The sequence below is a fragment of the Balaenoptera acutorostrata genome, chromosome 11, assembly GCF_949987535.1.
Source record: "Balaenoptera acutorostrata chromosome 11, mBalAcu1.1, whole genome shotgun sequence".
NCBI classification, from domain to species: domain Eukaryota; kingdom Metazoa; phylum Chordata; class Mammalia; order Artiodactyla; family Balaenopteridae; genus Balaenoptera; species Balaenoptera acutorostrata.
Window position 1 is genome coordinate 80912771 of NC_080074.1, and position 144179 is coordinate 81056949.

Genomic DNA, 144179 nt, shown 5'->3' on the forward strand with positions numbered 1-144179 from the left:
TCAGAAACCCTCAGGAATAGAGTTAGTTGCTCTGATCTGGAACAGTTACTTTCTAAGTATATTTTTTCTGTTTACATTTGTCTCTTCTATCACACTGTAAGTTCCTTCATAGTAACCTGCATTGAATTCATTTTGTTATAATGTGGTGCCTAAGTATCGTAGTACTCTGGCCCAAAAATACGTGTTTAAAAAACGTTCAGTGAGGGACTTCCCTGGCGGTGCAGTGGTTAAGAATCCGCCTGCCAATGCAGGGGACACAGGTTCGAGCCCTGGTCCGGGAGGATCCCAAACGCCGCGGAGCAACTAAGCCCCCAACGCCACAACTAATGAGCCTGAGCTCTAGAGCCCACGTGCCTAGAGCCCTCGCAGCCAAAAATAAATAAATAAATAAATAAGAAAAAACAACAACAAAAAACCGTTCAGTGAATGAGTGAGTGAATGAATGAATGATGGCTCCCACAGACTGAAGAAGACTTGTTCTCCTTTGGGCTAGATGATCTCAAGGTCCCAACAAGTCTGCCCTGGAACAGGCTCAGTTGTAATGCCCAAAGAGTGCTCAGACTAACAAAAAGTGCCACGCCATCCATATATGCTTAATTTGGATGTAGCTGTAAAGAGACCTAGCTAGCTCGTTTCCGGATCTGCGAAGAGGCGGGAGGCTCTTTTCCGTATGGCAGCAAGACTGCCGCCTGCCGGAGCTAGTGAAACCGGTTTCCCTCCGGGAAAGAAGCCGAGACTACTTTCCGTACAGTAGCATGGTGGCCGCCAGCGGGGGCGGCCATAGCATCACGCCCTGGGGGAAGAGGCCGCCGTAAAGGAGGCCCCGCTTCCTCTTCTTACTTCTCCCGCCTCCCACCGGCTGTCGTAAAAGGGTGAATGGAGAGCGAGTTGTTGGGGGTAGAAAGGGAGGACAGGGGGCGCGGAGTCAGAGTGGCGCAGCAAGTGGCTGCAGGTGGCGACGGTGGCGGGGGGTGGGGAGTGAGGTAGTGCAAGGGTCACGGAGGAGGCGGCTGAGAGGGTCAAAAGAAAAACTAAAGCTGCAGTCTGGCCTACTGGTCCGGGGGCTGCGGAGCCCCCGCCCGGGGAGATGGACCTCAACCGGATCATCCAGGCGCTGAAGGGCACCATCGACCCGAAGCTGCGGATTGCAGCTGAGAATGAACTCAACCAGGTAAGGAGCAGGCCTGCGGCGCCCCCCGCCGGCTCGCCGGGCTCTCCCTCCTCGGCGCCCCTGATCTCCACCCCCACCCGGGCCCCGGGCCCCGAGCCCCGGGCCCCAGACCCCGACGCGTCTCTCGGCCGGTTCCACCCTCGCCCCAGCCCCCGCCCCGGGGTCCAGTGGCGCCGCACTCCCCGGATCTTTTCTCAACGGCTCACGCACCTGTTGGCCACCTTTGCATCTCTTTATGTCGTTTTCCTTCCCCAGTGCAGTTTGTTCAGCCTGCTTGGTCCGCAAAAAGAAGCTTTAGCAAGCTTTGCTAGTGTTTTCGGGATGTGATTTCTTTTCCTTAAGTACGCTGACTTGGTGGGAAAATTCACTTAAAATTCAAATCTGAGTTCAGCTTTTCTGCAGACCCAGCCCTTTTTAGGTGTTGCTGTGGGAAACCCTGCCCATCGCCTGCTTCTGTGGGGTTGGCAGCACCGTTTAGACACTGATTGGCAGAGTTTTGTTGGAGCGTTGGAGAAATGCTGTCGGGAGAGTGCTCTGGGAAGAACAGGCAATTTTTATGGTGGTAGTGCTTTGCGAAAGACACGCCGAGTAGTGTTTGTAGGGATTTCTTATAAACGGTAAAATGTGTGAGACTTTCTTTCATCCCCCATCCTCTATTCTTACTAACTAGCCTTGACCATGTTCCAGCGATACTACCGACATTTCCAAATTTAATGATCCCAAACCCTAGCTTGTATTTTACTCCTCACCTGTAAGAATGAATCAGAGACCTCTCACTGAAAAGTACGAATTAAGGTCCACCCCCAGGATAGAGTGACAGCCGTTTGAGGTTGCAGTAATCCTTAAAATGTAAAGGAATATACCTAAATTAGTGGTTCTCAAAGTGTTGCCCAGGATGAGCACCATCATTGTTTGGGAACTTGTTGGAAATGCAAATTATGGGGCTTCACTCTAGACTTAAAGAATTAGAAACTCTGGGGATGGGGCCCAGTTATGTTTTAATTAGCTAGCTAGGTGATTCTGTGCTTCCTAAAGTGTGAGAACGACCGTCCTAAGTAAATGTTTCTGTAGGAGTTCACTTAGGTTTTCCTTGGTTGGAGTTGACTTTAAAGTGCAGATATCCATTGTAAATCTCTGAAACGGATTATTTTAATGGGAAATCTGGGTGGAGTAAGTGTGAATCCAGGATTTCCAAGAGATAAAAGGGAGAGTGAAAACACTGACTCTGGAGGGAAGGTTGAGTTGAACTGAAGCCCAAAGGGAATGCATTGGTGCTTCAAAGAGAAAAGGATTCTCACTCAGAATAGGGGAAAGTTAAAGTCAGTACCTGTCCCAGGCTTTGCAGAGTAAAAGTACAATATGTTGCTTGGCTAGAAGAATAGTAATCCAGGCATTGGTTAGGAGGAACAAAGCAAGAGCTGAACTTGCAATCTACCAGTATGAACAGGGGAGTTGGCCTGTTTCTCTTCACAATGAGGCCAGATGTTATACTGATAGTGTTGACAGGGATCGTGTCTTTCCTATCATGTTGTACTACCCTGCCTCTGTTAGCCCACCCTTGCTTTGTTTCTGAGTCATCAGTATATAAGTGCAGTTGAATTTATAGAAGTGGAAAAGGTAGGGAGGAAAGCCTACAGAACTGCAAGAGACATTTAGGATCCAATTCTACCCTTTTCTTCGTGATATTTCAATCCAAATCCATTCCAACCTCACTCTGCCCTGCCCCGCCCCATATCCACCCAACTCATCACAGAACCACAATTTCCTCTGCAACTTCTAAAAGTAGCTTATTGCTATGTCACTCATTTAGCATTTATATTTAGTATAATGCTTTGGATTGTAATATGCTCTAAGTATTTTTTTGAATTGTAAGTAGAAGACCAAAGTATAATGTCACATAACCTTTTAATAAAACATGGTTTTAATGTCGGATTTTGTATGCTTTATCCTTTACCACCACTGGAACCTCCTTTTTTGTTGAATAAACAGGCGGGTAATCTACCATAAATGATTAGGGTCCAGCTCATTTAATATTTTAGTCTAGGTCCCCCCACGATAAATATTCTCTGCATAGGAAATAGGGGCAGTTTCTACAGTGTACTGATTGATTTGTCAGTTGCCATTTAGAAGAGTAGGCAGTTTCAAAACATAACGGCCTGTGTTCCAAAGGACTGGCTCCTTGACTGCTATATCTGATATTGTTTCTCTGGAAAAAATGTGTTTTCAGTTTTATTGGAGGATATTAAGAATGGATCCTGTACACATTCATCATTGTCTTTAAACCCAGCAGTCCCTTTAGCAGCAGCATAGGGAAGTAGGAATGGGTGGATATCTTTTTCCAGTAACTCATCCAGAAAGGTGTCTTCTTTTAATAAATCATGGCCTCGAAAGGGAAGATATTGGGCTTCCCTGGTGGCGCAGTGGTTGAGAATCTGCCTGCTAATGCAGGGGACACGGGTTCGCGCCCTGGTCTGGGAAGATCCCACATGCCGCGGAGCAACTAGGCCCGTGAGCCACAACTACTGAGCCTGCGTGTCTGGAGCCTGTGCTCCGCAACAAGAGAGGCCACGATAGTGAGAGGCCCGCGCACCGCGATGAAGAGTGTCCCCCGCTTGCCGCAACTGGAGAAAGCCCTAGCACAGAAACGAAGACCCAACATAGCAATCAATCAATCAATCAATAAATCTTTAAAAAAAAAAAAAAAGAAAGGGAAGATATTTACTTTCATTGCCACTCTTTGGAATCTCTCCTTTTCCATGCATCTGTATGTATCATTTTTATTGCCCTTTAAGAGTTTGCTTCTATGAATAACATATTTATCGGGTTATTTGCAGGCACTACTACAAGACTCTGCTCTCATGGACCTTACATTCTAGTGGGGGATACAGAAAAGTAAATAATACAATTTTAGGTTATAAGTGCCGTAGAGAGTAAAGCCCTAGAGAGAGTGTTGGAATGTATAAGTAGGGTGATCAGTCTCTGAAGAATGGCATTGAGCAGAGACCTAGATATTGTGAAGAAGTGAACCAGATGAAGAACTGGGAGAGGAAGAAAGGGAAGAGCAAGTTCAGTAAAGGCCTTCAACTTGGTGTGTTGGAGGACTGGAAAAGTTAATGCTGAGGGAGCAATGAGGCAGAGTGGGAAAACATCAGGTTTTTTTGCTTTAAATGAATTCTCATAAAATGCAGAATTTAGCTAAGCAAGGAAAGTTTATTTTCAGAAAACTTCACAGGTATGAACCAAATATCCTCAAGAAATCATTGAGAGATAGTATTATTATTATTTTTTAGAAACTTGAAGCCCAGGGTAGAAAAGGAAATTGGATAAATATTTGTAAGGAAAGTAGTATGAGAATATATCTGAATTTACCACTGAATGTTTTAGCTGATCAAATTAATGTTGATTGAATCAAGGCTGAAAGAAGACAAAAAGTTGCAGAAGTTCTGTGAAATGTCAAACAGTTGTAAGAAGAGGAGTTCCAAAATGTGTACAATGACAACAGTGTTCAAATAAAGTCTCCACTGTAACTACTTCCAAATAAGTAGTATTAATCTAAGTGTAAAGGTTATTTTGTACTTATGTATAATAAGTAAACTATGTAGATTAGAACTAAACAATATATATGTTTCAATCATTGATTCACTACAGGATCTTACAGTATCTCAAAAGTTGTAAACGTGAGTTATTTTACAAGAATGTAAATGTAGAAGGTGAGACTGAGCTAAATCTGTTTTAATTTTGACTCCTGTAAACTGCTATTAAAAGAAATCTGTTTTCTTAAAAACTACTTTAAATTTCTGGTGGTTTCAATTTACTTTATACACAACAGATTTAAGATTTTGAGGTTTATACAGGATGAAAGGAAGAGCAATTATAAGATAATTTATAATTTTATTGAAGGATATGGAAAGACTTGGAAAGCATAATGTTCCTGGATGGAAAGAAGCGATATTTTAAAGATGCCAGTTTTCTCCAAATTTTTGGTCAAACATTTATTTATTTATTTTTAATATGTATTTATTTGGTTGCACCAGGTCTTAGTTGTGGTAGGCGGGCTCCTTAGTTGCGGCACACAGGCTCCTTAGTTGTGGCATGTGAACTCTTAGTTGTGGCATGCATGTGGGATCTAATTCTCTGACCAGAGATCGAACCCCGGCCCCCTGCATTGGGAGCATGGAGTCTTAACCACTGCGCCACCAGGGAAGTCCCTGAACATTTATCTTAATAAATGCTATTATAAATAATAGGAAAGGTGATAAATTTAAAAAATGGAGTGGTATGCATAAACCTAGTGGTGTACTGAAAGGGATGCACCATAGATCCAGGCTCCTGGGAGGAGGTAAGCAGAAAAGACTCTCTGCATCATGGTCTGGCTTTACCCTCACTGAGTATGAGTCTTTTCTGGGAATGTCAGCGGGCAAGGCCAAGTGTGAGCTCTGGGAATGTGGCAGACCTGTACTAGACAGGTACTAGGTCCAGGTACTAGACATCTGGAGGGTATATGATCAGAAGGAATAGGTTGCTCTCTATTTTTTTTTTTTTTTGCTTCTAAAGTTACCATGGCCAAACTCAGGAATAGGTCAAAGTAGAACATGTCTATGGGGAGAAATGGCCCAGGCAGCAGGCAGTTCATCAGCACAGGCTCACTTGGGCATTGTTAAGTTTAAAAGATGCTCTGGCAACAGAGAGCAGCTGGTGACGACAGCTCTCAGCACTGTCTTGTGAAGCACACTGTTCCAGTCTGGACTGGTTCCTCTCTATAGCTCATGCACAGCCATTGTCCATATTCTGTGTTGGATCTCTTGTTTTCTGTAGCCCATGTTTTCCTGTTTGTCAAAAATACCATAAACAAAATTGAAGCACAAATAAGCTGGAAACAAACACTTGCAATGTATAAGTCAAATAAAAATTTGAGATTAAATTCATAAAATAGCTCCTAGAATTTATTAAGAATAAAACAAATATTCCACTTACAAAAGGGTGAGGGGAAAAAGGAATTTGTAGAAGAAAACAAATAGCCAACAAACAGGAAAAAAATTCAAGCTAGAATAAATGTAATTTAAAATATGAATAAGGTTTAAAAGTTTTGAAGGAATGATAATGCTAATCCCTATATTAGATAGATGAACACACACATATTCTACTCTTGGGAGTGTAAATTGCTACACCCTTTCCGGAGAGCATTTTGACAATATATGTCCAAAAAACATGAAAGTGTTCTTACTCATTTATTCATCAATTTATTCTAAGTAAATTTTTCTGACTTGGAGTATTTTAGTAATCTTCATTTGGCTTTGGAGAGTTTCTCTCACTTTAAAAGTGTTTCTTTTGGGCTTCCCTGGTGGCGCAGTGGTTGAGAATCTGCCTGCCAATGCAGGGGACACGGGTTCGAGCCCTGGTCTGGGAAGATCCCACATGCCGCGGAGCAACTAGGCCCGTGAGCTGCAACTACTGAGCCTGTGCGTCTGGAGCCTGTGCTCCGCAACAAGAGAGGCCGCGATAGTGAGAGGCCTGCGCACCGCGATGAAGAGCGGCCCCCGCTTGCCGCAACTAGAGAGAGCCCTCGCACAGAAACGAAGACCCATCACAGCCAAAAATAAATAAATAATTAAAAAAAAAAAAAGTGTTTCTTTTATTTGGACAGTAATGCATTCAGGAACAGGTGCTAACAGTTATTCATTTATATTGCCCTATTTTTTTATAAAATATTTCTTTGTAATTTCAGTCTTACAAGATTATCAATTTTGCCCCCAGTTTACTTCGGATTATAGTCTCTGACCATGTGGAATTCCCAGTACGCCAGGCAGGTGAGTTGGTTTTTTTATCCTTTATAAGTTTATTTATGGGTAAAAGTAGGACTAGCGTTTTATTTCATTTCTAAATATCTGCTTTCTTTGAAAACATAGGAAACACACATGAAGTATTTCTAATGGCTTAAAAACTCACTCTCTTTTTCCCTGGAAATTTAGAGGTCCATACTGAGCTCTTAAATCTCCCATAGCTTTTTCTTTCCTCTTCTCCCTTCTAGCTTCTAGCTACAGTTTCTTTTCTCTATAACCTTGTCATTTTTCCCTCTTAGCTTTCCCAGTTTTAATAGCTTTATCTCCCTAATTTTTAATGCTTCCTGGTGGCCTTGCCTTTGGGCCCATAGATTAAGGCCATGAATTTATATATATTAATTTGGTTCCATTCATGCGTCAGATCATGGAGATAAGGTTTGCACAGGTGTTCTTAACCACATGATTGGGGAGCAGGACTTTTGTTATAAACATGAAACTTACTTTTGAGTCTGTGGGATCTTAGGGTAGTTCCCTGATGTTGTGTATTATTCTTCTTTTCGCTTTTTTAATGAACTGGTAATTAGAACCCAGAAGGTTAAAAAATGGGGAAAGTCTTGGAGTGTAATGAGTCCTGGAAAGAGAATAATTTCATGATAAAAGGGGTAAAATGATAATAGCTAATTAAAAAATATGTAATTGAAGAGACTTAAAGAATTATGTAGGTGATATGTACTAATAAATAATTTGGGCAATATAGAAAAATAGAAACAAAAAAGTAGAAAAAAATTACCTGACGTTCATCACTCAGAAATGACCATCATTAACATTGGGTGAACATTAGTCTTTGCATGTGTTCAGGAAGAAGGATAGATGAACAATATAGAAATGGGATTATACTATACATGCTGATAAAAGTATTTAGTTTTACTTGAACATAACAGAATAAAAAAGTAGGGAACCATTAAGTTTTGGAAAAATATGTATGATTTTCTAAACGATCCATTTGTGGTTAAGAAAAACCTATGGAAAAACATTCACGGTGGAATTATTTTTTTACTTTAATAAGGTTTATAAGACTTCTATGTAAGTTTTTTGAAACCACAATTCTCAATTTAATCTTTGTTTTATAAAATAGGGCTGTTTTGAAACCACATTTTGCTAAGTGGAACCTATTTTAATAACCTAAGTGTTTATAGCACCATTATGAATTTCCCATAAAGCTTTGTAGAAACAGTATTTTTAAATATCTTAAAGCAATTTATTAAATTAATATGTCTTCTTTATGTGACATATAAACATTACAAAAATACAGTTTATATTATTAGATTGCTCTTAATCCCACCCCCAAAGATACCTACCATCAACTTTGGTGCATGGTTCTCTAATTCTTTTTTTTTCTGTAGATAAGCTGGTTTTAAAAAGTAACAAAAATCTGTTTGTATTACACATGCTATTTTATAATTTCCTTTTTTTTCATTTAACCTTATACCCTTGGGGGATCATTCCATGTCAGTGCATGTACATATACTTAATTCTTTGTAAAAATCATTCAATATTTCTTTGAATTAGAACGGCCATAGTTTATTTAAGCAATCTGATATTAGTGGACATTTCCTTTATTGTCCCTTTTTGTTGTTTTTGATAGAGGTAATGCTGAAATGAACATCCTTGGACACATATCTCTGGATGCTCGTGCGGATAGTTTCACAGAATAAATTTTAACAAATGGAAGTGCTAGGTCAATGTTACTAACAATATTAACATTTAGAATTTTGAATCTTATCACCAAGTTGCATTTACTTGCTTTTTCTATCAACAGTGCATTAGAATGCTGGGTTCCCCATGTCCTCACCAACTGTATACAACTTTAAATCTTAATAACTTAGGTAATTAAGTTTTGATATAAAATGTAAATAGCATTTAAAGGCAATTTTTTCTTCACAGTTTATGTAGATTTCAAATCTGTCAGCCACATGACAGGGTTTGTCTTGGTGGTTGATCATGTCCTAATTTATTAGGACAACTTTCTACTTTAGAGCATCCCTTTTGTTATACAGTCTGAAATATACTGTGTAGACTTCTACATTATCACCTAAACTTAAGTGCCATTTATAAATTTTCTGTTCTATTTAATCTATTATTAAAATACAAATGCTCCAAGAATCTGATGGTGACACCCAGACAGATAATTTATCATTTTAGCATGACATTTTAAGAAGAATGATATGATCTTTGATTAAAAAATATCAGCCTGTATAAAGCTGTAAAAAATTATGCTAATATTAAGTGGAAATACTTAGTTCTGCAAAATATTCAGTTCTTGATTATTTTGTTTGTGGGCAATTCTAAAATATTCTTGCTATTATCAAGCAAGCTCATTAGTGAATGTCCTTTATTACCTTACTGTGAAGAAATAGGAAATAAATGTAATATTTTGATATTGGCAAGCCAAACAAAATAAATTTGGATGTTTGCTTCACTGTTTTCCTTTTGATTGTTAAGCTTAATAGCATTATTAAGGTTAACCTCAGTGTTCCAGAATACAAAACCTAGAAATAAACAGAAAGTTGCCTCTGATCAGTCCAGAAGCACTTCAAGAAGCTCTTTTGTTAAAACGAATGTGTCTTATTTGTAGGATACTCAGAATCTATTTAATCTTGTTTTGGATATAATATATACACTTTGTTACCTTATTTCCTAGCCTTTAACAGATTAAAGTAATAACAAGGGAGAGGAGGAGAGAGGGGCTACCAAATTACTATGAAAAATGGAAAAGCTTAAAAACATCAACTCAAAAAGCACAGCATTCTGCTTCACAGAGTTTAATGGCATCCCTTCCCCTTTGAGGTTATGGAACCCAGTTGATCTGTGTAGTGGTGGCTCTGGGTCCAGAGGATAGAGCGTACGTGATGATTCATTGTGTTTGAGAAGGGGAGAAGCGTGTGTATGTTTTAAAACTAATTTCAAACTTAAGATGCTTGAAATTGTAAGTGGATTCTGCAGAAAAGCAAATTTTAATACTTAATTTCTTTATGAATGAATTAAGATATTTGTATTTTCTTAGCTCTGGCAAATGTTAGATACTTGAATTAAATGATTAAAGGGAGATTTTTAGATTATTGGTACAGTTTCAGTTATTTTTGGTATTTTTCCCTCATTATCTTTAGTAATCCATGATTATCCATGAGAGTAATTAATATTCTCTTTTCAAATTATTCATTAAGGTCAATTTTATTTTAACTAATTGCAGATTTATTCCAACATATACACATTTGTCAGTGTGCCTTTTATATAGGCCATCTCTTGTGGTGTCCCATAATAAAAATATTTTTAGTTATAAAATTAATAGCATTTAATGACTGAATTATGAGTAAGTCCATGATTTTACCATGTCTGTATCTTTGCTTCTGAAAGTTGTTTTTTATTTTCAAGACTAGTTCTGTAGGGATTAAAATGGTGTGTATAATATATTGATTTTTTGATTTTTCTTTTTGCAAAGATTAATCTCATGAAATCAGTCTGAACTGCTGACAGGTTGGACCATATTCTTAGATCATTTATTCATTTTTTTCAACAGTTTATGTATTTTTATTGCTGATGACTGTAATATTAAAAAATAAATATACTGGGACAAACGATGGTACTTAGTCCAGAGCCTGTGTGATCTGAATTAAAAAAAGACAAAAACCCAAACTATCTCACATATAGACACATTTTCTCCCTCTCTCTCCCTCCCTCCCTCCCTTTCACTCTCTCAAATAATTTTTGTTTTTATCCTAAAAAATGGAAATCCTAGGTGAAATTGTCTTTTTCAGACCTGTGTTGAATCAAAACTAATGAAAGAGGAGCTTGTAGGATGTCAGGTTTATAATTTCATTGGGTTTCTGTTGTATTATAGCCAATGTAGAACACGTTGGTTTATTCTATGTGGTATGATGCTTTTACGAGCCAATTTAGTTTATGTTAAAATTGAGATGAAGGGAGGATTGGGTTGGGGGGAGAAGGGAGAGGAGAAACTTAAGGGAAGAAAGTTATAATGCTTTGCAGATCACCTCTCTTTATTCATATATATTATATATATGTAACAATATGACACTATAAGTATTAATTTACATTCAGTGCTCAGCTGGGATGGTTAGAAAACTTCACATCCCCTATCAAAATTCTGTAGCAGTATGTTAGCTTCTTTCAGAAGTCTTTTGTTAAATGTTGATGATGATTAAAAAGAATAGGAACAGAATCATTGATTATGTATTTTGATAGAAATAAACAGGTAAGAAATTTCCTGAGATTTTCCAAAAATATTTGAAAGCTGATGTCCTTTTCTTTATTGTTATATTTACAAGTGGCAAATATTTCAAAAGGGTTAGATAAAAATTACCAATACTATAGGTATTTCAAAATGGTAGTGCAGGATAATAGCCAGTGAAAGAAAAACAAAAAAAGCAATCTACATGAAGGACTGTAGAATTTCATGTGTTGTCAGTTCAGTATTAGGCATTATGAACAGTATGACTCTTACGGTCTCAAAGTACATTTAGTAGAGTTTCATTTAGACCATCTTGTATTTAGTCTAAGGATGCATACTTGAGTCCCTGGATCATTTTTCTGTCATGTAAACTCTGGAAGCTTGATTTAATGAGATGTTTCCTGCTTAGACTTGCTTTACTAGCTAAAGAGAAACTTTAAATTCTTATCCATTTTCCCTTCCCCACTTGGCTATTTATAACTGTAAGATTTTCCATTTTTGCTGGGTATCATGTTTGGCGTTGAAGGGTTTAGCCTTTCATGCTCTGTAAAGCTGAATGAAAGCCATCTTTTTGATACTGCTACTTTAGCATTTTTTTTCTCTGACTTAGCTGCCATTTACTTGAAGAACATGGTGACCCAGTACTGGCCGGACCGAGAACCTCCACCAGGAGAAGCAATATTTCCATTTAACATTCATGAAAATGATCGCCAGCAAATACGTGATAATATTGTGGAAGGAATAATTCGGTCTCCAGATTTAGTGAGGTACATTATACTATTTCTATATGCTTAGTAGGAAGCCCGAAATATATGAATGGGGGAGGTTGGATTTAATCATCAGCCTCAAGTTTGTTTTTTAAAAGAGATAAAGTAATGAAGATGGGCACTCAAAGAGTACAGTTTTAGTTATTTGTTTTTGCATTTGTAATTCTTTGCCTCAAAATATTTTGGAAAAAAAATTTAGTTTCTATAAGTTGCCACCAAAAGAGTTGAGGCAAAAATCTAACTAAAATTGTTGTATAGATCCTTGCTATGTGAATAACCTGTGTTCTTAGTTATGAGCTCTTGACTTTTTACTATCTGCTTTTCTTTTCCCTGATACAGGGAAATTGACTTCTGGGGGTTTTAACCTACCAGTTTTTGTAACACTTTACGTATCTTTTTGTTCATTTTTATGAACTGAGCTTCTTTTCTTTTGAAGAAGACAGGATAGAGAAAATATAAACTAGAAGAATTGTCTCTAGTTTTTCAAATTTAGATTAGATGCTATAAAGCAGCACTGTCCAATAGAACTTTCTGCAGTGATGGAAATCTTTTATATCCACACTGTCTGATATTTAGCCATGTGGCGTAGAAGCCAACTGAGTACTTGAAATGTGGCTAGTGTAACTGAGGAACTGAATTTTTAATTTAATTTTGATTAAATTACAGTGCATGTAGCTGGTACCTGCCCTTAGTGGACAACAGAGGTGTAGGTCAAAAAAATAATGCAGTCTTAAAACAGGAGAAACAAATTCTTTTCACCATGAGCAAGTGATTAGGTTTCTTTTGAACATGTGGAAGGGAAATAGATGAAATTGAGGTAGGGGAATGAAATTATTTAACTTCAAGAGATTAGATGTAACCTTATCCCTGAGTGTATAATGTACATCGGCATAAGCAGAAGAAAGGGAAGAAGGTGTGAGGATAACAGTGAGGAAGGTGGACAAACATTGAACACCTCTTTGTGCAGTTGTTTGGGTAAGAGGAGAAAATAGGGGTATTGATGAAAGAAAATCATTATTCTCATTGGTTGCCCAAATGCCATCTGGTACTGGCTTCCCTGTGGTACCATCATGTGTCCACTTCTTGTCAAAATCTTTACATTTTCAAATCTCTCTGAATCTTGCAAGCAATGCTTCTACACATTAATATATGAAAGGATGGCTGTTCATAAACATCCTTTGCTTGGCTTGGAATTGAGAAAGGATTAAGAGGGTCAACCTGAAGATGAAATTTAAAAAATGAAAAGTTTCAGTTTTATTGAATACAAATATGACCTATTTGTTGTTTAGGAACAGCTGCTGGTGGCACAAGAGGTTATCTTTATTATGAGACAGTTCTTTGTGGCTTTGCATTTTTTATGTCCTGAAGGCTTAATTGTAACTACTCTTAAAGAAATATTCTCAAAGTTTATTTAAGAGTATTGCAAAGGATCTTTTGCAATTAGATTTGGAAAAGATCCTTTGCAAGGGAAAGGCATTATTTGTTTGTTTCATTTCAGTGAAATCAAGTTATTGGCTGTCTTGGCGCTGTGGAATCCTAATTTAGCTAGATTCACTCTCCAACCATTTGCAAGTGACCATGTAAGGACATACTAATAGTTGGTAGAAGAGAAATTTTTTCCCCTCACTTTCTTGTCAATCCCAATTACAGTTGGATCCAATTGAGGAAATGATTACAGACCTAAGTGTTATATGAGATCGCATCTTTCATAACTTCCCTTTGTGGTTTCATTAAAGAGATTTCTTCTTTTTTTTTTTTTTATGTCTTTCCTGTTGCTTTTTTCTTTATTTCTTTGGAAATAGCTCTTAGCACTCCTCTTCAGGAATTGCCAGCTAATGCTTGTTTCTTCATACAAAAATTAGGATCTCAGGAAGCAGTGATAGGTGCAAAATACTGTGTGACTTGGAACTGATGATGAATGGTTCCAGGTTTTGGCTCACAGAGATGTTTCCCACTGTTATGTAGGCCTCCATTTTACTTACTTTGACCATTTTTAGGCTAAGTTTGTCCAGTTGAAATGATAAAATACTTTTTTGGTTTGTTTCCCCCTTAGGATATGATAACCAAAATACAAAATATAACAAGCTGGGAAATTTTACAGAGCTGGGGTGGATTCATTGTCTTTTTTTTGGAAATTTTTTTATGAATTTATTTTAAGTTTTTTTTTTTTTTTTTGGTGTGGACCATTTTTAAAGTGTTTATTGAATTTGTTACAATATTGCCTCTGTTTTACGTTTTGGTTTTTTGGCCACAGGGCATGTGGGATCTTAGCTCCCCGACCAGGGATCAAACCCACACCCCCTGCATTGGAAGGCGAAGTCTTAACCACTGGACCACCAGGGAAGTCCCTGAATTTATTTTTAAATTCTTTATAGGACTTTATAGGTTTTTCTTTATAAGACTGCTCTTTTTCCCTCCACCCCAGATAAATATCTATATAATGTAGGTAAATAGAAATCAGAGTGTTTTTATGTACAATATTAGAGGTCTTTGAAGCCTGATATTTATAACTACTTAGATTTTGGATTTTTTTCCCCCACTTTATAGAGTCCAGTTAACAATGTGTCTCCGTGCCATCATTAAATACGATTTCCCTGGTCACTGGCCAGCGGTAGTCGACAAGATAGACTATTACTTGCAATCACAGAGCAGTGGAAGCTGGCTTGGCAGTTTATTATGTCTGTATCAACTGGTGAAGACATATGAGTAAGTTGATTTCTATTGGCTGAAGATACCAGCCTCCTGTTACTTAGAAAGAATTGCATTGCATAGAGGGGTCTGCTATGGGTGTTCTACAGAATCAGGTTAGTTTGGGAAATGTTGGATTAAACACAGTTAAACATGTTTATTTACTACAGTTTTTCAAAGAATCTTTAATCTGCTAATGTACTAATCTCTAAGTTAGTGCTTTTCAAACTTATTTGTTAGTTTCAGAGGACTGTTTATTAACAGCTTTCCTTGGAAATTTTGATGGAGAGAGGTACCTTAACATTTGTCTTTAAGTAAGCACATCATTAAGTAAACCAAACATTTACCTTTTTGGATGCAAGGTAGAAAATGTTCAAGTTTCTTTGCTAGTGACTTTCTTTTCTATAAAAGTTGCTTGGGAGGTGTGGGACTAGTGTCGCATTTAATAGCAGTGCTTTCTAGCTTCTAAGGGGATTGCTGCTCCTGCATGCAAAATCCTGTAGTCTTCCTTCTAAAATGATTTTTAGAGGATATTTTAGATTTATACGTGTTAAAGTGGTCTAAGGGCACCTAAATTTGTAAACTGTTTTAACTTCTCAAAGTAGGGTGGTAGACGGAGAAATGTTTTTTCCACCACATTATTTGTTATATGATAGGAATGTCTATTTGAACTGTTTATCAACTTGTATTTTATAGCAAGAATTGTGGTATGTGAAACTTAATTTAAGTACTAGAAAAATTCATGTAGGAAAGTTGCAAAACTATCTTGGATTTTTTTGAACTAGTCTCTTTCTAGAAAGATTTTAGGTATTCTGCCTAAAACAGGGATATGCTCTTTCAAAGTTCCTTTCAAGTTTATTCTAACAATCCAAACAGAAAATGTAAGCTAGTGTTTGGAATGTTATTATTTAGCTTTATATAGTTTAAAAATATTGTTTTTCATTCATTGTTTATAGCTCTTTTGTGGGGGAGAAATTATTGTTCTCTCTTTTTGTCTTTGCTTATGTAGATATAAGAAAGCAGAGGAAAGAGAACCTCTTATAGCAGCAATGCAAATATTTCTGCCTCGTATTCAGCAACAAATCATGCAGCTCCTTCCTGATTCCTCACATTATTCTGTATTAATACAGAAGCAGATCCTGAAAATCTTTTATGCACTTGTGCAGGTAAGTTTCTATAGCAGAAGACAAATACGGAGCCTTGTATTTCTGCCTGATACATAGAAAGTGCTCAGTAAGTGTCAGTTATTGTTAAAAATTACATATTGTATATTCTCACATGTATTTCCTTAAAAAAATCCTTATGAGCAAACAGACTTTGAGAGGTCAACTTAATTGTCCAAGGTTATCTGAGTGGCAGAGCTGAGATTCAGTGTCCATATGCCTTTCACCCGCAGTGTCTGAAGTCTGGGTATGGAAGAAACAAGGTAGTTAACTTTCCTGAAACCCGATAATTTGACTAATCTGTCCATAGCATTCTGCCTGTAGATTAGTTATGATTATAGGAGAAGAGGAAGGAAGAGAGCTGCTTTTTTTAATTGGGAAATCATATTGATGGTAGTTTCTTTGCATTTGACCCATTTAAAGCTAACAAACAAGATTGAGTGCCTCATTTACCTTCATTTAAAATACTTCCTTTTTCTTACCTGAAAGCTATAAAGAACATTAATATGGAATGTTTTAAATATAAAAATATTTAAAATTTAATCCTCAAAAGACTTGGGTAAGTTATTTCGATCTGGGTGGAGAAAGAATAATTGTTGTCAGTTTAAACTGTGTGATGATGAATGGATTAAGGCTTTATTTCATGCTTTCTAGTTAAATTAGTCACGGCAAGAGGGTAGTTTCATCAGGCTAGAGAGCCAAGATAGTTTGGTTTTGTTCTTGGCTTCTATCTGACATAAGTACTTTTGTACTGTTCTAGAATATTTCACTTGAATAAAGATTTATATTTTTAGCCTCATGTTTTAAACTTTTAATAGAGACAGTCCAAGGCAGATTTTCCTTTTTTTTCAGCTTAGCCTTTTTTGGGGAAGAGAGAAGGGGAAAGGAGGCACATCTGAGAAAAGAGAAGAAACTGGACTACTAGGAAAACATATTCCTTCACCCTCTATTTTGTTTTTTCTTTTTTTAAATGTAATAAGGTAGGAAGATGTACGGTGCTTTTGTTTTTGTTCTTCTGTTCAGAAATCTTTCTCAGGAGAATCACTTTGTGGCAAATATTTTTTATTCAGTGAGATGTTTTGCCGTTAGATATAGTAATATCCCATTTATTCTGAGCCAGACTTTCCTTTCCTATTGGGAGAAGCATAGCCAGGAATCAGTAAGTAAGACAGAGGCTGATGAAATAGTTTTCTTAAAGCCTCTACTTCTACTTGGTTTGCTAAGAGAACAAAAATCTAAATTTTTTTTCCTCAACATGTATGTGCTAAAAACCTAAAAAAAACAGAAAAAAACCCTCATCATTTGAAACCATTTTAGTAATCTATTATATGCTAATACAGTAATATTCTTTAGTGGGAAATCCTGGAAGCAAAAATTTAGAAGGCTTTAAGAGGCACAGTTACAGTGTTTATGTAAGTAAAAAGTGATTGACAATTTGGGAAGAGGCAGAAAAGTTTATGTTTTAAAAAGTATGATACAATGAAATTGATTTTGTCTAAGCATTTATTAAATATTGTGTACAGGGCTGTTGAATATTCCGTACATATTTCAGAACTCGTTTGTCCAGAAGTGAACTCATTGTTACTTTCCCCCAGCCCTTAGCCTGCTCCTCCTATGTTCCCCATCGTAAAGCCAACTGACTCCCCACTGCATTTAGAACAAAGTGTTAACTTTTTCCCATGGCCTATAAAACCCTTCATCTCTTGCCTCATCTTATACCATACTTAGCTTTAGCTTTGTTCTTTACACTCCAGCCATATGGAAATTCTTTCAGCTTCATGAGCAGATCATGTCCTCTGTCACTTCTGAGCCTTTAAGGCACTGTGTTTCTGCCTGGAGCATTCTCCTTCCCCTTTATGCCCTGGTCAATTTGTGCTCCTCCAGGTCTTGGCTTGCATATCACTTCTTCCAGGAAGTTGTCTCTGATAGTAGCAGGCTGCATTAGGTGGTTCTCATGGGTGCCCTTATCAACATTATACTGCTTTTATCTGTACTGTTTATCATACCATATTGTAATTCCTTGTTTAAATGTGTCCCCCCTCCGCCCCAACTAGACTGTGAGCTTTACTTAGCATTATGTCCTTAGTGTATAGTAGGTTTTGGAATGCATGGATGCAGAGGTGCTATGCCTCATCTCCTGTAGCTCAAGGTGTAGTAGGGGTGGGGTTGCACACTGTAATACAGTGGACTGTGATTTCATGCCACAGTGTAGAGGAAAGTAATTGAAAAAATGTTTCTTGAATGTTTCATGACATAAAGATTTTCATTAAAGTCATTAGAATGAGTTTCCACCACAAAAAAAGATAATTATGGGAGGAGAAATTAAGGAAACACCTCTATTTACAATTGCATCAAAAAGAGTAAAATACCTAGGGATAAACTTAACCAAGGAGGTAAAAAACCTATACTCTGAAAACTATAAAACATTGATGAAGGAATTTAAAAACAATACAAAGAAATGGAAAGATATTCTGTGTTCTTGGATTAGAATAATTAATATTGTAAAAATGTCCATACTACCTAAAGCAATCTATAGATTTAATGCAATCTCTATCAAAATACTGATGACATTTTTCATAGAACTAGAACAAATAATTTACAAAAGACCCTGATTTGCCAAAGCAATCTTGAGAAAAAAGAACAAACCTGGAGGTATCAGGCTCCCTGACTGCAGACTATACTACGGAGACACAGTAATCAAAACAGCATGGTACTGGCACAAAAACAAGCATATAGATCAATGGAACAGAACAGAGAGCTCAGAAATACACCCACGTACCTATGGTCGATTAATCCATGACAAAGGAGGCAAGAATATACAATGGAGAAAAGACAGTCTCTTCAGTAAGTGGTGCTGGGAAAACTGGACAGCTACATGCAAATGAACGAGATTAGAACATTTCCTCACACCATATACAAAAATAAACTCAAAGTGGATTAAGACTTGGAAACCATAAAACTCCTAGAAGAGAAAATAGGGAGAAAACTCTTTGACATAAATCATAGCAATTTTTTTTGATCTGTCTCCTAAGGCAAGGAAATAAAAGCAGAAATAAACAAGTGGGACCTAATTAAACTTAAAAGCTTTTGCACAGCAGAGGAAATCATTGACAAAACAAAAGACAACCTACTAAATGGGAGAAAATATTTGCAAAGGATATGACCAATAAGGGGTTAATATCCAAAATATATAAACAGCTCATACAACTCAATATCAAAAAAACAACCCAATTAAAAATGGGCAGGAGACCTGAATAGACATTTATCCAGAGAAGACATACAGGTGGCCAACAGGCACATGAAAAGATGCTGAACATCACTAATTATCAGAGAAATGCAAATCAAAACCACTAGATACCACCTCATACTGGTCAGAATAGCTATCATCAAAAAGTCTAGGGCTTCCCTGGTGGCGCAGTGGTTGAGAGTCTGCCTGCCAATGCAGGGGACATGGGTTCGAGCCCTGGTCTGGGAAGATCCCACATGCTGCGGAGCAACTGGGCCCGTGAGCCACAACTACTGAGCCTGCGCGTCTGGACCCTGTGCTCCACAACAAGAGAGGCCACGATAGTGAGAGGCCCGCGCACCGCAATGAAGAGTGGCCCCCGCTCGCCGCAACTAGAGAAAGCCCTCACGCAGAAACGAAGACCCAACACAGCTAAAAATAATGAATAAATAAATAAATTAAAAAAAAAAAAAGTCTACAAATAACAAATGTTGGCAAGGATGTGGAGAAAAGGGAATCCTCGTACATGTCGGTGGGAATGTAAATTGGTACAGCCATTATGGAAAGCAGTATGGAGGTTCCTGAAAAAACTAAAAACAGAACCACCACATGATCCAGCAATTCTACTGCTGGGTATATATCTGGAAAAAAATGAAAACACTAATTTGAAAAGATACATGCACCCCAATGTTCATAGCAGTATTATTTACAGTAGACAAAATATGGGAGCAACCTAAGTGTCCATCAATAGATGAATAGATAAAGAGGTGGTGTGTGTATCTACACACACACAATGGAATATTACTCTGCCATAAAAAAGAATGAAATTCTGCCATTTGCAACAATGTGGATGGACTTAGTGAAATAAGTCAGGCAAAGAAAGACAAATACTCTTATCACTTACATGTGCAATCTAAAAAAATAAAACAAACGAATGTATATAACAAAACAGAAACAGATTTACAGTTATAAAGAACAAACTAGTGGTTAACAGTGAGGAGAGGGAGGTGGGGAGGGTCGAGATAGGGGTATGGGATTAGGAGATACTAACTACTATGTCTAAAATAAATAAGTAACAAGGATGTATTGTACAGCACAGGGAAGTATAGTCATTATTTTGTAATAACTTTAAATGGAGTATAGTCTATAAAAATACTGAATCACTCATATACCTGAAACTAATACAATAATACAATATTTTAAATGAACTATACTTCAAAAATAAAAAGATAATTTTATGAGGTAATGGAGGTATTGACTAACATTATTGTGATAGTAATTTCATAATGTATATGTGTATCAAATCATCCTGTTGTATACCTTAAACATACATAGTATTATATATCAATTATATCTCAATAAAGCTGGAAAAATGAAAAGTTTGACACACAAAGGGGTAAATGGTAAAAAATCACTTATCTAGAATCTCATGTTGAACAAATGATGCCTTACTGCATTATTATTTATTTTTTACTTAAAAAAGTAGCTTTGGGACTTCCATGGTAGTCCAGTGGTTAAGACTCCGTGCTCTGAATGCAGGGGGCACAGGTTCGATCCCTGGTCAGGGAACTAAGACCCCTTGTGCCTCACAGTGCGGCCAAAAAAAAAAAAGCTTAGAGAAATAATTCATGGCATGTATATTTTCTAGATTTAAAAAATTTAATTTACATACATATGTTTATAGAGCTGTTTTAAGTTAAATTTTAGGTTGAACCATCTGAAATTACTAATTTCATGGTCAGGTGTTAACCGTTCCATATATTTCAACCTTTCAATATAGATAAATTGCTGATTTTTTAGAGGGGCGGAATTATTGTCTGACGTTGTTGTCCTTTGTTTTCAGTATGCATTGCCTCTTCAGCTGGTGAATAACCAAACCATGACGGCGTGGATGGAGATCTTCCGAACTATTATTGACAGGACTGTTCCACCTGTAAGAAAGGGCTTCTGTTCCTAAGAATAATGGGGAAAACTTGGATTTGGGTTATTTGTGGTAGATTGATTTATTATACCAGCCTGCTATTTAGAAAAAAAAAAATACTACTGTAATAAAAGTAATTAATGATACATACTCATTTTTAGAAAGTTCAGATAAACAGAATTAATAAAATAATAACTATTTAATCCTACTGAAAATGATAACCATTTTTAAAACTTGGTATTTATTCCTCTTGTCTTTTTTTCTCTGCATTTATATACAACCATATATTTTTTCTTTCTACAAAAAATATTACAGAATCTTTATAGGAAGAAGTGATTAAAAAGGGTATGCTGACAAAATCTTATTAAAAAGTAATTTAAAAGGGTATACAGAAAAAGGAGCATTAATGAAATTTGTCAGGAGGAGCAATCATATTTTATTTGTAAAAATGGTATAGATAGGTACTGTTTTGAAGTTCATTTTTCACTAAAAATCTATTGTAAATATTTTGTATGATTATGAATTTTTTTACATTGTGCCATTTTTGTTGAATGCTTCATTTGCTAGATATTTAGGTTGTTTTAGTTTTTTAGTGTTTTGACTATAAGGATGTAGTTAAATTTTTATGCACATACATGATTATTTTGTTTGGATAACCTCTTAGCAGTGTTTAAGGCTTTGACAGATCTTTAATTAATTAATTAGTTAATCAATTAATTGAAGTATAGTTGATATACAATATTATATTAGTTTCAGGTGTACAGCGTAGTAATTCAGTATTTTTATAGGTTATACTCCATTAAAAGTTATTAGAAGGTACTGGCTATAATTCCCTGTGCAAGACTTTGACAGATCTTGCAAACGGCTTTCCAGAAACAGTGCACTGGTTTATACTTTAATAAGCAGTGACTGAGAATGTCTGTTTTGTTAAATTCTAAGTTTGCCAGTTTGATAGGTGAAAGATGGTGTCTCATTTTTATCTGTAGTAACAGTGATACTATATTTCATCTATCAAATTAACTCAAATAATTAATCAAATTAACTAAATTAAAATATATCAAATATTTAAAATTTTGAGCTTGTCTCCAAATGTGCAGTATTCCTTCCTTTGTCCATATCTTGGGACAAATTATGTTGAGGTTTAGTTTATACACATAAATGCCAGAACTTAGTGAACAGTTCAGTGAATTCTGACAAACATACACTTGTGCTACCATCACCCAGATCAAGATATAGAACTTTTCTGGCATCTCAGAGAGTTTCCTTGAGGGATATGGTATTTTGTGTTTTGTTTTCTACTTATTTGGGCCTTTTAAAGATAGAAGATAAAACAACAGCACTGGTTGGTTGAAATTTGCTTTGCTTGTTTAATTCCTACCTAGCAATCTATAAAGTAAGAATTTGCATTTGTATGGCAGTCTGAATTCACATTTAATATTACTTAATTTGTATCAATATTTATTCTGCCTTTGTTAGTCACACAAACCTTTTCATTATGTGGGAATTTTATCTGGGTGTTTTTGTCCTCCTAGGAGACTCTGCAGATTGATGAGGATGATAGACCAGAATTAGTCTGGTGGAAGTGTAAGAAGTGGGCATTACACATTGTAGCTCGTCTCTTTGAACGGTAATTCTGGTTATTAGATTTACAATCTATGGTTAGTACCTCAATATTGGATATAATAAAATTGAATAGTCCCTTGATGCTCTACAGTATATGATTATTTTTCTTTAGAGCAGCAGAGGGCAAAAAGTCACCCTCTGCTTTGATTTAAAGCAGGCTTAACTGTGATCATTGGCTTTGAGATCATAGTGAGGTGAACAGTCTTCTCTGGATCTTTCTATTCTCTGTAAAAAGGATCAAGAAATGATATTTCTGCCTGAAATTTTAAGTATGGCCTGGAGTCTGAGTACAGCTTATCATAATTTCATTTTGGGGCTTGTGAAAAAAAGGTAAAATGTTAGTTTTCTGTCCCAATAGAATACATCTTTCAACAAGTATTTAAACTGGTGAGCATGCTTTGTTTCTAAAATTTGCAGTATTTAAACATTTTCTCTTTGTATTTTAAGATATGGAAGCCCAGGAAATGTCACAAAAGAATACTTTGAATTTTCTGAATTCTTTTTGAAAACTTATGCAGTGGGAATTCAGCAGGTAATAAACTTATATTTTTAAAATAGAAGGATGGTTACTGCTGAAAGTAGTTAAGTCACTTCTATCCATTTAAAAGTAGTTTACAAACATGTTAATTAATACATGTTTATAGGGGATGAAATGGCAGCTCTGGGAATCTAATGCAGTGCAGTCTGTTTTAGAACCAAATGTCCTAGGGTAGCTAATGCAAGAATTTCCCTTCTAGACTCCTAGATGCTGGACTGAAACCTTTCAAGTCTGTTGATTGATACTTGTGTAGCAGTCGCCAGTATTAGATCAGGTTCTTCAGTTAACTCCTGACCTCGCATGAGTTTCTTACCCTCTATTTCTTGGAGCCCCACCTCTTTGTTCTAAGCTTTTATGTCAGAAGATTTAGGTAATAGGAATTGATCTATTTCAAGAGGAGTTGAGCTCAGAAGTTAAGACTTTCAGCTGAGAACTTACACATTTTTGTGGAAGTTTGGAAACCATTCTGTACAGTGAAAATTAGGAGTTCTTGAGAAATAATCCAAGTTGATATTAATATTTACAAACTACAAAGGATAGATGGGCATGAAGACTATCTGTATGGCCATTTGAATCATAAAATTTTTGTTTCTATTTCAGCAAATGAAATTCAGTAATGATTGAGCATTGGCTGTGTCAGGGCTATATTAAGGAAGCAAAGATTAATCAGACACAGTAAAAGGCTTTCATGATGCAAAGGGTGTTTGTAGATTTTTATAAATCTATGCAGATTAGTCTTCTTTACTGTCAATGATAGAAAGTTCAAACCTGTCATCTTAGATGGAATACTTCCTTTTATGGATTATAATTTTGTCTAGTATCATTTTATGGATTATCATTTCTAAAAATTACCTTGCAACAATTCAGGAAAGCTATGGCTATAATTTTCTCACAGATTATTTTGTTGGCCCATGAGAAAGTCTGTAGGGAAAATTGGTGAGTGATGAATAAAATTATATATTCAGCCATTCATTTTAGATACTAGGATAATCAGGGAGCTGGTTAGCTCTGTCTTCTGCTCTTTCCACTGCTGTTAAACCCCAGTAAGCATCCTAAAGTTGATGCCCTCTTCTAGTGTGTTCAGTAGAGGTTTTCCAGTGTCACATAAACATGTATGTACACACACATTTAAATTTCATGCTGTTGCATAAACTGTTTGAACATTGGGTCATTTAAGGTATATATTCCTGATATTTTAAAAAGTTTTTTTTTTTTTAATCAAAAACTGTTCTTTACTATTGTGTCTCATCTGCGACCACCTCCACTTTGTGTGAACAGCAACTGTATTAGGAAGAACTGTGTTTAGTAGCATCCATTTTTAGCCTGCATTGCAGAAGGAGTTTCTAGGTGATAGTAGGACTTCTGACGAATTTTATAAACCTGAACTTTGTATAACTTGAACTGAATTCATGTTCTGAATTTATAAATTCTGTACATGTTTTAAAAGAACCCCTTTTATTTATTCAGCAGTTCAGTGATAAGCTTGCTGTAGTGAAGGGCTCTGGAGATCAGGAATTGGAAGACTTGGACCGTGTTGTAGTGCAGCCTCTGACTGCACGTCCTTGGGTCCTCACAGCTGCTTTGGGCATGGTTCTTTCCTTAGAAACAATCTTTTTTTTAAAATCAATATTTAAAAAAATAACTTCTCAGTTTTGTGGTATTTCTACAAAGACTTTCCAGGGTCTGAGATTATAAAATAAAATTTTTGCACACTCTTTTTTAGTTACTCTGTGGTGTCATTTTTTGTTGCTGTTGAAATATTTCCCTATCTGGAATTTATTTAGGTGTGAAGTTTAGTTAGGGAGCCACCTTAATTTTTTTCAGAGGGCTAGTCAGCTGTCCCAATACTGTTTTTTGGATAACTTACCATTTCTCTTCCAGTTGAAATGCACCTTTATCAAATATTAAAATATGTTTATGGCGTCTCTTGCTATATGGATGTTTTCAGTGTTCACTTAGTCAAGTCTGTTAATATTTGACAGGAGTCTTAATTTATTTGAAGAGCTAGTATGTGGAATAGTGTATAGACTTATTTTGAGTAGTTCCACAGGTTAGAAGTAGGATAAATGGCTGGAAATCACAGTGAGACACCCTTCAGTTCAATATCACAAAGACCTATCTAAGAATTAAAACAGCTCGTGTGCTTTCTCACAAAATATTTACTTCTCTAAAAATCTGTTAATTTTTATCTCTATGACTTCTGCGTTGGTTTTATGTCATGCCTAAAATGCCCATCCTGTTAACTTTAAAATTGTTTATGTTTTCCTATGTTTTCTCTTCCTATTTTCCTGTAGGTACTACTAAAAATTTTAGACCAATATAGGCAGAAAGAGTATGTAGCTCCCCGTGTTCTTCAGCAAGCATTCAACTATCTCAACCAAGGCGTTGTTCATTCTGTAACCTGGAAGCAGATGAAGCCGCACATACAGGTTAGTGTCGGGGAGCAGCTCTCGGAAATCATTCTCTGGTTAAATTTTCTGGACAGGGTAAGTGTTAACTAATCCCATATTTTATATTTAATATGTTTTTGTTTCCATTAATAATTTCAAATGAATGCAGTCTTATATCTGATATGAAGGGCTTGGAAATTTAGGTATTTGAGAAGAGTGAAGTTTTCAAGTTGTATGAGTTGGAAGGCTTGGATTTAGTTAATCTTGCTTGGAATCTCATTTAGCCTCTGTTTCTCCTCTGTTAGGTCAGATAATATTTTTCTACCCTTCTTACCTAAAGGTTGCTAGGATCAAATGAGGTATTTTGTATGATAGCATTTTGAAAACAGTCACCAGGGCTCTACTAAGGTAGTGTTATTTTGCAGGAAATGCAGCCTGATACATGACCATTTTCTTTTGTAGGTATGAGCAAACAAGGTTTTTATTTCTCTTTTTGGATTGTTAAAGTCTATAAAAGAAGTTGAAGTTTTCGGTTTTTATATCAATTGTGTACTTAAAGGTAGAATCAGCATTGTTATTAAAGAATAAATCAGAATGAAAAATTATGGACCATTAATAAATAAATTAATATTTACATACAGATAATTTTGGGTAATTCAAAGATGTTAGGAACGGAATTTTTTCCTCTCAAACTATGAATTCTTAAATTCTGTAATCTCTAAGTTGGTATCTAAAAAGTAAAGCAATTCTTTTACTTTGTCTTTGGTGTCTAGGATAGAATTTGTTTAGTGTTATCTTATTATAGGTCTTACAGATATTAGATCTTTTGCATTGTTTTCTGTGGACATTTTAATAATGTTTGCCTAATTCCCTTGATCAAATAGTGATTGGTTCTTTGCAATTAATAAAGATACAGATTTCATTTTATTTACTGTGTGCCTGTAAAGTAAGGGTGAACTGTGATAGCATTTTTTTCTACTTGATGCCTTTGGCCTTATTTTTTTTTTTTTTTTTTTAATATTTATTTATTTATTTATTTATGGCTGTGCTGGGTCTTCATTTCTGTGTGAGGGCTTTCCCCAGTTGCGGCGAGCGGGGGCCACTCTTCATCGCGGTGCGCGGGCCTCTCACTGTCGCGGAGCACAGGCTCCAGATGCGCAGGCTCAGTAATTGTGGCTCACGGGACTAGTTGCTCCGCGGCATGTGGGATCTTCCCAGACCAGGGCTCGAACCCGTGTCCCCTGCACTGGCAGGCAGATTCTCAACCACTGCGCCACCAGGGAAGCCCTGGCCTTATTTTTACATGGCTGTAATGTAGGAGTAAGAAAACTCTGATTATTAGGCTGAATTCTTTTCTCTTAGAATTACTTAATTTGGAAGCAGTGATAAGAGCTAATTTTGTTCTTACATATGTAATTGTTAGAGCACGGAAGGGCTTGGTAGAGCATTAGCGGTAGTGAACATAGAGGCTATTAGATGTGATTTTTTTTCCCCCCACTGAAGCCTGCATTTGTAGGGTAGGAAATTAAGTTGTTGAAAATGGAAAAAGAGAAGAAAATGTTAATGTTGTTGAAATATTGACATTTAGGATCAAAATGGAAATGTAAAAATGTTCACAATAAGTAATATAATAGTAAATATAACCTTGGTTTGATATTTATTTCTCTTCCTTAAAGAATCAAGGTATGTTTAGGTATGTTTAATATTGATAGTAAAACTTTATTATCCCCGCTCTTGCTTCAAAGAATAACATTCATCTCTTTCTCTGTACCTTTAATCAATTGTTGTTTAAAAACAATCTTATGTTTAACTTCTTCTGCCCCCCACCCCTTACCCCCAAGGCTTCTGCTTTCCTGCTTTCACCTTAGCCAGTGCAAGCTTAACAGAAAGATTAATATAACAGTTTGGAAAACTAACTTCATGAAGGCTTTCATTCTTGGTGTTCGCCAAATGTGAATAGTCTATACCCATGTGTTGTTTTGTTTTTTTCTCTTGTTAGAATATCTCTGAAGATGTGATTTTTTCTGTGATGTGTTATAAAGATGAAGATGAAGAGCTGTGGCAGGAAGATCCATATGAGTATATAAGGATGAAATTTGGTAATGGAGATGATTTTAGTCCTCATCAGTTCCTGGCTCTGTAAAGTAGTAGAACTAAATTTATACTTTTAAGCAGATTTTACTACTTTGTTAAATTCCCAGAGTTCTGCTTTGCACGATAAACTCTGAAACTCGTGAGAGTTTGATGTTCTGTTGACCCGACGGACTCGAGATGAAAAGCTGCGGTATTTGTCCATCCCTCTCGTGGGTGCTGAAGCAGTCCTGGAGCCATCTGTGTATAACTCTTTCTGTTGTGATGCTGATCTGCAGGGACCATTCCTTTCTGTGCCTTTTGGGATACCTGTTTGTAGATTGGGTTGTTCTCAGTCTGGGAGATCCTTTGCATTTCTGCATATTTTAGGAGCACCCAAATTTAGTTTGCATCCTTAACCTAGGGACTGAGTATTCCACAGGGGAATGAGATTACTTCTGATGACCCCACTGTGTGGCCCAGTTCTCTGTGGGTCCTTTTAGCCTTGGCTCTTCCAGGAAGCTGTTGAATTGTGTAGGTTGCCTAAGTTCATTCCCTTTTGTCACCAGTTTGAATTAAGCACTTCCTGGAGTACTCAGGCGCTTAGCATAGGAAGATGTTATTTGTGTACCTCTGTTCCTCCCACGGTGAAGAAGCTATCTGAGGGCAGGGACTTTATCTTACTTGCTTTAATTTGCATTCTCCATCCCTTCTACACCACTACATTCCTCTGCAAGTTCTTGGCCCTAGTCTGCCTTCAGTGAATGTTGAAACAAATAATTGATAAGACTAGCACTGACCAAGGCATGCTGAAGGTGCTGTGACCACAGTGCTTCCCCTTGTTGGGCCATATGTCTCTAGTTACTTGAGTTAAGCCTACTAGTGTAGATGCTAGATTATTGCGCTATGATGTTTTCACAGTGCTTTGTGTTTAGATTCTTTGATTCAGTAAGTGAGGAAGTGCCTCTTTCCTTTGGAGACAAAGTACAGGAAAAGCAAGTGAATGAGAAACAATATTTACCACTGCTTTATCCTTCCATTCTATCATATCTATTTGAAAATCATTGTACATGTGCATGATTTATTAATTCCCCTTCCTAATGCTTTTGTTTTCCTAGTTTGCTTTGACAGAGCAGAATGGTTAACTGGTCTTTCTTCTTTTTTAAGGCATTTTTTAGTGTCTAGCTTTTCTATGATACCTGTTTTTATAATGTGCAGTGTATTTGTTTAACTTTCAGAAGGCTACCATTATTTTATTTATTCTTCATATCAAATAAGAAAGTATCTCAGTTTTTAGAAAATATAATAATTAAGAGCTGTGTGTGCTGATTGATAGAATTTACATTTTATTGATTAAAAGAGAATATGGATAATTCAAGATTAGCTAAAGTGCCTTTTTTCCTTAATCATTTCCTTCTGTAGAATGCAGTGGGTATTACTTGATATGTGTATTTTACTTTTAGATAACCACTGGGGAGAACAATTACGTTATTAGTTTTCTTTTTATATTTTTGTCATGTGCAGTTATTTAATTAACAAAATACTCCTGTCTAAGTGTATTGACTGATATTAATAATGGTGTTTTTAGATTTGGTAAAAACTGAAGGAGCTCAGGCCTTCATGTTAAGACAGCCTGGATGTGAATGCTGGCCTGGTTGCTTACTCACTGTGTGACTGTGGGCAAATTACTTAACCTCTCTGAGATGGAGTGTCTTCAGCTATAATATCTTGTGTGTGTATGAGTGTCTATATGTGTATTATCAGTTTGTTCCTTTCTCTTACTACGTAAGCTCCATGAGAACCTTTTTTGTTTGATATTTGTATCCCCAGAGCCTAGAACAGTGCCTGGCACATAGTAAGCACTAAATAAATTTTTATTGTTTTTTGATAGAGGTAAAGCATTTTTCCTATCCTCAGTGAAACAGATATGCCTAATATGTATTGTTTGTTTTAATATGATTATTTAAAAGGTCAACCTTTTAAATAACTATTTAAATATTTTAATAAACATTTGATATTTATTAAAATAAACACATATTTAAATATGTGTTTATTTTGATAAATAACATTTAATTTAAATATTTAATAACTATTTAAAAAATTTTAAAAACATTTAAAATAAATATTTGATAAATATTGTTGTGCATGAGAGCAGTGATGATATATCTTTAGCTTTTTTATGCTGTAAACCAATGTTATATGTGGACTGTTTTATTTCTTGGTTTTGGAATAGTGGTCAATCAGGTTTAAAATCTATAATAAGTAGTTGTATTTTTGCTAACATGGTTTAAACTTTTAAAATCTTAGATATTTTCGAAGATTATGCTTCTCCCACCACAGCAGCCCAGACTCTCTTATATACTGCTGCAAAGAAAAGAAAAGAGGTATATAGTTATTCTTTTTAAATACAAAACTGAAAGGTGGCCTGTGTTGATTTGACACTCTAATGAATGCCCCTAGTATTTGAAAAATTATGTTAGTAGTTACAATCTGTTACTTTAAAAATATTTTTCTGTCCTTGTTAAGGGAAAAGGAATATTTTGGTTTCTTAATTATAATTGCTTGATAGAACACAATAAAATGGCTTTATTTTTGAAAATTTGTACATCATATTTAATACAATAGTAAGGCAGTAAAAGTTCATGTAGACTAAAATGGTTTCTTCTGTTTCTTTAGGTGTTGCCAAAAATGATGGCATTCTGTTATCAAATCCTAACAGACCCGAACTTTGACCCTAGGAAGAAAGATGGAGCCCTGCATGTGATCGGTTCCCTAGCTGATATTTTATTGAAGGTTACGCTACTCAAATTTAATTTACTTAATAACACTGTGTAGCACAGGCAAATGAGAGAATATGAAAGTTATGGATAATTTAAAACTGGTGACTTTCTGCATAATTGAATTGACTAAATATTTTTCTTTCCTTAATTAAAAAAATGACTTTTTTCGATAGTTCCATTTTTATTTATTTATTTTTTAACATCTTTATTGACGTATAATTGCTTCACAATGTTGTGTTAGTTTCTGCTGTATAACAAAGTGAATCAGCTATATGTATACATATATCCCCATATCCCCTCCCTCTTGCATCTCCCTCCCACCCTCCCTATCCCACCCCTCTAGGAGGTCACAGAGCACCGAGCTGATCTCCCTGTGCTATGCGGCTGCTTCCCACTAGCTATCTATTTTACATTTGGTAGTGTATATATGTCAGTGCTACTCTCTCACTTTTTCTCAGCTTACCCTTCCCCCTCCCTGTGTCCTCAAGTCCATTCTCTACATCTGCGTCTTTATTCCTGTCCTGGCCCTAGGTTCTTAAGAACCATTTTTTTGTTTTTAGAGTCCATATATATGTGTTAGCATGTGGTATTTGTTTTTCTCTTTCTGACTTACTTCACTCTGTATGACAGACTCTAGATCCATCCACCTCACTACAAATAACTCAATTTCATTTCTTTTTATGGCTGAGTAATATTCCATTGTATACATGTGCCACATCTTCTTTATCCATTCATCTGTCGATGGACACTTAGGTTGCTTCCATGTCCTGGGTATTGTAAATAGTGCTGCAGTGAACATTGTGGTACATGTTTCTTTTTGAATTATGGTTTTCTCAGGGTATATGCCCAGTAGTGGGATTGCTGTGTCATATGGTAGTTCGAAAAAAATGACTTTTTATTCATCACTTTTTCAGTATGAAAATGTTGCTGTATAAAAAAAATGATACAAAATGACTTTAGTGTTATTTATTTCTAGAAAGATCAATCAATATCAAATTATATCTAAAGTACTATTTCTGTCTTGCTTTAAAACATGCAATATGTAGGTAAAATAATTTTACAGAATTGTAAATAGAAGTATATTAAGTATAAGTCATAACAAATGTATTTTATTAGGAAGTGATTTTTACATATGAAAAAGACATTGGTAAGTTAAACTTAATTTCTGTCTCCTAACAGAAGAGTTTATTCAAGGACCAAATGGAATTATTGTTGCAGAATCACGTATTTCCATTATTATTGTCTAACCTGGGATACCTTCGAGCCAGAGTAAGTTTTCCATATTTCCATTATAGTATCTCGGAATCTTCATTTGTAAGTTAATTATTGAACTAAATATTTTTAGATAAGTTGACCTTTTACCACATATTGAGGCGAAATGAAGGCAATTAGAATATCTTTTATGGTCACATAAGCTGAATAAAGAGCAAACTGGTGAATAAAGGAATTTATAGATTTTAATTCCAGCTGTTTTTGCCCCTAGCCTCACTTGCTGCATACGCAAAACATTCAGTGAGAGGGATGATGTTACAGCAATGGTACAATGTAGATTCATAAGCTGATTAATTTTTAGTGTCCAAAACAGCATGGAAATTATATTTTGGCTAAAAACTTGATTATGATTTCTAGTATAATAGATATGCCTTAATAAAATAGAGAAAATAATAATCCATGTAAATTTATTTGTGTTCTAAGTGTATATTATTTATAGAAATAATATATTTTATGGAGAAATAAAAATAGAACTTTAATTTAAGAGCCTAGTACTTATTTTTATAACTGTATCAACCCAACAAAATGTCTTGCTAAAAACCAATATATGTTAAAATGCCTTGTACACTCTAAAGCATTTTATAAACAGAAGATAATAGTCACTAAGGAAATATTTGTGTGAATGTAGATTAGCGATGTGGAGGGCACACAAGTATTTTTATAAGTAGGCTGTTATTTCTGCAGACTCTGTGAATTGTATTTCTCTTGTTAAGTCTTTAGCCATTCAAATTAATTACTGTCAGTTGTGTTTTATGCACATAGAGAATTTTAAAAAATAATGTGATTCTGTGGTCTAATAGTTTAAACTTTGGTAATTTATGCAAAGTTAAATTTCTTCGTGTCTTGTGTGAGTGAAAAAATCAAGTTTGTTAAGCCAGTTAGTGTAAGGGAAAATAATATTTCATTCATTTGTTGTGAAGACCAGTAAATGAATATCAGCATTGTTTGGTTCATAGTGCTTTTGCATATAAATAATAAATAAGTTATGAATCATAATATTTATTAAAAGCATTGACAGGATTTCTTTTTTCAGAGACGCTTAAATTTGGCTCTGTTTTCTTTTTCCTGTGAATAATGATATTGCATAAAAGTAATTTAGAAGTAATAAAACTGCCTTTATTATAAGAAGTCTGGGAAATCCAGAAGTTAGCCACTAAGGCTAATATGCTTCTCTCCAAAAACAAATAAATAAACAAATAGCACTTGGTAGAATTAATGCTATTTTACTTAGTAAGAAGTTCTTATATGTGTGACATTATTACATAATGCCATAATCCTAATAGTTTCCTACTAACTTTTTTCTTATAACATAGTCCTGTTGGGTACTTCATGCATTCAGTTCTTTGAAATTTCATAATGAGCTCAACCTAAGAAATGCAGTTGATCTAGCAAAGAAGAGCCTGATTGAAGATAAGGAGATGCCTGTCAAGGTTGAAGCTGCCCTTGCTCTTCAGTCATTAATTTCTAACCAGACACAAGGTAAAGACAAAATTTTTAAATTTAAAAAATTTAAAATAAAAACACACCTTTTAGAGGATGTATTTAATTTATTTTTTTGACATGGTCTTCTCAAGGAGTTTTGTTCACTTCCTTCCCTAACAAAGATGAGTCCCTAAGTCTTAAGGTTCAGGGTTTGGATTTTTGAGCTTTTGCCCCCTCAGAATTTTATAGGAGTTTATTCTTGCCACTTTTAGGAGTGTCTATTGACTGTGGTTTCCAGAAAAATTTTAGATTAGAAAAGAAGTTGATGATTAGTAGATGGGGAATCAAGAGACCTGGGGGTCTAGTTTTGATTGTGCTACTACCTTGCCATGTAGACTTGGGCAAGGCACATGATCTGTCAAGACTTAGATGCCATATGTTTAAATTTAGCGGGATTGGACTAGATGGCTTTAAGATTCCTTTCAGCTCTAGGATTCTATGATTCTGCTAGTTCTGAAAGTAGCAAGTAGCGTTTCTAGTGAGTGATAACACATATCTCATTTGTTTGTTTAGAAGAATGTTCTGTTCAAAATTCAAATAAACCTTTGAAAGTAAATTGGGCTTTATGAAGAACGTGCACCTTTACCTCTATTCAACAATGTTCCAATGGAAGGACAGTATTACATAAGCACACGTGGGGAGAAGGGTGGTGAGAGATGGGATGGGGGAGGGAACAGGCACATCAGTGTTGGGCATAGTCTTTATGTACATGATTTTTTATACTTGTATCTTGATGGCATATTCATGTTTGGTAAGTCGTGCTGATGACAGAGCACGTGTGTAATTAGAATTTCTCAGTGGGTACTATTGGCATTTTGGGCAGGACAGTTCTTTACTGTGCTGAACTGATTATCCCTATGTTACTCATGGGAAAATTGATTCATTGGTGAACATTATTTTGGTACAGCTTTGTAACTTACTCACTGTGAAGCAAATATGTTATCTAGAACCTATTACCCTGTGTTATTTGCCTTGTGACCAAGTTACTTTCCTTCACCACTTGTCAATGGCTAATTTTTTTACCGAGTTTGTTTTTTATTGCATTAGCTAAGGAATATATGAAGCCACACGTGAGGCCTATTATGCAGGAGCTGTTGCACATTGTTAGAGAGACAGAAAATGATGATGTTACTAATGTTATCCAGAAGATGATATGTGAATACAGTCAAGAGGTAGCCTCAATTGCTGTTGATATGACTCAACACTTGGTAAGACTGGGCAAAGTTTTATGTTAGTTGGTATAAAGGCTTTGAATAATCTAAATCAATTAAACTCCAAAATCTGGAGTTGAGTTTACATGTAATTGAAATGCTAATATAAAAATATTTGCTCTAATAATTCTGACAGTTAATAATTTCTATATATACTTTTCAGTTTTCCTAGATTTTGGATTTATTTATTTAATGACAACCAGAAGTTAATTATTTGCTATCTGATTATAATAGCTAATATATATTCCACTTTAGTGACTAGATAAGGGAAAAATGGCTATGTTTAAAACATGACAGATTCTATCATTGATTCACTTGGCAAAATGCATATCTTAAAGTTTGAGCAATGCTGACATTTGGATGTGTGACACTGCCCTTTTTTTTTTTAAAGAATTTATGTATTTATTTATTTATTATTTATTTTTGGCTGTGTTGGGTCTTCATTGCTGCGCATGGGCTTTCTCTGGCTGTAGCGAGTGGGGTCTACTCTTCATTGCAGTGCACGGGCTTCTCATTGCAGTGGCTTCTCTTGTTGCGGAGCATGGGCTCTAGGTGCGCAGGCTTCAGTAGTTGTGGCACACGGGACTCAGTAGTTGTGGCTCGGGGGCTCTAGAGCTCAGGCTCAGTAGTTGTGGTGCACGGGCTTAGTTGCTTCACGGCAGGTGGGGTCTTCCTGGACCAGGGCTCGAACCTGTGTCCCCTGTATTGACAGGTGGATTCTTAACCACTACACCACCAGGGAAGCCCGACACTGCCCTTTTGCTAACTTATAGAGAAGGGCGGGTATAGCAGTACTAATTGTTGAATGTGTTTGCTATTTTCATAGGCTGAGATATTTGGCAAAGTTCTTCAAAGTGATGAATACGAAGAAGTTGAAGACAAAACCGTAATGGCTATGGGAATTTTACATACCATTGATACTATCTTGACAGTTGTAGAAGATCATAAAGAGGTAGGATTTCTTTGTGTTTTATTATGTCATTATAGTAACTGAAATTTATATGATCACTGGTGATGAATTTTAAAGTCTTAACCTTTAAATTGCTATTTATGTTGCTGGATTTTAAAAATTACCCTCAAATTTTAAAGAAAAGTGTTAAAATGATTGAAGGGAAATATTACATGTGGTTTTAAAGTATATAGTATATCTCTTTGTGCTAAGCTTAGTTCAGTTCATCACATCTGCTATGTGCCAGGCTAGGTTTAGGGGGATATCACATTGAATAAGACATGAGCCCTGCATTTTGGAATCCATAGTCTGGCCTTCTTGGCAGAGAGAGACTGCCATTCAATCACGGTGGCAAATTTTAAATAATGGAACAAAATGCTGATGTAACAAATGTCTGAGAATGGAAGGGAAGAAGAGCTTAAAACATCATCTTTCCTAAACTGAGTTCCAGAACAATATTGGGATAAGAATTTGTGCAAACATTTGTTAAGTGCTCTCATATCCGTTAGCTGACAGAATGTTACTATGCCACCCTGCCATAGAGCAGGTAATGGTAGTGTCCTTTTGCAGAAGTGGAAAACAAGGTTCAGGTAGTATCAAGAGTCTGAATCATGTTCACAGAGCTAGAAAGTTGTAGATTTGGGGTTGCAGTCAATTGATATATCCTGATAATATGTCAGTTAATCCCTACCTAAAACCTGCTGCTCTCTTCCCCAAGTATTATATATTATATAGCCTCTACTTAACTCGAATTAGATTTGTGTTCATTACTTCTGTGAGCACGGTTGACTTGTTTGGCAATGATGGCAGCTCTCATTTTGTACCGTGGGACTTAGGAAGCAGGTGCTGGTTCTTTAAATAGCATTGTTAAACCCTGTGGCTGTTGACTTATCCTGTGTTTATCACATACCAATGGACACTTACCAGGTTCTTAAAAATGGTTCAGTTTTCTTCTCCTGGGCAGGACTTCCTTTGCCTAAAAGGCTTAGTGTGAATTTTTATTTCCGTATTCATTATTGTATTGTTGTGTCCTTGTTGAAACAGTGTGGGCCTATCGGTAAAAGTGAGATTTCCAAGTTAAGTTACATGTCTACTTAAGGATTATTCTTTCACCTTATATGTAGAACTTATATTTTAAATTTGAAGAGAACTTAGACATCGCCTTGTCAAGTTTTCCCAAATGTGTGTGTATGGAGGATGGGCAGTAGTAGAATGAGCAGCGGGATTAGTTTGAAGACAAAACAGCATTTTATCTTTTTGTTTTAATTTTTAAATTCTTGATATTAACTTTATTTTGAATTTCAAGTAAAGTTAAAGGAGCATGTGACCTTATTGTGATTATCAAGGGAGGCATGGGTTAAAATTGAGATGCACTAATCAAATCCAGCTTCCTTAACCTACAGATGAAAAAAATTAAAGCCTTCAGCTAAATGGCTTTACCAAGGTCATAGGTAACTAGAGGCAAAACAAGGACTGGAATCTTGGTCTCCTGTCTACCAGTCTTATGATTTTGAACTTTGACTTACTAAAAGCAAACTTTGAAAACAAGATTTCCTTAATAGGAGTATTTACACGTGTACAAATACTTAATGTATGAAGAGCAGAATTAGAAATCTGGAACAGATGCTTAGTAATTTTATGGCTTAAGTCTTCACATTGAAATCCTAGATATATTAGGAATTAATTTTGGTATAAAATATGAGATAAGGAAGTAATTTAATTTGTAATTTTATTATGAATTTAACTGCCACTTCTATCATTAGTCTGCTTTTCAGAATTTCCTGGTTATTCTTGCATGTTTAATTTTTCACATGAAGTTTAGAATTCTCAATTTCTCTTCTCAGAAAAGTCCTGTTGGTATTTTTATTGAGATAATATTAAAGTTATAGATTAAATTAAGAGTTATGATGAATTTTAAACTAAATGTTTAAAATATGTCTTTAGGTTACTCAGCAGTTAGAGAATATCTGTCTACGGATCATTGATCTTGTTTTACAGAAACATGTAATTGGTAAGTTCAAAGGTAGAATAAAAAGGTAAATTGGGACTATTTTTAAATTTGATGAAAAATGCATTTTAGCCCTTCAGATTCAACAAGATGGACAGTTTTGAGAGAGAGAGGCTTGCATTCTGTTCAATTTTTAGATATACTTTCTGATAATAGGCATCCAGATTTTCATTTAGAGGTAAGCTTAACATATCCAGTTAAGAATTTTTGGTCTTGGAGTTTTCAAAGAACAGAGAATTTAAAGTTTTTTAGAAAGGAGGAACTGGGATGAGGTTCAGGTGAGGTTACTTTAATCTGGGATTGAAAAATGTGAAATGATAGACATATATCCTATCAGAAGTGTGCATTAATTGTTGTTCTGTTATCTGTTATGGTGCCTGACTGCTGAGTAGAATCAGTAGCTAATGCTGGATGTTATACACTGATTGGAATTTGTAGAGGAGGCAACTTTTTCATAGTATCCAAGCATTTTGAAGATGCCAGCCCCAAATCTTGTGGGCATGAGGGAAATGCAGCCTGTATAGTGTATAGATAGAAAGATGGAACAAAAGGATGTTACTGCCTAAGAGCAGTTGTCCCCAAACTTTTTATCATTCACACCATTAGTAAAAAATTGAGCATGTACTTCTAATATATGTGAATAATATTTGAATACCTATTTATAGGCAATATACATGTTACTATACTACATTTACATACATAAAAATAGAAATGTGAAAACATGAGATTAAATATAAATATATATGTATATATCCACTAAGTGTTCTAATAGCATTCTTGTCCCATCTCAGTGGATTATCCTGCACCCTGCCGAGGGTACTCCTTACTTTTGAAATAGTTGCTATAAAGCAGTAGTTCTAAGACTTCGGTGTGCATAAGAATCCCTGAGGATCTAGTTGAAATGAAGATTCCTGGACCATAATTCCAGAGATTCTGATACACTCAAAAAGAGTATATTCACTTATGTCCTTATTCATGGAAGAGATTGTAACTGAAAATTCTCCATTAAAAAAAATTTTTTTAAGGACTTCAAACGTGAATTTTTAAAATTGATTTACAATATTATATTAGTTTCAGGTTTACAATGTAGTAATTTGATATTTTTATAGAATATGCTACATACAGAGTTATAAAATATTGACTGTATTCCTTGTGCTGTGCATTACATGCTTGTAATTTATTTATTTCAGGTGAAGGGGATTAAGAGATACAGATTACTAGGTATAAAATAAATAAGTTACAAGGATGTAATCTCCATTTAAATTTAAAGTAAAGCAATCTTGAGGAAAAAACTGTAAAGTAAAGCAAAGTAGCTTATACCAACCTTCTGTGATCTGCCTACACCAAATATTTAATTTGAGCAATTACAACATCAGGATGTTAAAAAAAGGAAAGGGGCCTATTTCTAGGGTGCTGTGGGCAGAGGAGAAAGCCATGGTGTCAGCTGCCTGTCTCCTCTAATCTCATCCCTAGTCCCAGGGTGATAGCTGATCTCTCTTATGTTTTCAACTGTGATGCACATAATGTTAGTGGCCCTTTTTTGAACCAATACTTGGCTATGCAAGATCTCAGATTAAAAAAAAACAACAACCAAACTTGTTCTGGAAGATGTCATGGGCTGAATCTGTTAATCCAGGACCCCCGCCACAGCAGTCTGACCGTGTTATGTCCATGGTCCAGTCTCTTTCTATTGTCCCACTTCTCCCTCCCTCCTTTGCCTGTTTTCATTGCTAATTTACTCATGAAGTTGATTTATTATTAGAAGCCAGGCTTAGCTGTTACTGATTTAACTGTTCTATCTTATGCAGTAAGTCAAAGTTAGTAAAACCATCCTACCCTAATAGTCAGTCTTCTTGGTTGAGAATAAATGAAAAAACTTCTGGTCAATTTGAGCAGAAATGGAATTTAGTGGAAGGATAGTCATAGCACACCAAAGCAGTGGGAAGGCTGGAGTTGGCCAGAGCCAGCCAGGATTCTGCCATAAAAGTGGTCTGCTTAGAAGGCCAGTGCTGCCTTTGTCAACACTGGGTCCTAGGCTGCTACCATAGTCCAGACTCCAACACAGACCCTGTCCCCCCCCACCTGCTGCCCCCCAAAACTGGAACAGCTTTGTGCCTTCTAGTTTCTCCCTCAAGATTCAGAGTCCTGGTCTTGAGCATCTGAGTAGCCAGGTAATGCACACATGCCGTAGCTGTCACGAATGTGAAAGGAAATATTTCTATCTTTTAGGCTTCACTTTAGGAAGAGGCATTTGCTTTCCTGAACAGAACTCTCAGAAATTTTATATTCAGACAATTAGTTGTATTTCAAGTGATTGTCTTACATAACAAATTATTTCCCAGTATCTATGATTTCCGTCTTATTTTGCTTTTGGTAAGGCATATATCTGTATTACTAGCTTTTGAATATATTGTTTTAAATAATGTTACAGAAAAAAAATTTATTCAAACTTCCAGGGTGAATATTAGTTCCTTTTAATAAGAAGGGAAAAAAATAATAAACTTTGAAGTTAGACTTTTTTGTTCAGTGACATGGTAGGAGTTATTTGAAATTTTCATATTGAGGTTTGTGTTTTCTGATTGTATGTTTAGATATAATTTGCTTTTGAGTGAGGGTAATAATAATAAATATGTGTACAAATGCAAGAACATTCCCTTTGGACTCTTCTACTTTGAGTATAATTGTCTTGAGGTAAATTAAGAAATACTGTACAAATTTTACAAGCTTTGTAAATTGACGAAATACTGTCCAGTATATAGTTTGTAAAAATATGTGAGACAGACAGATATTTTCACCTAGATTAATTAAGCTCTCTGAAGAACATTAATTATTTGTAAATTTAAAATCCTGTGTAGGAGCCACATACAATAATCTGTTCCTTCTTGTATCCATTTCTAATATAGTTTTATACATATATATATAAACTATACTTTCTATATTACAAAATATAAAAAATATAATTTTTCAGTATTATAAGTAAGTTTAGTAAAAACAGATCTTTGGCTTGTCTTATTGAGTAGGGGGCAGATCTTGGTAAGAAACGGGAGGTGGCAAATAGATGTAGCTGAAGATGTGAATGCTGAGAAACAGATGCTCAAAAGTACGTTAGATATAAAACATGTGTGAGCGTATAGCCTAAATCCTCTTCTGAGTGGTCTTTGTGTTTAATTTTTGCTATTTCCTGGGATTCTAACTAGAGATTTTCTTCTTTTTAGAATTCTATGAAGAAATTCTTTCACTGGCATATAGTTTAACCTGCCATGGTATTTCTCCTCAAATGTGGCAACTTCTAGGTATATTATATGAGATTTTTCAGCAAGATTGTTTTGAATATTTTACAGGTATGACTTTGACCATGTAACATTTTTGCTTTTCTGTGTCTAAATAGATATTATTTTCGAGTAAAGGATGGTGCTATCATAGGAGTGTTTTTCAGCCCTAGGAATAGAGGTAGTAGGAGGGAGACCATATTGCCTACTGTATCTTGAATTACTTTGCAGTCAGAGTATATATCCATATATTTATTAATATTTTCTGAATATCGACTATATTCCAAGTATTGTTCTAAGCTCAGCAATACATCAGTGAACAAAATAGACAGCCCTTGCACTTCCATTCTAGTGGGGGGAGGGAGAGGGTAGGAAACACACAGCCAAGTAAGCAAATATACAGTATGTCAGATGGTGATGAGTGCTATGGAAAGAAAGAAGAAAATTAATAACAATCACTATAATAAATGATGAGCATTTTAGTCTTTCTGATCCACATTTTCCTCATTTATAAAAAAGGTGGATTTAACACTTTCATTTCTAGCATTTTGTGGTTGCAAGGGAAGATAGTAATGTGTGGGTGCTACAGAAATATGCTTTCAGTGGTAATAATTTATTTCTACTTCTCTTACTCAAGTCTCACTGGGATTTTGAATTTTTTTCCAGACATGATGCCTCTTCTGCATAATTATGTGACAATAGATACAAATACTTTACTATCAAATCCAAAGCATTTAGAAATACTTTTTACAATGTGTAGAAAGGTAAGCATGTCCTAATCATTTGTCATAGTGATTCTTACTAATGGTTTACTTACTAATGTTTACTTACTAATGTTGTATTTTACTTCAGGTACTCTCTCAATTTGTTTCTTATACATTTAGTTCTATATTGCTCTCATCAACATACATTTGTCATTTTGTATTTTCAAATGGAGTTTGGAATTATAATCTGAAAATTTCATATTGTGTGTTATACTTAAGAATGTTTGCTACTTTTATAGCTGTGTACTTTATAATGCTTAGGTAAATAATTTTCTTTGTGTTTTTTCTTTCAAAAATGCAGACTTGCTCCTTGATTAAAAAAGAGTGCTAGAAAAATACCACACAGCTTGTCAATTATTGATTTTTCTTTTAATTGAATGTATATATTAGAAGACACTAGATATAGGTAATTTGAACATAAATAACATAAGACAAAAAATTGGAATAGTTGGAAAAACAGCATCATTTAGCTCAATACAAGATAATTGGTAAGCCACATAATGGCTACTGTTGTATTTATGCACAAACATGATTGTCTACTATGTTCTCTTTGTCACAAGTTAGATTTGGCCCTCTTGGTTATATCTGGTAATCATTGATGAGTAATGCTTTCCTCCTCTTTTAGGTGAATATATGTATCAATATATACATAAATATAAAACTATATTGCATAGAGATGGCAGATTTTAGAAAGCTCAAATAGCCAGAAACCTAAGTTTGGCCTTGGAGTTGGGAGTAAGATAGCTAGTGTACAACCTGTTTTCCTCCCTAGAAGAGATGTGTACCAGACTCTGTTAAAAGCGCTGAACTGATAATCAGTTTATCTGATGGAGGTCTCAGTTCAGTTATAAAGAGCCTGAGAGATTTTGGGAAGTCACTAAGTTTCATCACATGTAAACAGCAGGAGTAGAATCACGATTTTTGAAGATTCATATAGCTCTGTAATAACCCAGCTTGTTAAGTCGTAATCACCTGGCTGTCTTCAGTTTTTTCCTAAGTTATAGAGACAGCTGCTAGTGAGGGAAAGGGGAAGAGAAAGCAAAGGTAGAAAACATAACAATCCTACATGGTCCTTTATAACTCACAGTTGCTCTGTATTATAGCAGATATAGTAAAAGTGACATTCACAGTGATGTCCTTCTACTTGTTGAGTAGTTAAATATATTTCGTATTTCTGGTCTTATTATTGAACTCTTAACTGTACACTGGTATTTCCTAAGCACTTTATACACATGAATTTATTTAATCTTTACAACATTATATCACCTTTTGTCAAAGAGGAGACAGGCATTTTGCATTGTGCCTGAGGTTTAGAAAACTGACCTAGTCACATAGCTGTTATGTGTTGGATCCGGATTTGAATCCTGGTAATCTGGCTCCAGAGCCCATTTTTTAAGCTACTGTACTATAATTTGTTTCTCTTCCTTTTGTCCTTTTGGGACAAAACCTCAAACCAACAAAACCAGCGAACAAAGAAACCAAGTAAATGCAATTTGGGGAAAAGGGGCTGATTTTTTTCTTTCTGTATCATATAATCCTATGACATAAGTATATTACTGTATTCCTTTTTACAGATGGGGACTAAGGTACAGCGGTTAAATATTGGGTGGGCCAAAAGGTGCGTTCGTTTTTTTCCGTAAGATGGCTCTAGTAGCATTTAGTTGTCTTTAACTTCATTTGAAACAATTTTGTTAAGATTGTATGTGACAGCTGTCATATCACCGTGAGTTTAAAAAAAGACATCAAAATTGGTGAATTTTTGTGTAGCCATTTTAATATTGAAGATGGAAGAAAAAAAGCAACATTTTTGGCATATTAAACTTTATTATTTCAAGAAAGGTAAAAACGCAACTGAAATGCACAAAAAGATTTGTGCAGTGTTTGGAGAAGGTGCTGTGACTGACCAAACGTGTCAAAAGTGGTTTGCGAAGTTCCGTGCAGGAGATTTCTTGCTGGCTGATGCACCACAGTCAGGTAGAGCAGTTGAAGTTGATAACGATCAAATCGAAACAATAATTGAGAACAATCAACATTATACCACGTGGGAAATAGCCGACATACTCAAAATATCCAAATCAAGCGTTGAAAATCATTTGCACTAGCTTGGTTATGTGAATTGCTTTGATGTTTGGGTTCCACGTAAGTTAAGTGAAAAAAACCTTCTTGACCATATTTCTGCATGCGATTCTCTACTGAAACGTAATGAAAACGTTCTGTTTTTAAAACAAATTGTGATGGGCAATGAAAAGTGCATACTGTACAACAATGTGGAACGGAAGAGATCGTGGGGCAAGCAAAATGAACCACCACCAACGGCACCAAAGGCTGGTCTTCATCCAAGGGAGGTGATGTTGTGTATATGGTGGGATTGGAAGGGAGTCCTCTATTACAGCTCTCCCCAACATTTTTGGCACCAGGGACCGGTTTCGTGGAAGACAGTTTTTCCACGGACCGGGGGCGGGGTGGGGGAATGGTTTTGGGATGATTCAAGCGCATTATATTATTGTGCACTTTATTTCTATTATTATTACATTGTAATTGATAATGAAATAATTATACAACTTACCATAATGCAGAATCAGTGGGAGCCCTGAGCTTGTTTTCACTTGCCACTCACGGATAGGGTTCTGATATGAGTCTGCAAGCAACTGATTTATTGTGGTCTCTGTGCAGTCAGACCTCTCTGCTAATGATAATCTGTATTTGCAGCCGCTCCCCAGCGCTAGCATCACCGCCTCAGCTCCACCTCAGAGCGTCAGGCATTAGATTCTCATAAGGAGCGTGCAACCTAGATCCCTCGCATGCGCAGTTCACAGTAGGGTTCACGCTCCTATGAGAATCTAATGCCACCGCTGATCTGACAGGAGGTGGAGTTCAGGCGGTAATGCGAGCGATGGGGAGCGATGGGACCAGTGGACCGCTACTGGTCCGTGGCCTGGGGTTTGGGGACCCCTGCTCTATTATGAGCTCCTTCCAGAAAACCAAACCATTAATTGCAACGAGTACTGCTCCCAGTTAGACCAACTGAAAGCAGCCCTCAATGAAAAGAGTCCAGAATTAGTCAACAGAAAACACATAATCTTCCATCAGGATAACGCAAGAGCACATGTTTCTTTGATGACCCGGCAAAAACTGTTACAGCTTGGCTGGGAAGTTCCAATTCATCTGCTGTATTCACCAGACTTTGCACCTTTGGATTTCCATTTATTTTGGTATTTACAAAATCTCTTAATGGAAAAAATTTCAATTCCCTGGAAAACTGTAAAAGGTACCTGGAATATTTCTTGGCTCAAAAAGATAAAAAGTTTTGGGAAGATGGAATTATGAGGTTGCCTGAAAAATGGCAGAAGGTAGTGGAACAAAAGGGTGAATACATTGTTCAGTAAAGTTCTTGGTGAAAATGAAAAATGTGTCTTTTATTTTTACTTAAAAAACTGAAGGCACTTTTTGGCCCACCCAGTAGCTTTTCTAAAAACACAGCTCATAAATGGTAGAGCTAGGATTTAGACCAAAGCATTCTGGTTCCAGAGCCCACATGTTTAGAATCTAGATCTAGAAACACTGCTCTAGGGGTAGAATTTTAAGTGTATGTAAATAGGGTTGGTTCTTGGTTTTGCTAGCTACCTGCTTATGTTTCAGCTCACTGATCCATCTGTTTTCCAGCTTCTACAATTTTATAGCTGTCTGTTTTTTCTTTTTCTCTGTCTTTGTGGATATATGCCTCTAAAATATCTTTACCTTTATTTTAATGGCCTTTGGGAAGGGATAAAATTGAATGGGGATGTTCAATCTGTCATCTTTATCTGGAATATCTTCTAAATTCAGTTTTCTTAAATTGTATTTATCTAGGAAATTATCCAGTTCATCTAAGTTTTCAAATATATAAGGAATATAATATTGTTCATAGTATTCTCATTTTTAATCTTTCCTTTATCTGTATTTATGTCTTTCATAATGTTTTAAAATTTTGCTTTCTTTGCTTTTTAAAAATAATTTTGGCAGAAGTCTACTTCATTAAGTCTTTTTTTTAATGAATCTATTTTTGATTTCTCTTTGTTTTACCTCTTTTTGTTTATATTCCTAATTTCTATCTTACTTTTATTCTCTGGGTTAAGTCTGTTCTTTTTCTTATGTCTTGTGTTTGAACCCTTATTAATTTTTCCGTATTTCTTTATTTCTAATATAAGCATGCCTCTACTCTATAAATCTCTCTTCTGGGAACCTTATTATAAGGCTGCTGTATTTGGTGTATGAACATGTGCACTGTATAATTGTTCATATCAGTGAAAATACAGAATTGACATTAGGGGAACAGGCTGGTAAGCTTTGTTATACTCATCTTCTGTAATACTGTATAGTCCTAAATGGTTATAATGTCTATGGAAAGTACTTCAAATTATGAAGTCCAAATGAGGAAATTAAAAGGTGTGTAATATTAAATTTATGGTTTCATTATGAAAAAATGGGTGCATATAGACAAGAATTCAAAAGGAACAGAAAAACACAGGGTTTATTTAATTGTTTAAGGAGAAGGTTATTTTGTTTTCTTTTGATTTCATTGTATTTTACTGTTTTGATGCATTCCCTAAAGGGAAGCTTCATTTGTCTAGACAGTTAACTCATATAGCCTATTTTATTAATCCAAAGTTAAATAAGTGAATTATTACACCTTATAAGGAATCAGAGTAGATAAAGTAGATAGGTGAACTTCATTTTGAACTTCCTTCTTTGGGTTGGCAAGGTAAACTTATGATGCAAGCAACGCTGATATTCTAGTGGCTGAATTTTTATGTGATATTTACTTCATGTAGACTTGATTAAATGTTTTGCAATTGCTGTTTACTGCTGAGTGAAATTTTAATTACTGCAGGTACTATGTGGAGATGCAGGAGAAGATGCAGAATGTCATGCAGCCAAACTTCTTGAAGTCATCATTCTTCAGTGCAAAGGAAGGGGAATTGATCAGGTAATATATGTATAGAAAACATCCTACTTGATGTTTACATTTAAAATGTGCATGTCTGATTGATGTTTTGTTTATATTGTGATGGAAAATTATAAAGATAGCCTATAGTTTGTGTTTACTGGTACAGATCCTATGACAAAAATACCCAATGCAATTTGGCATCATATTTAAGAAACCATTGCTAAATTCACGTTCACAAAGATTTTCCTCTGTTTTCGTCTAAGAGTTTTATGGTTTTAGCTCTAACATTTAGGCCTTTAATTCATTTTGAGTTAGTTTTTGAATATGGTTTGCGGAAGGGGTACAAATTCATTATTTTGCATGTGGATATCAAGTTGTCTCAGCACCATTTGTTGGAAAAAAACTATTCTTTCCCCATTGAATTATCTTGGCACACTTTGTGAAATCAATTGACTGTAAATGTGAGGATATATTTCTGGATTCTCATTCAGATTAAATGAATTTTTTTTTTGCTTAATCCAGGACTGCAGTATCTTTATTACTGTAGCTTTGTAGTAAGTTTTGAAATTAGGAAGTTTGTGTCCTCCAATTTTGTTCCTATGTAAGATTGTTTTGGCTATTCTGGTCCCTTGAATTTCCATATGGATTTTAGGATCAGCTTGTCAATTTGAGCAAAGAAGCCAACTGGGATTGTGATAGGCATTGTGCTAAATCTGTAGATCACTTTGGGAAGTATTGTCACTTTGGGAATATTTAGTCTTTCAATCCCTGAACATGAGATGTCTTTCCTTTTATTTAGGTCATCTTTAATTTTTTTAAAAAATGTTTTGTAGTTTTCAAGTACAAGTTTCTTTTGTTAAAATCTCACTAAAATATTTTAGCCTTTTTAATGCTGTTGTAAATGGTATTGTTTTCTTAATTTTATTTTCAAGTTTTTTATTGCCTGTGTTTAGAAATGCATTTTTTCTATATTTATCTTGTTTCTTGCAACCTTGCCAAATTTGTTTATTAGTTTTAATAGAGTTTCAGAGAATTTCTTAGGATTTTCTGTACACAAGGTCATCTCATCTGCAGATAGAGTTTTACCTTTCCAACTTGGGTGCTTTTTATTTTATTTTTCTTGCCTAATTGCCTTGGCTAGAACCTTCAGTACAATGTTGAATGGATGTGGCGAGAGGAGACATTTTGTCTTGTTCCTGATCTTAGGGGGGGAAGCATTCCTTTCACCATTAAGTCTGATGTTAGCTGTGGGTTTTTCATAGATGTCTTTTATCAGATTGAGTGTGTTCCTGTTTATTCGTGGTTTTTTGAATGTTTTGATCATGAAGGCGTGTTGAATTTTATCAAATGCTTTTTCTGCATCTATTGAGATGATCATGTGGGTTTTGTCCTTTATTCTGTTGATACGGCGTTTTGCATTAATTGATTTTCAGATGTTAAATCAACCTTGAATTCCTGGTGTAAATCCTTCTTGATCATGGAGTATGATCCTTTTTATATATTTCTAGATTCAGTTAGGTGGTATTTTTTTAAAACTATTTTTGTCCTTGTATTTATAAGAGATATTGATCTGTAATTTTTTTTTTTCTTGTGGTATCTTTGTCTGGCTTTGGAATCAGAGTTATGCTGGCCTCGTGGAATGAGTTGGGAAGTGCTCCCTCCTCTTCTATTTTTTGGAAGAGTTTCTGAAGGTTGGTGTTTTTTAAATGTTAGAATTTAGCAGTGAAGCCATCTTTGCCTGAGCTTTTTTTGTGGGTAGTTTTAAAATTACCAATTCAATCTCATTATTTGTTATAGGTCTACTTGTATTTCTATTTCTTTTTGAGTTAATGTAGGAGTTTGCATCTTTCTAGGAAGTTGTACATTTCATCTAAATTAACTAATTAGTTGGCATGCAGTTCATAATATTTCATTATATTTCTTTTTGTTTTTGTAGGTTGGTAATAATGACCCTGTTTTGTTCCTGATTTTAGTAATTATTATCTTCTCTTTCTCTCACTCTCTTTTTTCCCCCTTTTGTTAGTTGAGGTAGAGGTTTGTCAATTTTGTTCATCTTTTCAAGGAACCAATTTATGATTTTGTTGTCTGTTTTTTTTTGTTTGCTATTTCATTAGTTTTTGCTCTAATCCTCATAATTTATTCTCTTCTACTTGCTTTGAGTTTGGCTTGCTCTTTTTCCAGAGTCTTGAGGTGGAACTTTAGGTTATTAGATTGAGATATTTCTTCTTTTTTAATATAGAGATTGATAGCTATAAATTTCCCTCTAACCACTGCTTTAGCTACATTCATAAGTTTTGGCATGTGTTCATATTCATTCATCTCAAAATATGTCCTTATTTCCCTTGTGATTTATTCTGAACCCACTGGTTATTTAGGAGTGTGTTGTTTAATTTCCATGTGTTTGTGAATTTACCAGAATTCTTTCTGTTAATGATTTCTAATTTTACTCCATTGTAATTGGAGAACATACTTTGTGTGATTTCATTTCTTTTAAATTTATTGAGGCTTATTTTATGGCCCTGCATATAGTCTGTACTGGAGATTGTTCCATGTGCACTTGAGAATAATATGTACTTTGCTGTTATTGGGCTGAGTATTCTATAGGTGTTTGTTAGATCTAGTTGGTTTATAATGTTGATTAAGTCTTTTATTTTTTTGCTGATCTTCTACCTAATTGTTCTATTTGTTATCAAAAGTGAAGTATTAAATTCTCCAACTGTTGTTGAATTATCTAGTTCTCCCTTTGTTTCTGTTAGTTGTTGTTTCATGTATTTTGGGGGTCTGTTAGGTGTATGTATGTTTATAATGGTTTTATCTTCCTGATGAATTGACCCTTTTATCATTAAAATTGTCTCTCTTTATCTCAACACTTCTGTTTTGTTTTTTAAAAATTAATTAATTTATTTATTTTTGGCTGTGTTGGGTCTTCGTTTCTGTGCAAGGGCTTTCTCTAGTTGCGGCAAGTGGGGGCCACTCTTCATCGCGGTGCGTGGGCCACTCTTCATTGCGGTGCACGGGCCTCTGACTATCGCGGCCTCTCTTGTTGAGGAGCACAGGCTCCAGACACGCAGGCTCAGTAGTTGTGGCTCACGGGCCTAGTTGCTCCGTGGCATGTGGGATCTTCCCAAACCAGGGCTCAAACCTGTGTCCCCTGCATCGGCAGGCAGATTCTCAACCACTGCGCCACCAGGGAAGTCCCTTTTGGTTTGTTTTGATGTTGTTTTTGTCTAATATTAGTATATCCATTTCAGCTTTCTTATGGTTGCTGTTTGCATGATATATCTTTTTCCATTCTTTTACTTTCAACCTATTTGTATCTTTGAATTGACCCATTCACATTTACTGTTGTTACTGTTACATAGATTCAATCTGTCATTTTATTTTTTATTTATATGTCTCATGTTTTGTTGTTGTTGTTCCCCTATTCTTTCTTTACTGCTTTCTTTTGAATTAAGTACATATTTTCTAATGTCACATTTTAATTCCTTTAATTTTTTTTCCACTATTTTAAACATTTTTCTTAGTGGTTGCTCTAGGGCTTACCATATATCTTACCTTATCAGAATATACTTCAGATCGAGATTAACCTAATTTTTAGTGAGATATAGATGCATTACTCTTATATAGCTGTATTCCCTCTTCCCCCTTTTTGTACTGCTACTGTCATATATATTGCATCTATATATGTTATAAACCCAACAATACACTGTTTGTAATTATTTCTATTTGTAATTTTATTTCAAAGAAGCTAAGAGAAAAGGCAACCAAGTATATATCTACAGAGTTTGTTATATTAGCCTTCTTATTTACCATTTCTCAGTTCTCTTTATTTGTTTGCTGTGGGTTGAAGTTACCATCTGGTGTCATTTCCTTATTCCAGTAGAATCTTGCTTCTACATCCTTTGTATTGTTAATGTTGAATATATTACATTTTATAGTTTCAACAGTATAATTATAACATGTTATTTTATGTGATTGCTTTTTAAAACAGTTTAGAAAGTGAAAGAAATACTATTTTTACTATTTTTTATAATTACATAATTACCTTTACTGGAGTGTGTGTGTGTGTCTTTCTTTGTCTTTGAATTACCCTCTAGGTCACTTGCTTTCAGCCTGAAGAGCTTCCTTTAGTATTTCTTGTAGGATAGGTCTGCTAGCAATTAATTATGGTTTTTTTTTTTCTGAGAATGTCTTTATTTCATCTTCAGTGAGGTTGAGGTCTGAAGATATTAGTTCTGTTCTAAGCAAGTAGCATTGGGATTAGAAGATTAGAACAAGATTCATAGTGAGAGTCATTGCAGACATTGCATAGAAAACACCAGAAAAAACAAGACATAAGATGAGGAGGGCAGGGAGAAACCTGTGAGCACAGGTTTACCTTGGAAAATAGATGATCTTTTTCACAGAAACAGAAAGTGTAGATACCAGGAGATGGGAATAGAGTGATATTACTCAAATGGTGACCATCTAATGGTGTCAGTAGGTGTTCATAAAATGGTGTATTCAATGGTCTGGGAAAAACTGGATAAAACAAAATTCATTTCATTATTGCTTGAATTCTTAGTGCCTTTTTCTGGAAATGTGCCTAAGGGAGTGATTAGTATTCTGTATTTTCCAAATTAATTTAACAGTGGAATCTTTTTGTTTTCCAAACCCAAGGAACATCTATTAACTGTTGTGACAGTGCCGTTTAGATAATGCTGATATAGGATCTGTCTTGAGGTAGAAATAAGGGATGTGGAAGCTTAAGTCCAATGGCTTTATTTTCGCAGTTAAATAGGAAGAGTTGTAGAAAATGAAAAAAGTTGAAATTTCAGTTTGGAGGAGTCTAGTAAGTAGTAAAGAAGAGTTGAATAAAAGAATTGCTTTTAGCTGGATAGACTCATTTGAAGTTAGTAAATAAGAATTTCATATGTAATGTATGTACAGTGGGTTTCTACTCCTAAAACTGGATTTTTAGAGGGATTGGAAAGTTGGTACCCGAGCATTTCTATGTCAGAAAGTTAAGTGAGTTAACTCACTGTCTAATGTTAGTGAGGTTACCATTACTGTGCTGAAGGATTGTAATGCCTTAGAATTAAATTCCTCAATATTTCCTGTAAATTGGTAGTTAGATCTAGAGATTTGGTTGGATTCAGTTGTGACTTTTTGGCAAGAATACTTCATAGGTGGTGTTGTGTATTTCTACTAGGGACAGAATGGTTGTCTCTCGTCTTATGATCTTAGTGCTGTTGGTGATGATATTCTAATTCTGTCATTCCTTCTTCATTTATGAGTGGAAATACTTCTATGAAGAGAAATGTTTTCTCATCAATTATTAGATTACTCTGAGGAATAGATTGAGTATTTGCCTTTATTTGTCATGATTGAGACAGTAAGTTTGTTTCCTTATGCTCCATCTTTGGAGCACCCTCCAAAGATGACCAGTGAGGTGTTTTTTATGGTTTTTTTTTTGGCTTTTTAGTATTATTTGAACTTATAGATTCAAATTTATTTGATACACATCAAATATATTCAGTGTATTTCAGGTATACAAAGTTCTTTAAACTTAGGCCAGTGGGAGCCTCTTGAGTTTGCCATATGAGTGCTCTTGACCTGACTCTCATAGTGTTTGGAAGTTTTCTGCTATCTGGTGTGATTAGATGTTCCAGGTTCATCTTGTACATTTCCTGCCCTACCCTGGGAAATGGTATTCCAAGACTGCACAAGGGATATTCCTTGCTATTGAGTTGGTCTTTATTTCCACAAAAGAGAACCAGGAAATACATATTATATTATTTTAAGATTAATGCATCATTAGTAGACACAGATATTTCCAGTTCAAATTTAGGACTACATTATTTTTACTTAACCTAATTGATCCTAATCAGTATCTCCCACACCCAAAATCCTGGTTCTCATCATAATTACTCACTTACTTTACCCCACTAATACGTATATATTATCACCAACAAATGATTACTATTAACAGTTTAAGATTTTTTAGTAGCTCTTTCTATCTCAAGGGTATATTCATATGCTAGGGATATTTATAGCCAAACAAGTCAAATCATAAATTTTAAAGTAATTTAACATAATCCCTGTTTGTTTGATTATTTATTTCATTTCATTTTAACTTTTAGGGATTGCTTAAATTTTTTGTGAATAAATAAAACATATGCATAGTCTAAAGTCTAATTTACAAAACAAGGTATATTCAGGGAAATCTAGCTTCCATTCCTGTCCCCTCTACCATTACTTTCTTTCTCCATTTCTACCCTCCCCCCATCCCCCCAGTTTTTAGTTCATCCTTTCATTTTAAAAAATAAGCAAATAGTTACATCCGTTCTCTCCTCACTTTCTTAAACAGTAGCATACTAAACAAATATTTTTTCCATCTTGCCTTCTTCACTTAATAATATATCTTGCAGATCACTCCATAGTAGTATATGGAGGTATTCTGCATAATCAATCCCCATAATTGACTTTATTTTAATATAAACGGATCATTTTAGTTTTACTAATTTTGAAACCTCACAGTTTCTTTGCATTCTTTTTTTTTTAAAAATTAATTAATTAATTAATTTATTTTTGGCTGTGTTGGGTCTTCATTTCTGTGCGAGGGCTTTCTCTAGTTGCGGCAAGCGGGGGCCACCCCTCATCGCGGTGCGCGGGCCTCTCACTATCGCGGCCTCTCTTGTTGCGGAGCACAGGCTCCAGACGCGCAGGCTCAGTAGTTGTGGCCCACGGGCACAGTTGCTCCACGGCATGCAGGATCCTCCCAGACCAGGGCTCGAACCCGTGTCGCCTGCATTAGCAGGCAGACTCTCAACCACTGCGCCACCAGGGAAGCCCTCTTTAATGGCGTTGCATGTAATAGTAGATATTTGTTAAAATGAAGCTTTGTTATTAAAACATACCAAAAAGAGTTTTTCAAACTTAGTTTACATTATCTTTTGGCTTCATTGATTCACAATAATTATTTAACTGTAGTAATAATTTTTAATAGAGCCTATGTCCTATATATGCTCTATATCAGAATATGAGACAAAATCAATAGAGTTAATCAGACTAGTCATTTCTTTATAAAAATCTCAATCTTAAAAGTACCACGTGTAGTCATGTGTTTTGATATTATATATCATCCTAAACAAGTCTAGTATTCTTCTGATACTAATGTACTTACAGTTTGGCTTACTAAAGGAAACATATTGAATTTGTCTTAAATTTTTACATGAAACTCTGATTATTTTTTAATAGATTTTATTTTTCAGAGTAGTTATAGGCTCTCAGAGAAATTGAGCAGAAGATACAGAGATTTCTCCTGTACCCCTTACCCCACACATGCATAGCCTTCCCCATTATCAGCATCTCTGCCAGGGTGGTACATTGGTTATAACTGATGAACCTACTGACACATCATTATCACCCAGAGACCGCAGTTTACACTAGGGTGTACTCTTGGTGTGCGCACTTTATAGGTTTGGACAAATGTATAATGACATGTGTCTACCATTATAGTATCATGCAGACTAGTTTCACTACACTGCCCTAAAAACCCTCTGTATTCCACCTATTCATCCCATTCTCCCCTGAAACTTTGATTTTTTTAAAGTTTAATTTAAAAATGAACTTATATTAAGACCTCAGAATTTTATTTTACACAAATCATTTTAGCCCATCCCTTTCTAAAAATTGAACTGTAGTTGCTGTACAATATTGTATAAGTCACAGGTGTGCAATATAGCGATTCACAATTTTTAAAGGTTATACTCCATTTGTAGTTATTATAAAATATTGGTTATATTTCCCATGTTGTACAATATATCCTTGTAGCTTAGTTTATACCTAATAATTTGTACCTCCTACTCCTCTGCCCCTATATTGCACCTCCCCCTTCCCTCTCCCTGCTGGTAACCCCTAGTTTGTTCTCTATATCTGTGAGTCTACCTCTTTTTTGTTATATTCACTAGTTTGTTGTATTTTTTAGATTCCACATATAAGTGATATCATACAGTTTTTATCTTTCTCTGTCTGACTGATTTCACTTAGCATAATGCCCTCCAAGTCCATCCATGTTGCTGCAAATGGCAAAATTTCATTCTTTATTATGGCTGAGTAGTATTTCATTGTGTATATATACCACATCTTCTTTATCCATTCATCATGTTGATGGACACGTAGGTTGATTTCATATCTTGGCAATTGTAGATAATGCTGCTGTGAATATTGGGGTGCATGTATCTTTTGGAATTAGTGTTTTTGTTTTTGTTTTTTTGGATATATACCCAAGTGTGGAATTGCTGGGTCATATGGTAGTAGTATTTTTAGTTTTTTGAGAAATCTCCATCTGTTTTCCACAGTTAGCCCATCCCTTTTAATTGAAAGTAACTGTTAGGAAATATTTCTAATAAAATTAAACAATATTGCACTTTAGAATTGGAGTCATAGGATTTTAATGTATGAAATCCACCGTTTTTCTTAGTCTTTTACTTATATCAACAGGAATTTTCTTTTTCAAAAATTTTATTGAGATATATTTGACATATAAAATTATCTTAATTTCAGGTATACAACATGATTCAGTATTTGTATACACAGTGAAATGATCATGACAATAAGTCTAGTTAACATCCATCACCATACATAGTTAAAAAAATTTTTTTTCTTGTGATGAGAGCTTTTAATGTCTACTCTTTCTTAGTAACTTTCAAATGTTCAATACAGTATTCTTTTTTTTTTTAAATTAATTAATTAATTTATTTTTGGCTGTGTTGGGTCTTCGTTTCTGTGCGAGGGCTTTCTCTAGTTGCGGCAAGTGGGGTCACTCTTCATCGCGGTGCGCGGGCCTCTCACTGTCGCGGCCTCTCCCGTTGTGGAGCACAGGCTCCAGGCGCACAGGCTCAGTAATTGTGGCTCACGGGCTTAGTTGCTCCGCGGCATGTGGGATCTTCCCAGACCAGGGCTCGAACCCGTGTCCCCTGCATTGGCAGGCAGATTCTCAACCACTGCACCACCAGGGAAGCCCCAATACAGTATTCTTAAGTTTAGTCACCATGTCGTTCATTACATCCCTGTGACTTTTTTAGGAATTTTTTTTCTCAAGAGAAATTCTGATCACATCATGCTTATTTTTAGTCTCTTATTTTTTTTACACTTGACCCTTGAACAATGCAGGAGTTAGAGGCATTGACCCTCTGCACAATCAGAAATCCATGTATAACTTACAGTTGGCCCTGTGTATACACGTTTTCTCCCTATCCGCGGATTCAACCAACTGTGGATAGTGTAGTACTGTAGTATTCACTGTTGAAAAAAACCTGCATTTAAGTGGATCCATATAGTTCAAACCTGCGTTGTTCAAGGGTCAACTGTATTTCCAATTTGATTTATCAAAGAAAAATTCCACCCTAGTCATTTTAACTCAAACATGGAAGTGACTAAGTCTACATTTGGATTATTGCCATCATTTGAGTGTGGACTCTTGTAGAACAATCTTCAACTAAATGTAATCTTCGCGTAAAAGGGAAGGAGACGTTTTGGCACTACTGTAGGACCTCTTTTTGGCCATTTAAGCTCTCTGGGTTTAATAATTCTAAAAATGATTTAAACAAGCAAAAGTTTCACTGTCGTTAAGAGTATCTGATTTATTGATAACACTTTACCAACGTTCAGCTTTCTATAAAAGTTACTTGATTTCTCTTTTTCTTTTTTCCTCTAGTGCATTCCGCTCTTTGTTCAACTTGTTTTGGAGAGATTAACCCGAGGGGTCAAAACTAGTGAGCTTCGTACTATGTGTCTTCAGGTTGCAATTGCTGCCTTGTACTACAACCCTGATTTGCTGCTACATACTTTAGAACGAATTCAGTTGCCTCACAACCCTGGACCTGTAACTGTACAGTTTATAAATCAGTGGATGAATGATACAGATTGTTTTCTTGGGTACGTATGTGTCTTTTCGATTTTACACTGCATTTCTATTCTGGAAAGTTGACTTTTTAATATGTACATATAATAGCATATAAAGAGATAATTTTTATATCTTAAGAATTAGTATTCTTTTTTGTTTATTTTTGGCTGCTTCATTGCTGCATGCAAGCTTTCTCTAGTTGCGGCAAGTGGGGGCTACTCTTCGTGGCAGTACGCAGGCTTCTCGTTGCAGTGGCCTCTCTTGTTGCAGAGCACGGGCTCCAGGCTCGCGGGCCTCACCAGTCATGGCTCATGGGCTCCAGAGCACAGGCTCAGTAGTTGTGGCGCACGGGTCCAGCTGCTCTGCGGCACGTGGGATCCTCCTGGACCAGGGCTCGAACCTGCGTCCCCTGCACTGGCAGGCAGATTCCCAACCACTGGGCCACCAGGGAAGCCCTTTAAGAATTATTTTTAGTGTATTGTTAACATAATATTAAATTCTTAGAGAATTTAGAATGTGTTTCAGCAGTATAATCTAGTGGAAAGAACACAGGCTCTGAAAATTAGGTATAGCCATTCCCCGCTTGTTTTTGACTTATGTGTATTGTTATATCTCTAGGCAAAAAGAATTAAGTGTCCACTTGGGTTCCATGACTATTAAGTGTCTATGGGTAACAACATTCTAAGTAGAGTCGTGTTTCTAAGGAAACTACTGGTCTGGTAAATATATAAAGATTTCAAGGGAGCCCGTTTTCAAATGTGAGGTCAGAAGATTGTTAGTTGTATTCCAGGTCCTACCCTGGTAGGAGAGTTTCGCTTTGTGTGAAGCACTCTCCTAGCTTCCCAACATAGGAAAAGTGAGATCCTAAGTAGTAGTTATAGGCCCACCTCAAGTGACCCAACACATGTAAGTGACCCTGTTGTGCTAGAATTTGAGCTAAGTTGCTGATTAATTTGTTCAAAACATTAGAAATAACTAGTGTTCTTTTTAAGTTTTGTAAGATATCATTTAGAAAAATTTACTGAGGGGAAAATAATTTCAACAGGAGTAGTTAGGACATTGCCAAGTGGTGGGAAGATGATGGAGGGGCTTGAATTAGGATGGTAGAAAAGGAATGGGGGAGCATATTTATAAGTTGCTATGTGTTTTCTAATTGTTCTACTTGTAGGAGACTGGAATTTGTCCCTGATTTAGATTTCTTATTAAAGCTTTGAAAAGAAGAGCATACTTTAAAAAGAAATTGTGCTTAAAGTTATCTCTGACAAAGATTTAGAGAGTAGAGATTTAGTCATTCACAGTTATAGTTAGTAGCATCTGTAAGTAATTTTCCAAAAGTAGAAAATCCATCTCAGCTATTGTATAGATTGGGCATGCTTGGATTGTGCTCCCTTGGATTCTTCAGAGCCCCCCTCGATAATCATCTTTTGTACTATGATCCATTTGACACCTGGTGTACACTACTAGTTAGAGGCTACATGGATAAGAAAGTCATCAGGTCAAGCACAGTTCCTGTTACAGTATACTGTACTTTGGCATTAGTAACTTGAGTCAATCAAGCGATGGAAATAATGAAGAATAATAGAAGCTAGTAATATATTTGTCATTGGGTTTGTTGTATATTACTCTCATTTTGAATCACTGCCAGTGAATTTTTTGTTCATGCCTGTAATTTTAAGTGTTATACTAATATAGTAAATCTTTTAATTCTTAATATTTTTAGTTTTAAACAATTTAGAAGAAACATTCATACAAAAATGTGTGTAATGTATATTGGTCAAACATTTTTCCTTCAGAATTAAATTTTCCTTATCCTGTTTTATAGAACAGGACATTTAATAGATTTACTTATAGCTATTACATTCAGCTTATTAGATGCTGAGATTTTGGAGGTGCTTTTGGCACCTGGGGTTAGTGTACAGTGTATGTGCCAAGATACCTTGTAGACCAATCCAATGAAGACAAAGTCTAAGGGACTCCTCATTTTTTCCATTGGATAGGAATTTTATGCTGTCATATACAGGTATTCTTGTTTTAATAAAAGTTGTTATGCTAAGGCCCAGATACAGCATTTGTATTATCATAAATTGATATTACGCAAGACTCACCATATTAATTGCAGACTCCCATAGGTCTTTGATGATGATAATTGGTTTACAAAACTTGATTTACATAGGATTTCATATAGTACAAAATGGAGATACCTCTGTGTAACTCCAGTGAATGAACCTTAGAGTACACCTTGGACATTTCTTTTTGTAATTTCTTCAGAATTTGTTCTCATTTCTCATGTGCACATTTTTTTTCGCCTTTATAATTTGTAGGCATCATGACCGGAAGATGTGTATAATAGGACTGAGTATTCTTTTGGAATTGCAAAATCGACCTCCTGGAGTAGATGCTGTGGTGGGACAGATTGTGCCCTCAATTCTTTTCCTTTTCCTTGGCCTAAAGCAGGTCTGTGCTACCAAACAACTGGTAAACCGGGAAGATCGCTCAAAAGCAGAGAAAGCTGATATGGAAGAAAATGGTAAAGTGTTCTAATTGCAGTGAATGCTAGAATTGATTGTGATTTGAGTATGTGTTTTTCTTTGAGTTTTAGTCTATTTGGAAACATTAAACAGGTGTACATTTCTTGGCCTGTTACACGTTTAACAAATATTTTGGGTTTGGTTGACTTAATTATAGTAGTCCCTTCTTACCACAATTTTGGTTTCATGCTTTCAGTTGTCTAAAAATATTAAATGGAAAATTCTAGGAATAAACAATTCATAACTTTATTTATCTATTTATTATTGAAGTATAGTTGATTTGCAATATTATATTAGTTTCAGGTGTACAACATACATAGTGATTCACTGTTTTTATAGATTATACTGTGTTTAAAGTTACTATAAAATGTTGGCTGTATTCTGTGTGCTGTACAATATATCCTTGTGCTTATTTATTTTATACTTAGGAGTTTGTACCTCTTAATATTCTACTCTATTTTGCCCATCCCCACTTACCTCTCCCCAGTGGTAACTACTAGTTTTTTCTCTGTATCTGTGAGTCTGTTTCTGTTTTGTTATATTCATTTGTTTCTTTTATTTTTTATGTTCCACATATAAGTGTAACATACAGTATTTGTCTTTCTCTGACATACTTCATTAAGCATAATATCCTCCAGGTCTATCCATGTTGTTGCAAATGGCAAAATTTCATTCTTTTTTATGGCTGAGTAATATTCCATCACATATCTCACCGCATCTTCATTATCCATTCATTTGTTGATGAACATTTGGGTTGCTTCCTTATCTTGGTTGTTGTAAATAATGCTGCTGTGAACTTTGGCATGTGTGTATCATTTTGAATTAGTGTTTTTGTTTTCTTTGGATATATATGTAGCAGTGAAATTGCTGGATCATACTTTTAGTTTTTTGAGAAATCTTCATGTTGTTTTCCATAGTGGCTGCACCAATTTACATCCCCACCAACAGTGTGCAAGGGTTCCCTTTTCTCCATATTCTTGCCAACATTTGTTATTTGTTGATAGCCATTCTTACTAAGAGGGGTGAGATGATATCTCATTGTGGTTTTGATTTGCATATCTCTAATGATTAGCAATGGTGAACGTCTTTCATGTGCCTGTTGGCCATCTGTATGTCTTCTTTGGAAAAATGGCTATTCAGGTCTTCTGCCCATTTTTTAATTGGGTCATTTAGTTTTTTGACATTGAGTTGTATGAACTGTTTATATATTTTGGATATTAACCCCTTATTGTAGCATATCACTTGCAAATATTTTCTCCCATTTATAGGTTGTCTTTTCATTTTGTTGATGGTTTCCTTTGCTGTGCAAAAGCTTTTAAATTTAATTAGGTCCCATTTGTTTATTTTTGCTTTAGTGTCCTTTGCCTTAGGAGACAGACCCCCAAAAATACTGCTACAATTTATGTCAAAGAGTGTTCTGTTTTTCTTCTAGGAGTTTTATGGTTTCTGATTATACATTTAGGTCTTTAATCCATTTTGAGTTTATTTTTGTACATGGCATGAGAAAATGTTCTAATCTCATTCTTTTGCATGTAGCTGTCCAGTTTTCCCAGCACCACTTATTATTGAAGAAAGTGATATTCCCCATTGTATATTCTTGCCTCCTTTGTCAGAGATGAATCAACCCTAAACGCAGGAGTTTATTTCTGGGCTGTCTATTCTGTTTCATTGATCTATGTGTCTGTTTTTGTGCCAGTACTATACTGTTTTGATTACTGTAGCTTTGTAGCATAGTCTGAAATCAAGGAGCATGATACTCCAGCTCTGTTCTCTTTTGTCAAGATTGCTTTGGTAATTCAGGGTCTTTTGTGGTTCCAAATAAATTTTAGGATGATTTGTTCTAGTTCTGTGAAAGATATCATGGGTATTTTGATAGGCATTAAATCTATGGATTGCTTTGGGTAGTATGGATTTTTTTAATGATATTAATTCTTCCAATCCATGAACATGGGATATCTTTCCATTTCTTTGTATCATCTTTCATTTCCTTCATCATTGTTTTATAATTTTCAGAGTAGAGGTCTTTCACCTCCTTGGTTAAGTTTATTCCTAGGTTTTTAATTCTTTTTGATGCAATTTTAAACAGGATTGTTTTCTTGCTTTCTCTTTCTGCAACTTTACTGAATTCATTTATTAGTTCTAAAAGCTTTTCAGTGGAGACTTTAGGGTTTTCTGTATATAGTATTTTGTCATCTGAAAATAGTGACAGTTTTACTTCCCTTCCAACTTGGGTGCCTTTGATTTCTTTTTCTTGTCTGATGGCTGTGGCTGGAATTTCCAATAGTATGTTAAATAGAAGTGGCGAGAGTGCGTATCCTTATCTTTAGAGGAAAATCTTTTAGCTTTCACTGTCATGTATGATGTTAGCTGTGGGTTTGTCATAAATGGCCTTTATTATGTTGAGATATGTTCCCTCTGTACCCACTTTGATGAGAGTTTTTGTCATGAGTGGATGTTGAATTTTGTCAAATGCTTTTTCTGTAGCTCTTGTGATGATCATGTGATTTTTATCCTTTCTTTCTTTTTTTTTTAATGTGGTGTATCACACTGATTGATTTGTGGATATTGAATCATCTTTGCATCCCTGGAATAAATCTCACTGGATCGTGGTGTATGATCCTTTTTATAAATTGTTGAGTTTGGTTTGCTAATATTCTGTTCAGGATTTTTGCATCTATATTCATCAGAGATATTGGCCTGTAACTTTCTTTTTTTGTAGTGTCTTTGTCTTCTTTTGGTGGCCTCATAGAATGAATTTGGGAGTGTTCTCTTCAGTTTTTTGGAATAGTTTGAGAAGAATAGGTATTAGCTTTTCTTTATACATTTTGCAGAGTTCTCATGTTAAACCATCCAGTCCTGGACTTCTGTTTGCTGGGAGTCTTTTTATTATGAATTCAGTTTCACTACTAGTGATCTCTTTATTCAGATTGTCTATATCTTCCTGATTCGGTCTTGGAATATTGTATGTTTCTAGAAATGTTTCCATTCCTTCTAGGTTGTCTAATTTGTTGGCATATAAATATTTGTAGTATTCACTTATGATTTTTTGGTATCTCTGTGATATCAGTTGTAATTTCTCCTCTTTTATTACTTGTTTTATTTATTTGGGCCCCCTCTCTTTTTTTCTTAATGAGCCTGGCTAACAGCTTATTAATTTTGTTTATTTTTCAAAAAAAATAGCTCTTGATCTTTTCTACTGTTTTTTGGTCTCTATTTTATTTGTTCCCTCTCTGAAGTTTATAATTTCCTTCCTTCTTCTGACTTTGGGCTTTGTTCTTATTTTTTAAATTCCTTTAGGTGGTAGGTTAGGTTGTTTATTTGAGATTTCTCTTGTTTCTTTTTTTTTTTTTGCATTTTTTTTAACATCTTTATTGGAGTATAATTGCTTAACAATGGTGTGTTAGTTTCTGCTTTATAACAAAGTGAATCAGTTATACATATACATATGTCCCCATATCTCTTCCCTCTTGCATCTCCCTCCCTCCCACCCTCCCTATCCCACCCCTCTATGTGGTCACAGAGCACCAAGCTGATCTCCCTGTGCTATGCGGCTGCTTCCCACTAGCGATCTATTTTACGTTTGGTACTGTATGTATGTCCATGCCACTCTCTCACTTTGTCCCAGCTTACCCTTCCCCCTCCCCGTATCCTCAAGTCCATTCTCTAGTAGGTCTGCATCTTTATTTCTGTCTTGCCCCTAGGTTCTTCATGACCCTTTTTTTTTTTTTTTAGATTCCATATATATGTGTTAGCATACGGTATTTGTTTTTCTCTTTCTGACTTGCTTCACTCTGAATGACAGTCTCTAGGTCCATCCACCTCATTACAAATAACTCAGTTTCGTTCCTTTTTATGGCTGAGTAATATTCCACTGTATATATGTGCCACATCTTCTTTATCCATTCATCTGTCGATGGACACTTAGGTTGCTTCCATGTCCTGGCTATTGTAAATAGAGCTGCAATGAACATTTTGGTACATGACTCTTTTTGAATTATGGTTTTCTCAGGGTATATGCCCAGTAGTGGGATTGCTGGGTCATATGGTAGTTCTATTTTTAGTTTTTTAAGGAACCTCCATACTGTTCTCCATAGTGGCTGTATCAATTTACATTCCCACCAACAGTGCAAGAGGGATCCCTTTTCTCCACACCCTCTCCAGCATTTATTGTTTGTAGATTTTTTGATGATGGCCATTCTGACCGGTGTGAGATGATACCTCATTGTAGTTTTTATTTACATTTCTCTAATGATTAATGATGTTGAGCATTCTTTCATGTGTTTGTTGGCAATCTGTATATCTTCTTTGGAGAAATGTCTGTTTAGGTCTTCTGCCCATTTTTGGACTGGGTTGTTTGTTTTTTTAATTCTCTTGTTTCTTGAGGTAGGCCTGAATTGCTATAAACTTCCCTATTAGAACTGCTTTTGCTGTGTCCTGTAGATTTCAGAAAGTTCTGTTTTTATTTTCATTTGTTTCAAGGTATTTTCTGATTTCCTCTTTGGTTTCTTCATTCATCCATTGGTGTTTTAGTAGCATGTTGTTTAGTCTCCATATGTTTATGTTTTTCCCAGTTTTCTACCTATAATTGATTTCTAGTTTCATACTGCTGTGGTTGGAAAAAATGCTTAATATAATTTCTATCCCCTTAAATTTGTTGAGACTTGTTTTGTGGCCTAGCATGTGTTGTCTCCTGGAGAATGTTCCATGTGCACTTGAAAAGAATGTGTATTCTGCCATTTTGGGATGTAATGTCCTGTAGATACCTATTAAGTCCAACTGGTCTAATGTGTCATTTAAGACTACTCTTTTCTTACTGATTTTCTGTCTGGATGGTCTGTCCAGTGATGTAAGTGGGTTGTTAAAGTTTCCTCCTATTATTGTATTATTGTCAATTTCTCCCTTTTTGTCTGTTAATATTTGTTTTATATATTTAGATGCGTATATGTTAACAAATGTTATATTCTCTTCTTGTATTGATCTTTTTATCATTATATAATGCCCTATTTTGTCTTTTGTTATAGCCTTTGTTTTAAAGTCTACTTTATCTGATATGCGTATTGCTACCCCTTCTTTCTTGTTGTTTCCATTGCATGAAATATATTTTTCCATCCCCTCACTTTCAATCTGTGTATGTCTTTAGCTCTGAAGTGAGTCTCTTGTAATTGTTTATTTTGCTAAATATATGCAGACAATCACAGAATTCTTTTTTTCAGTACATTGCATTCTTTATAATTTCTTGCTTTGCTCTCTAATGGGTTATAATTATTATGACTCGAGGGAAGTTTTCTAGTAATTTCCCAGACTTTCTTGTTGAATTTCCTACTGAGGTGTAGGATGATTAACCAGTGAAGGTTTCTCTTGCTGTCTTTGTTATTATACATATATATATATATATATATATTTTTTTTTTTCCATTTATGTGGTCAAAACTATGGTTTCTTGCATTATCCCTAAAACTACCTTGCAGTTGAATCCAGTTGCTTCAGTATGGTGCATTTTATAGAACTAGGTTTAGATTAATATTGCCTGGTTTGGGTTTACTCCAGGTTTCTCCTCTTAGGTTGATTTCGTTCTGCATTTACTGTCTTCCGGTTATTTATAATACTGGACTAACTGCTTGGAACAGACCAGCCCTGAAAATAGAAACTGAATCTATGGGGATATACAATTCAGCTTTCAATTTTTTTAACCCACATAATAGCTAATTATTTTTCCTCTGTATTTCTATATTTTTTCTGTTTCTATTAGCAGAAATGACCTCTTCATTTGAGCATTTCCAAGCAGTTCATAATCAACTTAGTTAATTGCTAAGAGACTCAAATTCTCAGTGGGAGGTCATTGTTATTTAAAACACATGCACTGAATACGTAATCATTTTATGTCTTTTTTGACAAAAAAGTTAATTTGGGAATCTGTGGCTAAATAGTATATTTTATATTAATGGATGTGAAGCTGCCATAGTAAAACAGTAATAATGTTCATCTTTAGAGATAGTTAGAAATTGTTTTGAGTGAGGAGGATAAAGTCATTTTCAGTTTAGCAACTACAGTAAAGATAAGGTTTATTTTTATAATTTTACGTAAAATTATTTGGTAGTTTTTCCATTTCTAGAATGTCATTTATAATTTTTATTTTCTTTATGGAATTTATATTTTGTCCTTATGTGGTTTGATTCCTTTTAAATAAATAATGGATTCACAGAAGAGATTTCAAGTGATGAAGAGGAGACGAATGTAACTGCTCAAGCAATGCAGTCAAATAATGGAAGAGGTGAAGATGAGGAGGAAGATGATGATGACTGGGATGAAGAAGTATTGGAAGAAACTGCCCTTGAGGGATTCAGCACTCCGCTGGACCTTGACAATAGTGTGGATGAATATCAATTTTTTACACAAGCCCTGCTGAGTATGTTGTTACTCCCTGAGTCTTCAGATATGTTTTTCATTTCCATCTATTAGAAGTTGTTTTGGGATCGTCCCCCAAATTGGTTTAGATTCCCTTTAAATTTTTAATTTATTTTTAATTACAGAAATCCCCAAACATACACAAAATGAGAGCAAATAGCATAATGAAACATCCATCATCCAATCCCAGCAACCATAATCATTGTAAAGTGGCAGGGCGAGGCTGCAGGGTATCCTCACAAAAGTAATTACAGGCAAGAGTATCTGCGTATATTGTTCATCCTCTAGATATAAATGGATAAGGATTTTTGCAGAATGAAGTATCTCACATATGTTGCTTAAAAATTGTGGCCATAAACTTATTAGCAATTCACAATCCCCATGTGAATGAACAGAGTCCATTAGAGAGTAGATTTTTACTACATAAGCAATTTATCAATTTTGTACAGCAAAGGACACTAGAAATACAGTTAAAGTACTCAAAGATTGGGAGAAAATATTTGTCATGTACATGTCATAGGCTTAAGACCCACAGATTACAAAGGCCTTCTATAAATGAATAAGACCAATAACCCAGTAGAAAAATGAAAGATATAAATGGAAAACTTATAGAATTAAAAATAAATAATAAGCCAATGAAAGCATTTAGAAAATTATTATAAACAAATTATAATGAAAAAATCCCCCTAAATAGGTTGTTTTATAGTTACATCATATTTCTATGGTAGTACCATAATTTAGCTTATTTCCACTGATGGACATATAAGATATTCCCAGGGTTTTTTTTTTTTTACAAGCAATATTAAATTGAACATCCTTGTGTATAAAATATTGTTACTAACAAGGCAATGGTAGTGTAATATATTGGCATTATTTAGTATGCCAATGTATTGGTTGTTACAAATACCATTAATGAACCACCTCTATGATTTATTGAAATTCAGCAGGAACAAGAGGTAGAGAGTACAGGGAATGATATTCCAAAGCTTGAGGAAGATAAGAGTATAAATGTGGAGACTGGAATGTGGAGGGTACACTGTAAGGCAGTTACTTCCAGACCTGGGTGTGCATCATAGGCAACAAAGAAGCTCTTAGGTCTTGGGTGGGATCTCAGGATATGTATTTTGAAAATGCTCCTCAAGAGATAGGCAGCCAGCTTTGGCTCAGTCAGCATATAGGGACCACTGCTTAAAGTCTCTGTGAAGTAGTAAAATTGTACCAGCCTTGAAATCTGGTGGGGTTTTTTTTCCTTTTTCTTTTTGGCCGCACAGCATGCGGGATCTTAGTTCCCAGACCAGGGATCGAACCTATGCCCCCTGCAATGGAAGCAGGGGTCTTAACCACTGGACCGCCAGGGAAGTCCCCCAGTCTTGAATTCTGGACTGAGATTGTCTTTATCCCATTGCCCATTAGAGTGTTTTTGAATGTTTTTCTATAAAGAGGTGACCTTGGGGATATGGTAGTTTCCTTCAGGGGTATTATCTGATGATGATGTCCAAAAAGAACTGAAGGGGGCTAGACTTGGGAACCAAGCGTTAGGAAATTACTTTATTGATTTAGGAGTAATAGGGCCCTGGAGTGGGAGGATGGCATTTGATGGGAAAAAGCGTATCAGTGAAAGACATCAAGAAAGCAGCACAGAATTGGATGTGTAGAGAGCATGATTAAAGATGTTAGGCATTTGCAGTGGTTGACTAGGAGACTGATAGAACTAGTGATGGAAATGGGGAGATAAGGAGGGTTTGGGAGGTAAAATGTTAAATTTGGTTTCAGTTGTACTGAGTTTGAGGTGAGCTATCCAAAGTAAAAGTCCAGGAGGCTTAGGGAACAATTTTGCCTAAAGGTACAAATTTGAGTTTTTGGTATAGAAGTGATGCTGAAGGAGCAGGTAGCATGAGAATTCCTGAGGAAAATGGTAACAAGTGAGTAAGGTGTTTCCCAAGATCTGGATTTTAGGCAGCATTCATAAAAACCCAGGAAGAAGAGGAGATGGGGAGGGAGGCAGAGAACTAGGCAAAGCAGAGATTTGTGATGTCCCAACCTTCCTTTATAGCCCCACGTAGGTCGAGTACTAAAGTGAGTACTCAGGAGTAATCCTTTGTTGGAATAAGTTTTATCACCTATTGTCTGTGATCATTGCATTGTAATTTGATTGTGCTGTTAGTTATTCTCTGAAATAACAATTGTCATTGGACTCCTTTATTTTTCCTTCTCCCTCAACACACCCCCAAAATACAACAGCTGTGCAGAATCGGGATGCTGCCTGGTACCAACTGCTGATGGCACCGCTCAGTGAGGATCAGAGGAGGGCGCTACAGGAGGTGTACACACTGGCCGAGCACCGAAGGACGGTAGCAGGTCAGCCAGCATGATTTCTAGATCGGAGTGCATGTGTCAGAGTGCCAGTAGTCAGCTTCTGTTCTACGAGCCTGGTGGCACCTAAATACTGTTCTAAAAATTGTTAGAGGGCTTCCCTGGTGGCGCAGTGGTTGAGAATCTGCCTGCTAATGCAGGAGACACGGGTTCGAGCCCTGGTCTGGGAAGATCCCACATGCCACGGAGCAGCTGGGCCCGTGAGCCACAGCTGCTGAGCCTGCGCGTCTGGAGCCTGTGCCCCGCAACGGGAGGGGCCGCGATAGTGAAAGGCCCGCGCACCGCGATGAAGAGCGGTCCCCGCACCGCGATGAAGAGTGGCCCCCACTTGCCGCAACTAGAGAAAGCCCTCGCATGAACCGAAGACCCAGCACAGCCATAAATAAATAAATAAATAAATAAATAAATAAATAAATAAATAAATTTAAAAAAAAAAATGGTAAAGCATTAACAGGAAGATTTAAAAAAAAAAAATTGTTAGAGGCCAACCTTTCAAGATAATAAGGAATTATCATTATTGTATGATCTTTTTAATCATTCGTGATATCTTAGCTCTGTGAAACACCATGTGTTAACGTGTCTTTAGTGGTGTTCTTATTCACACCCTTATCCTATTTTGGAGCCAAAGGTAAGATGTAAAGGTTGGGATGAATCTTGCTGAGGGAGAGTTAATCAGCTGGGTCACCGACCTAAACATCTACACAACAGATGGGTCAAAAGCATTTTATGAGTTCTTGCAGGGAGCTTGTATTCCTAGAAATGAAATACTCTCCATTTCTATTTGTTGGGCTTTGTGTGTTGGTGATTCTCATTGATTTTCAGTTTTTGAGCTGGAGAAATTATTTTACACAGACGTTATTATGGTCACTCCTAGAAAATTAATGGAAGATTTTGTAATTACAAAAGTATTTTAGTGGGGAACATCATGGAGTAGGAATCTAGAGTTTAGAACCCAGGTTCTTCTGCTTGGATTTAGGCTTTAAGTCCTGTACAGATTCTGTATCGGCCCTCCTGATGTGAGAAGTCAGTGTGCCCTTTCAGCAATAGACACTAGCTTTGAGTCTTGTTTTTATTTTGCTCAGTTTTAGCAAATAGTCTTTCCAAGATAGAAAATATAACTACAGTCTTCCTTCGCTATCTGTGGGGGGGATTGTTTCCCTGACCTGCCTTGGATACCAAAATCTGAGGATGCTCGTGTCCCCTGTTAAAATGGTGTGGTGCAGTGGGCCCTCTGTATCTGTGTGTTTCGTATCTGCTGGTTCCGCATCCCCAGACACCAAGACGATGGTACTTACTGACACAGGTTTATTAAAGGCTAATGTTCAGTTGGGCAGAATAATTAATACCACGATTCACATTCCTTCACAGTACTAACTCTAAAGAATCTGGCTCCTTTGAGGTTATTTCCAACTTTGTCACCTTAAATACTCTTCTCTTTTCACCCCTTTCTCTTGGCAAATGCTAGAGGCAAAGAAGAAGATTGAACAACAGGGAGGCTTCACCTTTGAAAACAAAGGAGTCCTCTCTGCATTTAACTTTGGGACTATGCCCACCAACAACTGAAAGAAGGAAGATCAACCGACCAAATGTCATCGCTACATGGTACGTCAGCCGGAAGGAGAGGGTCAAGGGGAGCCGGGGCTGCTTTTTGTGCCACCTGCTGTGCCAGTTACTGCCTGGCGCCCGGCAGCACCTTTCTCCACCCCTGCATCCCCTTCGACCTTTCTCACCCTGAAATATATATTTTAAGCAGCTACTGTAATGTACGAAATTAAAGAACAACAAAATCATTGGACTGCAAAGGACAAAGCATATGCTCCAAAGGATGAGTGACCAAGGTGGTTTTAGAGGATTGGATGGAATTGCACGTCTCAGGTTTTGCCATGCAGAATCAATGGATTTATGCGAATAACAGTGCCTTCTGTTGTACATGAATTATCTGAAAAAATTTTTTTGGAGTGCATTGCAATTTTTTTTAAGGCATAAAACATATTTCTAGATAAATGTAAACCTTGGCTATATGTTGACTTATTCTGCATTTCACTATGTGAATTTACTGTTAGGAAGTTAGCTACAAGTCACTCTGGTTTCAAAATCATCACTGCTCCCCTTGCTCCCCACTGCTGCTGGGGGCTTTCTTCAGGGGTTGTACAATATGCACTGGCTCTGGTTTTTCATAAGGTGTTTTTTCCTAAAGATGTGGCTTTCCTAGGAAGTGTCTTATTCTCTCTTCCATCATATTTTTCAGCCCTGAAAGGGGTGGCATTTCTTTTGAGTCAGCCTGTATGAATATCGATTTCATTCATAACCTAATAAGTTCAGGACTCAAAAATTTCTTGGCAGCAAGTGGCAGGGACTCTTTCGTCACTGGAATTAACAATCAGTCCAAGTATATTCTGAATCATGTACTTACTTATGCAATTAATTGACAGTTATACTAAAGCACAGTGGACTTCTATGAGAAAGGTGCTACATAAGCACACTGTCTTTCTGGATGGGGGCTTGCATTTTCAGTAACTTATCATTCCAGCTGTGTTGGACCCGGGTCCAAAACATTTTGTAACAGTATTTTTTATCTAGGAAAAAGACCCAAGTAAATCTAACTTTTTGCTTTCTCACACATCTGAATTTTCTCCTATCTAATCTGTCCTAGTTTTTATTATAGCTCAGTTTGGCTTCTTATATTTTTCAAGGGCTGGGGATATCAGTCAGCTGCACTCTGACATGGTAATGACGCAAGATAGCCCATGATAAATATTGCAGATGGAGGTTACAGCTGTTTTTCTGAACTGATTCAACACCAGAACATGGGTCACAGTGTTTTCATTCAGTAAAGTGAAAGTGGATTTTCAGAATTTAATATATTTCCGGATATGATAACAGTAGTCCGTTTTTGTGAAATGTTTGCAGCTTATATTTTCCATAAGTCACTGGAGGAATTTTCTCCAGGTGCTTTCTATATTACCATCCCTTGTTAATATGAACTCTTTTTAGAATTTTAGGTTATTTAAGTAGTTTTTTACAGAAGTAGCCCAAGAAGCCATGAGTTTCAGAGTTAAATGATCCTCTGCTTTCTTCTGCCCCCTCTTCCCAAGGCATTGATGCTGAATGTGCCAGCTGGCGGTTAGAAGAGAAAGATGGCATGGGGGAGATTGTAGACATCTTAAGCTTTGAAGCTCTTCTTTTTCTCCTCATGTCCCAAATGGTTTAATTTTAACATAAGTAACATGCCTTCACACTGGACTGTAAAAGGCATGTGATTTTTTTTTTTGTGATGTATTGTCTTCTGCAGTATTAAAGGGAAAGAAGTGTTAATGTGTATCATCCTATCTTGTTTTTGAAGCCAGGGTAGTTGTACAGTTTTGTTACCAGCAGTGCTAACCTGAATGTGATATGATTACCTTGGAAAGGCAGGAACTCATATGAATGTACTGTAAAATAAAATGCGGACTGATTCCCAGGATCCTGAACTCCTCTGTGTGAAATGTTTTCTAAAATGTGGAGGTGCTTTATGCAGGTGATAAAAACCCATCAGTGTGTGTTTTCCTGACTCCTGGGGACCTGGAGCAAGGTCTGGGAGGGTAACAAGGGCTCATCAGGAATAGCTAAAGACTGGGGAGTGGTTGGGGGCTAGAGCCCGTCTCATAAACCAAGTTATCCAAATAAGAGCTGCAGAAGCTCTGAAAAAGCAAGGTCATTCAACCACATCAGGACCTTGAAGGAAAGGAGAAAATGCCTGAGGTGGAGCCATTTTCTGATGGGCTGCCATCAAATTAGGAGTGGAATGGTAAGTGCTGGCCTTTTGATTCTCAAATGTTTACCTAGCATGACAATAAGCTCCTCCTCCCCACCTCTAATTTATGTTAAGACCACACTGAACCAGTAAATTGTTAATCAGTGAAAATTCTAAAGAAAGAAAACAATGAAATTATGTCATTTATTTAATATAGTGAATTATAGTCCAGTTTTCTATTCAGCAGGGGAGACTGAAAATTGTAATAAATGTATGGAGGAAATCAAGGAGAACTTGGCCATGTGATCAGAGACCACCAGCATTTGTATGTATGTATACATGTGTGTAGGCACGTGTTTTATCTATAAAAAAAATCATTTCAGATAAGCCTTAAATGGTAACCCTTCCTGTCCTCGTTTCACTCTCTCCATCGAGATCAGTGTACGAGTGGGTTGGAAACTTCTCAGACAGTCCACGAGTGAGTAAGGCCACACAATCAATGAAAAAAAGGTTGGGCTATGTTTTTAGGAAGAAGCATAAACGGCGCAACTGTGGCTGATCCTGTAGAGGTGTGTATGCAACAGAACTTTGAGTGGCTGGGCAGTAGGAGAGTCTGGGGCAGGCAGCAGTGCTGGCAGAGGGAGGAGAGGTGTACAAGGCTCTGACATCAAGTGGGGAGGTGAGCGAATGCACATGCTCCCTGCAGGGTATCTGAGAGGAGGTTCATCTTGGAGATCACCTAATTTGAAAAAAAGATTTCACAAGTACACGGGGGCCTCCCAAGAGCTAGGAGTTGGCGGCTTCCCAGAGTGTTTGGAATATGCCTGGAGCTGAGAGCAAGTCAGGCAGGAGTGACCTTATGGAGACTTTTTTCCAAAAGACTTCCTTGGGCATGAAGGGAAAACCTGGGGAGGATGAGAACTACCCAGCAAGACCTCCTGGGCACCTGTGTCCCCCACAGAGCTCTTAGTTAGGAGTGACACACCATTCTCACTGCCTAGTGAGTGAGGACAGTCCCCTCACTTCTCCCCCTTTGCAGTCATTGTCTCCTGCTGCAGCTTGACCCTCATCCCTTACCTCCACTCTTACGCCCACCTCACTGCCTTACCTAGTCACAAGATAGGCAGAATGATTTTTCAAAATGCAAATCTTGGTTGTATCACTAACCTGAGAGATGAAGACCTCTCAGCGGCTTTTAGGATGCAGATAAAATCATTAACGTGGCCCCAAAGCCCCTGAGTGATTGGCCCTACCTCAACTCTCTCATCCTTTTCTCACTGCCTTCTGCCTCCAATTCACTGGGTTCTTCTCCCTCCAGGCTCACTGATGCTCTTCTCTTCCCCTCTGTCCTTTACCTGATAAATTCCTCTTCATCTTCACTTTGGAACATAAATATTACTTCCTTATGGAAGCCTTTCTGCTCCAAGGGCCCCTAAGTCAACTTTGAATCATGTCTCCCACTTATAATCAAATAATGTACAATATAAGCTGTCTGAGCCAAGGCTGTGTCCTCCTCACTACTGAAACCCCAGCACCGAGCACAGTGTTTTGCTTACAGTGGGTTTATCATTGGTACCAGGTCCCCCCAAAGAAGACTGGTAATAGCTACATTGGAGAATTCAGGAGGACTCAATATATCCCACCTAAAATCTAATTATTTACCTGCCTGGCTACAGTCAAACAAATATTTAAAGGAGGCCAATAATTTGATCTCCCATTTAAGTATTTAAGTACTTTATTTAAATACTTTGTTAAGTATTTGCTCTATTTATTTGGTGGAGTTGGGGAGAAACTGATTTTTTATTAATAAAAATCGTATACTTCTATTTTCAAAATAAGAAACTTTATGCATTTATTACAGTTTTCCAAGCCAGATAACCCAATATTGGTCATTCCCAATAACCAAAACTACAAATTCAATTTCCTAATTTTTAGCTCCCCGCAGCTGCTGACGTTGGACAACCCTCAGCTAGGTGGTGCCAGGATTGGGGGCTTTTTCACATAAATTAGAATGTTCGACATTGGTAGATGCCAGCAGGAAGTATTTATTTTTTCATGAGGGTGCTGTCTACTTTGGTGGGAACGAGACTAGTGTTCATTTCATAGTTAAAGGAGGAGTTGTATGGAAAGGTTCATTGCCTGGCACCATGTTTCCCGTGTGTCCCAGTGAGGTTTCAGCCCTCCTTACAGCGGGTGCTCCAGGCCACTCCCTCTGGCCAGCCCCTTCGTGGGGTTGTGGTTGGGCACTATCGCCAGAGATTCTCTGAAGGCAGAGACAACTTAAATAAGCAGATTGTTTACTCTCTCATTGTGCCTGCATCTGACAGGCCTTCAACCTCTCTTTTCAACCAAGATTTGAAGAACATGGTACAGCCTAAACTTTGGATCTAGAGTTGTGTGACTCCAGTTGGATTCTTCTTCTTTGCTTGTGGTAGCCAGCCTGCGTGATGACCCCCAATGAACTTTGATATCCCTTGGGTTGTTCCTTCTCACACTGTCCCATGGTTAGACTGTGAGAGCAATAGCATGTAGGAGTTACGGTATGTCACTTCCAAGATTAGGTTATGAAAATCTGTGACTTACATCTTGGGTGTGTTTTCTCTCTCCCTCCTCCTCTCTCCATGTGCTCTGGTGGGAACCATGTCATGAGCAGCCCAACGGTGAGGACCACATGGTGAGGAACTGAAGCCTCCTGCCAGGAGACACATGCGTAAATTAGGAAGCAGATGCTTCAAAACTGTCAAGTCTTCCGAGGCCACAGGCCTAGCTGGCAGCTTGACTATAACCTCATGAGGGACCCTAAGTCATAATCATCCAAGTAAGCCACTTCTGGATTCCTGACTCTCGGAAACCGTGAGACAATAAACAGTTGTTGTTTTTAGCTGCTAAGTCTGGTGACAATTTGTTATGGTGCTGTAGATAACTAACACACTGTTTACAAAAACTCTCCTATACTTTGTACTATGAATAAATAATATACCCTGGATTGCCAGGAAATAGAATGCTGACATCTGATACGAGGCAGAACTAGGTAATCTCCAAGATTTCTCCCCACCCCAAGATTCTACAATAGGTTGAAACTGAAGACTGCCTATGATACCCAAATTTCCCTAAAATAGTCTAAATTTTCTACTTTCAAACTAAGCTATATCTAAAAACAGATATGACAAAATCTGTAGCTCAGATTCAGTTTACATTGTGTTTATAGATGTTAGGCATTTGTTCTCAAGTATTACCATTTATCTTAATTTTTAGTCAGCCTTACTTTTTAACATGCAAAACTTTCTATAAATGAAAAGGCATGGTGTAATTTATAGGCTATATTTTAATTGTCATAAAGCACCACTTGAAGCCATGGCTGAATTAATTTTTGACATATTCAGGGATTATCTTGAGTTACACTGACTCAGTGGGTCAGCTCTACCAAACTCATGAAATGAGCCTCCTAGAAGAACTGCTGCAGGATGACTTGGATTTTAAAATTTTTAATATTTTAGGGAACAAAAGTATTAGAAGTGTTTCTTCCTTTGGAAGCTGAAAGCTTGATAGCAGTTCAAGAACAACTTGGAAATACCAATCATTTGGTTATCTTTATTTTTGTTTCCAAAATTGCAGATGAACTTTGTGGCCTGGGACTCTCAGAAGACTGCCAATTTCTGTTTTGATTTTTATGAAAATCAAAGTAAAAGCAGGAACAGTAAATGACTATATTTTTGGTTTTAGAAATTATGCCAGTGTCATAGTAATATTTCATCAAAGAACAGTTTCACATTCCCCATTTGTTAATGGACTTAGCTATTAACAAAATAATTTGTTTTACAGAATATTTATTGTTGTAAGTATTATTATTATTATTAGATATTACTAATTAATTGATAGCCAAAGTTGCTCAGGCAGGAGAAGGGTAATTTTTTACACAACGTAAGTTTAGAAAATCTGAGTCTCTGCATTTAGCTCCTGATTTTCACACTGGCCTGTTAGGAGTTTCTTTATCTGTAGAACAGGGTAGAGGGAGGCCTGGCTGCCTTGGGGAATTTTGTCCTCATAACATGAGTCTGATATTTTGTAAAAGGAGAATTGTCTCTATTCTTAGTTAAAAAAAAATTTTTTTTAACCTTGTAATTCAGAATGAGAAACAAAGAAAAAAGAGGGAATTACGCAGAAATTATTTTATACTTCATTTTTAAAACCAAGTTATGTTGTTTTCTATTTGCAAAAATACTATATTCTTCAAAGGTAATATGGTTCTTGAAAAATAGTACAGCTGTGTCTCATATCACGCTATAAACATTTCAGGAAACTACAATCATAGAGGAGCTAAAAGACAAGACACTTAGTAGATGCCTCTTTAAGGAGCAAAAACAAGTTGAAATTTTGAAAGTAGTTAACTGAGAAGCTGCTGACTGGTTCTGGGGGTGGAGGTGGCCATTACTGTGATTTTTGATTAGGTTTTTATGTTCCTAAACCTCTATCACCTCTTGTTGTGAATATAATTTTTCCCCCCTTCTGCTAGGCTATGAAGAGAGAAAGGAATTTTGAAGGGCAAGTGGTCCTTGCCCCTGAGAGAGGGGGGAAGCTAAAAGTTGCCAGAACTCCAGGAAATTCATATGGTTGCAGGATGGCAGCTGGGAGGTTGGGATGTTGGCTGTTTCCTCTGCTCCTAGTTCTAAGATGCACTTAGGGAAAACTCTGTATAGATCTTTTCCTTACCTAGCCCCTCTATGTATTTGTTTGTTTCTCTTGATAATTAGTCATATGGTTCTTATCTTTGCATGCTGAGTAATTCTTATTTAATACTGGAAATTGTGTGAAAAAAAAAAAAAATAGAGGCCCAGGAATTCCCTGGCGGTCCAGTGGTTAAGACTCCATGCTTCCAGGGCAAGGGGCACGGTTTGATCCCTGGTCAGGGAACTAAGATCCCGCAAGGCCAAAAAAAAAAAAAAAATGGAAAAAGAAAAAAAAAAAAAGAGCCTCCATATGATGATGCCTTTCAATGGAGAAAGTTCAAAATTTTCTTTAAGATAACAGAGTGGAAGAAGGAGGAACTCATTGTAATACAATCAGAGACTGGTCTGGGTTGAGGTTAGATTGCAGTTTGGGTAAGATTCAGTCTACTGCCTGTTTGCCCTGTACCTAGGGCTTGGCTCTTCAGAGTTTCAGTTAAGAGATCAGTAGGTCTGGGTCTCCTTAGTGCCAGGAACTATGGGAATTTCTGCCCTGCTTTTCAGTGGTTTGGCTCTCTCATCTCCCACCATGCACATCTTTAGAATTAGCTGAATGAATGCCTTGATGGGGGAGACCAGATCTCAGGTCTCCAACTTTGGCATTCCAGTCCTGAATGCCCACCCAGAGCTCTGTTTCTCTGTCTGCCCAGCAGAGACCTTCTGTCTGGACCTTGCTCAGATCCTCAGTCTTCAGCCCATGCTCAGAACCGGCAAATACCTCTTGGAATAGTCAACTGCCAATTCTCAGCAACTTTACGAATGTTCTGTCTCTCAGTCTCTGGAATTTTAGTCCCTCTAGTAGTTTGCTTTTGCAGCTCTCTGATACCTTAGTAAACACGATTTAAAAAGTTTATCTGGATTTTGTAGTTCTCAGTGGGAGCATTTTCATGCCATGAATTCCATCATATCCAGAAGCAGAAATATACCTTTTTTTTTTTTTTTGTCCATTTGGTCTGACCTTGACTGAGAGAAATGAAGTAAAGTCTTCCACTACTGTTTCCACCTGTTTCTCCTTGTGCCTCCTATAATTTCTGCTTTTATCAATATTGTTGCTACATTGTTTAGTACAGAGGTATTCAGAGCTGTTACATCTTCATTTTGGTTTGTATGCTTTGACACTATAAAGTGCCTTTATTATTGCTTTTTGGCCTGATTTCTACCTTCTCTAATATTTTATTACAACAGCCACTTTCTTTTTGTTTTGCTTTTTCCTGGTATGTCTTTGTTCATCTTTTTTTTTTTAACTTTTCTGAATAATTTTGTTTTCAGTGTTACTCTTATATATAGCCTAGGAATTGGGTTTGTGACCTAGATTTGTGAGTCAATCTGAAAATCAATCTTTTTCTTTTATTAGGTAAATTAAACCTACATTTATTGGTTAATTTTAGATCTATGATATGTGTAACATTTTATTATTGTTTTTAAATGCACAGCTCCTCCTTTTTTATTTTTTATATTTATTTATTTATTTGGCTGAGCCGGGTCTTTGTTGTGGCATGTGGGATCTTCGCTGCTGCATGCGGGATCTTTAGTTGTGGCATGTGGGATCTAGTTCCCTGACCAGGGATCGAACCTGGGCCCTTGGCATTGGGAGCACAGAGTCTTAGCCACTGGACCACCAGGGAAGTCCCTGTGTAACATTTTTAAAGTCTCTTCTATGTAGTCTCTTTCTTTCTGATAGTGACTACATAATTATATCTTTAATACCTTTATTCTCTTTTTTCTTTAGAATAATATCTAGAATTTTCCTAATATAAGCAGCATTAAAATTGCTTGTATTCTCTTCTTCCCCTTCATCCCTTCCCCTCCATCCCACAATTTTGGTAAATAATGTCATCTTTCTTAGTGTTGACTTTTGTACTGTCAAGTATGTTTTACTTCTAAAACTTAATTGTTCAACTTAAAATGTCTCTTGGTTTCTCGGTATTATAGATGAAGCAGTCAGTGAGCTTATTCTTTTTTCCACTTTCCCTCTTATCTTTCCATTTTTTTAGTTTATCTTTTTTAAGTTGTCAGATCACATACCGCATGTATTCTATTCTGTCACCCTTGTTTTTCTCTTTTTTTGATCGTATATCTATGGGTAGATATATTTGCCGCCCATGAGAAGTCTTTTTACTGAGGCTTCCTCAGTCATCCCTTGACTGGTTACAGTTTTTCCTCTAGTAGTTTCCTTGAGAAGAACTCACACAAACATTATTCCCTGAATTCTGGAATGTTCAAAGCAATTTGGTAGTATTAACTGTTGGAAGGAATGTGACTAAAAGCTCCGTTTCTGGCAAGAGTATAAATTGGTACAACCACTGGAAAGCAGGTTTGCCACAACTCATAAACATTCACTACTCTAGGACTCAGAAATTTCATGTCTATTCAGGGCCAACTCATGCACAGGTATACCAGGAGTCACATAGAGGGCTGTTCATAACAGCACTGTTTATAATAGTAAAAACTGAATGACCACCAAAAAACAGATAGATAAGTAAATCAAGGTATATGCCTCAAATTAAACTTTATACACCAGTGAAAATTAATAATCTATAGTTACACTCGATAGTATAGACAAAATCTTAGCAATGTGCTGTATTTTACTAATTCTCATCTTTGTCATTTTAATACTTATAAAATTGTGATATATCTTACAATTGATGGCATGTCATCATTTAATTAGAAGATATTTTTTCTTATTTTATTACATAAAATAATGCTGTATCTTACATTTGATGGGGCCTTATATTCAATGACATATGGTAATAATATGTGACAAAATGAAGTGTCAGAAGATTACATAAATATGATGCCCTTTGTGTAAGGCTGAAACAACTAAAACTAAGCAGTTTTTATTTATGAACACATATATGTGACAATACTATATATGTTCAAGGGAATAATTAAAAAATGTCAGGGTGGTGATTCCTTTTGGTGGGGGAAGTTAAATGGATGGGATAGGAAAGGTAGATGAAAGTTACTATTTGAGTTCTCATGTTGGTTTCATGGGTATTTATGTTATTATTTAACATAATGGCTTATATTAATAATCAATAATTAACATAAAATTATAATAAATCAAATATATATACATTATAATACTGATAGATAAATGAGGACATGTATGGACTAAGAATGCAGATATGTCATGAACCAAGAATTCTGACTAATTTTATACACCTTAGGTTGAAACTTTATATTAGAAGTAAAACTTGGCTGGTTCATACTGTCCTTGAGTATAAGTGTTGAAACTATCTTCTGGCATTGAATGTTGCTTTTGAGTAATCTGACATCTGCCATCATCCTGATTTCTTTTTTCTTTTTCAAATGATATAATCTTTTTGCTTGGATTTCCAAATGATTTTCTGCCTGTTTAAAGACAATGGCTTTACTAAGACATGTCTGTTTTGTTGGAGCTGGATCAAATTTCCCTGATATACAGTGTGCCTTTTCAATAGGTAGGCTTAGATCATGTATTTCAGGACTATTTTCTATAATTATATTTTCAAATACATATTCTATGCCACTGTTTTGACTTTCTTCTTTTGGACTCTCTGCATGTGTGGGATATAATTTACTTGTCTTCTATATCTATGATTTTGTCTCTAATCCCTTTGATTTCTTTCTCTATTTTGGTTTAATTTTGCTTGCTTTCTCCACTTCTTTCCTGCCTATCTCTTACTGTGCTTTCCATAATATCTATTTTCCCTTGTGCTTTTTAATAATTTATTCTTTATATTTGATTTTGGTTTCCTTTCCTGAGTCCTGACAGCTCCTCTTTCTCTTCTTCCTGTTATTGATCATGCCATCAACATCTATTGCCTCTTCCTTTCTTCTCTTAGTTCTTTTATTTCTGCTTTGCTGTCTTCCTTCATAATTGTGATTTTATTTGAATACAGTTCTTATCTGGTCTGTGACAAGCCTTTCTGGTGGATTTTCTTATTTATAGGAAAGTTTTGCTGTGCTTTCCCACATTTTCTTATTGTACAGAATTTTTATAGTTTATATTTTCCTGAACTAGCTTCTGGCAGGTGATTAGGGAAATGTAGGTAAGTAGGCACAAGGGTTATCTCCTTTGTTGGTGTAGTGAAAGACTCTTTTCTCCACGTCTCATGTCTTTTTTCAGTCCTCCTTTATCACCTTCTCTTATGTTAAATAGATATTCTGGTGTACCATTTAGAATAATACTAACTTAATTCCAATGGTATATATATATATATATATATATACACATACATACATATATACATTTTGCTTCAACATAGCTCCCTTTGCTCCCTCCTCCCTTGCATTATTATTAATTGTGTATAATTTTACTATTGTCATAGTGATTACATCTTTACTAGTTAGAAGTACATCAATATAGCAGTATCATTATTATTTTATACAGTTGTCTTTTAAATCAGTTAAGAGAAGAAATAAGTAAAAAATACATTTATGTTGTGTTATACATTTACCTATGTGTGGTAGACAGAATAATGGTTCCCCAAAGATGTTCATGTCCTAATCTTTGAAACCTGTGATTATGTTTACATGACAAAGGAGAATTAAGGTTCCAGATAGAATTAAGACTGCTCAGCAGCTGACTTTAAGACAGGGGAGGCTATCTTGGATTAGCCAGGGGGACACAATGTAATCACAATGTTTTTAAAAGTGGAAGAGGGAAGCAGGAGAGAAGATCAGAGTGATAGGGGAAGGACTCAACCCACCATTTCTGACTTTGAAGATGTAGGAAGAGGACCACAAGTCAAGGAATGCAGGTACATTATAGAAGCTGAAAGAGGGAATTCAGTGGATTTTCCCCTAGAACTACCAGAAAAGAATGCAGACCTGCTGACACCTTGATTTTAGCCCAGTGAGATATGTTTTGCACTTCTAAACTTCATGAGATAGTATATATGCCTTGTTTTAGGCCACTAAGTCTTTGGTAATCTGTTACTGCAGCCATAGGAAACTAACCCACTATGTAATTATCTTTACCGTGTTCTTTATTTCTTCATGTGAATTCAAGGTCTAGTTTCATTTTTTTTTTTTTTTCTGCTAGAAGGATTTCTTTTAGAATTTATTGTAGGGGCAGATCTGCTAGCAACAATTTTTCTCAGTCTTTTAAAAATCTGGGTATGTCTTTATTTCACCTTCATTTTTGGATAGTTTTGCTGGATATATACTTTTTAGTTGACTTTTTCTTTTCTTTGAGCACTTTATCATCCCACTCTCTTCTGGCCTCCATTGTTTCTGATGAAGTCAGCTGTTAATCTTATTGAGGATCCTTTGTGGTGGATTGCTTTTCTCTTGCTATGTTGAAAAATTTCTTTATGTCCTTAGACAGTTTGATTATGATGTGTTTAGGTATGGATCTGTTTGAATTTATCCTACTTAGGGTTTGTTGAGCTTCTTGGCTCTGTAGATTAATGTTTTTCATCTAATGTGGGAAATTATCAGTCATTTCTATTTCAAATCTTTTTTTCTGCCCCCCTCCCCCTGCCTTTTTCTCTTTAAAAATGGCACCTCTGTGTATGCCCCTCTGAACTTCACCTGGTTCAGTATGGTGTCTTCAGCCTGTTTTTATGCTCCCCTGGTTGCTTCACCCAATGCTGTACCTACCTGAGAAGGTGATCCCTTCATTTTGGCTGCTGCTTTTGATATTTGCTACTCTTTTTTTTTTTTTTTTTTTTAAGAAATTCACGTTCTTTTATTTATTTATTTATGACTGTGTTGAGTCTTCGTTTCTGTGCGAGGGCTCTCTCTAGCTGCGGCAAGTGGGGACCACTCTTCATTGCGGTGCGCGGGCCTCTCACCATCGCGGCCTCTCTTGTTGCGGAGCACAGGCTCCAGACGCGCAGGCTCAGCAATTGTGGCTCACGGGCCCAGTTGCTCCGTGGCATGTGGGATCTTCCCAGACCAGGGCTCGAACCCGTGTCCCCTGCATTGGCAGGCAGACTCTCAACCACTGAGCCACCAGGGAAGCCCGCTACTCTTGATACCTCTGGGCACCTTCCATCTTTCTCTCTCTCTCTTCCCCAGCACTTGAAAACTATTCAAAGTCAGTCCTGTCCACAGCAGGTCTCATTCAGGTGAGGTCCTCCCCTTCTGGGAGAATACTTTCACTGGTGATTTCTGAGGTCTATTGCTGCTACATCCCTCTGTGCTCTCCTGTGCTCTCTCATTTCTGCCTTCTGCTCAGCTGCTTTTTAAAACACTTCCATTTCAATTTAGACTTAGTGGGTTTTCTATGTTTCCCAGTTTCATGAAAACTGAGTTTGCGGCTTTAAAAACTCTGTGTTTTTTTCCTGTGGTTTCCAAGACAAGTCATGGGAAGATTCATTAAACGACCACCATATTTATACCAAATAGCCTCCAAGTATGTTAAAAATTTTTTAAGCATATTTTCAAAATCTATTTACAGTGTTCAGAAGAAAGACAAGACAAAAACAAAGTTGGCCCAGAGTTTCAGTCAGATGTTATGTCTATTGTTTTGTTCACTTCAGTGCACAACATTCAAGGGGGTTGGGGATCAGTGTGATGTTACAGGAGGTTGGTCACATGTCTAAGTTGAATTTTGAGCAGGTTTGGGAAAACCCCTTAATAGGACCTACATCAAACATGAAAGTATTATAGTTTCTTGGTGATTTTCTTCAATTAATCTTGGGAAAAAAACGAGATGCAAAGAAAGAGAGAAGGCAATGGAATTTTGCAAACACAATAGAAGATGCAAGTGGAGATGATGCTTTGGACTAATGAGTAGGATAGAAAAAAAATGATTTCTTTCTCTGATTAGATAAGCAATCACATAAAAGTGGACAGATGGGTTTTTGATGTAAAACATAGTTTGAGAGCCTTGTGATATTCTCAGAAAATTTTCATTTTAAGTTTGTAAACCAAGAGCAAGTCAAGTTTCAATTGATAAAGCGGTATCATGTAATTCTAAGTCTTGTTATATATGTTATACTGTGTATTTAGCTAATACACATTTTAACAGAAGAGACATAAGTGACTGGATTATGAACCTCATCATGTGTCAGTTATCCATTCTAAACTCATGGCATTTCTAGTGCTGTATGCATCACCATCCACCAGATGACAGGGTCAGCTCTGCAAGTCTTGTGCTTTGGAGAAAGAACAAACAAACCTATTTAGCAACAAAAATATCAGGAAGTCTTCAAGAGCTTGGTTTCAGATATCCTAATAGAAGGTAGAGGAGATCTGTTTGTGGAAGGGGATCCTTTTCATAAGCCTCCAAATCACAGGTTGTTTACTAATTCTTGGCTGCTGAGGCTAGTCCTAATAACTCCTGATAAACGCACCCAGACAAGATGGGGAGGCCCTACTGTGAAATGCTGGGATGGGATACAAGAGGGCGGCAGCAAGGGCTGCTGCTGTAATGTGATCTCTCCAGATGGATTCTTTCATCTCAGGTAAAAAGTTCAGTCCTACGATCTCATTCTTTTTTTTGCAAACATTGCAATGGTTGACTTTATTATAGGGATTAAGATCTATGATTAAAGTGATGTAATGTCAACAATCCTTTCTTAATCCTATATTGATTCAACAACTGCTGTGTATATGCTTTGTTTCAGTTAAATATGATGGACTAGTTTGTAGACCCCTGAATTCCAACAACAGCAACTGATATACTTACAGTGCAGCTGCTGAGCTGATAACCCTTCTTTATGACAGTGTAATAGAGTGGAATGATATTAAGTTACTCTGAATACAACAGGCATGACTCTTCATTTGTCTGTACTATATTAAAATATATTCATATTTAAAAATCATTTAATTTTTATTTTGAAAACACTCAAACTTTGAGTTACAGACAAGATTATTTCATGACTTTTTATGAAGCTTTAAAATATAATAAATAATATAATCCACTGATGATTTGTATCAGTATTAAAAATGATTATTTCAAGGACTTTTATAATCCCTTAGTGATAAATGATGCCTACATATGCGTGCTGCTCTTGAAATGGGCTCAGAGTCATTTAAAAAAAAATAGTATGGGTGTTTCTCTTCCCTCACTGGCTAAATTCTGGATCAACACACTGTGAGTGGCAAAGCTGAGAGAACATAGTGGAGAAATAGTGAGTGGGTGAGAAACAGGGGTAATTAATATGAGTGCTCTGAAGTCCTGTGATGCCTGAAAGGATTTGAAACAAAAATGTAAGAGCACAGGAGGAGTAGGTTTACACTGTGCCACACCGTCCCCTCCCACCCCACCCCCCGACCCCTCCCCAACACAAAACACAAGCCTGTATACTTATTACTTCAGGAAATATAGCACGATAGCAGGGTTACTTGTATCATCGGCCTTGAAGTCACAGCCTCTCCCCCTCATTTCCCCACCACACCCATAGTCCTTTTCTGATGAAAATGAGGGAGCCCAGATGCCTCTGTGGGGTTTTGGGCAAAACCATATTCTATAGAGGAACTCCATAGGGGATGGTGACAAACAGATCAATTTGATCCTTTCTTTATGATAAATATGGATTCCACAAGACATGCAGAAACGGAAACTGTGTCCCAATGTTTGCTGAGATGTGGGTTGGTGCTCCATGGGGCCTGCTGTTTAGCCAAGTCTTTGGGATCAAGAGTGATTGAACAGCCAAGAAGAAGAAGATGATGACCTGTGAGACCTAACATGCTCCTGAATCTTTATGAGAGACCCTTGTCACTGAAGGTGGCCAGGCATGTCTCTTGTAATCCTGAAAAGCCAGAAACTAAGTTTCTGCTTTAGGGTCTCTATCTGTATTCCATGTTTCTCCCCAGACCAGAGAGAGCAAGAGGTTGCAGAAAGAACAAAGAGGACATGCTTTGGAGTCCCTGGGTTCAGATTCTTGCCACTGAGCTGAATATCAGCCACCGTCAGATCATTTAGTTCAGATAATCCAAATACGGTCTGTCTTATTCACCACATAGAGTTCTTACAAGGGTTCAATAAAGTCATAACATATCAAACATATGAAGATTTTTGAACGTTGTAAATGGTTGTAAAATCTTATTGATTATATTTCATCTCTTAGCTCATCAAATATCCTCAATATTGCCTTTTATATATTTCACCTCCCCTGGGCTCCACAGTAAGATGTGGGATCCCCAGAAGGTGTTTAATAAATGCTTGTTGCATGTATGACCATCCTAAAATGCTGACCCTTGTGGTTCATTCAGGACTGGAACCATGTTCAAAGAACAGAACAAACAGGAATTCAAATCACTCTCAAATCAAATGCAGAACTCTAAGGCAGCTCTTACTAAAATCCCCTTTCCCTCCTGTTCTCTAGCACTTTGCAACTCCCAGGCCCGTCACTGTTCCCCCACAGAAGGACCCTCTCCCTCACCCTCCTTGACCCACCCAATACTCTCTCTAACCCACCCCTAGCCCACCCCTCCCAGCATTGCCCTGGGCCCTCCACACCTCCACATGTGAGACTCCCCTGGGAAGTGAGGCTCCTTTTTACTGTCGCTCCTGTTTTCACTAGAATAGACTTTTCATTCTCAACTCCTTTTCCTAATTCTGCCTCCAAGAACCCAAATCTTGCTTAATTCTGCTCAGGGGAAGACGGGGGAAGGAACTAAGCAGCAGATGGAATCAGAACCTAATTTATTTGGCAGGAAGAAGGATTGGAAACACCGTTTTTATCCCATTCCATAGATGGAGAATAACAAAGTCAGCAAGTATCTATTACGTTCCTGCTAGGAAGCTGGCTCCAGGGATGAGCCAAAAGGAGAAAGCTACATTCCCTAGTCATTGATGACTGGGTGGGGGAGAATGGGAGGGGTGTTTCTCCAGAAAACTTTATGGATGCTTGAGAAAGTGAAAAATTCTGCAGCACTCAAAAAATATTCAAGCGTAATTTACATAAAATAAGTCCACTTTCTTAAGTGTCTAGTTCAATGAGTTTTTGGCAAATGTATAGTCATCTAACCATCATCACAGTCAAGATACAGAAATGCCATTACCCCCAGAAGTTCCACTGTGTTCCTTTTCAGCCAATTCCCTTCCACTGCCCCCAGCTCCTGTCAACCACTGGTTGATTTTTCTCTCCCTACAATACTGCTTTTTCTAGAATGCTATGTAAATGGAAATATAGATAGAGTATGTAGTCTTTTTATACATTAGTAATAATTCCTTCCTTTTATTGCTGAGTAGTATCCCATTGTACATATATATCAAATTTGTTTATCCATTCTCCAGTTGATGGGCATTTGTGTGTTTCCAGGTTTTGGCTATCATGAATAAAGCTGTTATGAACATTCATATAGAGGCCTCTGTGTGAACATAGATTTTTGTTTCTCGTGTGTAAATACTTAGGATTTTGATTGATGTGTTACATGGTAGGTGTATGATTACTTTTACAAGAAACTGCCCTGCTGGTTTCCAAAGTGACTGCATGAGGGTTTCAGTTGCTCCACATTCTTGCTGACACCTGATACTGTCAATTATTTTGATTGTGGTCATTGTATTGGTATGCAGAGGTATTTTGTGGATTTAATTTTCATTTCCCTGATCATTAGTGACTTTGAGCATCTTTTCACATGCTTATTGGCCATTTATGTATCTTCTTTGATGATATATCTGTCCAAATCTTTAGCCCATTTCTAATTGGGTTGTCTTCTTATTATGAGTTGTATTTTTCCTATTCTTATTGAGTAAAATTTCTGTATGTATTCTAGACACAAGTGCTTTATTTATTTATTTATTTTTTAAATTTATTTATTTATTGATTGATTTTTGGGTGTGTTAGGTCTTTGTTTCTGTGCGAGGGCTTTCTCTAGTTGTGGCGAGCGGGGGCCACTCTTCATCGCGGTGCGCGGGCCTCTCACTATCGCGGCCTCTCTTGTTGCGGAGCACAGGCTCCAGACGCGCAGGCTCAGTAGTTGTGGCTCACGGGCCCAGTTGCTCCACGGCATGTGGGATCTTCCCAGACCAGGGCTCGAACCCGTGTCCCCTGCATTGGCAGGCAGATTCTCAACCACTGCACCACCAGGGAAGCCCACAAGTGCTTTATTGAATGTATGTTTTGCAAGTATTTTCACCCACTCTATGGCTCATTTGTCTTTTCACTTTCTTAATAGTGGTTTTTAAAGAGCAGAAGTATTTAATTTTGATGGCATCCAGCTTATCAATTTTCTTCTTTTATAGTTTGTGAGAAATCTTTGCCTAACTAACACAAGGTCACTGTTATTGGCTGAATTTCGTCCACCCCCCACCCCCCCCGGCCCCAAATTAATATGTTGAAGTCTTAACCCTGACTACCTCGGAATGTAAACTTATATGGCGATAGGGTCTCTGTAGAGGTAATCAAGTTAAAATGAGGTTATTAGGGTGGGTCCTATCCAATATGACTGGTGTCCTATAAGGAAAAGAGGAAATTTGGAGATGGACAGACAGACAGACAGACACACACACACACAGACACATGCACACAGATAGGGAGAATGCCCTGTGACCATAAGCCAGAGATTGGGCTGATGCATCCATAAACCAAAGGATGCCAAAAATGCTAACAAAGCACTAGAAGAAGAGAAAGGCATTGAACAGATTCTTCCTCGCAGCCCTCAGAAGTAACTAGTCTTGCTGACACCTTGACCTTGGACTATCATCCTCTAGAGTTGTGAGATAATAAATTTCTGTTGTTTCAGCTATTCAGTTTGTGGTACTTTGTTACAGCAGTCCTAGCAAACTAATATAGTCACTAAGATTGTCTCCTACTTTTTCCCTAGAGGTCCTGTAGCACTTCTGTAAGATTAATCTGGCAGAGATATGAGAAAGTTCCTGAGTTCAGAATGATTTCAGAACAAGTTTAAGGAGCTGGATGATGCTTGTAGCAATAAAGTTTTTACAGGAATAAAGAAACTCTGCCTTGGTTTTGGCAAGCAGAGAGAAGAAGATTTCATCTTTGTGAAAATGAATTTCACTGAACTAAGAAGCCATAAAAGTTGTTTCACTATAATTTAATGAATTGGAAATATATATATTTTGGACCAGAAGCTGCAGTTTGCCAAGTCATCATTCTTTTGTTCCATTCTGAGGAAATTCATTGCGTCTTCATAGGTAGTGTCCAAATCCAAGGTTTTGGAATTAAGGAGCAAAGCGCTAAGTGGGGTATTTAGTAGCTAAGATAGGCAATGAGCTTGTGTTAGATTTTTCGCAGAGGCCACTCGCTGAATTGTGTCTCAGGTCTCAGCAGTGTTTGGTTACCAACCTCTATTTAATCTATCTTCTTTTTTAAAAAATTAATTAATTAATTAATTTATTTTTGGTTGTGTTGCGTCTTCGTTTCTGTGCGAGGGCTTTCTGTAGTTGCGGCAAGCGGGGGCCACTCCTCATCGCGGTGCGCAGGCCTCTCACTATCGTGGCCTCTCTTGTTGCGGAGCACAGGCTCCAGACGCGCAGGCTCAGTAGTTGTGGCTCACGGGCTTAGTTGCTCCGTGGCATGTGGGATCTTCCCAGACCAGGGCTCGAACCCGTGTCCCCTGCATTAGCAGGCAGATTCTCAACCACTGCGCCACCAGGGAAGCCCTAATCTATCTTCTTATAAACATAGGGAATTCAAGAAATTCAACTAGAAATTATGGACGGCTCACAGTATACTCAGCATTGTCAGGATAAGTAGAAACCTATGAGCTGAAGACCCAGTGCTTCAGAAATATTCAGTGCACTGGATTCCAGCCACTGTGTTTATTAAGGACACCACTCCTGCATTCTCTTGGCTTTTTAAGATAGTCTTGGGGCATCAGTGCCCATGTAGGGACCCTCAGTAAAGAATTAGAAGAGTGCTAGATGGCAGAAGATGCCAATTTATTATAAAAATAAGTGCTGCAGCAGTCAAAAAAAACACATGATACGTGGATGAGGATGATGATATCTCATTTCTGTGAGTTAAATAGAAGGGGATATTATAATCATGTTTTACAAATGAGGAGACTGAATTAGAGACAGGCTAGAAGGACATATTCAGATATACCAGTGATATCTAGCCAAGGTTTTCAATTAAAGGTTTTTTTTTTTAAGTATTATTCTGGTCACAAGTATCTTCTTTACTATTATAAAATCTTGGCTCATCAGGATGTATGGAAGATTATTGCTACACAAACTTCCAATCCCTCTCTTCCCCCAACCTCCGTGGGTGCTGCGCCTACCCTTCCCACCCTGCTGTGCTTGACTCTGGACTCGGCCACCTGAATTGCTTTAGGCAATGGGATGTCAACAGATGTGAGCAAAGGCTTGAAATGTGCTGGCACATGTGGGTTTGCTCTCTCAAACTCTTGACTTTCACCATGAGAGGAACATGATGTGGGCACTGCTCATCGAAGGAGGGTGAGAGATATGGAGCCGACCTGGACCCGGCCTCCAGCTGGGAGTCAGGCCCGGCTAAACCAGCCCACCCTAGCCGAGCCCACAGATGTGTGAGGCGGCAGCATGCTGCTGCAAGCCACTGAAGTTTACAGGTTATTTGTTAAGTATCTTTGTTTGGGTAATACTACATTAATACATACTTTTGTAAAGCGCAAAATGGTTATAGGTAGCACCATGTAGCCCACTGTGCTTATGTACTGCATAGACTGGAAATAATAACAATGGAGGCTGAATGGTCTGAAGAACCAGCACAGGACTGGAAATCAGAAGACCCGGTTGCAGTGGTTTTTCTACCTTTAATGATAGTAGCTTATCTTATGAAACGCTCACCAGGTGCCAGGCATTTTTCTAGCAGTCTTATTAACTCATTTAATCTTCATAACAACCTTATGCGGTACATTTATTGATATTCCTGCCTTAGAGATGAGGAAACTGAGGCACAGAGAGATTAAGAAGCCACCTGAGGTCTCACAGCTAGTAAGCGGCTGGACTGAGATTGACACCTTGACAGGCAGTGTAATGGATGCTGTCGTGCACCACCCAGGTGCCTGGTCACAACTGAGGCACTTGTTTTCCCAGATGCTGGGAGAGTTGGCACCTGATAGTTCTCAGCTGAGTCCCTCTCTGGGAGCTGTCCTTGACCAAAGGGAGCTGCCTCACTCAAGTTACATCCTTTCTTGGGGAGAGCACATCCAATGTCTGGTCAATATGTGGCCAAAAGCCTGGTCAAAACTTTTTTGTCTACATTAGGGACAACTTGAAGTCCCTTCCAACTCAGGAGCTCTCTGCAAGATCAGACTAGTCCTTTGAAGCTACTTCATCATCTCTGCCCAATCCTGCTTCCCTCATTTCCTTACAGGTGTTGGTTTTTAAAATGCTCCCTAACAAGCCTGCATACAAATACCTAGCTCAGAGTCTAATTCAAGGAACCCAACCAGAGATAGCTGCATTCCAGAGTCTGAGTTTCTAGACACTATGCAGTATTGCAAGGTATCTACTTGGAGTTTCATTATAAAGTAGGGACGATAATACCTGTCTTATTGAGAGGGTTAAAAGTGGTAGCATTTCACATTCATTTTTCACTCTGGAGTGTGGCGATCTGCCTTCTGCCCCATCCTTTCCCACTCCATGGATGCTCTTACCACTATGGTCATCAATGACTTTTAATGACAAAACCCAACTGATATTGTTTATACTGGACTCCACTGCATATGGTTTTATCATCACTTGTGAACTTGGTCTTCTGACGATTGTTTTCCACAAGATTCCAACTCTCCCTTTCTTGTTCAACTATCTCCTGCATATTCGTGACTCCCTACCCCAACTTCTTCCCCAAGCTTTGGAATAATTGTTCCACAAACAGTTGAACACGCATTGCTACTTGTTTTCTCCAAGTTCCTCAAACTCAGCATTTCCAAAATGGAAATCATCATTTTCTCCAGCAAACCTGCCCTTCCTTCTGTAATTTGCTTTCATTGGTGATACCATCCTTCCAGGCCACCATTCAAACAAAAAGGTGTTTTTCTTTAATAGTTCCTCTTCCTCACCCCCACACTAAATAAGCCTGTCTAATTTTCTCCTTGTCCCCAAACTTCTCCACTGTGTTCCTCCACTCTATTCATTCTGTCAGTGTCCCCCTTGAGACCCTCATCAGCTCTTGTCTGAGCAATTGCAATAGCTTCTTAAGTGGTGTCCTTTCTTCCAGCCTTGCTTTCTCAAATTCAACATCCAAACCACAGTGTATGTGATCTACCTAAAAGGAAAATCTGATTATGCCATTCTTCTGCTTAAAACTCTTCAGTAGCCCCCATTTTCTACAGGATGATGCCAATAAAAAGCTCTACAAGGGCTTCCCTGGTGGCGCAGTGGTTGAGAATCTGCCTGCTAATGCAGGGGACACGGGTTCGAGCCCTGGTCTGGGAAGATCCCACATGCCACAGAGCAACTGGGCCCGTGAGCCACAATTACCGAGCCTGCGCGTCTGGAGCCTGTGCTCCTCAACAAGAGAGGCCGCGATAGTGAGAGGCCCACGCACCGCGATAAAGAGTGGCCCCCGCTTGCCGCAACTAGAGAAAGCCCTCGCACAGAAACGAAGACCCAACACAGCCATAAATAAATAAATAAATAAATAATGGATTGAAGGACTTTATTTGGAAAAAAAAAAAAAAAAAGCTCTACAATAAAAAGCTCTTCATAATCAGAATCAGTGCAGCACAGTGCAGTGGCCAAGATGTGGGTTTTAGAACCAGGCAATTGGAAAAGATACCTGGCTCCTCTGCTTATTAGTGGTGTGGCCTTGGGCAATACCTTTAACCTCACTAACAGAATGGAGATATAATAGAGGTATCTACTTGAGGCAGTTACTCACCAATTTTTCTACACGCTATCTGATGTTTTACAGCCTGTCTTGAGATTAGGTTGGGACCATGCAATAATCTACTGGGAGTGGCATTGATGCGAGGCCTGTGACTTGCCTCCTTTTTTCCTCTTTTCCTGCTGTGACAGCTTTGGAGGCCACACGTCCAGGGTGGCACTGGACCGTGAGCTCCGTGAGGACACACAGCGCTTCACTGTGGCACCTCCAGCACTAGAACAGTGCCTTGTCCATATCAGGTGGTCAAGAAATGTTTGCTGAATAAATTGACACCCACTTTGAACTTTGGAAAATGGTATATCTTTTTCTTAAAAGTATGCAGAATAGATTTAAACCCTCGTATTAATCCACTAGGGCTGCCATAACAAAATACCACAGACTGGGTGGCTTAAACAACAAAAATTAATTTTCTCAGTTTTGGAGGCTAGAAGTCCAAGATTAAGGTGTTAGCAGGTTTTCTTCTGAGGCCGCTCTCCTTGGCTTGCAGATGGCCACCTTTTTGCTGTGTCCTCACATGGTCTTTCCACTGTATATGCAAGTGTCTGGTGTCTCTCTGTGTCCAAATCTATTCTTTCTATAAGGACACCAGTCATATTGGATTAGGGCCCACCCTAATGGCCTCATTTTAGCTGAATTACCTCTTTAAAGTATTTATCTCCAAATATGGTTACAATCTGAGGTAGTGGGGGTTAGGACTTCAACACATGAATTTGGGGGGACACAATACAGCCCATAACAACGCTCATCTGGAGACTATCCTGTTCACTTCAACAGACCAGAGGACCTTTTCCTCTCAGGAGAAAAAATCTTGTAATAAGAATGATCAAGACAGGAGAAAGTAACACTTGTTGTGGATATGACATGACAGCAGCCCACAACTACTGTCCGTCCACTCACTATGTGCAAGATCTTATGCTAAATTCTGTAAGTGCATTCTCTTTTTCAATCTCAAAATTGAAGTACAGGAAGATAGAGGAAATTGTCTTAGGATGTACAGCTGATACGTGGTAGAGCTAGGATTTTAGGATTTGAATCCACTTATATTGCCCTACTCCCCATCTCAGCTAATTGTCACAAGTGCTCTGTGAGAGAGTATATGCTTTTTCAAAAAAACTGATAATAAAATAGCAAGCATTTATATACTGTTCTCTACATGACAGGTACTCTCAAGTATTTCACATAAGCTAACTCATTTATAACCTCATAATAATGCCATGAGGTGATGGCATTATTACCATCACCAGTGCCATCACTGTCCTACTGCCAGGAGTCCCAGCAAGGAGGTGGCACAGGAGGATTTGAGCCTAGGAAAGTCCACCTGCCACACTCAGCTGGTGCTTGGGATGCAGGTTAAGAAACTTGGCCAAGGGCATGCCTCTTAGAAGGGAAAAGACTGGGCCTTGAATCTGGGCCTCTCTGGAGACCCCGCACTCCCTTCATTACTGAGCACCGTGCCTGCTTGCGCCTGCCTGTGTGCTGTGTTTTCCTCCACAGCCTTGGTGATGTGAACAGCTTTGCCAACACTGATGTCAAGGAAAGGGCTTTAATGCTGAAGAAACAAGAGTTGGGGGAAATCCTCCTTTGCAGTGTTATTGGAGTAAACTCTCATTTCCCTTAGACTGATTAGCTGCCTGTTTAATATTTCAAAACAGAATGGTCTTTAACAAATCTGACGGGTTAAACCTGGAAGGGGATGGGAATCTTTAGCAGACTGGCAGTTGCAGGCAGACTGACATTTATTTATTTATTTATTTATTTATTTATTTATTTATTTATTTATGGCTGTGTTGGGTCTTCGTTTCTGTGCTAGGGCTTTCTCTAGTTGCGGCAAGCGGGGGCCACTCTTCATCGCGGTGCGCGGGCCTCTCACTATCGCGGTCTCTCTTTTTGTGGAGCACAGGCTCCAGACGCGCAGGCTCAGTAGTTGTGGCTCACGGGCCTAGTCGCTCCGCGGCATGTGGGATCTTCCCAGACCAGGGCTTGAATCCGTGTCCCCTGCATTAGCAGGCAGATTCTCAACCACTGCGCCACCAGGGAAGCCCCAGACTGACTTTTTTTTATTTATAAAAGTTGTGTCTGTCACAAGGCCTCTGGGAACACTTGCACAATTTAAAATACAAACTAGAAAAATACGTTGACATAATTGTCTGCCTTAAGGAAGTTTTCCATAATCACAGCCTTAACATAAAAATTCCCGCTTGGTATCCCTCCCCAGGCAGATGTTGGAGTGTACAGATGAGACTTTCCTTATGCTTAGAAATTAGCCTGAAATTCTTTGTTCCAACATAAGCTCATTTCAGACTAGAGCTCCCAATAGACAGCATCGCCATCTTTCCTTCTCCTTCTGCTTTTCCCCAACCTGGAGCTCTGGCCGCCGCCCACTCCCCTTCCCCACCTGCAGGCATCTGTGGCTTTGCTGTGCTGTCCCTTCTTGGAGTCTTCAGTGGCTCCTCCTGCCCACCCCTGAGGCCATAAGACCCCGTCAGGACCTGGATCCTGCCAACTGCTGGCCTCCTGTCGTCCCCTCCTCCCCTAAGGCCCCCGTGGTCCCCCCACGTGTGCGTCTGCGCTCTCTCGATCCACCGGTTACTCCCTGCTGCTGTCCGGGATCCACCGGCTGTGCTCCGGGGCCGCCAAGCCGCGAGGACTCGATGGAGCCCCTGTTTTGTTTCACGAAGCTGCGATGTTTCATCTGCAAGTTCGGGGTCCTTTTATAGAGTCCTCGCTGTTATTGGTGTTCATTTGTTGACTTCTATCTCAAAATGCCAAGGAAGGCAGGGTCTGGAAGGCACCACCTTGTCCACAGTAGGCATCGATAAAAGGAGATCGCATCTCGTCTTTTACTTAAAAAAAAAATTACCCACGTTGCCTGACTTGTCAAATGAAAGACTATAGTGAGGCAGAAATTGTTACAGATAAAATTGGAACAATTTTTAAAAATGTTTTTATTGTGGTAAAATACACATGACATAAAACTTTCCATTTTGGTGATTTTTCAAGTATACAGTTCAATGGCATTAACTCCTTTCACAATGTTGTGCAGCCATCCCCACCACCCATCTCCAGAGCCTCTTCATCTTCCCCAGCTGACACTCAAAACACCAACTCGGCATTCTCATCACCTCCCCGCCAAGCCCTGGTAACCCATAGTCTCCTCTCTGCCTCTGTGAATTTGCCTCTTCTAGGTACTTCATAAAAGGTAGATCGTACAATATTTGTCTTTTTGTATCTGGCTTATTTCACTTAGCGTGATGTTTTCAAGGTTCTTCCATGTTGTAGCATGTGTCAGAATTCATTCCATTTTAAGGCTGAATAATAGTCCACTGTATGTATATACCACACTTTCTTTATCCATTCATCTGTAGTTGGAAATTTAGGTTATTTGTGAACCTTGGCTATTGTGAATCATGCTGCAATGAATATGGATATGGGAGTGCAGATACCTCTGCAAGATACTGACTTTAATCCTTTTGAGTATATTCCTAGAAGTAGAGTTGTGGAATCATCTGGTAAAACTATGTTTAACCTTTTGAGGAATTGTCATGGCCTCTATTTACCTCTTTACTCTGTGCTTTTCTTCATCTTCACTCTGTTCGCAGGCCACCCTCTCTGTATTTCTGCCTTTTGAGTACCCCAAGAGGGAGGATACAATTAGTTTAGAAAGCACTTGCTGGGCAGAGCATGCGAGGCAGGCCTCTGGTCGGCCAGCCTTTAGATGGAGCCTTTGGTCAAGAACCAGTATTTTTGGATGAGTTGTGTCCACATTATCAGTGTCATGTGATAAAACCACCTCTGAACAGTGGACTGTGGATATTGCAACATTCCTCAAAATTAGGCCATATGCAGGCACTCCAGGAAACACTAGTTCACAAGAAAAAACCCAGAGGGAATTACAGACCAGTGAGTATTTATTCCCCTGGGGCATAACTTACTGCCTTTCTACAGACTTGTGCCATGGTCTGTCCTTATCTTTAAGTCCAGCTCTTCACTACTTGGCAAAGTTTGGTGTCGTTTGGAAACGTTGAAGACTTCATTGTGCATTTCTTCCTGAAGCTCATATCCTGAATGGATTTGTGAATCCTGAAGATTCATAAATTAAAATGTTTATGAATCAATGTTTATCAGTATATTATGCAATACTTTAATCTTGATTTAAAGATGACTTCTCCCCCCTCCCCTCCTCACAGCCTGTAGCCTGTGCTCCTGGGCGGGTGAGGTAGTCGGTCCCCGTCTCTTTCCCGGTAATTTCATTCCAGAACATGAGAAGAAGCAGGGAAAAAGGAGCAGAAAGCTCTTACTTGAACAGTACCATCAGATGATGGCTCCGTACTCTTGGGCCTCGGAAGAAGTCTAAAACTGACTCCTGTGGATGCCTTCCTGGTTTACTTGGTTAAAAACTAGGATTACAACCTTCTTGACATGGGTGGTCTATTCCCTTTCTCTTCTACAATTCTCTCCCTCAGCCCCTGTTTCTCTGATAGTCTATTCTGCATAGGTTTTCACTGTTTGGATTCCCATTACCCTCTTAGACAGCGGTCAGAATGACTCCAGTCACCCCTCTCCCTCATGGTCCATGGGAAACACTCGTGCATCCCTTGCTCTGACAAATTCTGAGGCATTGGCTTGCTCCTGATGTGGCCCTCTGTTCTGTGCAGGCCAATTTTGCTGTCCCTCTCATGAATCAGGCACAGTCCTTTGTGCCCCCGTAACTGCAGGGACACATAAACGTTCTCCAGGTGTCCTGCTGAAGCTTTTAACCCTAGGCTTGAGCTGAGGGAAGAGTACCCATCCCTTCCCATAAGAGTAAGAGTCACAGGGCATCAATTGTTTTCTCTAAAGACATATGTTGAGGGTCCCTTCAGCATCAACACACTCTCCGCTCTTTGAAATTACCACATTAGGAGGGTCTGACACTCTGTTAGCATTCATTGTATTTTGGTGCCTCAGTCTAAACTTCTAATTTAACATCTTATTATACTTATTAGCTTTCCCTTTATCTGTTTTGCATCTAAAGCATTTCCCAAACCATAACAAAGCTCCCCCCCACCATGCCATTATTACTGTTCTTTCCAGTTGTTTTTGAGGTGGAACCCTGCCACAGGCTTGTTGAAAATCTAAATTGTTATAGCACAGTATGTAAGCTACCTTGCACAGTGTCTAGTAGGTAGTGAGTACTCAAATGTTAGTTCCTTGTTTCCTTTGATACTAATCAAGAACTCACATACACTGATATCGCCAATCTCACAAAAAAAGTCTTTGAGCATGGAAAAACTGATGACAAATACAAATAAATACGATTAATACAATTTTTCCAAAATTCGATTTTTTGCTTGAAAAGCTGGAATTTTATTATTGGCAACAAATATTATCAGTGATTTCCTTGAAATGATGGGCTCACTTTGTATATTTTGAAGAAACCGCCTGCCAAATACTCAAGCCTGAAAAACCATGTATCTGTCAGTAGTTCTGTCATATAAAATTGTGTTCCATGAAAAAAAGTGACTTGTTCAAATGCAGTTCAAACAGGTGCACAAGGGCTTTTCCTTGAAACAACCATTGCTCTTTGGCTCACAGAAGTGTTTTAGAAGTGTAGTTCCTATTTCACCACACAGAATATTAAAAAGATGTGTACTCATGGATTGAAATTTCATAAAATTAACAATTTTGGTGGGTTCAAGTTCAAGGGCATTATTAAGTGAAACTGACATTTTAAAAAATTGTGGGACCTCTTGGAGAAGAATATGACAACTTGTAGTTTGGCATCATGTCTTTGATTCATGCTAAGGTGCCAGCAGTTTTAGCCACCAGTACTTTTGCACCATCCATGCAAATCTCAACACAGTGAGAAAGGCAAATTATTTATTATTATTATTATGAAAATAGTTTTGATCTTGTGGACTCCCTAGTCTCATGGACCCCCAGGAATCCACAGACCACACTTTGAGAATTGCTGTTCTAGAACAGTCTCTCAATCTTTTTCTAAAAATAATCTTTGTGAGATTGACATTTTGGAAAATTCAAGTCAATTCTTTTATAAAATGTCCCACAATTTCGATTTTCTGATTGTTTCCTCACGTTTAGGATTCAGGTTAAATATTTTTGACAAGAATACAATGTAGGTGATGTGTTCTTCCTATGCTATTAAATCAAGAAGCACTTACTGTCAGTTTGTCCCATTACTCGTGATTCTGTGTTTGATTACCTGATTAAGGGGGGGTGCCTGACAGATCTCTTTATAGTAAAGGTACTCTTTCCCCTTTGAAATTAGTAGAACTAAGAAACTGACACGTACTCACCTGTGAAATCATTCTTGAAGACCATGTGGATATATTGTTCTGCAAAATGGTTTTAGCATCCATTGATGATCTTTGCCTAAAACATGATTACACTGGAGATTACAAAATGGTCATTTTTGAATTCTGTCATTCCTTTTACATTTATTAGCAGGAGTTGTTATGTAAAGAAGTGTTGTCTCTTCACTCTACTTCATTCTCTTTATAGATTCATGGATTCTTTTTTTTTTTTAACAATTCAGTATATTAATTGGGCAAATGAGAACCCTTTTAAAATGCAGTTGTGTTCTTTTCACATGTCTCCAACAGTTTTGAAGCACTTCCTTGCTTTCTGGTATGCAATAGTCAAGATTCACTTTCTACTTTCCCTGGACCAATCTTGGAACCAGCCATTTGTCCCAAGAGCTTTAGTTCCTTTTAGTAGGAATGGTATTTAGAAATCAAGATCTGGGCATTATTTGTAGTCATTGCTACTAAGGTGTCATTGTTTTTAGACCCATGCAGTAGACAAAGCTACAGTGTATATATTTTTAAAAATAATCAATTCAGAATTACTCATACATGCAACAACATGGATACATTTCAAAAACATTACACTCAGTAAAAAAAAGCCTTAAAAAAGGTCCTAAAGAGACGAACCAGAAGCCTGGGGTCCAGCCTGGCCCTGCTGAGCCCAACCTAGAACAGCTGGGCCGCAGCGCACTGTCAGATCTGTAAGTGAGAAATAAAATGGTGTTTTTTTTCAAGCTACTGAAATTTTGAGATTGTTGTGCATTGTTACTGCAGCCAAAACCTGAGGTATAAGAAAGAAAGCCAAGAGAATACTACGTGGTTTTGAAAGTTAAGGAAGTGCTTCAAGGAGGGGTAGCCATGAATGGTTTCAAATACTGCTGTTAAATCTGTTACACTGTGGGCTGGGAATGGACACTGAATTTAGCTACATGGAGTTAGCATGAACTTAACAAGATCAGTATCAGGGACCTAGGAATGGGTGGATGGAAAGTCTGATGAGAGCAGGTCTAAGAGAGAATGGGAGATGAGGCATTAGAGACAGTGAGTTTAGAAAAATCTTGTTAGGAGTTTTGGTGAAAAGAAATAGAGCAGGAGAAGTACAGTTCAAAGAAAGTTTTATTTTGTTTTAAATTTAAGATGGAAGAAATAGCAGCACGTTTGTATGTTGATGGGGCAGTCGGGAGGAGAAGATGGTGCTCTTAGCAAACAAAATTTGGGTCCACATGCCCACGTGTGCAATAAAGCCAATCTACTGACACTGTGTTGTGGTGAAGGAAAGGGCAGCATTTATTTCAGGGTGCCAAGCAAAGAGTCCAGGGCAGCTAGTGCTTAAAAGACCTGAGCTCCCCAAAGGCTTTCAGGGAAAGGGTTTTAAAGACAGGGTGAGACAGCTACATGTAAAAGAATAAAATTAGAATATTTCCTAACACCATACACAGAAATAAACTCAAAATGGATTAAAGACCTAAATATAAGGCTGGACACTATAAAACTCTTAGAGGAAAACATAGGCAGAACACTCTTTGACATAAATCACAGCAAGATCCTTTTTGACCCACCTCCTAGAGTAATGAAAATAAAAACAAAAATAAATAAATGGGACCTAACTAAACTTAAAAGCTTTTGCATAGCAAAAGAAACCATAAACAAGACGAAAAGACAAACCTCAGAATGGGAGAAAATATTTGCAAACGATGCAACTGACAAAAGGATTAATCTCCAAAATATACACAGCTCATGGAGCTCAATATCAAAAAAAAAAAAAAAAAAACCCAATCCAAAAATGGGCAGAAGACCTAAATAGACATTTCTCCAAAGAAGACACGGATGGCCAACAAACACATGAAAGGATGCTCAACATCACTAATCATTAGAGAAATGCAAATCAAAACCACAATGAGGTATCACCTCACACCAGTCAGAATGGCCGTCATCAAAAAATCTACAAACAATAAATGCTGGAGAGGGTGTGGAGAAAAGGGAACCCTCCTGCACTGTTGGTGGGAATGTAAATTGATAACAGCCACTATGGAGAACAGTATGGAAGTTCCTTAAAAAACTAAAAATAGAACTACCATATGACCCAGCAATCCCACTACTGGGCGTATACCCTGAGAAAACCATAATTCAAAAAGAGTCATGTACCCCAAATGTTCATTGCAGCACTATTTACAATAGCCAGGACATGCAAGCAACATAAATGTCCATCAACAGATGAATGGATAAAGAAGATGTGGTACATATATACATTGGAATCTTTTTATTTTCATTAAAAAAATTCTTTTTTATTTTTGGCTGCATTGTGTCTTCATTGCTGCACGCGGGCTTTTCTCTAGTAGTGGGGAGCGGGGTGGAATATTACTCTTCATTGTGGTGCACGGTGGAATATTACTCAGCCATAAAAAGGAACAAAATTGAGTTATTTGTAGTGAGGTGGATGGACCTAGAGTCTGTCATACAGAGTGAAGTAAGTCAGAAAGAGAAAAACAAATACCGTATATTAATGCATATATATGGAGTCTAGAAAAATGGTGCTGATGAACCTAGTGGCAGGGCAGGAATAGAGACCCAGACATAGAGAATGGACTTGTGGACACAGGGGGTGAAGGGGAAGCTGGGACTAATCGAGAGAGTAGCATTAACATATATATACTACCATGTGTAAAATAGACAGCTACTGGGAAGCTGCTGTATAGCACAGGGAGATCAGCTTGGTGCTTTGTGATGACCTAGAGGGGTGGAATGGGGAGGGTGGGAGGGAGGCTCAAGAGGGAGGGGATATATGGATACGTATAGCTGATTCACTTTGTTGTACAGCAGAAACTAACACAACATTGTAAAGCAATTACAATCCAATAAAGATGTAAAAAAAAAAAAGGATGAGGAAGGGGGGTTGTGGGGTGTGTGATCAGCTCGTGGACATGCTTCTGATTGGTTGGTGGTGAGGTAATAGGAAGTCAACATCATCATCCCGGTTCCAAACTGTCTGGGGTCAACATGCTTGTGGGCAGCATACAGTTAACTTCTTCCACCTGGCGGGGGTTTCAGTATCTGCCAAACAGCTCAAAGACATGGCTCAGAATATTATCTAGAGCCCTTGAGGAGGAAATAGAGGTCCTTGACTTTAATGGCTAAATTATCATTATTTTGTCTTGCTTGACTGTTTCCCTTTCTCCATTTTCTTACTTCTATGATTAAATTTATTCTTTGACTGAAGTTCTTCTACAGTCCAAAGGCAGGTGGAGGACATGGGGAGGGGTTCCTGTTCTGGGAAGGCCCCACGGGGTCCTGCTTGGTTACAGCGCTGCTGTCGGGGCTGCCGGGGATGGCCGGAGTGATCTCCTGAAGCAGCAGGAGTGCGTGGGCTCCTGCTCCCCAGGCTTTTCACAGGCGGACTCTAATGAGTCACCGTCCACCCCGCATCGCCCACAGCGCTCGTTTCTCCATAAGCTATAGCTGACTTCGCTGCAGTTGAACATATTTTCAAAAAGACTGGTGAACAGCAGTATGGTACCAAAATGACTGGGCCTGAAACCCAATTCAGTTGATGGCTCTCAGCTCAAAATTTGGTACAGGCCTCATGCCTGGTAAATACGCAGCACTTTTCTCCTTAATTCCAAAACCTTCTATTTGGACCACCTATGAACAAGTGGCAAATTTCATCCAAATAGGGGAAAAAACCCCAAATAAACAATGGGCCAGCAACTGCAGCTTCCAATCCATTAAATTGCAGTGGGACACACACCAAACTAGTATGGATTTTTTTAGTTCAGTCAGATTTATTTCCCTCAAAATGGAATTCCTATCTCTCTGCAGAATATCCTTTTTTTTTTTTTCCAAAAAAACTTTATTACTAGGATCATCTGGCTCTCTAAAAACAATCTAAAATCACTGTGATCTGTAGCTGTTGTTTCCTACACACCCTCCCATAGCAATCTTATGAAAGTCCCACAGCATCATTCATTCCCTCAACCATCTACAAGGATTTGGGGAGTGACTGCCTTGCACAAGGTGCTGGGCAAGTTCTTTGGATACCAACTCCTCAAGGGTGGGGTGATGTAACTTACTTCTTTCATATCATCACTGGAGCCAGATTCCCAGTAGGAAGGTGACACATGCTGACTTGAATATTCTCCATCTGGTTGTTCCATGGCATGGGACAAAAATGCCAAATATATAGGTGAGTGTTCCCAGCTGAAGGAGCATTGCCAGATTTACAACAAACAATGAAAAGCAGAGTACCTCATTAAATTTGAATTTCAGATAAAGAATGATCATTTTTCAGGATACGTGTGTCTTAAATATTGCAAGTCTCTTGAGACTCAAATGAACCTTCTCTTGGTAGCATCCCCCAATTGGCTTACCCCTGGAGGACTTGCCCACTTCGAAACATCTCACTCCTTTAAGAATAAGTGCTCTGCCTTTGTAGTATCCAAGCTCTTGTATTTTTGGACATTAAAGGCTGAGAGATGGAATTAGATCCCCTGGTTGCAAGTGTAGGAAAAGGTATGAGTAGAAGCTTAAGTGAAACCAAGCATAAATGGATAAAACATTCATTGTCCGCCCCCCCTTCCCTAGTTGCCCTTTATATTTTCTGCTGCAGAGATGCAAGTGTCTCAGCAGCAGAGTTATCCGCATATGTCCCCAAATATGCCACCGTGAATTCAGAGTGAGAGGAAAGTTTCGCTGGTTGTGCCCTTGCTGGTGTGCAAGCAAGGCCTCCATCACTTTTTTCTCTTCCAGAGGCACCGGCGCTGTCCCACAAGACAGGTTCTGCAAGTGCAAATGTTGTCTAGGTGGGGAGACTCATTTCTGGTGCTTCCTCCTCCACCCTCTTCCCAGAATCCTCTGGCCCTGTCTGTTTCGTTTAATCCTCAAGAGCTCAGCTGAGCTGGAGAGAGCTGAGCTTCCAGGTGTGGGAGTAGCTGACTGAGATGACAAGCCCACAGGAAGGAAACAGTCAAACCTTTAAACATTTGCTGTGATAGTATAATCAAGAAGCTAAACCAGGGAAAGTGCCAACTCTCCCTTGCTCTATTTTCCCCATGGAAGGGCATGCTGGTGGAGGAACAGGTGGATTCCCCAGATCTCCCTGTTGAGGAAGCCCTAACGAAAGTCTCCTGCCATATAATGGGGTGGGGCAGTTGAGGAAAAGGAGAAGGGGAAGGGTTAGGAGTGGACAAGTGTTGAGTATGGAGTGGAGAAAAATGGACAAAAGATGGTGAATCTTCAGTTTTGTTAGATAGATCCAAAATAATTTGTAGCCCTTCTTGGCAGGAAGATTCATCAAAGGTAGTTTTTGTCTTGAAAAAAAAAAAGGGGAGGAAAAGCAAGATTATTTTCCAGTAAAAAATCAGGAAGAAAAAAAGAGATAGATATAAGAAATAGGAAAATAGTATTTAAAGTAATTCTTTACTCTTGACATTTGAGAAAACTATGATAAAAATCAGCCAATAGGCTTTCCACTAGGACTTGAGTTCACATGAATTAGTTTGTAATTGCTGCGTAATACTTCCTGATCCATATGATTCTAATTGTGGTCAGTAAAGTCATGGTGCTTCATTAATACACTTTTTTAAAAAAAGAAGAACAAGGAATTCATGATATTCAACATCCAGATACACCCATCCCTCAGAGAGGCCATTCACTGTTGACACAGGGCCTTAGTATGTGCTATTTTGCTACCCTCTTTTCTCTGCAACTTCTATTCATCACTCAGTCCTCATTTCCACATCACTCCACAGGAAAATCTGACTTCCCAGGCCACTCAGGTCCACTGATTATATGCTCTTTAGGGACCAGGGTGCTCTTTATGACATCAGAGAGCACGGCTGTAATCCTACATTGGTTTTGTGATGACTTGTTTAATACCTATCTCCTCCTCTGGATTGTAAGCTCCATGAGGATAAAGGCAGTATCGTTTTTCTTCTCATTGTTCAATTCTTGGTGCCCACAGAGTGTCTAGTACATAACAGACATTCAAAAATATTTATTGAGTTTGTTCATGAATTTATGGTTGTATGGCTTTTAAAATAGAGATAAATAACAACAACTTCTACGGAAGGTGAAGGATTGTTATCAAGATTAAATGTATCCACATGGGGATGACAAGCTACATGGTGCACAAATGCTAGTCTTTATTTATTATAGAGATCACGGAGGACAAGATGAGATAATTCCACTGAAAATCTTTAGCTTAGAGGTGAGCTAAAAAATAATCATACCATTTCAAAGGGAAATTTAAGATAGATAGTTTATCTGTGAAAAGCTTCCACAAGAGAGAATAATATACCAATTGACAATATTCAAGACTACTCAGTCTTTCCAATGTGCAAATTTATGAATTATTTATGTCACTTCTTTTTCTTTTTTTTTTTTTTAGATTTTTTTTTTTTGATGTGGACCATTTTTAAAGTCTTTACTGAACTTGTTACAATATTGCTTCTGTTCTTTATGTTGTTTTTTTGGCCGCGAGGCATGTGGGATCCTAGCTCCCCGACCAGGGATCGAACCTGCACTTCCTGCAGTGGAAGGCGAAGTCCCAGCCACTGGACCACCAGGGAGGTCCCTGTCACTTCTTTTTCTACTTCTGAGTCCAAACACAACTTCAAAGAGTGGCTTTCTTGAAGTGCTTTCTCCCACTTGCTGTGGATGGCGGACAACAGGCGATAGCATTCAAGGTACCCAGTCTCCTCTGACACAATGTGATTGTTGTGTTTTCACCTTCTTTCATCTGATTCATCGCGGTCAAAACCTGAGCCTGCAAAACCACACTGACCATGGCTTAGAAGGCACTTGGTTATTAGTTTATCAAATAAGGCATCCCTGAATAGCGGCATTGGAAAAATTCCTTAGGAACAATACATTACACTATAATGTATATGTTATATACATGCCATATATATATATATATTTGTTATCCTGACAAAAACTTTCAGTATCTATTTAGTGACACATAGGGCTGTATGTACCAAAGTTTACAGTTGTGTGCTTGTGTGCGTGTGTGTGCGTGACTAGCAATGACGGCCAAAAGGAACCCACAGAAATAGCTTGAGCTTTTAAATGAAAAGTTGACTAAATATGTCAAATCATGACCCAGAGCCACAGTACCAAATAATATTTTATACTTTTCACACAACAGTGTGTTTGTAAGACAAGTTTCATTGATTACATTTCTAATGAGAAGGAAGAGCTTATTTAAAGAGATTTTTCATGAGATAAAACATTTTTTTGTGACTTGGCAAATGGATCTAACATGAGTGGCATATTAATATTTATAAAATAGATATACTACAGATATTCTGGTTCCTTTTTGAAGGTTACCAAAACCTCCCGATGTTACAAGTCATACTTATTTCCCTAGCTCCAGTCCCTTTTTCCTTTTGTTCCTTCTTTTTGGTGGTCTTTTACTCGCCAGTGGCAGATGGGGTTCCCTGTGAGGAGCAGAAGAGCTGCAGCTTCCTGTGAATCTGCAGGGCCTCTTCACCCACCACTGTGGTGACATAGTGCACCCGAGGTAGGTAATATCACCTCTTTGTGTGCCACCTGCATCACAGAGCAACACATTTCGTTTTTTTAAAGGTACATTTCCAAAAGGTCTAAATTTAGAATTAGGGAGGACTGTCCATGGATTGAGTCTTGTGCCAACATGGGCTTTGGGATTATGTGAAGAAAAAGGTAAAGGAAAATGTCATGATGTCTCCCTCTGTGTATAGGGAAGGATGCCTCCCTCTACTGAGCTACAAATAGGGGTTGTTCCCATGAAAGAGGATCAATGGATTCTGCCCTCTGCACAGTCTCTCATCTACCGCCATTGTTAAAGTTGCTAATACCCATCATGGAATTAATTCCAGCTTTGGCTTTATTAACCCCATGTTCTAACCAGTCAGTAGTTAGGGTGGCATTTATAATATTTTGTATGTTATTTATTTTTAGATTTTGGTATAATTGACATATAACATTAGATTACTTTCATAATTCAATATTTATGTATATTGTGAAATGATCACCACAATAAGTCTAGTTAACATCCGTCACCATACAGAGTTACAAATTATTTTGTGTGTGATGAGAACTTTTAAGATTTACTCTCAGGGGGCTTCCCTGGTGGCGCAGTGGTTGAGAGTCTGCCTGCTAGTGCAGGGGACGCGGGTTCGAGCCCTGGTCTGGGAAGATCCCACATGCCACGGAGCGGCTGGGCCCGTGAGCCACAATTGCTGAGCCTGCGCGTCTGGAGCCTGTGCCCCGCGACGGGAGGGGCCGCGATAGAGAAAGGCCCGCGCACCGCGATGAAGAGCGGTCCCCGCACCGCGATGAAGAGTGGCCCCCGCTTGCCGCAACTGGAGAAAGCCCTCGCACGAACCGAAGACCCAACACAGCCAAAAATAAATAAATAAATAAATAAATAAATAAGAAAATCCTTTAAAAAAAAAAAAAAAAAAAAAGATTTACTCTCAGCAACTTCAAATATGTAATACAGTATTATATAGTATTATTAAGTATATATTGTATATAATATATTATTAACAATAGTCACCATGCTGTACATTACAGCTCCATGACTTATTTATTTTATAGCTGGAAGTTTGACTTCCTTCATCCATTTTATCAGCCCGACCCTCCCTCCCTGGCAACTACCATTCTGTTCTCTATATATGAGCTCGTTTTTTCGTTTATTTCTTTTTGTTTTTTTAAGATTTCACATGTAAGTGAGATAATATGGTGTTTGTCTCTCTCTGTCTGACTTATTTCTCTTAGCATAATGCCCTCAGGGTCTATCCACATTGTTGAAAAATGGCAAGATTGCTTCCTTTTTTATGGCTGAGTAGTCTTCTGTTGTGTATATATACCACATCTTTATCCATTCATCCATTGATGGACACTTAGGTTGTTTCCATATCTTGGCTATTGTAAATAATGCTGCAGTGAACAAGAGGATGCATATATATTATTCTTCTTGAGAAAGAAAATCGATACTATCCAAATAGATGAAATTAGCTAATATCTTAAGAGCACATCTCATCCAATTAATTTTTAATTAAAAAGTTGATGGGCAATGCTGAGGTCTCTGAACAATTTGCAAAGTGAATTTATCATTTGTACCATTTTTTGGCCATAATGTTCTCCCTCAGTGATCTGTAGAGTCTCTCCAGGTTTGCCATGGTCACCTGGGGATGACTTGGGCTAAGTTTGATGGCCTGTTGATAATGGGCCACTGCCTTCTCTGGATCCCCTCTAACCTCTTATGGGGTAGTAAGAGCAAAACAGCCCTTATTTATAAAACTCTTGAGTTCTTTACTCTCTTTTTTGACACATCATCCTCCTCATTATTAAAGTCATACTATCAATTATTTGTAAATTAGCTTCCTTTAAAAATTTTTCTCCTTGCCACTGCCTAACTTTAGACCATTTTTCTATTTACTTCTATCCTCAAAGAAATTAACAAGAAAGCAACAACAATAATGAAGACAATAATTTTTATGTATAATACAATTGCATATACAATGATATAATAATCAATAAAAATTAAAACTAATCTCTTTTGCTTTTTGAGGTGTTTTAGTAAAAATTGTTTGATGGCCAACATCCTAGCTAATATGACATTTTTGAGATTATCAATAACTCATTTATTCAAATACAGTATCTGTATCCTATTAAGATGAAGAAAATCATCCTGAAGCAATTTCTAAGGGGCTTTCTTAATTTCTACATTGGAACACAGCAGTTGTAGATACTGCTTTAAATAAGTATGTGCCAACTAAAGCTTGAACATTTCTTTTAAGGTTACAATTTTATCTTAATAGTATTTACTTAACAAGACTTTTAATCACATAATTATAGCAATGTTACTTTTCATATGTCTAGAGCAGCATATAGATTAAAACATTTGTGTATATGATCTCATATGATTCTAGCAAATTAAAAAAAAATCATTTGGCTATCTAAAACCCCTTTGAGTTATAAGAGATAAACCCAGATAGATGAAATTACTTTTTACAGATACAGAAGCTAAAGCACAAAGAGGTTTAGAATCTTGAAAAAGATCCCAGGGCAAGAGGAGGTCAGAGCGGGAAGTAGAATCAGGCCTCTCTATTCTAGGCAACTTTCTCCAAAGTAGCTTCCTAGAGTGATTTCTGAACTTGGATAACTGAACTTGGTATACATTTTCCCTCTTGGAATGGTGATTCTTTGCATAGTAATTTTTCAGATGGGCTGCCTTAGAATGCAAATTTGACTGGAAGGAGACAAGAGACACCCCACAGACAAATCTATATGCAGCAGGTGGCATATGTAGCAGGGCAGGAACTTCATAAACATGAAACACAAAGCAAAGAGTCAGTATATTTTTGGTAAGATGAATAGAGTGGATAGTGAGTTGACTTGGAAGTTTGATTGTCTGTTTTTGAAAGACTATTCTCTTGAGGTCTATTCTGGTTTTTAATTTCTTAATGTGTGTAACTCCTAATTTGTATTATGTTGTTTATAGATGAGTAGTAAGAATATCTAGCAATTTTATACACAAGAATAAAAATAGATTTCTTGGGTAGGTCAGTTTTAAATTAATTCATAATATAATTATATTCTAGAAAACAGAGAAGTTTCAGATGTACCAGAAAATAAAAACTTCTTTGAACTTGTCCTGTTGAAAAAAAATAATTAATGCTGAATTTTACTGCAGGCAGCCAGTCTATTAGTTAATGAGAATGAAATAATGTTCTTGCATTAAATTCAGCATCTTTCTTTTCATTATTTATAAGTATTCATTACATGCCAACAACATAAGGAGCTCTGCACAGATCATAAAAGATAGAATTCTTGCCCAATTATATTTTACATTAAATAAGATGCAGTTAGTGTATTTTATATAGCGTCTGCCATACAAAAGCATGCTATCAACTATCATATTGTTTGTATAAAGTATATTAATAAGGAAAGAGAAAAAGTACTGAAGGTTTGCATCATCTTTGGAAAACTAGTGTCTGCCACGTACTGGGACTAGATTTAAATGCAGGTGGGGCAGCATTATTGAGGTGCATTGAAAGATTGTGGATTTAAAAATTTGTATAAACGATGCTAAGAGCAGACCACTCCTTAAATCATCAAGACCACTTCCCAGATTCTGCAGTTTTGCTTAAAGATATGATTAGAACAGCTGGGCACATTTTACTGGGCTGAACTTGAGGATTTAGAGCAGTCACGGTCCGAAGGTACAATGTGATGGTCAAGAGTGCTCATTGTGACTGCCCAGCCAGTGAGGTTTATTTCTGGGACATTATTTGGGTCACTGCCCTTTTCTTGATAGAAAGACCTAATCAGCAACAGGTACTCCTTATTCTCACTTATGAGGCTTGGCTAACAAAACCCTGTGTCTGTTGTGTAAATCTGAGCTTTCTAGACAGTTCTTTACTCCAGCCTGATAAATTGCCTCAGCTTCCTAAACTTGCTCTTTAAAACAGAACAACAAAGAAAATGCAGGAAGGGTTAAAAAAATCAAGAATAAAATCAATTCTACTGGGGGAGGAAGGGTCAAATGGGAGAAGAATTAACCTTTACTGAGCACCTACTGTATACCAGGTTCTGTGATAATCACTTTGCATGCTTTGGTTGCATTTATGTCGACATTAACCATAAAAACATCTATAGTTCATATCCATGTTTACTAGCTTTAAATTCAGTTATTAAAATGTTTAGAGTCATTTTCCAACAAATGTCTTGAGAATGGATAATGTACTGCACATGCAAAATGAACTGCTTACCAGTTATCTTTTTTTCACATACACATCTATTTTACTGCACAACTAGAGGAAAAAGAGTAGCACAGAGCTAATTTCTCAAAGACCTGGGTACAAAGTCATCTCCCTAGAGGTTGTGACCATCCCTGTAAGACAACCTTATAAAGTATCAGGAAGGGAAAAGGAAAGAGACTGTAGTAACACTTGGGCCAAACCTAAGGCATCCAGTAAAGCAGTAAAGCACCTGAACTTCAGCAATGTCTGGGAGGAAGAATTTTCCTCTACCCTTCTAGGTTCCTCTGGCTGGTCTAAGAATTAAATTGACATGAGACAGATTAGCAGAAGAAAATCAAACAAAAGTTTAATAATATGTATACATGAGAGAGACCTAGGAAAACTGAGTAACTCACCAAATTGGCCAAAGCCCTCACCTTTAATACCACAAAAGAGGATGTGGAGGGTAGTGGTTTGGGACCTCAAAGGGGAGGAAGGCAATTTACATGCAGATGGAAAAGCAAATGTTTGGTAAACAAACGTTTGCTTGGCTGTGCTGGAGTCAGTGGGACACAGAGAGAAATGTTAAGAAACAGACCTTGCTATGTTTCTCCCTGTCCACACACCTAGATCATACCCTAGTTACCTATGGTGATGGCTTCCTTTTTGGACCAGGTCCTGTATGTTCTTTTAAGCAATTAGTGGGGTCCTCTATCTACATTCTTTTAAGCAGTTAGTGGGGAGGTCAAAGTTTTTTCCTGAGTCCTTTGGGCCTTGATTGTTTTCAGCTCCTAATAATCCACTTGCCAGAGATATTTTGGGGTGGCAAGTTTTGCTCCCCTACTGTGAGCTTATTGAGGCTCCCTCCTCCCCAAGGGCTGCCAAATTTTCTCTTAAACTCTATACAGTGCAAGTCCATTACATGCTTTGTGTCATGAAGATTTACCTGGCCTCGCAAATACACAGTTGAAGTCCTGGAGAGGACCTAGTGCATATGCTGTAAAGCAGCAGTCAGAGTAATGTCGTGCTCAGAGAGTGAGACCAACAAGCTTCGGTTTAGTGCACAGGGACACCTGGCTCTCTGGAAGATTTGGACCTCAATGAGCACACCTCTTTAAGAAAGGAAGGGGCAACAAACTTATGGTTACCAAAGGGGAAAGGGGAAGGAGGGATAAATTAGGAGTTTAGGATTAATAGATACACACTAATATATACAAAATAGGTAAACAACAGGGACCTACTATATAGCACAGGAAAGCATATTCAAAATCTTGTAGTAACCTATAACGGAAAAGAATCTGAAAAAGAATATGTATATACACACACACATGCACGCACACACATACACATCTGAATCACTTTGCTGTATACCTGAAACTAACACAACATCCTACATCAACTGTACCTCAATGACATTTTTTAAAAAAAGATAGGAAGAGGCTCAACGTAGTTGGCTGAAAAGGCTACCCTCTGAGATGTGTGCGGCTTTTCTTTACAGCCTCATGGCTCCTGGATGCAGATGGGTGCCTGCCTTTGCGACAGTGCCAGCTCCGCTAGGAGTTTTAAGGGCCACCAGTACCTAAAGCTGCTTTTTCAGAGTTTTAGATTTTCAAATTCTCTTTTAACCTACATGGTACAATTCATCTGGGAGGTGTTGTGTGTGTATGGGGGCTCCTGCACATTCCTTGTTGGGACATTTCCGGAGCCCGAAGCTGGTGGCACATGAACTAACTGCACTCACAACAACCGGCCTATGCTTTCCCGACCTGGGCAGGACCCATGTCCCTCCTGACCCACTGCTCAATCCCACTTTCAGGGCCTGGATCGGTGCCTCCTCCTCAGTGGACCGTTCCTTGTGGCCCCCACTGCAGGTCTCTGGAACCTCTACGCACTCTGCGTGTGATCACTCGATCACTTTCTAGTTCGTATAACACAGAGGGCCCCAACCCCTGGGCCATGGACAGGTACTGATCAGTGGCCTGTTAGGAACTGGGCCGCACAGCAGGAGGTGAGCGGTGGACGAGTGAATGAAGCTTCATCTGTATTTACAGCCACTCCCCATCGCTCACATTACCGCCTGAGCTCCGCCTTCTGTCAGATGAGTGGTGTCATTAGATTCTCATAGGAGTGGGAACCCTACTGTGAACTGCGCATGCGAGGGATCTAGGTTGTGCGTTCCTTATGGGAATCTAACGCCTGATGATCTGAGGTGGAGCTGAGGCGGTGATGCTAGCGCTGGGGAGCGGCTGCAAATACAGATTATCATTAGCAGAGAGGTTTGCCCGCACAGAGACCATAATAAATCAACTGCTTGCAGACTCATATCAAAACCCTATCAGTGAGGGGCAAGTGACAATTAAGCTGCATCTGGTGGCAGGCTTTATAGTGGCAAGTGAGTTGATGTGCTTCAATTGTACAGCTGCATCTGGTGGCAGGCTTTCAGTCAGACTCCTACATGTATTTTAGTCCGTGCATGGCCCACCCATTATTTTATTTACCACTTTGTCCACGCCTCTTTCCCACACTGTGCACTTGTCTCAGTCACAGTTTTGGTAAGCCCAAAAGCTAACCCTAGCCAAAATGGGTAAAAAACAAATGTTGCTGGAGAGTTTCTTTGAAAAGGGGGAGAGACACAATGATGAGACAGCAGAAGACTCTAAGACTGCCAACAAAAAGAAAACTGCATTTAAAAGAAAACACCAAGAGTCCTACTTAAATTACGGGTTCATTGCAACAGGTGATTCACATTCTCCAAGCCTGCTTTGTATAACATGTGGCGACTGGCTATCCAATGAAGCCATGAAACCTTCAAAACTGCTTCACCACATGGAGACCAGGCACGCTGCATTAAAAGACAAGCCTTTGGAGTTTCTCAAAAGAAAAAAACGTGAACACGAAGAACAGAAGCAATTATTGAAGGCCACCACCCCGTCAAATGTGTCTGCACTGAGAGCATCATTCTTAGTGGCTAACCGCATTGCTAAAGCTGAGAAGCCCTTAGTATTGGTGAAGAGCTGATCCTGCCTGCTGCTGCTAAGGACATTTGTCGTGAACTTTTAGGAGAGGCTGCAGTTCAAAAGGTGGCACGTGTTCCTCTTTCGGCTAGCACCATATCTAGACGAATTGATGAAATAGCAGAGGATACTAAGGCACAATTGTTAGAGAGGATTAATGAGTCACTGTGGTATGCAATCCAGGCTGACGAGCCTACCGATGTTGACAACAAGGCAACAATACTCACTTTTGTGCGATATCTTTTTCAGGAGGGCGTGCGTGAGGATATGTTATGTGCACTTTTGTTGCCAACTGACACCACAGCTGCAGAACTGTTCAAGTCTTTGAATGATTACATATCAGGAAAACTGAATTGGTCACTTTGTGTCGGTATGTGCACGGACAGAACGGCTGCCATGACTGGACGGCTTTCTGGTTTTATTACTCAGGTCAAAGAGGTCGCTTCTGAATGTGAGCCTATGCACTGTGTCATCCATAGAGAAATGCTGGCTAGCCGAAAAATGTCACCTGAACTTAACAACATTTTGCAGGATGTGATTAAAATTATCAACCATATTAAACTACACGCCCTTAACTCTCGTCTGTTTGCGCAGCTCTGTGAGGAGATGGACGCAGAGCACACACATCTTCTCTGATACACAGGAGTGAGATGGCTTTCTAGAGGTAGACGACTGGCCAGAGTTTTTGAGTTATGAGAGCTGCTCCAGAGATTTCTTTTAGAAAAACAGTCACCACTGGCAGCACACTTCAGTGACACAGAATGGGTCGCAAAACTTGCTTATTTGTGTGACATTCAACCTGCTCAACGAACTCAATCTGTCACTTCAGGGGAGAACGACAACTGTGTTCAAGTCGGCAGATAAAGTGGCTGCATTCAAAGCCAGACTGGAATTATGGGGGCGACGAGTGAACATTAGGATTTTTGACATGTTTCAAACATGAGCAGAGATTTTGAAAGAGACTGAGCCAGGGCCTTCTTTCTCCTGGCTGGGGCATGATCACCTGTCTCAGCTTTCAGAAGAGTTTGAGCGTTACTTCCCAACCACAAAAGACCCTCAAACTGGGAAGGAATGGATCTGCGACCCATTTGTGAATAAGCCAGGTGAATTGGCTTTGTCCGTGCTAGAAGAGGATCAACTGCTTGAGATCGCAAATGACGGTGGCCTTAAAAGTATGTGTGAGACAACTTCAAATCTCCATATGTTCTGGATTGAAGTCAAGGTGGAATATCTTGAGATTGCCACAAAAGCACTGCAAAGCCTGCTTCCATTTCCAACATCCTGTCTTTGTGAAGCAGGGTTTTCTGCAGTGACGGGGATCAAAACGAGATTACAGAGTAGACTGAACATAATCAACACACTTGGGTGTCACTGTCTCCCATCTCCCCCAGATGGGACCATCTAGTTGCAGGAAGACAGGCTCAGGGCTCCCACTAATTCTGCATGATGGTGAGGTGTATAATTATTTCATTATATATTACAATGTAATAATAATAGAAATAAAGTGCACAATAAATGTAATACACTTGAATCATCCCAAAACCATCCCCGCTCCCCGTCCGTGGAAAAATCGTCTTCCATGAAACCGGTCCCTGGTGCCAAAAAGGTTGGAGACCGCTGGAATAACAGGTATTGACATTCCCTCTACCAGGAGAGAATCATGCCCCACACCGCCTAGGCCAGGGAGTGCACACAACTATAAATATAGCATGTTTGATTTGGGCCACAAAATGAATGGACATTTTAACATTAGTCGCAAAAATTGAGAAATTTTACACAAAATTCTAGCCTTTTGATTATTCTTGAAAAACTGGAAGATCTGACATCTCAAAATTCCCACCCCTTTAATAGACACACTTAGCAGAAGCTGACTCTCCATTAAATGAGGCATATGCCCTTCATTTAACTTAAAGCACCTGCCTGCGGGTGTTGGATTCCATGAGTCCTTGCTCAGGCAGCTTTGCACAAGGTGCCCCAAGCTCATTGTTGAATGGACCACGCAAACAGCAAAGCAAACTCATCTTCTCCTTTCCCAAGGCTCCATGTTCACTTCCAGTACCTACCCCGTGATGTAGGGCTTTTGAACAGCCTGAATAAACATTTGTCAATGCTAAATCTCTTTCCCTTCTCATTCAATCAATTTGTGTAGACCCTCACACATCAGAGGATGTGTCCCCTGCTGCTAATTCGTTTCCGTCACAGTCCTGCTGGGATCAACAGCAGCTTATTAACTTTCACAGTCATTTTTAACCACATCCTCCGGGTTTCTCTCTCTTCATTAATTCACTTTTGTGGGGAAGTTTTGAGTCCATTAAAGTGAGGCATTTTAAATAATCCTGATTTAACCAAGTGCTTGGCAATCTCATGCACACAGCTCTGCTCTTGTAGCCTTACTGTGGCAGGACAGTGTCAGGTGCAGGCGACAGACCAGGACCAGTAAGCCACAGCTCCATGCATGTCCTAGGGCCACTCAAGACCACCACCACTTACACCACGTACCTGCAACCCAGGTCAGGGTGGAACCAGGTGTCCTGGAGAGGTCTACGTTAGTTTTTCTTCAAAGACAACTATGCCCTGTGGGAATGAGGTGCAGCTTCTCACACTGGAGCATGCCCCACCCATATCCACTGGTTAAATATATTACAAGAACCCTTATTGTATAAGCTTTTAGATTTCAAACTACTCATTTTTCACAACTAAGATCATGTCAGATTTTTCACCTCTACATGATAGCTGAATTAATTGAATTTAATTAATTGAATTAACTAAAACTACTGAGGTTCAACCATGATGAAACAATTTCATGACTTCATAGCACAACTCTGAAGGACAGGTAAAAGCTGGTGACCCAGCATAAAGCCCAAGGCAACGTTTTCTTTAAGATGCTCTGAGTATGGACATTGTCTATAACTTGATGCCAACTTGCTACTACTGAATATTCAACAAGAAAAATGAAAAGGGAATGCAGAGTGATAATTAAATTAACAATTTCACAGACATAACACCTTTAGCTTGTGAATAAAAATGTGTTAGAAATTGGCATCAAGCACTGTGATGATCCAAATGTCATCCCATCTTACTACACCTGTTATCACTAACCCTAGCAACACATGTAATGTAAGATGTGCTTAAAAAAATTCCATGGAAACCTTAGATTTCAAAAGCATCATTAGGCCAAATTCTGTTTCCTGTAAAGCTACATTAAAATCAATTCCCTCACACTGTAACGGTAAATATAACAGTAAACAACAGTTTCCAAGGGCAGTTACAGGCTTTAATTTTCCTTTCCCTCACTTTTTTTTTGCTGATTAAATAGGCAAAAACCTCACATTTTTCACCTAAAATATTTTGCTTCTTTTCTGGATTTCTGAGCTGGATTTCAATTTTGAAGTCCTGAAAGGTAACAAGGGATCCCAGATGATCATTCGTAACAAGAGCAAATAACCTCTTTAGCCTCAAAATTCTGGTTCAGCGGAAAGTGTTTTCAGTAGCCTGCTTTCTTTGTCTTTCTTTCATGATTCTAAATTTCAAGGAGTGATTAAAGTTCTACTTATAAACGATACGAATGGGAGCCACTGTAGAAGGAAAATACCTGATATGCATCTTATAGTTTATTTTTATATTCTCTGGGAAGGAAATGCATTATCTTTAATAGTCTAAGTGTCTAGTTTTTAAGCCTGTTTGAATAGTCTAGTAATTTTTAAGTAGTCAATTTCAAGCAGTTCATCTTCCATTTAATTCATCAAGTTAGAATGTTGTGAACCAAGCCTGCCCATTTGTGTTCTCTATTGACATTTTGAGTTCAGGAGGAAAAGAAAGTACATCTGGGACATCTTGAATTAAAAATGTATATATATATGTATAACTGAGTCACTTTGCTGTACAGCAGACTGGCACAACATTGTAAATCGACTATACTTCAATTAAAAAAAGATGAAAAAAAAAACTTAAGAAAAAAAACGCATGTGATCTCCAGAACAGTCCTGACAGCCATGCTGTCTGCTGTTCACCAGGGTCTCCGACCCGTCACTGCCTCACACGAGTTAGCCTTGTGGGTAGAAAGTCCAGGAGCAGCATTCTGCCGTGGGCTCCTCTCCAGGGATCAGAAACGTTCACAGTGGCATGAAGATGAAAGTGAGCCATGCGGAGGGAACAGAACATAGGACACAGGACCTTCTTATGTTGTAATCACCCACTCTGCCATGCTTTTTATCTTGAGGAAGAAAAAGTGAAAAGTAGATCTTCTGAAGAAGGTAAAGGACTCTTGAATATTATTTTCTTTCCTGGCATAACTGATACAGTTGGAAAACTTTCCTTGTGATTCGAGTAGCAAGAGCTTGGAGGAGAAATGGGCATTTACTTAATGGATGGCGTGTAATAAGGTATGCCTACAGTACAGAAGCGATAGGGTGTGGGATTCCAAGCTAATGAAGGGGGGATGGGCTTGTGGGCCACCACCCCTGGAAACTTCCCTGGTGTCCCCCCACATCATGGTCATGTGTCTGAACCATCTTTTGGAAATCCTTCCACTCTGGTCTCTGATGTGAGCCCAGAGTCCTGAGTCAGGTCCCCCAACAACCAACTGATTTTCTAAGTACTACAATGCTAGGAAGTTGAGGACCAGGAAGTTTAGGTTTATGCTAATTATTTTTCTAAGAAACATGCCATTCAAGTCCTACCAACTGAAACAATAAAGCAGAGAGATACCTCTTCTTTTATGCTCTCTACAAAACAGTTCTCCCACTCATCTGTCACCAATATGGACATTTTATGAGAAATACTTTTTGGTATTTGCTCACTAGTTCATCTTTCATGTACAGTTGAAATGAATAATTTAATCTGGCATTCTCCTCACCCACCTACCCAGCAAATGTTTTTTTCCTAATCTGAGGTTTTCTCAGCACCCAGCAGAGTGTGGTCAACACCACACAGTGACAATTTAAGCAGAAGAGAAATATCACTTTAAAGAGGAAATGCCAAGAATTGTAAAAGTTAAAAAAAAAAGTGTGACATGAACCATAAGCCACAGACACAGAGGTATAGCCCTGTCAGGAAACCATGGAAATGGAGGCGTTGAAAGGGCAGAATAAAAAAAACAAACCATGTGACAGGTAATTGCAGCTTCCTATTTTTCCAGACCCATACTCAGACAGGTTTGCTTTCATTTTCTATACTTCCAGGAACACTGACCCTCTTTCTGTTCCTGGAATCCATAAAGCCAAACACACTTTATTCTGACTTGCCCACTCAGAGAGCAGCACGATTGTCTGAAAATACCCAAGGGGCTGTACTTGCAGAAGAAGAGAAATTGACCCTGGATACTTCAGTATAGGTCTATACTGCTGACTTAGATTTTATCCATCCAGCTTTCATTTTATTCTTGTGCTGGGTGAAGTCATAGACCAAAATTCATGAAAGGAAAATATCTGATTGCATGTACTATTAAGTTAATTAGCCTAGTTGTTTTTTTTTTTTTTTTTTTTTTTTTTTAGTAGTTCACAGGCCTGAGGCTAGTAATTTATACATGGTCAGAGTCATAAAAATTTTTGATTTTTTTTTTCTTTTACTGCTGATGACTATCACCTGGGGCAGAGCTAGGCAGCTTATAATGTTTGTGGGCTTGTAAATATTTAAAAGTCTATCTGTGAAGCTGGGTAATAGCCGGTTGTCATTGCTGAAGGAGGATCAGAGAAGAATCCGTCAGCCGGGGGCCACCCCTTTTCTAAATCCAAGAGTTTATCTTCCTGTCTCAGTTTTTTGGATTTCTTTGCTGCTTTTTGACACAGTGGTGCCTTCTGTTTGGGAAAGTTTTAGGCTTTAATTTCTAAGGCAATGTACTTTCATTAGTCTCTTTTATGACCTCCCTTTCTCTTCCCTTCCCTGCACCCCACCAGCCTCATTACTTGTTATTATATGACCTTGAGCAAGCCATTTAATTCTGTGCACCTCATCTATAAAACGAGAAGTTAAAAAATGTTCCCTTAAAGTTCATCTTCCAAAATTATTCTTTGCTTTTATTCATTTCCCTGGAGAATTTCTGTTTAATTTTATTTATTATTTGTATATGAAAAAGTCCTAAATCTATATTCACAGACTCAATTTCTCTCACTTTCAGTTGTTCAAATACCATTACAATATATATGTCCCATTAACATTCAAGACTTCAGTGTTGAACTCTGCTGGTGGAAGTGAAACTTCCTCTTTTGGAAGCAAATTAATAACATGTCTTAAGAGTCATGAAATATATTCATATATGCTAACCCAGGAATTCTACTTCTAGGAATCCATAATAAGAAATAAATCAAGATATATTTTTGGAAAGTATGTTCATTGCTCCCCTTTCTCCAAATTGAAAGGAATCTGAATAACCAATAGAAAGGGAACTAAGTAACTTATGATACATTAACTTGATAAATACTAAAAAAAACTATTAAAATGGTTTACTTCCTTGTAGCCACTTTGAAAATGTGTGTAATATTATATATAATGTAATTTAATATAACAACATGTGAACTGAACCATCTACAAAGTTCCTGCAAGAGATATACCAAAATAATAATAATTGTGTGTTCAGATGGCAGATCAGATGTGAATTTTTATTTTGTTTTCTCTCTTTCCAAGCTTGCAATTATATTTTTTACCACTCTTGTAATTGAAAAAAAATCAATGTTGAAAGTTGATCTTATTTCTTTTCTTCCTAAAATCTTGCTTCTCCCCAGCTTCCCCACGGCTACGAGTATCTTCTCAAGTCCTCTGGGTGCTCTGCTCTGGAGTTCTTAATTTTGTAATTCTCTTCTCCTTTTACCTCTCGTACTCAAACTATCCCCAAGTGCAGTGGAATCTTCTCCAACAACAGATTTTGTCCATTACCACCCTCTGCCCAAATCCAAGCTCTCAGCCACTATAGCCAGAATGTACTTAACAGCCCCCAATACCCTACTTAGTTCCTCTCCTTGCAAACCTACTTTTGCTCCCTATTATCTACCAATATCAAAACTGGACTCCAATGTTGATCTTACTACCCTTTTCTATACAGTCTCTGTTCAACTTCTTACTTTGTTTTTATATACCCCCATCTCAAATTCTCTACTATGGCCAGTAGGCTCTCTAAATTCCACTTTCGTATTTTGTACCCATCAATGTTTTTGCTTTTTCCTTCAAAATTCACTCTCAAGTCCATATTATCTACCCTCTCCACATTTGGGGGGTATGTTACTCCACGTACTCTCAATCCTTACAAATATGGACTTTCTAAGTATCCTAGTGAGATCCAAGTGTGGTAAAATATTTGAAATGTAGTACACAAATATTAGGTAATATGTTGTTAGAGTATAGCCTAATCTTTAGAGTATTATAGTTAATGGATATTATTTTTTTCTAACTTTAAAAATTTTTGAAAAATTGGATCTAGAAATAATAGACAGGCGACTATAACATCAGTCACAGAAAAATACCAGGAAGGTGTATGACACCCCTGGTTTTGTTGTCACTGAGGACAAGAAATGGCAGTCAGTAGAAGCAATAAGAACAGGGCATTCTAGACTCATTTTGATAGAGTTCATTACCCTCCATCAGAGGAATGCTTTCATCACAGTATTTGACAAAGTATCTTTGACAACCTTGTGGACAAGACTAAGAAATGTGAGCTGGAGGATAATTACTTAGGTAAATTCATAGCTAGTTGAAAAACTATACCAAGAATCTTGATCAAGATAGAGATCAACTTGGAAAGAGGGTACTAAGCTGTCTGGTTCTGATCTCTTCAGGATTTTTATCAATGACTTAATGAATAATCAGAAAATATTCACAGCAAATTTGCTCAATTAAAATAGCTAGACAGTATTGTTTATACAATGAATGTCAGAAAAAAAAAAAGTCCCCAAAAGTCTAAAATTTCAGGCTAATGTCAGGAAGATGAAATAAAGTACAGATAAGTATGAATCCTTCAATTCAGGTTTAAGAAATTGGCTACACAACTGCCAGATGGGTGAGACCTGATTTAACAAAAGTTCCCGTGAATACAAATCCCCAGAGGTTTCAGTTGACTTTATCCCCAACGTGAGCCAAAGTTGTATGGAGGCAAAACGAACAAACAAAAAAGCCATTTTGGGGTAGAAAAATGATATAGGGTCCAGAGCAAGGGAAGGAAATATTTTAACTTTACCCTGAATTTACTGAACCTGAAAAAATAGTTTAATTTAGGGTGCCTTATTTTAAGGGAGAAAGCGGATAGTTCAGAGGTAATAGAAACACTGTGAGCAGAAAGAGAAATGTAAGGAAATTAGGGCAAATGAGGAAGCGGTAAAAAGAAACGGGGTGTTTAGCTTACAAGAGATCATACAAGAAGTGCCATGGCAACTCTACTCAGATACGTAACTGACTCTCAGGTGAAATAGAAAGTAAGGTGCCACAGAGGAACCAAGGTTTGAAAACAAGGCTTTAATGTACTGCAGGGGCCTGAGAAGCTGGGATGCTGAATGGATTGGTGTCACCATGAAATGAATTTCTTTGCTGCCAAAGAATGAGTCAAATCAATTTTTCTTTAATAGCTTCTCTGTGCCCGGCGTGTGCATCTGCAGCATTCTGTGGAAGTCAACACGTGAGGATGAGAAAATGAAAGTTGGAGGCAGGGGGTGGGGGGCTGGGGGGGTGGGGGGGCTGTTCTGTGTCTTTGATGTTAAAATAAGTTGTCTGTGGAGGTGCAGTCAGAACTTTTCATTCGGCTGTATTCACCAATCTCATAGCATTTTAGAGTTACATTTAAGGTATGAAAAGACTGGCAAAGATGTGCGACCTTTCGAGTTAGGAAAAGGTTTAGTTGTATTAATACACTGTTTTTCTTTAAAATTGCTCACAATGTAACTGTGTGAAATGCAAAACTTCTCATCAGTTTACCCTTGTGTTTTATGTAGATGAAACTTATCTGAGTATTGATTGGTAGTTGCCGTTTCTTAAAAATTAATGAGGTAAAAACGCATTTTTTCGTCCATTTTAAAGTTCCTCTACCAATAAAAAATTGTCAAGAGGAAGAATGAATGTAGAAACACAGCAGAACTAGACTAAAATCAATTTCAAGATGATCAATTTCCACATCTCAGTCGTTTTCAAATAGTAACTTTTCATGAAGTTGGAGCTTATTATTTTTAAATCACTGATCATTATCAAGGCTAACATTCAGCCCTGTCCTCTATAAAACAAATACAATTAGAACTTCATGGAATTATTAAGAAAGGCTTTTTTTCAAAAATTAATATTAACATTGTTATTTGTAGAGAAATTATAATACTAATTACAACAGAGATTAAAATTATTAAAGTATTGATTGGTGGTTAGTTGATGTTGGAGATACTCAAAAATATTAAACTAAAAGAGATGTTGTAAATCATTTAGCATAATGTTCATTTTTTAGATTTGGAGGCAGACCCAGGAGAGGACAGAGCCCAAGCCTGCCCTGCTGGTTGATAGAGGGCAAGGTTTAGAACCAGGGTCTGCCCAGTTCACAGTCAAGTGCTCTTTTATATCGCACCACAGGGAACTGAAACGCAAAGTGAGTTACTGAGATACTGTGTTGAGCACCCGGTTTGTACAATGTGCTGCGCTATGCCCGGGCAGGACCGCGTAGCCAAAGAAAACCTAGTCCTTTTCTTTAAGAGACAGAGTCTTAGCTGGGAGACAAGCCTGAAAGCGTAACAATCCAAACAAGGTAGAGTCCAGTAAAGCAGTTCTGTGTAGGACCAAAGAAGAGAGGTGCCTATATGCAGCTCGCTAGTGATCTGTCATGAGAAAAGGGTCAGGTTGAGAACATGGGCAGCAATGCTGGATGACATATTCTTCATATCCTTTATTACTTAAGACTGATCTTGTGTGAGAATGAAGCAGCAGAGCATTCCAGATTATAGAGCTGGTGAGTACATGTAGGGGTCTGTGCTTGATTGCAAGGTAATGGGAGTTCCACCTGTGTGACAACCAGCCTGGTGAGGCAGGGGAGGATCCTCTTGTGACAATTAGGGAGCTGGGGCCAGGTGGGCTAAGGACTATGCATGACTAGGGACCATGTTTTCCTCAGAAAAGCTGTTTCTGCTTCAATACACAATGGATGGGTGAGGACTAACAGTATATATCATAAGGCATTGTTGCCAAATCTTGGCTCTCCGTCCACCGATGATGAAGAGAAATACGGAGACAGAGTTTGGAAGAAACAGAAAAGAGTAGCTTTACTCCTTTTGCCAGGCAAGAGGGGAACACAGTAGGCTAGCGTCTCAAGAACTGTGCCCCACTTCCCTGGGGAATAGGGAAAGGTTATATAGCCCGGGGCTCGTGGTCTGGGGTAGGTGATAAGGCTCAAAGTAATTAAGGTCTTGCATTTCTTTTCTTTTGCAAATTCATGGCCAGAGCTGGCGTCAGGCGGTGCAGCAACCCGGTCTGGTGTCCCTGAATATATCGGCCGTGACATTCTTTCCGAAATGAAGAGTGCTACAAGGGAGCGTAGGGGGAGAAGAAATGCCAGGTGCAAAGAGTAATTCATAAGGAGTTAGAGACTAATCAGCTTTGTGAAGGACAAGTCTAGTTACAAGCGTTTGTTAGTAGTAACAGCTAAAGTATAACCAAGATAGCTTAACTCTTTTAGGCCTGTTTATGTTGTTTTCCCAGCCTGTTCATTGTTTCCTTATTTTCCTTGTTTATCAGAAAAGTCTCATTTCTATTTTTGCTGCAACAAATTCCCCACTGCTAGTTTATTCCCTCCATATCAGTGGAGGAAGGGAAACAGGCATCGTTTTTGTCTGGCTGAGGACAAAACTTCAGTTTTGCTCCATTTGACAAACACTAGCTGTCTGGCCCAGGGGCCCATCTATCTCCTACTTCAGCATGGCCAAAATTATTTTAGTTTAACTGTTTATTTAAGCTTGCATTAAATTCACTCATCACAGCCATGGAAAAACTCATTAAAATGTCTGTTTGCTAGAGCTACCACATGATCCAGCAATCCTGCTTCTGGGTATACATCCAGAAATGAAATCAGGATCTTGAAGAGATATCTGTATTCCCATGTTTATTGCAGCATTATTCACAATAGGCAAAATATGGAAACAACCTAAGTGTCCATCAATAGATGAATGGATAAAGAAGATGTGGCACAATAGGTATACTATGTATTTATATTATATATATATATATAAATAAAATACACACCCACACACAATGGGATATTATTCAGCCATGAAAAAGAAGGTCATCCTGCCATTTGTGACAACGGGGATGGACCTTGAGGACATTATGTGAAGTGAAATAAAGCAGACAGAGAAAGATACTGTCTGACATCACATATATATGGAATCTAAAAAAGGAATGTATCAAAGGCAGGCAATTTTATACACGAATTATGTTGAAGAATGTGGAAGATCAGCTCTTCTAGCACCATATTTTTTATTGGAACAATCTGGTTCTGTCTCCCACTGTTGGCTCAGAGGGAGACAGAAGTCTCCCTGGAAGTTAGCCAAGACCTCAAAGTTACTGCTTTCTCAGTGAAGAAGCTCTCCTGTTAGTGCCACAGGGAGCCATCGTCCAGGTAGTAATGTCCTTTCAGGGGTTGGTCGCTCTGCTACTACCTGAGCTGATCAAGCGCTGCCTGCGCACCTGCTGGGAACTGTCCTGGGCACGCAGGGTGGGTGAGAAGTGGAGCCCTCAGAACCACAGATGGCAAACAACCTGTGTTTACCATCCAGTCAGTAAGCATTTACTGTGCACTGGCTGTGTACAGAGCGCTCCCCCATGTTTATAGTAAGCTACCCATCAGTTCTCACAAGAATCCCATGAGGTGGGTATTATCGTCCTATTACTATTATGATGCCCTTTTCCCATGAGACAGTTGGGATTCGGAGAAGCTGTGATTCTTCTGGAGTCATGTAACCAGCCTTCAGACTCCAGGTTCAGTGCCTCCCTTCACCTCTAGCTGTTCACTCTGCCCAGCTATTCAGGAATCCCCTTTTCTTCTATGACTTTGCTACCTCAGTGTGGCCCATGGACCCCATCTCAGCACTGTAACAGAGCAGGTCCCTATGGGGCCTTCCTGGGACAGACCCCCCCCCTCCCCTTATATCCCATGCTTTAGCTCCTCTCTGAAGTACTTAGATAATAGTATCTCATGCACATTTCCTGAGTTGTTTTATAGATGCTTGAAACCACCACCAAATGAGAGAACTTAACTATTCGATGACCATGAGCACAGAGCCTCCAGACTCACTGGTGCCTAGGGATTGCTAATGTGAACCTCCGTGACACAGCCCTGTTATCTCACCGTCAACCAATCAGAAAATCATGCACGAGCAGATCACATACCCTGGGATGCCCTTCCCTCACCTTGCCTTTAAAAATGCTTTGGTGAAACCCTTCAGGGAGTTCGGATTTTTTGGAGCATGAGTCACTTGTCCTCCTTGCTCGGCCCTGCAACAGACCTTTCTCTGCTCCAAACTCCGATGTTTCATGTTGTTTGGCTTCACTGTGTGTCAGGCACACAAACTTGTGTTTGGTAACAGCATCACCTGGGAGCTTGTTAGAAATGCTGAGTCCCGGGCCCCACCCAGACCTACTGACTCAGACCCTGCATTTTAACAAGACAGTCTGTCTGCACACTGAGACCTCAGCAGAACTGCCCCAGGAATCATCAACCCAGCAGAGACAAGCTCCTGCTACAGAACCCCTCTGGCTCCAGTCTCTGCAGGATGAAGTTCTGCAGAGGGAAAACTAATTTTGACTCCATAAATTTTAGTTCTTTAGTGCTAGAGCAGCTTATCACAAGGCGAATTAACCTGGAAGGCAGTTTCCTATCACAGACATGAAAAAAAAAATTTCCCACAAAGATCTTATATTTAATGATTCTGTTTTGCAAGTATTTGCTATTGTCTGTTATTTGCCAGGCACTGAGGGAGGTGCAGGTCTTAGTGATTTCCCACGGGACACGGCAGTCCACGCTACTTCCGGCTTATGGCGATTCAGCCAATTCCTGGTTTTAAAGTTGCATATTTATAATAAAATTGCATCTGTACTTCTCTTAATGATGCTTTCTTGTTGAGTCATTCATTTAGTCAAATAACATATTTATTCAGACAACAAACACCTTTCATTGATGAAGTCCATTGTATTTATACGTATGATGAAGTCCATTATATTTATACATAGTTGTATTTCCATAAAAAGTTATATCCTGAAGCAATTCTTAATGGGAACATATTTTTTAAAGGAAGAGTTTAAAAAATCATGCTAATTTTACTACTCTTTTATGGTTAGCAGAACTCCCCCTCTGAGGTTTCATAACTCTTCATCAACATGAACTTGGAAATTCTCCCAGTGTCCCAAAGACGGATGTAGACTTAGGAAACCAATGCTGAAAATTAAGTCTCTCAGGACATGTTGTTGTCTCTATAATTTAACTGGATGCTATTCAAAATCTTCAGAGGAAATTTTTTTTCAATAGTTTTCATTTTCATTTCAAATGGAGCTTCTTAAGACAGCAACTCTTGTAGAGTAAGAATTTAAATACTTGGGGCCTTCCATCTACATCAGATTTACATGCTAGGAACTCTGCTCCTTTATGGGAAACTAGTTCTAAAAATAGTTCTGAAAATCCCTTGAGGGGATGACATACTCCCAGGAAAAACACCTCTCTGGGTAATTTACTTTTATATGGGAGTATTAAAAGATGCAGATTTCAGGCATAAGACTTATTTCCATACTCTAGGATAATTCTACTTTTGCTTGGGAATTTTTTGGGGATAATTAGTTATCAAGGGTTCAGGCTTATTATACCTTGAAAAATGTTTAAAAATGCTTTTAAAGGAAGTCATTGAGGTGAAGTTGATAAGCAGTAATTTAATATTTTATTTTATTTATTATTATTTTTAAATAAATTTATTTATTTATGTTTGGCTGCGTTGGGTCTTCGTTGCTGTGCGCGGGCTTTATTGTGGCGAGCGGGGGCTATTCTTCGTTGCTGTGTGCGGCTTCTCATTGCAGTGGCTTTTCTTGTTGCGGAGTACGGGTTCTAGGCTCGTGGGCTTCAGTAGTTGTGGCACACGGGCTTAGTTGCTCCGTGGCATGTGGGATCTTCCCGGACCAGGGCTCGAACCCGTGTCCCCTGCACTGGCAGGTGGATTCTAAACCACTGCACCACCTGGGAAACCCAATTTAATATTTTAAAATCAGCTTTATTGAGGTATTATATACACACAATCAAATGTACATTTTAAGTGCACATTTCAATGTGTTTTCCTTTTTCTTTTTTTAAATTGAAGTATAGTTGACTTACAATTTTGTGTTAGTTTCTGGTGTACAGCAAAATGATTCAGTTACACATATATATATAGATATTCTTTTTCATGTTCTTTCCCATTATGGTTTATTACAGGATATTGAATATCATTCCCTGTGCTATACAGTAGGACCTTGTTGTTTATCTATTTTATATATAGTAGTTTGTACGTGCTAATCCCTAACTCCTAATTTATCCTTCCCCCACCCTGTTTCCTCTTCGGTAACCATAAGTTTGTTTTCTATGTCTGTGCAATTCAATGTGTTTTGACCCATGTAACACCACTAAAATGAAGATAAAGAACATTTCCATCATTCAAAGAAATTTCCTTATTTATTGCTGGGTACCTTGCTAAGTGACTTATTCGCATTATTTCTTTTAATTCTCATTAAATATTATAAAATAAGCTTTTATGGGTTGAATTGTGTTCCCCCATATCAGTATGTTGTAGCCTTTACTCCCAATACCTCAGAATGTTACTATATTTGGAACTAGGACCTTTACAGAGGTAATTAAGTTAAAGTGAGGGCTACCCAAGTGGGTGACCCTTAATCCAACTTGACTGGTGTCTTTTTAATAAAAGGAAATTGGACACATAGGGAGATACAGGGATGCACATCCACAGAGGAAAGACCACATGAGGACACAATGAGAAGGTGACCTCTGCAAGGAGAGAGGCCTCAGAAGAAACCAACTCAGAAAATACCGCGATCTTGGACTTCTAGCCTCTTGAACTGTGAAAAGGTAAAGTTCGGTTATGTAAGCCACCCAGTCTATGGTATTTTGTTACGGCAGCCCTAGGAAACGAATACAATGTCTTTAGCTTTGCTTTTTAACAATAAAAAGCAAAAACAAAGAAAAAAACCAGATGTTGTAAGATGGCGGAGTAGAAGGACGTGCTCTCACTCCCTCTTGCGAGAGCACCAGAATCACAACTGGCTGCTGGACAATCATTGACAGGAAGACCCTGGACTTCACCAAGGAGGATACCCCACGTCCAAGGACAGAGGAGAAGCCACAGCGAGATGGTAGGAGGGGCGCAATCAGAGTAAAATCAAATCCCATAACTGCTGGGTGGGTGACTCACAGACTGGTGAACACTTATACCACAGAAGTCCACCCACTGGAGTGAAGGTTCTGAGCCCCACGTCAGGCTTCCCAACCTGGGGGTCCGGCAACGGGAGGAGGAATTCCTAGAGAATCAGACTTTGAAGTCTAGTGGGAATTGATTGCAGGACTGTGACAGGACTGGGGGAAACAGAGACCCCACTCTTGGAGGGCACACACAAAGTAATGTGTGCATCGGGACCCAGGGGAAGGAGCAGTGACCCTGGGGGAGACTGAACCAGACGTACCTGCTGGTGTTGGGGGGTCTCCTGCAGAGACAAGTGGTGGCTCTGTTTCACCGTGGGGATAAGGACACTGGCAGCAGAGGTCCTGGGAAGTTCTCCTTGGCGTGAGCCCTCCCAGAGTCTGCCATTAATCCCACCAAAGAGCACGGGTAGGCTCCAGTGTTGGGTTGCCTCAGGCAAAACAACCAACAGGGAGGGAACCCAGCCCCACCCATCAACAGTCAAGTGGATTAAGGTTTTACTGAGCTCTGACCGCCACAGCAACAGTCAGCTCTACCCACCACCAGAGCCTCCCATCAACCCTCTTAGCCTCAACCACCAGAGGGCAGACAACAGAAGCAAGAAAAACTACAATCCTGCAGCCTGTGGACCAAAAACCACAGTTACAGAAAGACAGAGAAGATGAAAAGGCAGAGGGCTATGTACCAGATGAAGGAACAAGAAAAAACCCCAGAAAAACAACTAAATGAAGTGGAGATAGGCAACCTTCCAGAAAAAGAATTCAGAATAATGATAGTGAAGATGATCCAGGACCTCGGAATAAGAATGGAGGCAAAGATTGAGAAGATGCAAGAAATGATTAACAAAGACCTAGAAGAATTAAAGAACAAACAAACAGAGATGACCAATACAATAACTGAAATGAAAACTACACTAGAAGGAATCAATAGCAGAATAACTGAGGCAGAAGAACGGATAAGTGACCTGGAAGACAGAATGGTGGAATTCACTGCTGCGGAACAGACTAAAGAAAAAAGAATGAAAAGAAATGAAGACAGCCTAAGAGACCTCTGGGACAACATTAAACGCAACAACATTCGCATTATAGGGGTCCCAGAAGGAGAAGAGAGAGAGAAAGGACCAGAGAAAATATTTGAAGAGATTATAGTCGAAAACTTCCCTAACATGGGAAAGGAAATAGCCACCCAAGTCCAGGAAGCGCAGAGAGTCCCATACAGAATAAACCCAAGGAGAAACACGCCGAGACACATAGTAATCAAAGTGGCAAAAATTAAAGACAAAGAAAAATTACTGAAAGCAGCAAGGGAAAAACGACAAATAACATACAAGGGAACCCCCATAAGGTTAACAGCTGATTTCTCAGCAGAAACTCTGCAAGCCAGAAGGGAGTGGCATGATATACTTAAAGTGATGAAAGGGAAGAACCTACAACCAAGATTACTCTACCCAGCAAGGATCTCATTTAGATTTGATGGAGAAATCAAAAGCTTTACAGACAAGCAAAAGCTAAGAGAATTCAGCACCACCAAACCAGCTCTACAACAAATGCTAAAGGAACTTCTCTAAGTGGGAAACACAAGAGAAGAAAAGGACCTACAAAAACAAACCCAAAACAATTAAGAAAATGGTCATAGGAACATACATATCGATAATTACCTTAAACGTGAATGGATTAAATGCCCCAACCAAAAGACATAGACTGGCTGAATGGATACAAAAACAAGACCCATATATATGCTGTCTACAAGAGACCCACTTCAGACCTAGGGACACATACAGACTGAAAGTGAGGGGATGGAAAAAGATATTCCATGCAAATGGAAATCAAAAGAAAGCTGGAGTAGCTATACTCATATCAGATAAAATAGACTTTAAAATAAAGAATGTTACAAGAGACAAGGAAGGACACTACATAATGATCCAGGGATCAATCCAAGAAGAAGATATAACAATTATAAATATATATGCACCCAACATAGGAGCACCTCAATACATAAGGCAACTGCTAACAGCTATAAAAGAGGAAATCGACAGTAACACAATAATAGTGGGGGACTTTAACACCTCACTTACGCCAATGGACAGATCATCCAAAATGAAAATAAATAAGGAAACAGAAGCTTTAAATGACACAATAGACCAGATAGATTTAATTGATATATATAGGACATTCCATCCAAAAACGGCAGATTACACGTTCTTCTCAAGTGCACACGGAACATTCTCCAGGATAGATCACATCTTGGGTCACAAATCAAGCCTCAGTAAATTTAAGAAAATTGAAATCATATCAAGCATCTTTTCTGACCACAACGCTATGAGATTAGAAATGAATTACAGGGAAAAAAACGTAAAAAAGACAAACACATGGAGGGTAAACAATACGTTACTAAATAACCAAGAGATCACTGAAGAAATCAAAGAGGAAATCAAAAAATACCTAGAGACAAATGACAATGAAAACACGACGACCCAAAACCTATGGGATGCAGCAAAAGCGGTTCTAAGAGGGAAGTTTATAGCTATACAAGCCTACCTAAAGAAACAAGAAAAATCTCAAGTAAACAATCTAACCTTACACCTAAAGAAACTAGAGAAAGAAGAACAAACAAAACCCAAAGTTAGCAGAAGGAAAGAAATCATAAAGATCAGAGCAGAAATAAATGAAATAGAAACAAAGAAAACAATAGCAAAGATCAATAAAACTAAAAGTTGGTTCTTTGAGAAGATAAACAAAATGGATAAGCCATTAGCCAGACTCATCAAGAAAAAGAGGGAGAGGACTCAAATCAATAAACTCAGAAATGAAAAAGGAGAAGTTACAACAGACACCGCAGAAATACAAAACATCCTAAGAGACTACTACAAGCAACTTTATGCCAATAAAATGGACAACCTGGAAGAAATGGACAAATTCTTAGAAAGGTATAACCTTCCAAGACTGAATCAGGAAGAAACAGAAAATATCAACAGACCAATCACAAGTAATGAAATTGAAACTGTGATTAAAAATCTTCCCACAAACAAAAGTCCAGGACCAGATGGCTTCACAGGTGAATTCTATCAAACATTTAGAGAAGAGCTAACACCCATCCTTCTCAAACTCTTCCAAAAAATTGCAGAGGAAGGAACTCTCCCAAACTCATTCTATGAGGCCACCATCACCCTGATACCAAAACCAGACAAAGACACTACAAAAAAAGAAAATTACAGACCAATATCACTGATGAATATAGATGCAAAAATCCTCAACAAAATACTAGCAAACAGAATCCAACAACACATTAAAAGGATCATACACCACGATCAAGTGGGATTTATCCCAGGGATGCAAGGATTCTTCAATATACGCAAATCAATCAATGTGATACACCATATTAACAAATTGAAGAAGAAAAACCATATGATCATCTCAATAGATGCAGACAAAGCTTTTGACAAAATTCAACACCGATTTCTGATAAAAACTCTCCAGAAAGTGGGCATAGAGGGAACCTACCTCAACATAATAAAGGCCATATATGACAAACCCACAGCAAACATCATTCTCAATGGTGAAAAACTGAAAGCATTTCCTCTAAGATCAGGAACGAGACAAGGATGTCCACTCTCACCACTATTATTCAACATAGTTCTGGAAGTCCTAGCCATGGCAATCAGAGAAGAAAAAGAAATAAAAGGAATACAAATTGGAAAAGAAGAAGTAAAACTGTCACTGTTTGCGGATGACATGATACTATACATAGAGAATCCTAAAACTGCCACCAGAAAACTGCTAGAGCTAATTAATGAATATGGTAAAGTTGCAGGTTACAAAATTAATGCACAGAAATCTCTTGCATTCCTATACACTAATGATGAAAAATCTGAAAGAGAAATTATGGAAACACTCCCATTTACCATTGCAACAAAAAGAATAAAATACCTAGGAATAAACCTACCTAGGGAGACAAAAGACCTGTATGCAGAAAACTATAAGACACTGATGAAAGAAATTAAAGATGATACCAACAGATGGAGCGATATACCATGTTCTTGGATTGGAAGAATCAACATTGTGAAAATGAGTATACTACCCAAAGCAATCTACAGATTCAATGCAATCCCTATCAAATTACCAACGGCATTTTTTACGGAGCTAGAACAAATCATCTTAAAATTTGTATGGAGACACAAAAGACCCCGAATAGCCAAAGCAGTCTTGAGGCAAAAAAATGGAGCTGGAGGAATCAGACTCCCTGACTTCAGACTATACTACAAAGCTACAGTAATCAAGACAATATGGTACTGGCACAAAAACAGAAACATAGATCAATGGAACAAGATAGAAAGCCCAGAGATTAACCCACGCACCTATGGTCAACTAATCTATGACAAAGGAGGCAAAGATATACAATGGAGAAAAGACAGTCTCTTCAATAAGTGGTGCTGGGAAAACTGGACAGCCACATGTAAAAGAATGAAATTAGAATACTCCCTAACACCATACACAAAAATAAACTCAAAATGGATTAGAGACCTAAATGTAAGACTGGACACTATAAAACTCTTAGAGGAAAATATAGGAAGAACACTCTTTGACATAAATCACAGCAAGATCTTTTTTGATCCACCTCCTAGAGTAATGGAAATAAAAACAGAAATAAACAAGTGGGACCTAATGAAACTTCAAAGCTTTTGCACAGCAAAGGAAACCATAAACAAGACGAAAAGACAACCCTCAGAATGGGAGAAAATATTTGCAAATGAATCAACGGACAAAGGATTAATCTCCAAAATATATAAACAGCTCATTCAGCTCAATATCAAAGAAACAAACACCCCAATCCAAAAATGGGCAGAAGACCTAAATAGACATTTCTCCAAAGAAGACATACAGACGGCCACGAAGCACATGAAAAGCTGCTCAACATCACTAATTATTAGAGAAATGCAAATCAAAACTACAATGAGGTATCACCTCACTCCTGTTAGAATGGGCATCATCAGAAAATCTACAAACAACAAATGCTGGAGAGGGTGTGGAGAAAAGGGAACCCTCTTGCACTGTTGGTGGAAATGTAAATTGATACAGCCACTATGGAGAACAATATGGAGGTTCCTTAAAAAACTAAAAATAGAATTACCATATGACCCAGCAATCCCACTACTGGGCATATACCCAGAGAAAACCGTAATTCAAAAAGACACGTGCACCCGAATGTTCATTGCAGCACTATTTACAATAGCCAGGTCATGGAAGCAACCTAAATGCCCATCAACAGACGAATGGATAAAGAAGTTGTGGTACATATATACAATGGAATATTACTCAGCCATAAAAAGGAACGAAATTGAGTCATTTGTGGGGACGTGGATGGATCTAGAGACTGTCATACAGAGTGAAGTAAGTCAGAAAGAGAAAAACAAATATCGTATATTAATGCATGTATGTGGAACCTAGAAAAATGGTACAGATGAGCCAGATTGCAGGGCAGAAGTTGAGACACAGATGTAGAGAATGGACATATGGACACCAAGGGGGGAAAACTGCGATGAGGTGGGGATGGTGGTGTGCTGAATTGGGCGATTGGGATTGACATGTATACACTGATGTGTATAAAACTGATGCCTAATAAGAACCTGCAGTATAAAAAAACAAACAAAACAACTAATACTAAACTTTCATTGGGTTATTTGTATGGAAATATGTTAATATAAATGTTTCAGACATTACATGAAATTTCTAAAAATCTTATATTTGTATTTGTATGGAAATATGTATGGAAATATGTTAATATAAATGTTTCAGACATTACATGAAATTTCTAAAAATCTTATATTTGTATTTGTAGGGAAATATGTATGGAAATATGTTAATATAAATGTTTCAGACATTACATGAAATTTCTAAAAATCTTATATTTGTATTTGTATGGAAATATGTATGGAAATATGTTAATATAAATGTTTCAGACATTACATGAAATTTCTAAAAATCTTATATTTGTATTTGTATGGAAATATGTATGGAAATATGTTAATATAAATGTTTCAGACATTACATGAAATTTCTAAAAATCTTATATTTGTATTTGTATGGAAATATGTATGGAAATATGTTAATATAAATGTTTCAGACATTACAGGAAACGTCTAAAAATCTTATATGTTCTGGTATAATGTTATAAGTAATAATCCTAGTTATTACTTTAAAATGTATATCTCAGAAATAACTAATTTTCTTGTCAACTGCATTATTATGAACTTTCATCAAATCTTTAACCATGGTCATTTTTAAGTCTTTTGTCATTTACAGACAGTTCTGGGTGTACTCTGATGATTTTGCAAATATGTTCCTATAAAAGGGTTTCATCTTCAAGAAATTCATGGAAAAGACTCTGACAAGTACAGGTTTCTGGTAACTGACTGTACTGCTGAACTGAATGAATAAGCATTTTCAGAACTCTAATGAAAAACTGATGAACTCATAAAAGTGCTAACAAAAGATCAAGATGAAAAAAAAAAGAAATTAATTACATGGGACTGAGTGAACTGATGAGGATGAGTATAATTTTTGTGACTTTCTGTCTGAATTAAAAAAAAAAAATCCCACAAGGACTCAGAGGAAAAGAATATACAAATCAATTTTCACTGCAAAGTAAAGGAGCTGTTACAGTGGAGGATTACTGGACTGAATGTCAATATTATGACATAGTATAACTGTGTTTCATGTTTGGTAATTGCAATCATTGTTGCTTTTGTTGTGGTCATCCATGTACAATGCTTGGTGTCAGTCTATTTATCTCTTGTAAAAATAAAATACAGTGTGTGTGTGTGGAAAAAAAAAAAAAAGAATCTATGTTGTAGAAGTATAAAAACCAATTTTAATTTTTGCTATAGAAAAATTTTGTTATCTATATAATATAATTATTACATATAAAAAAAAAAAAAAAAAAAAAGAAAAAAACCAGGGCTTGGGGGTGCCATAGAATCTGCCCATGGTCACCCAGCTCCTCAGTCATCAGGTAGGGGTTGGATCCTGGTGTGTCTGGTTCCAATTCCGTGCTCTTATCCACTGCATGCGCTGACTTAGCAAGTACAGGACTGTTTACAGGGTTTGAAATTGCAGCTGTGACTCTAGCCAGTCCCACCACCAAGCTCCCCTCAGCTCTCCCTCCCTCCAGCCACTCTTACGTTTTTATGCACTTGACTGTGATCAGTGCATTGAGGGCAGAGTATGGATCTTATTAGTCTGACCCTACTATAATAATATAATAGCTATTGTGAGAATTAAAAGATTTTTAGTGATTAGATAAGTGCTGGGCATATAGAAAGCACTATTTTTGTTTGGCTATTATTACCTCATTTAATTAAAAAAAATCACCATTTAAAATGACTTGTCTTCTTTTATTTAATTATTTTCTAAAATTAAGGAGAGTATAATGTGTTTTGAGAACCCGAAAAGGTAATATTCTTCCTTAGTTCAAACTGTTCTACAAAAAATTTAGATTAGACAATAGAATGAGTTTTCCTCATGTCTGATACCACAGTAGATTTTTAATATAATAATCACCATTAAACATGCATAATAATAGTGCTACACTACACTAATTGTAAAATAACACCAGTAACAGAGTCATTACCCCTGAGGCCTCAATCAAAGGCAGGTGCCAAGGTGAGGGTCCACTCAGCTGACATTAGGGCCCAGGACAGGAGTGGGTGTGCATTTTGTAGAGTGAATACTAAAGGTGAATATTTAGAGAAGAAATAACAGGATCCATTTGAAACCTCCACTTTAGGGAGGCTAGGTAAGCTTCCTGGAAAAGTAGTTTTTCCAGAGTTAAATGTTAAAAGGGGGAAGGTGTGCAGGAAATTTCAAATAAGTATTATGCAATTTCTTAACAATACAATCAGCCTGCCTACTCTGACAATACCGATCACCCCTGGGATGGCATGAGGCACTGTTAAAACACCACAGTGTATTTATTTTGACTGTGTAATAAGTCATTTGGGGAAACCAGAAGCCAATTATGGATCTAAATCCCATATATATAGGATTATTCTGGTAAACATTTTGGCTGAGTTGACAGGCTAATTCGAAAGAGGAAATATTAGTAAAATAACATTCTTCTCTGAGTCGACAGTCATGTGATATAGGTTAACAAGTCCACAGGTTGTTTTTCTATTTAATGAGCAAACCCTGAATTGATTTAGCCAATCAAAATGGGTGAAAAGCTGTACAAGTAAATATCACCTCAGTTCACACCCTGTTCAATGAGGCCCATGTCCGCTTTAGCCCATGCGAGTCACAGAGAAGAATGTCTTGGGTCTTTTCTGGAAATCATGTGAGACTGAGGGCAACACACTAGAAGTCTCAAAACTTCTGTTTGATGCTGATGGAACTATTATGGGTTCCTGGTTGAATGACATAAGCAGTTTAGGGTAAAAATAGCTCCAGGATTAGGCAATATTACTACCTTTTGGCATCTTCTCTATTTCCTTATCTGTTAAATAGTCATCAGATGATGATCTAGCGTCCTCTATGACAGGTCCCCAAATTTTCTTACATATTAGAATCACCTGGAGAGCTTTAAAAAAATCCTCATGACCAGGCCACACTCATACCAGCTAATCAGAGTATCTGGGGGTAGAAGCCAGGCATCAATATTTTTAAAGCAATCCCTAGATTATCCTATTGTGTAGTAAACTTTGGGAACCACTGCTCTATGACCTTGGATTACTTGCTAAAATGCAGAATCCCAAAGAGTTTCACTAGGCCTGGGGTGGGGCCTTTGAATCAGCATTCTTAATAAGCAAGCACCCCTGGTGATTTTGAGGTGGGTGGTCTTATGTCATATTGAGAAAAACTGCCTTGGTAAACATGTGAGATTTGCCCCATCAATTAGCTTGATATCAGGCTAAATTGAACAAGATGCTAACAGCTAAAGAAGAGATTAAAGAAGGCTCCCTAGGACAATGTGAGCCAAGGCCAAAGATCACAGTGGCTGGCTGACTTGCTCAAGCGAGATACCTCGGGTTGCCAAGGTGACATGAGGAGGCTGGAGTTATGTCTTACCGAAATATTCTCCTTTAGCATTTTCTCTACAAAATGCACACCCACTTCGGTACTGGGCCTTAAAGTCAGCTATTTGTTGACACTGGGTGTGGCGATGGAAAGAGGCAGTTTTCTTTCATAGGAGCTCTGTTTTGAATGTGTACTTTTGAGCTAGTGCCTGTGGTATCCAAATAGGCAACACGACATGAACAAAATCTCCTACTATTTTGTAAGCCCCACTCTGTAAATATTCTCCAGGAATCTCCAAAAATTGGAGGGTTCAGGGCACAGGCATCGGACCAGTACTGACTGCATCATATGTTTTGTAAGAGCAACATTTACTAGAAATTAGATCTTATTCAAAGGATGCAGATTTTCTCATTACGCATCTGTCGTTTTGTAGGGAATTTCCCCTGTGGTTATCAGCAGTGACATGGCCCTCGCCTGTGTGGAATAAAAGCTGTGGCATCACCTCAGTTTCCTGGCTGCTTCAATGACAGAAGTTTAGCAAAAGCAAATAAAGGTTCATCAGTTTCTTTTGGCAATTAAGGACCTGCTCGTTTGTCAATTTAGGAAACGTTTTCAGCTTTCTCTGTCTGAGGTTTCATGATATTTTCTTTTAAACCGAAAGCAAATACTTTAAAAAAGTATTGATATTTGGGGAGAATTTAAGAAACACCAGTTACAGAAGTGGAGTTAGCAAACCACTTGGTGGCAGTAAACTCCCTGTTAACAACAATATGAACAGGAACTGCTGGGTAGGCTTCTTAATTTGTATTTCTTTGTGGGAGTCCTTTTTTCTTTATTATTATTTTTGATCTCCCCAAATGTCTCTCTTAAATGAAAAAGGTATGGTTTCTTCTTTTTTCCCCTAACAGACTGAATTATACATAAAGATTGGACGTTGTGACCTCTTCTAAAAGTATTGAATATTGGGAGTTAAACTGTACAAATTCTGAATGAGAAAATCTTGTTAGAGTACCGATTTTTCTATGGCTCCATTATCAAGTCTAAATAAATGGTTATGTACAGAGAGAAGATAATTGGATTCTATTCTGTGTATCCTATATGTTCAAAAGTCACAACAACTTGCCCAAAACATCTATTGTTCTACATGAATACTTTTCCATTTTCTCCACAGAATTTGTCACAGAAACTTCTTCATCTTGTATCCATTTAAGGGAAGAAGGATGTGCCTAAAAGGTAATTTAATAATAATTAGAGTAACTAGATTAGGTGTCAACATATTTGGAACCAAGAAACTTGAGTTGGGTCAATGAAAAACCACAGTAGACTGGTTAATTATTACAAGTGGATTTAGTACTTATGCTGGTCCTGGTGAAAATAATAGTCATGTAAGTCTTTAGAATACTCAGATTCAGTCTGGAGTTTGTCACCAACTGGCTGTGCAGCAGCCTGGGCAGGCCAGTTAAACTCCCTGACTCCCCGTTCCTCATCTGAAAGTGATTAGGTTGGGCAGAAAGATCGTGGGAGCTTTTTTTCCCTGTCTTAAAAAAAAAACGTATATAGCTAAGTTTTCCAAGTGCATCCTTGGGAAATACAATGGAAATATAACATCTAGTATTTAGTTTTGGGGGATTCTTTTGAATAGACTTTATGTATAAGCCATATATAAGAACTATATACAGGTAATAACTATATTTAAGTATGTACGTACTTAAGTATATAAGTACTATATAAATAATTATGCGTAAGTAATACATAAGTAAACTGTATATAAGGAAGCTATACATAAATTATAACAAATGAAACTTTTTTCAGGTCAAAAATCACAGAAAGAGAAGAAATCATTTGTTTCTCCCTTGCTTGGATGATCAGTCTTCAGTATTGTATTTGTGTCATTGCAGCAACAGTGAGAGGTAGCCTGGTATTCCATCCTGCACAGTGTGATTAGAAAAGCTTTGGTTGCCTTAGGGCATTTCACTCTCCCCTGCTGAAGATGGAGGAATAGAATGACAGATCTTCCTCCACTTACAATGGGGCTTACGTCTTGATAAACCCATTGTAAGTTGAAAAAATCCTAAATCGAAATGTATTTAATACACCTAACCTACCAAACATCGTAGCTTAGCCTAGTCTACCTTAAACATGGTCAGAACACTTACATTAGCCTATGGTTGGACAAAAATCATCTAACACAAAGTCTATTTTATAATAAAGTGTTGAACATCTCATGTAACTTATTGAATACTGTATGAAATTGAAAAACAGAATGGTCGTGTGGGTGCAGGGGGGTTGTATCAGTAATTTACCCTTGTGATTGAGCGGCTGGCTGGGAGCTGTGGCTGCCACTGCCCAGCACCATGACAGAGTATCATACTACACATCGCCAGCCTGGGAAAAGATCAAAGTTCAAAGTACAGTTTCTACTGAGTGTGTTTTGCTTTTGCACCGTCGTAAAGTTGAAAAATTGTAAGTCGAACCATTGTTAAGTCAGGGACCTTCTGTATTTAAAAGTTCTGACTCTGTAGATAAGAAGAGCAGAACTGGAGCTGGCTCACAAAAGAGGCCTCACACAGGGTCTGACAGAGAGTAGGGACTCAGTAACATTAGTTCCAAGCCTCTTCTTATTTGTTCCTTTGAAATACCTGGTATTCACTAGCTCTTTGAGGCAACTGCTTCTGAACCTCAGCAGGCAGTTGCTTGCCACCTTACGGGCTTGATAGTGCACGTGGGGAGCCAGTTCTCTGTTAAGAGTGACCTGACATGGTCATGGTGGGACATTAGTTCCAAGTCTAATTTATTTCAAATGTATGCAAATATTTATGCTAAACTCTTCTATGATTGGAAAGAAAGAATTAAAAACAATGTTCATCAACAGAAAACACATCAACAGGAAACATACCACTAAAATTATTCTTAATGATCAAAGGCTAAAATTGGGAATGATGAAAGGAAGTCTATTCTTATCACTCCAACTCAACACTGTACTAGAGGTCCTAGTCAGTAGAATAAGGCAAGAAAAGAAAGTAAAGGTACACAGATTGGACAAGAAATAGTAAATGGTCTTTATTCACACATGACATGATTCTATAGGTAGAAAATCCCAAGTACTCTACCAAAAATAATAAAACTTACTAAAACTAGTAAGTTTATTTAGTAAGCTTGACAGATAAAAGGTCAATATTACAGAGGTTGTCTTCTTATATACTAGCAGTACAAAATTAGAAAATGGTATTTAAAAGATGCCATTTACAGTAACATCACAAAAGCAGAAAACTATTTAGGAGAAACTTTAACAACAATATATAACATCTCTATGAAACTACAAAACATTACAGAAAGAAATTAAAGAAGTGTTAAATAAATAGAGAGACAGACCAATTTCATGAGTTGGAAAACTCGTATTGTTAAGATATCATTATCCCCGAATTGATCTACAGATTCAATGAAGTCCCAATCAAAATCTCAGGAGACTTTTTGTAGAAATTGACAAATTGACTCTAAAATATACATGGAAATGAAAAGTACACAAAGACCAAAACAATCCTGAAAGACTTAACTGCTTGATTTTGAGACTTAATATAAAGCTACAGTAATCAACAGTATGGTATTGGTATGAAGATAAATATTTAAATCAATGAACATAATAGATTCCAGATAGACTCACACAAATATGACCAACTGATTTTTTTTTTTTTAATTTATTTAATTTATTTTTTTATGGCTGTGTTGGGTCTTCGTTTCTGTGCGAGGGCTTTCACTAGTTGCGGCAAGTGGGGGCCACTCTTCATCGCGGTGCGTGGGCCTCTCATTACCACGGCCTCTCTTGTTGCGGAGCACAGGCTCCAGACGCGCAGGCTCAGTAATTGTGGCTCACGGGCCTAGTTGCTCCGCAGCATGCGGGATCTTCCCAGACCAGGGCTCGAACCCGTATCCCCTGCATTGGCAGGCAGATTCTCAACCACTGCGCCACCAGGGAAGCCCCTGACCAACAGATTTTTGACAAAAGCGAAAAACTAATTCAGTGGAGTAAGGATAATCTTTTCAACAAATGGTATTGAAACAATTGGACATCAATTTGCAAAAGACTAAAAATGTCAACCTAAACCTCACCCCTTAGATAAAAATGAACTAAAAATGGATCAGAGATATAAAAATATACTGTAAAACTGGAAAAAGTTTAGAAGAAAACACATGGAAAAACTTTCTGATTAGGGGTTACGTGAATAATTCTTAGATATGATACCAAAAGTGCAATCCGTAAAAGAAAAATTTGAAAAATTTGATTTCATCAAAATTTAAAACTTTCATGCTTCAAAGGACACCATCAAGAAAGTGAAAAGAAAACCTACAGAATATTTGCTGTGGGAGAAAATATTTGCAAATCATATGTCAGATTATGTGTTGTACCCAGAACACGTAAAGGACTCCTACAATGCATCAATAAAAAAGCAGGTAAACCAATTAAAAGGGGGTGAAGGATATGAATAGATACTTCACCAGAGAAGAAATATGGATGGCCAATAAGCACGTGAAAAGATGACCAACATCATTGCTTACTAGGGAAATGCCAATTGAAACCACAAACATTTCATCCCACTAAGATGGCTATAATAAAAATGATGGACAATAAACAAGTGCTGAAGAGGATAAGGACAGATTGCAGCTCTCACAAAGTATTGGGGAAAATGTAAAATGGTGCAGTCACTTTGGAAGACAGTTTGGTAACTTCTCAAAAAGTTAAATATAAAGTTACCTTATGACCCAGAAATTCCATTCCTAGGTATTTGCCCAAGAGAAATGAAAACATGTTCACACAAAAACTTGCACATGAATGTTCATAGCAGCATTATTCATAATAACTGAAAAGTAGAAACAACCCAATGCCCATTAACAGATGAATGGATAAAAAAATGTGATATATCCATATAGTGGAATCCTATTGTCCATACAAAGAATGATGTATTAATGAGTACATGCTACAACATGGATGAATTTAGAAAACATCCTGCTGAAAGAAGCCAGACACATATTGTATGATTCCATTTAAAGGAAATGTTCAAAATAGACCAATGTATAGAGATGAAAGTAGATTATTGGATGTCAGGGGCTGGGTAGAAGGAAGAATGGGGAGTGACTTTTAAGGGGTACAGTTTCTTTTGGGGGGGATGATGAAAATATTCTAGAATTATATGTTGAAGATAGCCACACAATTTTGTGAATATACAAAAACCCACTGAATTGTACCCTTAAAAAATAAACTAAAAAAGTCATATATGCACAATTATACTACATAACTTTCAAGGATATGTACATATCTAAGAATACACTTAAACATATTAGGAGTGTCCTTGGGGTGGAGAGGAAAAATAAAATAAAAATAAAATATAATAAATAAAATAGAAACAGAATCCCATTCCCCCCACCAAAGACCCCCAAAACTAGAGAGACAGCGAATAGATTAGTGGTTGCTAGGGGTCAGGAGTAGAGGCAGAATTTAACTACAAAATGGCGGCATGAAGGAATCTTTTGTCCAGTGATAGAATTCTTCTGTATCCTGATTATTGTGGTAGTTTCACGAATCTACACATGTGCTAAAACTCATAGAATTGCACACAAACAGAAAAAGTTATTATTATTTATTTTTACTGAATGCAAAGTTTCAAAAAGGTGTATTGAGACACCTGTGTTGTATTTATTATTTTACATATATTCATTATTTATTATATATAATACTGTATGTTATTAATTATATATTTATTATTATTTTAACCCTCCTTCATTATTTCATAAAGTGCCTGTGTTACTCTTCTCTATGTGAGCAACCTCCCTTAATTTGGTTTTTACTAAGTCATGCATTCATCAGTCTGTTGGGTGTTTCTCAGTTTAGTACATATACGGTGTGCTGCATGAAAATTGCTCAGGCTTTTGTAGGCAGAATTGCAGAGATGGATGAACTTTACATCTCATTTTCCTATTCACATTTAAAGTTATTGATTTCTTTTGCTTTAGAAATGGCCTTAAAATGTTGAAAATAATCATTTGCCAGTAAAAAATTGAGGCTTGTGTTCAAACCCAGAACATAATTGTGTAAAAGAACTTCTACCCTGCGTTCAAAATACCTGCTCTATGGTAGTCACCACAAGAATTGTGGGTGGTGTTACTAACTCCTTTAGATTAATTAGAACACCCTTTTATGAATTTCCTTTGTATTTTTAAAAAGACTATATTTTTAGAGCAACTACAGGTTTAAAACAAAATTGAGATGTACAAAGATTTTCCATGTACCATTTGCCCCCTCATGAATAGCCTCTCCCATTATCAATATCATTCACCAGAATGGTACATCTTTTTTAAAACAAAGGATGACCTACATTGACACATCATTATCACCCAAAGTCCACAGTTTACCTTAGGGTTCACTCTTGGTGTTGTACAGTCTCTGGGTTTGGACAAATGTATAATGATATGTATCTGTCATTACAGCATCATACAGATATTTCACTGTCCTAAAAATCCCCTGTGCTCTGCCTATTCATCACCTTCCCCCCTCCCCCAGGCACCACAGATCTTTTTACTGGATCCATGGTATGGCTTTTTCCAGAATGTCCTATAGTTGGAATCCGACAGTATGTAGTCTTTTCAGACTGACTTCTTTCACTTAGTAATATGCCTTTAAGATTCCCCCATGTCTTTTCAGGGCTTGATAGCTCATTTCTTTTTAGTGCTGAATAATATTCTGTTGTATGCATGTGCTGCCGTTTATTTACCCATTCACCTACTGAAAGAAATTTAGTTTTTTTCCAAGTTTTTATGAATAAAGCTCCTATAAACATCCGTGTGCAGGTTTTGTGTGGACAGAAGTTTTCAGCTCCTTTGGATAAATACCGAAGAGTGCAATTGCTGGATGATATGGTAAGAGCATGTTTAGTTTTGTAAGAAACCGCCAGACTGTCTTCCAAAGTGGCTGTGTCATTTTGCATTCCCACCAGCAGTGTCTGAGCATTCCTGTTGCTCCACATTCTCACCAGCATTTGGCTCTTGAGAGAAGAGGAAGTGCCTTGTAAATTGACTTTCAAATGTCAATTTCTGCTGCTCCTTTCACTTGGCGGAGGA

The 144179-nt window shown here is 37.7% G+C and overlaps 1 protein-coding gene across 2 annotated transcripts; it reads left to right on the top strand.

The window, feature by feature from the left end:
* The first annotated feature begins 872 nt into the window (after nucleotides 1-872).
* On the top strand, nucleotides 873-70905 carry IPO8 (importin 8). 2 transcript variants are annotated; one of them, XM_057557064.1, is made up of 25 exons: nucleotides 873-1171; nucleotides 6897-6978; nucleotides 11811-11967; nucleotides 14515-14673; nucleotides 15665-15821; nucleotides 20888-20977; nucleotides 22498-22592; nucleotides 23036-23120; nucleotides 25421-25555; nucleotides 27516-27615; nucleotides 29894-29970; nucleotides 30263-30379; nucleotides 31546-31635; nucleotides 32952-33117; nucleotides 34168-34328; nucleotides 35158-35283; nucleotides 37225-37291; nucleotides 40504-40629; nucleotides 41224-41321; nucleotides 46192-46287; nucleotides 55949-56169; nucleotides 58459-58664; nucleotides 64867-65070; nucleotides 67311-67427; nucleotides 68908-70905. In XM_057557064.1, exons 1-25 carry the CDS (start codon nucleotides 1088-1090, stop codon nucleotides 69003-69005), a joined length of 3114 nt encoding a protein of 1037 aa, XP_057413047.1. In that variant the 5' UTR covers nucleotides 873-1087; the 3' UTR covers nucleotides 69006-70905. The 2 variants fall into 2 exon arrangements, with proteins under 2 accessions (XP_057413047.1, XP_057413048.1); XM_057557065.1 differs by having other exon boundaries at nucleotides 6926-6978.
* Nucleotides 70906-144179: the final 73274 nt, after the last annotated feature.

Bases quoted from the DNA above. Each gene is read 5' to 3' on its own strand.
- IPO8 (XM_057557064.1), top strand. From the start codon at position 1,088: ATGGACCTCAACCGGATCATCCAGGCGCTGAAGGGCACCATCGACCCG. The intron at 14,674-15,664 runs GTAAGTTGATTT...TTGCTTATGTAG, and splicing joins CAACTGGTGAAGACATATGA to ATATAAGAAAGCAGAGGAAA. The intron at 37,292-40,503 runs GTAAGTTCAAAG...TCTTCTTTTTAG, and splicing joins TTTACAGAAACATGTAATTG to AATTCTATGAAGAAATTCTT.